This window comes from Protopterus annectens, chromosome 7.part0, assembly GCF_019279795.1.
Source record: "Protopterus annectens isolate FY-2018-M chromosome 7.part0, PAN1.0, whole genome shotgun sequence".
Taxonomy (NCBI): Eukaryota; Metazoa; Chordata; order Ceratodontiformes; family Protopteridae; genus Protopterus; species Protopterus annectens.
This window is the reverse complement of record NC_056739.1, coordinates 1,718,601,783-1,718,745,961: the sequence shown is the minus strand read 5'-3', so window position 1 is coordinate 1,718,745,961 and position 144,179 is coordinate 1,718,601,783.

Below are 144,179 nucleotides of genomic sequence, written 5' to 3'. Positions count from 1 at the left end.
CAATGGACAGGCCAGCCCCAGCATTGCGGCTGTGAACCGGGGCCATCCGCGACCACTGCCAGCTTTTGCTGTTGCTGGCATGCATCCACGTCGATGTTGCAACTGTCCCGCACGGTCCTGGCTCATGGATGACATATTGTGGAGGGCATCTAATGTCTCCCCCCAATGTCTATCAATGACCTCAGTGTAAGTCTGGATGGCACCAGCAAGGTCACGGATGCTGTCATTGATAGCGGTGTAATGTGCCCTCTGTGCTCTAAGTCCCTGCCTGGTGTACCGTTCCATATGTGCCTGAGCCTGCATTACAACCCGGAACATACTGGACGTCATAAGACCAGTGAGGGAACACCTGCCAGGGGCAATACGACCAGCGGTTCTCCCCTGAGAACCCCTGGACCTCTGCCTATGTGGTACAGTTCCAGGAATACAGCTATGGCTGCTGTGAAGGGATGCAAGTGCCATGGGTACCACACTCTCCTGGTCAGTGCCAACTGTATGCTGTCCCTCGCCTATGGCCATTGGTGGTGAGGGATGTATTGGCAGTATGAGTGTGCGCATAGATGGGGTTGAACGCTGTGTACTGTCGATTGGTGGACCAACGACAGACCCTGTCAAACCTTCCTGTGTCAAAATACATGTCTCATCATCAGCACTATTCATGGCAGTGGCTTCAGGTTCCCTTCTGCATTCGGCCTGCCCTAACTCAGCACCTGTGAGAAGAAGACAGGAAACACACTTTACTGTCTGCACATGGACACATGCACACATGCACACATGAACACATGCACACATGAACACATGCACACATGTACACATGAACACATGCACACATGAACACATGAACACATGCACATATGCACACATGCACACATGAACACATGCACACATGAACACATGCACACATGAACAGTAATACACTCCTCACTACAGCACATACACACACACCAACAATCCAACACATACTCTATAGTGGGTGAAGGTGGGTGTCAGTATCACAAGGTAAACAGTCACCACACATGTGTCAGCATGCAGAATATGTGTTGCACAAGACCATACAGTGCAAGTGTAGACACCCCAAAGTAATGGCAGTATACATGGCTTTGTTGCAACTGTGTCGTTGTTCAGTGATTGGCTACACCCTGGAACACAATTTGTACATGGACACAACATTGCTGTGCAGGTATTATCAGCTCTGCAATGCCCTGTGCACCATCACTCACAAGTATACATGCCATGGCTGCATGTGTCATCTGTGTGACACATAGATATCAATGTCTGAGTACAGTGTCTGTGTCCAAAGCAAATAATAGTGGGCACAGGTGTAGCACATGCATGCTATGTACACACACGGGACAATTGCTGCATGTTGATGTGAAGGTATCCCAATGCTGTACATGGCCAGTGTACAGTGGTTATGGTGAGTGTGGGACATATTGCAGATATGTTGGTGCCACACATGGCATGGCATGCTACACGACTGCAACATACATTAAACACCACACATACCCAATGTGTGTCAAGTGACCTATACACCCACTAGCATTTCAGGACATATATGTGACACTTTGTTTGGATGGCGACTGCTGTGCATATTGTGTATACTGGCATATGTAAGCACACACACAACATGCTATGCATTTTGTGTATAGGTGCATATGTTTGCACACGCACAACATTGAGGTGCAAAGTAATGACTGCTATGAGTAGTACTGTGGTCACTGTAACTGGATGGGATGTAGTACCCTGTGCCATCATCAACATGCATCCTGTGGTCACTCACAGCTACTAATGTGTGCAAGACCACCACCTAGCATGCTGTACCTGAACTGCAGTGCTGTGGCTATGTTCACAATTACACAGACACCTTGTACATGGGTGTGTGAGGTGACCAGTAGGGAGCATTGCCTAACATGACTGTGTTATGTGTTGCAGAGTGTTGCACACACCCATGATAGGACTCTACCCCTGAGGTACAGCATGTGTGTGTGCAAGACATGTGGGATACTGAGGTGTGACCTTACAGCATGTGTAATGGGAAATGTAGCATGTTTTCGTGTACTGCTTATGATAAACGTGTTCTGTTGTGTACAGCTGTAGCAACTATGCATATCAAAGGTGCAGTACAGTGTTGCCACACTTGTGTCTGCTGCACTGTGCAGTGTATGTGATTGAGGCAGCTGCTGACTTCAATGAGATGATTAATGTCTCACAGCAAACATGGACAGCATGCATTATGCGTAGGTGTGTTACGTGTACATGGCCTACACCTCACCTATGACATGCACATTTCATTACCAATATTAAAGTGTTAACACACTCACCAGCATGTACCATCTGCCCTGCTGTCACACCAGAGGGACCTACAAGAATATGACACAGTTTATCAGTGGCCACAACTGTGGCATTGCTACCATGAGTGAGTGCGCTAATCTACAGTGGAACAACAGTCAACAGTCACAGGTGTGGAGATACTATTCTGAATATCAGTATTGCACATGAGAGGCAGCACAACTGCTAAACACACAGTACACATCTCACATAAGCATATTCTAACAATACAGGTAACGGTAGTTTACAGCTAGGGCATATTACCTGCACGCTCCATGTCATCCTGCTGGGTAGCTCCGGCCTCCATGATGACACATGCATGATGTTGTTGCTGCTGTAGGCCAGGAGCCACCACGCTTAGGAGCAGCTCCTCCACTCTGGTGAGGGGGGGATGTATGGGCGCCCCACCACCTGTGGCAAGCTGTTGCCTATGGATATCAGACGCATGCTGCCGGACATGTCTAATTAAATCACTGCAGTGATGGTGTACCTGCTCATATGTCCGGTTATGCATGCCTATATCACTTACCCGGCGAACAAGATCTTGCCACAGTGCAGTACGCTCATGTTGGTGCTGGCTGGCCTTGTAAAAAAGCAGGGCATAGTGCTGATACAGGCTGGCCTGTATGACCTCCTCTTCTGCAGTTGTATATGCAGGATTGTGTTGATGAGCCATAACCCTGGAAGACAATTAAACAATATGTGTGAGCAAGTCATGTGGCACACTTAACATTATGAAGTACAGATATCACTTAACTGCCAGATATAGCATCTGTCTGTCTATCAGAGGATACACACGTTCAATACCACATATCAGTGCTCAGCCCACAACTGCCTGACAGTGGCTGCTGCACTCCATACAACAAACCAGTATACACCAGTACTCGGCACACTGTATGGTATACAATGCACAACCTCACACTGGGGGTATATATCAAGCTAATGCATGACGAATATTGTCATCCAATGCAATGAGTGTGATGTACAGTTACAATATTAACAGTAAACCACCCTAGTCTTTGATGCCATACCCCTACCTAACATATGTGCACGGTTGTTAATATAGCTGGCATACTGCTGTAACAGAGTATACATGTTGCTAGGTACACACACATACCCTGTAACACACATGTGATTGCGGCCATGGTACAGGCATCATTACACACACATTAGACATACATACAACACACAAATGTATGCCAACACAGATGAGCATTACCTGTGTACCTTATAGTACTGTGTGCCCCTACTTACAGATACCTATGCCTGAGGAATGTAATCTGTGCAGACTACAGGAAACACACAAGACAGTGATACCAGGGAATGTGAACATACACCATACTGTGGTGTTTAGACCTACAGCTTCAGGTAGTACAACAGTTCATATGTGACCTGGATTCACCATCAGTACCACTTACTGAGCATACATGCATTGCTTTAGCCTACAATGGGACACCACAGTCGTACACAACGTACTACGTCACAACATATGCCATCCTACTATGTCTGAATCCCAATAACTGACACATCTTTCTCTGCCCTCACACCTAGGACACAAGCTACCATGACAGACACAACCTCACACTAAGCTATCACACCTTTACAGACCTTGCACACAGTCAGTATCACACTCATTCCACCTCACATAGCTGGCATTGCACTGAGTACATGTGTGTGCGCATTGTGTCATAGGTAGGTACTATGCTATTGGCCCGGGGCCTACAGCAGCCTAGCCTTATGCTACCCTGCCATTTGACACACATGTAATGTGATTACACTTGCTCCTGTCAAACGGATACACAGAGGTGACTCCCAGGGCATATTACCTATCTCCATAACATTCATCAGGGGTATGTATGACATCTACTAATGAGGAGCCTTGTTTATTAATGCTGGGTAGTTTAGTCCAGACTATGGCATATTTGTGTATAGGAACCTGGACCTCCAGCATGTGCTGTTTAGTGTGTTGACAAGGATTAGGGCCCTAGGTCATGTAGCCCAGAGGGATTGTGAGGTGTTGTCATGGTGGTTGGCAAACAGCTATGGGTGTGCCATACCTCTGTATGTCCGGAAGTGTTAACCTCTGTGTAGGACGTATGCAATGCACTCTAGCAGTGGTTTTGTGAGTCAGTCTGCATAGGGCATGTGTTTGGGGCAGTGTCACTCTTTGTTAGGTATGTCTGTGGCCTTTCCACTTGCTGTGGTTGTGGTTGTCATGTGAGGTACATACCACATGGGGCATTGTGAGGAGTAGGGGGTACACTGACCTATATTTCCCTAGATGACACACCTTTTGTGATGACATGTACCACGTAGAGGGATTACAAGACTAGTGTGGAACTGTGAATATCAGAGGGGAGGCTACTGTACACCTGTGTCCCATGTTCCCTTCTGACACCTTCAGTGTTAGGCAAGCAACCACCTATCTGGTAGTTAGTGGGTAAAGTGTTTTGGAATGGGGTATGGTACTGCAGTATCAACACTGGTGTTCAGTCAATGCGTTGGTCACCAAGCAACTGTTGCAGTAGGTCTGACCCCGTGTCTCCCTCTCTCACTATATATATATATATATATATATATATATATATATATATATATATATATATATATATATATATATATATATATATATATATATATATATATTTATATATATATATATATATATATATATATATATATATATATATATATATATATACGAATGAATATATATATATATATATATATATATATATATATATATACATATACCTATATATATCCGGATATATCTATATATATCTGTATATATCTATATATCTCTATATATATCAATATATATGTATATATCTATATATCTACATATATCTATATATGTATATATATATATATATATATATATATATATATATATATATATATATATATATATATATATATATATATATATATATATATATCGGATATATCCATATATATCTGTATATATCTATATATCTCTGTATATATCTATATATGTATATATCTATATATCTACATATATCTATATGTGTATATATCTATATATCTACATATATCTATATATCTACATATATCTATATATCTATATATCTACATATCTATATATGTGCATATCTATATATCTGTATATATGTATATATCTCTCTCTCTCTCTCTATATATATATATATATATATATATATATATATATATATATACGTATCTCTCTCTCTCTCTCTCTCTATATATATATATATATATATATATATATATATATATATATTTATGTATATATATACATATATACAGGTATATATACACATACTTGTAAACATCCATTGATGTACATATACATGCACATATAGGCACATATACTGGCCACCTTTCATGTAGGGAATATCAGTCATTAAACAGTTGTGAGACATACAATTATGTAATAATATTGCACAGTGTTGTGCGGAATGCATTTTGCTGTCCTCAGGCCGTATAGTTGTAGCATGCCTCACTGGCTCAGTCCCACAGCATTTAACCACCACATGACATATACCTGCACTGCTTACTGTTTTCAATGCCACACACTACAACCTACATAGTTATGTGCACATAGCAACCTTCAACTACATATATATGTCTAGCCTTCACTAACAGTTGCAGTATGTCCCTTGCCCTATGCACATCTGCATTTACATATAGATATGGACTGCGCCCACATATGGAGGGTTCACAGTATGTACAGTACCCTTCAGACACATCATTCAGTTGCCAGCAAATACATATCTGTTACATACCTTACCTTTGTATTTCTTACCTCTGTCTGTTGTACCTGTTGACGTTTATTTTTCTTTTTAAATATTTTTTTTTTGGTGTCTCCAAACACCTCTGTTTGTTCATTTGTTTGTCTGTCTGTCTGTCTGTCTGTCTGTCTCTCTCTCTCTCTCTCTCTCTCACTTGCTCTCTCTCTCTCCATATGCTGCAATGATATTATTGCATGTGTGGACAGCAAGTACAGGCTGCTTTTGTAGGTATCTGTACATCTGCATGTGATGGCCTCTGCACCAATTGGTGCCCACCATTTAGTAATTGCATGCAGCCTGCTGTGTGCTAATTGCAGTTCTCACTGTGATTTCAGGGCACTGCTATAAAATGATAGGTTAGGTAGGCATAGGCCTTTCAGTTTTGCAAGGTGGGGACCATGCTTGTTTGCTGTGGACACTGTTGTGTGAGTCAGAAGGTTGGTATATTTCTCATATCTGAAGCTGGGTTGTAGCCAGTGAAATGCATGTTGTACTGAAACCTGACTGTTGCTTCTTCCAGTACACTCTTCTCAGTGTGTCAGTTTACTCACACCTCCTAATGCTAACACTGGGTACATGGGAGTATGTACTTTCTTTTGGAATTAGGGAATTAACTAGCATACAACAGTGGTTACTGCAATGTATTGCTCTGGCTTTCCTATTTTCCCTTTACATTCACTCCTTGTAATGCATGTTACATTACTTTCTTGCAATGTATTGCTCTGGCTTTCCTATATTCCCTTTACATTCACTCCTTGTAATGCATGTTATATGTCTGTCTTGAAATGTATTGCTCTGGCTTTCCTATATTCCCTTTACATTCACTCCTTGTAAAGCATGTTATATTTCTGTCTTGAAATGTATTGCTCTGGCTTTCCTATATTCCCTTTGCATTCACTCCTTGTAATGCATGTTATATGTCTGTCTTGAAATGTATTGCTCTGGCTTTCCTATTTTCCCTTTACATCCACTCCTTTTAATGCATGTTACATTTCTTTCTTGAAATGTATTGCTCTGGCTTCCCTATTTTCCCTTTACATTCACTCCTTTTAATGCATGTTATATTTCTTGCAGCACAAGGTTATTGTATATCTGCTGTGGCTTAGTGGTATGTCATGCAAACTGGTGAGTCCAAGGAGTGGGTTTGAGACTGACAAGGATATTTTATTTTGCTGCAGTACAAGGGCCTTGTCATACAGAGAGACTAAGGCACTTTTAAGCAGTTGTAAGCGGGTTTGCGTGGGTTTGTGCGATGTTTAGCTACGCTTATCTACACTTGGCTAAGCACACACAAGCGCACACCCGTTGACTACTGCTTAAAAGTGCTTACTCCCGCTAACACCCGCGCTAATTTCTTTTAAAGAAAAGAAAATGGGGAAATAGGAAAGTGGTGAAAAAGTGGGCACAAAGAGTGTAGGACAGTAGGAAAACAAGCTTGGGATGTGCAGGAATGATGTAGGGAAGGCCCATAGCTGCTCAATTCTTTACCAGCAATAGCTGTGCATATGTTAGAAATTTAGAGTGAGATTTGAAACCTTCCACACCTGAGAGAGGAGTGAGGACAACAAAGTATGTTGTACAGCCAATTGTAATATCAGTTTACATGTCCAGCAGACATGTGTGCAAAATGGGCAGCTATGTATGGGGCGTAATTTTTTTGCGGGTACAGATTGCCCTTTTTCTTTTTTTTTCAGATAAGAGTGGAATGTGAGGTAAAGGAAGTAGGAATATTGGGGGAGGTGGGTTGGGGGGGTTAACAGACAAGACAAACAAGACACATACAGGGGCAGAGTATGACATGTGGTGGGTACACACAATTGACGGGGATGGATGTTTGGCTATCGCAAGCCCATGAGCCCACAGATGGCAACAGTGGAACTGAGATCCCCACCCATGGGCAGTTACCACTGCACCTTCACAGCCCAGGCTGGGGCTGTGCTGTGGGCTGGATAGGAGGGGCAGGCACACCCGTGCGTTGCACCACTCTCACCTCAAGCTGGCGTAGGGGATCAGTCATGGAACACCTGATCTCACTACGCACCACAGACCGGACCCTTTGGAGGGTGAGTGGAGGCTCTCCTCCTGCCACGCTTGCAGAGGGTGGGCGAGCCCCATCCCCTGCAGTGCTTCCACCCGAAGGTGGCACAGGGCCACTGGAGGAGGAGGTCCCGGGCTGGGCACTGGTGCCAGGTGCAATCGCCAGCTGAGGTGGGTGAGGTGGGTCCGCTGTGACCCACCTTCCCAGTTGTCCTATGTTTAGCAGTATTTAGTGGCATTTTGGGTTAGTAACAAACAACACCATTCCAAATTAGTTGTAACAGCATGCATTAGTATTCCCATTAACCAAACACACATGAATTCCAAACGTTGAACAGCAAGCATAGCACATGCATATTTAGAACAACAGTGCACATTCCTACAGCATGCAGGGTTGATTGGTGGCAACAGGCCATCAGGTTTGGATATGTGAACAGGGCACATGCATCAACGTACATGCAGGTATGTATAAACCAACAGGACAAATGTCCATAGGAATTAATTGTGAATACACATACCCAGTTTGGTGTGGAATGGCATCATTTGTGAACATAACGTAGGGTGGTAAAATATTACATTAACAACTTAAAATACCTATAAGTATACTGTACATTCCTACTAGATGCAGATATATATCCCCTACATGTATTAGTACAGTTCCCTGTATGTAACCTTAGAAATATTGGTGATGGAGATGTTACTGCTACATTAATATACATTCCATTTGTATTCATATATGTTCATATCTGGCTGTGTTCAGGTAAAGTATCCTGCTACATTTGAACAGTTACGTACAGTTCTAGCAACACACTGACATTTGTGGGATCACAAGCACAAGCTGCTCATGTACCGGATTAAGATGTACATACTATACATGAAACAGTTGAGGACTATAAATATTCTTCTGAGATACTGGCATTCCCATCAGCAAGTTTATATGGGCCTAGACAACTGTGGATGTTCAGCATTTCATACAACCATACTATCTCCATAATGCAAGGGTACAACAACATATCCAAAATGTGGGACGGACACAGTCCAGGTATTGTACTTTATTAAAAACATTTCACTCTTTGGTTGTGGCTGTCTCATTCATTTCATTATGTAGTGCTTGTAGTATACCTTTATTCCAGACTTCTTACACCTTTATTGGTAGCTTCAAACTCTTTCTCACACTCTCTCACTTATTTTATATTTACATTTCAGGATGGTACTTAATTCCAGGCTTTATTAACATTTATTACTGGGTTGCAACAATCCTTTACAGCTGACTCACTTATTTCATATGACAGTATATACAAGGATGCATTCAAGACTTGTCTGTCCTTTATTGATGGATTAGAACACTCATTTTCAGGCTGAAGCAGTTATCTGATATTACAATACAGGTGGAAACTCTATTTGAGACTTGTTTACTCTTTATTAATGGATTACAATACTCTTTTTCAGGCTGCATCACTTATCTGATCTTAGAATACTAGCAGAAGCTTTATTCTAGGCTTATTTGACCTTTATTACTGGGTTACAACACTGAACTCTTTTACAGGCTGTCTCACTTATATTCTATAATAATACCAGCTGAATAATTACTAACCTGCCTGGTGGCGCAGCCTTACCAGCCTATCAGCATAGGCTTGCCGATTCGCGGAATGAACACCTGCAGCTGTAATATAAATGAAGGAATATTGGAACATACCTAGCCATACTATAGGCTAGGATAGCATTTCTTACATACTTAATTACATGGATACTTACTCAGTAGTGGGGCATTGGGCATATGATGGGCCTCCTGGATCCATCAGTTCAGTTGGTCCTCCTTTCATCACTTCAGGTAAGCATGGTGGTGACGGACCTGCTCACCAGTCCTGGGAATGCCTGTGGCACTGGTAAGATCATGTGCCAACTGGTTCCATGCCTCTGCCTTATATGCTCTCCATTGAACCTGGCCCTGCATGAGTCGGCCTTCATGTTGGTGGACTAGGAGCCAAACCATATATTTGGATTCTTCAATGCCCCACCTTTGCACTCTAAAGTGATTACCCTCTCTGACACCTGCCATCCTGACTGCAAATGGGTACCACAATCAGTTATGGCGAGTATTCCAGAATATGGGGCTTAAATATGCCGCATTTCCCCGCACTTTTTTGTGATTAGCCGTTTTTGAGAATTCTAAGCTGACTGCAGACCTGCTTAGTAATGGTTAATCTACCATTTCTGAGTATATGTATGTTAATAGTGGCTGTTTCTCCAATGCCATCATGGCTTAGTGGTTCTGTGCTTTGATTATGATGCACAGGGTCCTGGGTTCGAACCTTGTCACTCTTTTATTTTAATACTGTCTAGACAGGCTAGGGGGTGTGGCTGCGTTTAAGCAACCTAGCTCTACGTTGCTCCCCGGTGCCCTACGGTGCCCTGGTTGGCACAGCGCGCATGTCCGCGCAAACACATTGCGCTGGGTAAAGCGCTTTTAAACTTTGGGCAACTCTATTGTGCTGGGTAAAGTGCTATTAAACTATGGGCACCTCTGTTTAGCTGGGTAAAGCTCTATTAAACTATGGGCACCTCTGTTTAGCTGGGTAAAGCGCTATTAAACTATGGGCACTCCTGTTTAGCTGGGTAAAGTGCTGCTTAACAGCAGGCTATTATATATCTGGAGCCTTTAAAAATATATATTTTGTTCACTGATACATTGGCCATTTCACTGCTTTTAATAAAATTTTAATCATATATGTCTGGTATTATTTCAAATACTGATTTAAAACATAAATAAGAAGGGAAGTGGTGGGACTCGAACCGTGAATGCCTCCTCTTTGTGCATACGCTCTACCATTACACCATTGCAATTTGGTGTGATTTGCATAAACATTCTTTCTTATGCTCTTCCATGTCGGAATTGCTAACTATAGCTAAGCAATGGGCACACCCGCGCACACACGTGCAAATACGGGCAGCTATATTGTGGATTTAAAAAAAAATAAATAAATATTTTACTTTTTATAACTGTGATGGAGGTTTACAGTGTCAGGGAGTGTGGTGTTGTGTGCAAGTACATTTGAGCGAACTCGCTCTTGTGTGTTGACATTTTGCTTTTACTACACTTGCAGGGGCGTGGACATTTAGACTGCTCGGCAGTTGGACACACCCCCTGCTTTCATACTCGGTCTGTGTAAGAGTTGCGGTTGAGTCAGCGTGCCCTCATGAATATTCATGGCATGCTGATGTCATACCGTTCAACTGCAGCCTCCGAGTAAGACTTATTAAGTCTTACACGGAGGATTTGTGAATCCGGGGGATTATTTTTGAAAGAAATCGCTTACCTTTCTTAAATAGTGTTTGTTTAATGACAGATTAGTGTTCCTCTACTTTCTCTGTCTCTTTCTGATGCAATGCATATGGCACTTATGTCCACACACTTGTACAGTACATCACTGCCGTGTAAAGGAAGCAAAAGAGAAGAGAGTATCTTCATAATGAATCCTCTCGCTCTCTCTTGCTATTTTTTTAATTAAAAGCATGAAACATAAAATCTGACATTACTGACTGTTAACCAGTCACTGGTCTTTGGGCAACATGGCAGTAAAGCAAGTAAGTTAAAATCTTACTCTGAGCCTTGCTATTGAAAGTTTGCATAGTTGAAAGGTATGCTTATCAGTTCTATGATCGATCATAGTACCATGTATACAGAATTCTGCAGAACATAACTAACATTTCATGTATTTTGTCGTGTTCCTCCTAAGATATATTAAAAATTGCTCTTGAGTATATCTCAGCAGAAGGTCTGGTTGCTAAGAAATGCTTCAGCAGTGCTTTGTTCTGTTGGGATAAGCTCATTTTACAGTGGGTACGTTGACAAGGTGTCCAATCAGCATGCACATTTTTAAATACTAATGAGACATTATTTTATAATATACATTAACACAGTACACCTGCATTTGCTATTTAGATTACAATCATATGAAAGTAGAGGCAGCTATTACACTATAAAAGGTACGTTATGCAATGCTCAGATTTTGAACTCTGAGCATTTTAAAAAGAGTATTAGTCGATTTGTCAGACAAATAACAGATTATGTGATTAGTGCTTAGAAATAAAAAAAAATGGAGGTGAGGGCAGAAAATGTTAATATTGTAGTTAAAAGGTGGGGTGTAAAGCCAATACTTTATTATACCTTACTGATCAACAACAGCATACATGTCTCTTGGCTGCTCATCAGCTGTTAGCTAATTTTTAGTGATACAGTCATGCTGTGAGCTGGACTGGTATAGTAGGTTAATCATGAGGCTTCCAGGTAGAGTTTATCCCCAGCTGTTTCCAGGCTGCATAATTTTACCTGCTATGACAGCAATATGCCATGTAAATCATTTTCTGGATGATTTGCCAAGCCTGACAATGCACATTTAATTTTATCCTCTTTAAAGCTGATACACCTTTAATAATTAAAAACTGGTTTAAAACGCATATTGATTTACTTCCAAAGAAGAGGCATATATTTCCTTTCACCTTGTAAAGGTGATACACTTCTATAGCCTGAAACTGACTTTAAAAGTGTAGTGATAGAATGAAACAAACAACAATGAGCCTGACAAGTAGGAAATTACTCTTGTGATGTTTCCTCAGGGAGGGCCTTGCACTATATTTTGCTGCAATTACACAGATGCCTGGTTAAGCAACAGGTTTCTCTTACAAAAAAGAACAGTTTATTTAAAAAAAAGTTTCATCCTAAAAGATACAGACACTCAATTTAAAGCTAGTTTAAACATATAACTTTGCAGAAATGGTGAGGAAAGCACACACATTTGTATTCTTGTTAATGCTGCTTTCACATAAATAACTCACAAGTAGTTTTGTAGCTCTCTGAAGTGACAAGCGTCAGATTTCAGACTAAAAACTTTGTTCTGCCTGTTTTGTAAGAAAGCTGCCAAAATCAGTGTGTTGATGACATACCTGGAAGTATAGACAACTACATTATTTTAATTAGTGATCATTTTTACCTTTTCTTTAAGATTCATTCATTCAGGCTAAAGTATCAATTATTAAACCTGTTCACTTCATTTTGTTCACCTTTTTATGTTAAATGGTTTTACTATATATGCAGATTCCTATACAAGAAGAGAGCAGAAAGGATTTTAGAGGATGATGTAGAATGGCAAAAGACATTGCAGCAGCTTAGCACATCACTGAATAAGACGAAGCCCTGCCAATTTTAGGCCATGTCATGGGACATCTGGATGCTAGGTTTTATATATTTCATGACTACCACAATTAAAAAGAAGCCAGAATAGAGTATTCCAGTATACTTCATGATAATCAGGAAGGCACAGAGGATGGGGGTGGGGGTGGGGGGGTCCTGGCTGTGGTGTGACCAAAGATTTCACGAGAGAATGGCAAAATATAAATCACTGAGGTAGAATATCTATCACCTTAACATTTGATTTGGATGGGCACAGTGGTTAACCCTTCCTGCCCTTTCACCTGCTTAACCCCTGATGGCTGTCTCACATGCCAATATCATATCTTTCCTGTCTGAAACATCTGAATTCCAGATGCACCTTCTAAAGGTGGTGCTTACATGGGTAAAGCAGCAGGATGTCTAAAAGCAGTTAATTGCATTTTAAGCACAACAGGCATGCCAATGTCTATCTTTACCATGAAAGTTAGTAAAGGGATAAGAGGTAACATGTTCTGAAGGGATAACATTTTGAACTTTGTGAACTTGACAAAACAAAATTGAGAAAGGAGAGGTCTAGCATAGGTCTTCAAGTTCTCTCTTTATTTGGCACCAGAAAAAGAATTGCATAAAACTCCTTGTTCACCTCGCGGGATGTCACTGGTTCTTTGACACCCAGAGATAACATGTGTTTCAGATCTGGAGGAAACAGGGATATTTGATTTACTGGGTAAGGCGGAATCTCCTGAAAAGGGGCTCCCATTGTCAACTGAAACTCTGCTGAATGCCTTTCAAAACCCATTTCCCTGAAATAAACAGGTACCACTGAGGAATATGTAGACTCAAAGACAGGGTAAGATTGCTGGGGGATGGATCCTGGAGAGGCAAATAATCATTCTAATTTTTTGCACTATCACTGATTTCGAGAGGCTTTCCCTTTCTTTTTGGGAGGCTCCCTGCCATGACTTTTTAAAATCCTGTTTGATGGCACCTTACTACTTAAACTGATTTTTGAGAGCCAAGATGGAAATAAAGTTTGTATTAGCTTCAGAAAAGGATAATGGGAAATTTTGAGTCAATCCTTGAATTAACCTTTTCCTTATATCAAATTTCTTAAGTACCCTAGCCGTAGAATGGTCAAACACAACTTCATTGTCTAGGGAAGAATTTAAAAATCTCAGTCTTAACATCTTTAGGTAAATTTTGAGAATGTAACCAAGCAAATCTTCTCATGCCTGATTCAGATGCAGTAGCTCTGGAGACAGTATTGGTAGCATCATAAGAACACTTGAAAGAATGTTTAATTACATGAGAAGCAGATACATTTGAGGCATTCAGAGAGTTCTTCACCTCAGAATAGGGAATTAACTCTTTCAAGTTCTCAGAAGTCAGAAGCAAAAACTTTAGCATGTGAGTCTAGCAGTTTAACATTCTGAATGTTAAAGTGGCAAAAGAATGCACTTCTTTCCTAAATCTATTGAACACTTTTCCACCCTAGTCAGAAGGAATGGGATTAGCATTAGTAATCTGTTTAGCAGAAGCAGTTTTAGATAAGGAAATCACTACAGGGTCTACTTTAAGGTTAGAAAACAGAGATTTGAAAGTCTTAGGTGCCTTATATAACCTATTAGACTTTTTTTAGAAGCAGTAGGTTGATTCTCAGGTAAATTGCAAACTGTCAGGAAAACATCCTCTATAGCAGTTAAAACAGGAGGTACAGCTGCAGGTTGTGGCATATCCAATTGTAATAAATCATAATACGTTTGTTGGGAAACAAAAATTAAATTTTGTTCCTACTGAAATACATATTTAATTTTAGTTAAAGTTTCATATAAATATAGGTCGTCTGGAGGGAAAATTGGAAGCAACACTTCTCAGAATCAGAATCTTTAGCTTGTGAGAAAAACACTGAAGAAAAACATTCTCCCTCTTCTGACTAAAAATCCATGGCTGAATGCATTATTGTATCCTTTGGGAAGTTGTCTACCCCAGGAAACTACATATTTAACCATATGTCCCTAAGAACTTACCTAGCTGTTTGGGAACGTATGTGGCCGGTGACATAACTATCGAACAACATGTGATCATTATCTTAAGAAAGTCCTTCTATATTGCACACCTTATATACAAAGGGACTGTATCTAGCTCTATGGATGTCATTGCTCCCCTTAACTTAGCCCTCATTAGGCCAATCATTCAGTATAATGCCCCATTAGACATGTATCTGACCAGACACGTGCAACAATTGCAATGCCTACAGAGATACCTTATTAAAAACGATACAAGGCAGAACAACATATCCTACATTGACCAACACAAAACTCTGTCACTATACTTGGTATCCCACAGACTGCTAAGAAGTGGCCTTTGCTTGTCATACAAGGCATCCTCCAATCAAATACTGATACATTTATTGCACATCAGCAAGTCAAATGCCATTAGAAATACTTGGTCTAGGGATCTAAACCTCTTCTACAACATCAACACAACAATTTGGAAGGACAGGTATATCTTGCAGAGGATACCACTGCTCTGGATCAGACTCCCCATCCACATAAAACAAAGCTCTCCCCCGTCCATATTCAAGCATTTGGATGGGAAACAGAAAATTTACTCCAGAACTGCCTCTCTAATGGACTGAGGCAGCTTCTAAATACACTATCCTATGCATGGGTCCCCACACATTATATATTGTATGATCCCAGTTATTCTCATTAAGGATATTTATTGACCATAGAATGGGAAAGGCCAATCTAACAAAAAATGGGATAGGTTAATTTGAACACCAAAAGGGAAACTAGCTAGACTTAAAATGGCCCACAAGGACAGCTCATCTAGTCCTTACCTATGAACCTGAACTGTATGAGAGAACTGTTTTTATTCTGTCAGAAAAGATTCTTATGTTTTGTGTTCTTTTCCTGGGTGACTACGTAGAAAAAGATTGATCCAAAAGCAGGCCCACTAACACAGGGATCAAGCACCAGTAGACTTTCACCCTTTCCTTGCAACCAGCATGAGTGGCTGTCCCTTACCTGCAGAGGATATCCCTACAGCTGCAGAGAACATGTCCAATTCATAGCTCTTAATGGCTGTAGGTGCTACAACAGAGGGACCAGGAAAAAACACTGAGTGGTCTGAGGTACCAAGTCCAGCCACAGCAGAGTCATCCATTGGTGACTCCGACAGAATACGACCCGGTAACAGTTCAATATATTTAGAAGTCTACTTAAATGCTGTTATTTGACATAAAACTTTGGGCAACTGTTTATATTAGGACACTCCAGGATGAGCTGTAGCAAGCACTTCACCCTGGCGTGATGTGGAATGACTTTATAATGTAGAACCTCCTATTTTTCAAGAAATAAATGATTCTGTAACTCAAGATCTGATGTTGTCCATTTTCATCTGATTCAACCTTGGGACTTGGATCCAATTCAGACGGCCTCAGCAACTTCAAACCTTTGGATTGAGGGCTTTGACTCCTTCCCTACCCATAATTCCCTCACCACAGTCTAATAACCTCAGATCTCATTTGCCTCTGCACTCAAATGGTCACAGAGGCTCTGAGCTTATCATTAATAAGTGTTTTTTTCACTTTTTCACCTTTCTCATTTTTGCTATTCTCTTCTGTGTTGCATCCTTCTTCCCCCACTATATATCTGTATTATATAGTTTAAAAAAGCACTTTAAGTATATTTGTTTTCCACTGTAGTGTGTATAGGTGGTATAGTCTCTACAGATCTTCAATTTTAACAGTATTATTTCCGTGCAATCTTTCTCTTTTCTGATCTGTCGATTCTGTCAGGCAAGAAATCAAAAAATGTGGAAAGTGTGGCCACAAAATTCCTCCACAGCACCCTCATTCCATGTGCATCTACTGCTTGGGAGGGGTGTATTTGAAAACCAAATATAAAGCTTATGCTTCTTTTGGCAACAAAATTCCTCAAAGCAGAAGAAGCAAACTTATTTAAAAGGGTCTTCTTCCATCCACCTTAGGGTCCTCAGGGGTTTCTCCTGCAACATCCCAAGAAAAAGAAAAGGATAAAGAAACTCCCAAGTTGGAGGAGCCTGCTAAAGGTAAGACTAATTGGGCATTGATAAACCTAATAAAAGGTCCCTGGATCCCACAGTCTCAGCAGGTCTGGCACCATATATGCTGAAGCCCTTGGATCGAAAACCTCAGATCTACTCTCCTTCTCCATCCAGGCTTTTTGATCTGGATCCAATTAGTCCATGACTCCATTCCCCTATTCTTCAGTAATGCTCTAGGGCTTCTTCAATAGCATCTTCCAGGTCTGCTTATTCTTCTAGGTGACTCACCAAAGCCAACTTCAACAGGATGTTGAAGAAATTCCTCTGGACACAAATACAGTTGGGGGTCCTTCTGACTCTGTCCGCATTGATGGACTCAAAAACTTCTCCACTAAGCCCCCATGTTCAACTTTGTTGCAGGTCCATTCATCAGAACCAAAGCCTTTGGATCCAAAGGTCCCTGCAGCACCTTTGTCAACATTGATAGTTTCATCCACTTAAGCTCTGACAATGACTCAGTCTTTCTCAACCCCAAGTTTCTTGGATCAGGATAAGAGTTGGAGCAGAAACTTTGGAGTCAACACTCTGGGTGTGGGTTCAAATCCAAATTTGCCAGATGCATCCCTTCCTCTTGGAGTGTTGGCTCTCAACAACTTGGCTGTAATGTTACCCTTGGAGCCGGGAAGAACTGGAGCTTCATGGGGTCTATCTGTTCCATCTTTTAGAAGACTTCTTTGGCTCCTAACTTTTCCTTGGTCTTTGAGCTCTTCCATCAAGTCCCCTCACTCTCAAGAGAAGAGGTGGCTCCATCCCTTTCAGATCCGACCTGATCTCAAACTTATTCTGCTCTAGAATCCACTCCTTTTCATTGGCAGAGACAGCCAGTCTGCAAACCTCTAGGGGAAGTACTCTCTTTGAGTTCTCAATCTGATTCAGACCCATTGCCAGATATTCCCCAATGACAGGTGCATAGAAAGCATACATGCAAAAGGAAGCACTTAAAATCATCACCAGAATCCCTTATAGATTACATGAATTTGGAGGAAGAGGAAGGTTCCCTAGATTCCCCTTTGGAGATATCATCTTCAGAGAAATTCTAGAATTGATCAAACAGAAAGGGGTTGGTCCACAAATATGACTTTCCAGAAAAATCCATGTTCCTGGAGGCTTTTGGGGCTGGCTCTTCTACATCCTGAGTGGTCTTTCCTTCTGACACCCTCATTGATCTAGTGGCTCAACAAGCCTGGAAGGAACCTGACACAGCAGTGCCTGTACTGAAAAAATATGATAGCATTCAAGCAGCTCTGAGAGACAGACTTCACTAGAATAAGGGTCCTCCTGTGGATGCCATGGTCATTGCAGCAGCCACAAAGAAAGAACTGTCAGAGGAGAGTTAATATGCCCATTCCAGTAATACAGAGTCTAGGGCCTTGGACAGATTTGGAAAATGGATATATGCTTCAGTAAATGTTTCCCTGAGAATATTGAACTACATGGTCCATATGATGTGATTCCAAAGAGAAATGACTAAAGAAATTACCAGTTCTCTTTTTGGTAATTTGCCATCAGATAACCACAAAAGTGTGGAATCCCAGCCTTCTACCTTGTCTTCATTTTTGAATGTCTTTATGTTTCTCTTTTCAAATGCAGCTAATGAGATGGCTAGAGCAGCTGGTACTGTCATAGTGTTACACTACCATGCCTGGATGCAGTTATCTGACTTTGCAGAAGGCTTTAAGACTTCCTTCATCAATGCTCTGTTTGATGGTACTACTTTGTTTGACCTGAAAGTAAAGAACATACATATGAGAAATGAACAAGGTGGTAAGACTCTTTCTGCCATTGGAATCCATTTCTCCAGTCTTCAGAGAACCTTTTCCAGGAATCAATGAGGCAGAAAGAAAATGTGGTTCTGAAAATTGCAAGGTCCTACCCAGGATACTTTTTCTCACAGACCTCCCGACAGCAGAGGAGGAGGCAATTTCAATGGATGTCAACTTAGAGGCAAAAGTGGACTGCAAAACCCATGATTTTAAGGACCTTTTTCCAATAAATCTTTCCAGTGCCCTGAAGGGTTGATTGACCGCCACCATTCTTGGGTGTTAAGGGTAATAACCAGAGAATATTTAATTCCATTTGTAACAATACTTCAGGCCAAAGTAAGAATTATGTTCATATCACCCACTTAGGTGGAATCTGAAACAACAGAAGTAAACAAACTGTTGGAAAAAAGAGTCATCCAGCAAGTCCCTCCAGACAAGACAGGAAACAGTGTCCACTACAGGTACTTTTTAGTTTTAAAAAAGACAGGAGACCTAAGGCCAATATTGGATCTAAGCCACTTAAACCAATATATGAAATAGACAAAATTTCAGATGTTACAGTTCAGTCCATTTTGTCTCTACTCAAAAAGATGAAAAGATGACTGGATGTGCTCTATTGATCTCCAGGATGCCTATTGCCACATAAAGGTACACAAACAGTCCAGGAGCTTCTTCTGTTTTTGGATGGCAGCCAATCATTTCCATTTCTGAGCTCTGCACTTTGCACTCACCACAGCCCTTCAGGTGTTTACCAAGTGCATGGCAACAGTAACTGTTTATCTCATACTGCAGGGATTCCTGGTGTTCTCATACCTAGACATTGGCTCCTTACCACTCTAACCTAGGATCTACTAATTCTGCAAAGGGATCTCTTACTCTGTTTACTTCACTATCTGAGAATTATACTGAACAGACAGAAAAGCCAGCTGTTATCTACTCAGAATCTGGAGTTCATTGGATGCCATCTAGTAGCCATCTTACTTTTGCACAAGGTTCATTCAATCCACCAGATAGTGTCACAAGTACTAGACAATCCGTCCCTCCTGCACACTTGATTCTAAGACTACTAGGACTGATGGCTTCAGCAATCATTCTTTTCCCATGTCTTCCAGTCCAATGGTCTCAATGTTTTCATTCTCTCAACACTTGAATTAAGTTGACCTCAGCATGCAAAACCCACATAGAATGGTGGATCTCAGGACACATGACAGGTTGTCTTTTTTCTCCACTTTCAGTTATAGCAGTAGTTGCTTTAGATGAAACCCTTTTGGGGTTGGGGAAGCATAACGAGGGGAAGTTGGTTCAAGGTACATGGGCATCCTTAAAGACCAGGGTACTTTTCCGTTATCGGGGCAACACTTGTAAAGAGTGCTTAGAATGGTAGAACATGCTTGCAAGGATTTCACATCTGATGCGGATTTGTTGTGTTCTCTTCAGGATAGTCAGAAGGAACTAGTGTACTTATGGAGTCAAAAACATCTTGGGGGGGGGCTGGTAAAGGCAGTTTCTGTGATTTTTCTACTAAATCTTTAGATCGTTCTGCTACAGACTGTCGTCCACTGAGTAATTACGAAGATGTGAATTTGGTTTTGAATTCGGGTTATAACCCTTTCTGTTTGGACAATGTGGCAGTCTGAACCTGGATGAAGTGTTAACTAATTTAGAAAAGGCTCTGAAAAAATTCTTGTGATATTATTATGGAGAGCCACTATTTTGAATGCTGTGTTACAGGACGGAGAATGCCAAAGGGTCTCCGTGTTTTGAAAGTGCCTAATGCTGTCAGCATGGATGATTCCTTTTTTTTTCACAAACTGGTGCAGTGTTTTAATAATGTCACCCTACAATTTTTGAAGTTAGTCATTAAACATAATCATGAAGTGTTAGTTGAACTCCGACTACAGCTGGAACACTGAGATCCTGAAATCCAAGCACTCCTTTCTACTTCCTGTGAAACGAGACTCCAATATGAGCATATGTTGATTGGAATCGATAGTTATGAAAAGACAGTGGGGTCTCGTACATTGAAGAAGATGCAGCAACAGCACATAGCGTACAACAATAACACAGCTTATTTGGTGCACTCGGCTTTTACTAAGAAGCAGCAACATGCAAGGAAATCAGTTAATTCAAACAGATTTCAGAGCTGCTCCTTTACACTTCATTCTTTGATGAGGAAAAAGTTTAGCCAATCACAACCCAGGTCTTCCTATGTATCTAAGAATAGAGCCAGAAATAAGACCTATAATTCTTTGAAGGAGGGTTACATACAGACTGTTAACAACTGCTGTTATAAATTATGAAGATAAGTTTCCTAAACTAGCTCCAGAGACATCGAATATCTTAGAAAACAAATCGTCTGTGATTGTTATGCATCCAGAACAAAGCAAGGAGCAAAAAAAACTTACAAAGGATAAATGTCAACAAGCAGCCAATATCTGGCAGTTCAGTTCTGACAGGAAAATGACTGTCTGTGTGGTACCCACATCAGTGACAGCTGTGAAATCCTTACAAGCACGTTCTACCATTCTAAGTGCTCTTTACAAGTGTTGCCCCGATAATGGAAAAGTACCATGTTACCAAGACCAGTTTACACATCAATGTTCTGGAAATAAGAGCAGTCATTTTGGCATTGTGGGCACATCAAGATTCTCCCTGTAGGTGTGACTGCAGTCCAAACAGACAACATGTCGGTTGTCTGGTACATCAACAAACAAGGAGAAATTGGATCTTTCCCACTGATTCGAGAGGCCATGAGGGTTTGGCAATGGGCAATGTCTTCCCAAAGTTTTCTGATGGTAAACCACATTCTAGGGACTTCCAATTTACTAGCAGACAAATTGAGCAGATGCATTCTTCTGCCTCTCAACTGGTCCCTCAAATCAACAGTGGTGAAACAATTCTTCAGTCACTGGTGTCAAACTTGCTGTGACCTGTTTGCCTCCTACCAGAATAACAAGTGCAGTAGATACTTTGCCCTGATCCCTCCATAGGGTCAGTCACCAAGGGACGCTCTGGTGTGCAATTGGCTCCTGGGTTGTCTCTATGTATTTTCTCTAATTACAAAATTCATTCAGAAAGCCAGGAAGGTCAAGGCCAAAGTGATCCCCATTCCCTCATACTGGCAACAACAGGCGTGGTTCCCTTATCTCTGGTCTTGACTGCTCAGTCCACCCTGGGCTGTCACCCAAAGGCAGGACGTAATCTCTCATCCTTCTGGACATCCTCTTCTTGACCTAGACTTCCTGAAGTTAACCGCTTGATTACTACAATTCTACCGATGGCCAGGAAAACCAAGTTCACAGAAAATGTTCATATTCTTTCTGCTTCACAAAAATCTAGCACTAGAAAAGTGTATCAAAGCAAATAGAAAGATATTCTTTCTGGGCTTTGAGGATAGGTTAAAATCCTTTCTCAGCTCCACTTCCCTCTGTTTTAGAGTTCCTATCTTAACCTTTTCAAAAAGATACAAGTTTTTAAACAGTCAACATTCAACTGGCAGCCATCCACAATTTTCACACAGACCATAACAAACCTCCTATAGCTGCTTTAAAGGTTTCTAAAGCCTTTCTTTAAAGGAACCCTTCTTCTTTGCCACCTATTCAAGATCTTGTCCCTCCTCAGGACATCACTGTGATGGTTCATGCTATCACACAGTCCCCCTCTGAGCCAGAAGACTCAGTGGACCTTAAGTTTTTGACATGGAAAAACATCTTTTTTAGAGGCAATCACTTCTGCTAAGAGGATTTCTGAACTTCAAGCTCTTTCATGTAAACCATCTTATTTTTTTTTTCATAAGGACTGAGTTTTTCTTAAAACAAATCCCTCTTTCATTCCTAATGTGGCATCTGAGTCCAACATAAATCAAACCATCAATTTGCCTGTAGTATTTTCAAAGTGTTCTGACAAAGGAGAACACACACTACATCTAGTTGACATCCACAGACAACTCAAATTTTACTTACCTAGAACTAAGAACTTCAGAAAGTCATATCAATTATTTGTTGTTGTGTCTTTCAGCTTATCCCGATTAGGGGTCGCCACAGCGGAACTGCGGTCCGCTAATGTTCAGTAGTGGATTTTTACATGCCAAGTTACCAGCCCTGATGCACAACCTTCAACGAAGGCACACCCATTCATGCATGCCTCCACACAGAAGATGCTCTAGCTGAGAATCGAATGCGACAACGTCTTGCTGTGAGGTGACAACGCTACCGCAGCACCACTACTGCGATATATATCAATTTTTTGTTGTATTATCTAAATCTAAGCTGGTGTAAGGAGTTTCCAAGACCGCCCTTAAAAGATGGCTATCAAGTTGTTTATCGTTTGTTTATGAAAAACGGGGCGTTGTGGCAACTTCAGCAGTTTTACAATGCCATTTTTCAGTTGGTGAGATTTGTGCAGCTGGTACATAGTCTACAGTGCAAATCTTTGTTTCTCAGTATAAACTGGATGCACGATCTGCTGTGCTTAGAAATATACTTCCTTAAGTCCACCCAGAAAATCATGTAGCTCGGGATTATGTCCCAAAGGCTGAATGAAATAAAAATGGACAACATCCTATTTTCCTCTGGTTCAACATCCCTCACATTTCCCTTCCAAACTGTCACCTAAAGCTCCTGGAAGAACATTAGCACTTACAGGAGTCCATCTGTCTCTAAACTCAGTAGGTTAGTACTAAATTTTCCTTCTTGTATTTCCTTTCCCATTGATACATATCTATATCTATTTATATATATATATATATATATATATATATATATACACACACACACACTCACACACATATAGATCCCTAACAAAATCACGAAAGACCACAACACCAAACTGCAAAATATTGAGACCAGAAAGCCGAAAGTGCAAAATAATGAAACCTGACAACAAAACAAGAACAATGAACCTGCACACATCAAAAGTAAAAGTGCAGAACATCACAGATAAAAGCTTTTACACAGCAGCAAGCCCCCTTGCACCCCCCACACACCCTACTAATTATATATACCACATCTGAAACTGCGCTGCAGCTGGTAATTGGCAAGACCTCAAATACAGCTGTACAGCAATCTTGCACAATAACTCACCCACCTGGTTCATTGTTCTGGGTCTTGTTGTTGTTGGTTTTCATTATTTTGCACTTTCGGTGCTCCGGTCTTGATGTTTTGCAATTCGGTGTTGTGGTCTTTCGTGATTTTGATAGGGACCCACATGATACATACATACATATATATATATATATATATATATATATATATATATATATATATATATATACATACACACATATTTATTTATTTGCTTATCTGTATATTATTACTAATTATCTTTATTCTTCCATGGGTCAAACTTGATCTCAGGTGAAGAGTTAGAGCCCTGGATCTAAAAATTTGAAGTTGCCAAGGCCAAATTCCAAGATCCAAGTCTCAAAGGTTGAACCAGATGAAAACAGGACAACATTGGTCTATCATTACAGTAAGTACATAACTTTTTTTTTTTTTTACAAAGATGAAATAAAAAAAAACTGCATAATGTCCATTAGACTCCCCCAAAGGACTGCAAGGCATTTAAAACTGTGTAAAGCAGGGGGTGCAGGGGGAAGCAGCCCCTTTGCTGGATGTGTATGGCCATCTTTCACTAATATTGTTAGTAATGCCCATTAAAATTTAAGTATTTTTATACTTTATCATTTTTAATGTTCAAAAAGTACAGAATAACAAAAACAACTACAGAAAAAAGTGCCACCGCAACACTCAACTGACAGTACCATTGGTATGTCAGTTAAGACGGCGCTGCTGACGCCTGTGCAAAGTATGATATTGTGTCCTAAAACAAAGAGTTGTCAAACTGTCTTATTTAAATACTGTTTTCTGTAACCCCATCTGTTATCGGATGTAAAAACAGTCACCTTGCATAAGGTTTCATAGCTATTGAGGTGAAAATCTGGAGACACAGAACTCAGGTATTTAAATGCTGCTGCCTTACAAAGGGCTTTGCTATTTAAATGAGGTTTTTGACATCATCTGCTATCTGTTGTCTAGACAACCACATTGAACACGTTTTGATCATTGTCAAGGCAACATTCTGAAATTATGCAACTCTGACATCTAAGTGTTTCTGTCTTATACAGATTTTTGCTTTTCAAATACTACTGTGATGTTATCTGCTGCCTGGTATAAAGAGAATCACTCAGAATAAATTTTGACCTTTTTCCATGCCTTGACATTTCACTGCAGATTCTGTGCTATACTGTGTGGTGCTGTGAGGTGCAATGCTCTGTTATAGCAGCTTTTTAGGATTACTGAGGGTTGCAAACAATTCAAAAGACAGACACAAGTCTGTCTTTACCTATATTAGGAATCTAAGAAGTAATCTACAATTCTGTACTGAACTGCTCTCTAGGGGTCCCTCATTCTCTGATCCCAAAGGACAGTGTTAATATTCTTGTAGCCAAATTCTCTTCCAACTTCACTCCATCTACTCTTCCTTCTGTCCCCATTCATAGGTTCATATGTTCATATGTAAGTGCTAGGCTAGCTGCCCTTGTGAGCTGTTTTAAGCCTAGCGAGTTTCCCTTTTGATGCTTGAATTAACTTATCCCATTTTTTTAGACTGGTCTTACCCATCCCATGGTTGATAATTATATATTACTCTCCCCCAGGGAGAATAACTGGGATCAAACCATAAATAATTTGAGGGGATCCATGCATGGCATAAAGCATTTAGGAGCTGCCTCTATCCATTAGGATTACAGGGGCAGTCCTGGGGACAATGTTCTGTTTCCCATCCATAGATTCTAGTTATTCTTCAATATGGACAGGGATGAGTTTGGTTTTACCTGAATGGGGAGTCTGTTCCACAGCAGTGACATCCTCTGCAAAATATACCTGTCCCTCCAAACAGTTGTGTTGCTGTTGCAGAAGAGGTTTAGATCCCTAGACCAAGTATTTCTGATGCCATTTGACTTGCTGATGTGCAATAAATCCATCAGCATCGAGTTGGAGGATGCCTTGCATGCTAGACACAGGTAATCTCTTAGCAGTCTGTAGGATAGTGAGTATAATGCCAGAGCTTAGAGTCTGCCCATGTAGGGCATATTCTTTAGGCCTTCTATCCTTTTAGCAAAGGATTCCAGTTGCTGCATGTGTCTGGACAGAAACATGCCAAAGGGGGCATTATACACAATGATTGACTTAATGAGGGCTGGGTAAAGGGGGACAATGGCATTCCTAGATCTGGACACAATCCATTTATTTATGAGCTGTGCAATATAGAAGGACTTCCTTATGACATGTTGGTCAAAAGTTAGGTCACTGTTCATATAAGTTTTCAAATCCCAGACAACTGGGTCAACTCTTAGGGGCATATTGTCAATGTGGTAGTTCCCCGGAGTAGATAACTTCCCAAAGGACATGATAATACATTTTTTGGCATTTAGTTTCAGTCCTTGATTTCTGCTCCAGTTATTTATTTATTTAGGGTAAAGTAGCTAAGTCATCTGGGGATTCAATGACTGCTCCCAGCTTGCAATCATTTGTAAACTTAGCCAGTCAGAGCCCTTTGGTATTGGGTTTTACTTCAGAGAACTAGATGCCAAACAGGAAAGGTCCCATCATAGAACCCTGGGGGACTGCACTGGTGACTGATCTCTCTGTGGAGTGAATTTTCCTTGTTTTGATTTCCTACATCCTAATCAATGAGCCAGTTGACAATCCAGTGTGTGACATAAGAATTTATTCTCAGTTTATTTAGCTTTCCCAGTATGCCTGAGTGGGGAACTATGTCAAAAGCTTTAGCCAGATTGGGGTATGCTGTGTGTACTGTTTTACTTTGAAGTTAAATCTGACAGTCATCAGAAACTTGGGTACCTATGTTGATAACAAACTCTCCTTCGACCACCACAACTCTGTTACATTTAGAAAATATATCTTCCTTGCACAACTTATCAGTTGTTGTATCTCCTCAAAGTCAAAAAAAGTTATAGTCTCACTTTATTTCTCCTTTCTTTGGCCCGTCATTGAATATGTCCCCTTCAGCATGTACCTCACTAAACACCTAAGCCATCTAAAGAGACCTCAATGTTTCTTCACCTAAAGTATCTCAGGTAGCAGTTCCCTTAGCAGTCTTGATAGACTAAACATGCTTTCCCTCTGCTTAGTGTTGTACAGCCTTCCATGCTGTGAATAACACAGAACTCATTGAATGCCTTCACCTGAATGGAACTGGTGGCAAAGCAAACACCCATTCCAGAGACCTACATCTATACTGCCATATAAATAACACCAGATGGCTTGACAAGTATGTACACCAATATATCACCCATTTCAAGAACAGGCCACCCTTACATCTGAAGCAGGCCTCTTCCCTGGCAACCTTTAAATAAGTCTGGATGAGTGGCTGGATGGGTGTTCACAAATTTTCACCTGGGATGTACAGGGAAACTCTGTTTAATGCAGGATGCTGTCAGTCTTTCACCAGTACTGGATGATATGGCTGAACTCCTTGATGGTTTTCTTGACTATAAGTTTAGTAGAAACCCATAAACACATCAATCTATGGACCTTCACAAAAACAAATGCTGTTAGTAGGGTCTTTGCTCTAGTTATTACCTGCCTCATACTTTGCAGTTTTTGGAGTTAAACTGCTAGTACGAAATTAATAAACTATTAGCTGCTATTCTTCGCATATTTGTTAGGTTTATGCATTTCTTGTATTTTTGTGTGGGTGTTATAAATCTTTAACCTCGAATCAGTACCATAACAAGGTCAGGGTGAAAAGGTTGACTACAATAGTTGCAAGCGGTCAGTAGGTACGATGATCAATACTTAGGAATTACTGAATGGGATTCATTTAAGCAGCTGTGGCTGATATTGTGATTGCTTAAATCAATGTGTTTAGTAGCTTAGTCTGTATCAAGGAACTTGTCCTCAACTTTGAAAGATCGAAGACCTTTCTTTTCAAACTGAGGTGAGGATCCAGTCTGGGGACTGCCCAGGGTGCCAATCGACCTAGACCTGGCTAATGCTCTGCATCTAATCTATCTATTTGAAATAGAATTAAGATAGTTAAACAATATTTTGATTTCTGATAATAGCTACAACTTTGTTTAAATTTCTTTTGCTTGCTACTTTTACTATTGCATATCTTAAAAAATATTCTTAATCGAAAAACAAATTATAACCAAACCATTATCATAACATATCATAACATTTCCTTTCTTCTTTACTTATTTGCTGTGTTACAGTCAATAAAAACTCTACTTAGTTACTTACACTATTAATACAATGCAGCCTATCAGCTTGAACTATCATATAAAACCTATTACTTAAGTATTTCTCCTAATAATATAGATCAAGAGTCTCACACATGCACAACATGACAGAGCATGGATTGCACCACAGAGCAGTGATGCATGACTAGCCAAATGGCAACAAAGTTTGTTTCTCAACAGATAGCTGTGCTCTGACATAGAAATCTGAGCAATGCAAAAAGGCTGCAACTCAGCCACAGCAGAGCAGAGCAACAGCCAAATTGTAGAGCAAAGGAATGACCATGTACTGGCTAGCACAGACTGCAAAACTGGAGTGCAGTAGGTAGAGTGAGTCGACACATGGTGGAGAAGGTTGTTGGCAAGTACTTCACAATAGTAAATTACAGCACAGAGTAAACACCCTGCTGTGTGGTGTCCTGTTACCTGGACATTTAATGATTCCATGAAAGGGAAGGAAAGGGTTGGGAAGTATAGGCTAGGGGAAAGGGGGTACATAACAAGCAGAGGTGCACACAGAAGTGAAGCATAAAGAAAAATGTAGGTTGAGAAAGCAGGCCACATTTTTGTGGGGATAATGACAGCATTTTATATATATGGAGAAAGAAGAGATCATATGAAGGATGATAGGGAAATCAGGAGCAGGAATGAAAAGCAAGGTTAGGAAGCAGGGGCAGACATCAACACAAAGCAGTACAGACAAACAGGGACGGATGTGTACACACAAAAGGGAGACACATGGGTTGAGACAAACAAAGCATGCTTAAATGGTGATGGGTCAGAGAAGACAACACACAAGGAGGCTGGTAGGATGGGGCATACACAAAAATGGGGATAGTCTGGGGATACATTCAGTATGTTGGTTGCTGGTCAACCCAGAGGGATAATACCTCTCAATTTTCCAGATTTTCGCAGAAAGTCCAGATTTTTGCCTCGTATTTTCAGTCTGTTCCTCATAAAATTTGTGGTTTACTAGCAAATCCCTGAAGATTGTATTCCCTGAATAATGACATATATTTGAGTTCCAGACTTCATATCCTCCAGAAAATGAATGCTAACAAAAATTCTGTTATTCTAGCTAATTTCTAAGTTTATAACAGCAACATTTAAAATATGTCCTATTTTTGAGCCTTTGTCCTCCCTTTATTTTAGGCTTTTTCCAGATTTATTGCACTAAGAGTTTGTGAGGTATGAGAGGGATATCAGTGTGTCCTGCCAGATAACTAAGATAAGTCAGACTGGTCAGATCTTCCTCTGATGGCCCAGTGGCAAAGGCCATCAGTCAAGTGCATCTGTAATGCACTCTAAACGAGTCAGGGTAGTGGTTATTCAGCAGTCCATTGCTCTGTCAGCCACCTCACTCATCAACTGTTTCACTGATAGGAAGCTTGCAACAGGGAACTAAGCCATGCTACATGCATGGGGGACATCACAAATCCCTAGCAAGGCAGTTCCAACCCTCTTACCTATCAAATCTGCAACCACAGGTGGAGAGGGGTCCGCCAGTAGCTGATACACCTTGGTTTGTTGGCATTATCGTGACTTGCAGGAGTGAGACACTTTGGGTAGGATAACTTAAGTGAAGCTGTTGTAAAATTGTTATATTTAATACAGTACAAGTCAGCAAATAATATGTAAAGTGACTCCAGTGTACTGAAAGTCTCAGCTGCCTCCTATGACAGCCAGGATGGTTGACATGTTACTCTGCCTAAGCTGAAAGAAAAAAGGAACAAAATAGCCTTCATATAAAGGTGCATGTAAGACACAGACATCAGTGTAAAATTGCACTCTCACATGTATGTGCATGGTAACAAAGACTGGAAATGTGCTCACAGCCTCATTTCTAACCCCCAGCATCACACATAGTTGCAAACTAGCTAAAGTCTGACATGATGCCCACAACCTCACAACTGCGCAGACATGTGTTAACCCACAGTATTGCTACAATGCCATAACATAAGCCAAGCAACAAGCACAGCACAGCTACAGTTCCCCACAGTAGCCCACCTGGTATCTCCTGGGATCTGGCACACAGACTGGCAGGTCATAGTGGGTACATTCGGATCCTGGAGTATATAACAAGTGATCTCTTGAGAAAGCACTTTCTGTCTGAAATGTTGAGTTTTTATAAATACATTTTTCATTGCTATTATACCCAGTATCTGTCAATGAAAATGGTCTTTATTAGGAGCACTGTCCTGAGAGACTAAAAAAAGTTTACATTTATAATTTGAAAGCCAGTATCATTGCCAAATGTTTACTGTACCATTTTCAGAATTCCTGCCTAGCGTTTGCTTCCCACTTCCAGCTTTCAGGATAGCAGGAGCAGCGTGCATTTCTCATTGACCCTGGGGATGCCAGTACCATGTAAAAACACAACTAGATCAAACTAGGCATCCACCTTCTGAAATATAGCCACATAAGGTATTGCCAGCTGCTGTGTGAACTAGCTGTTTAGGAGAAAGAGCATGATATTGTTCTTCATAGCACACCAAGCAGGTGCTCTCCACAGGGCATAAGCACTGGCAGCCACCACGATGGCTATAGTGAAAAACAAAATGGTAGCTTATGAGTCATGGTGGAAATGTGGTTTTGGTACTGAGAGCAGTGCAACTCAGCATTGCTCCCCAGAGTGACTCATATATGTGTGTAAGCAATATGAACAAGCTCTCAGACATAGCATATCAGCAGCATGTGGTAAAACCTTGCTGCATGTCATGTCACCGGCGTGCTTCACCAAAATATAATGGCTCATAGGCATACATAGAATCTAAAAACCAGAGCGAAAGGCACTGAGAGGCCGCCAGCAGTTCAAAAAATCCAATTTATTCAGTAACACAGAAGGTAGACACACATCCAAGAAAAAACATAAATGTCAAAACAATTCCTTGCGTTTTCGTCAGTTTGACTTCATCAGATGCAGAATGGAAGTGAAGTGCCATGTGTTACAATATATACTCCCCGTAACTAACACCCCACCAATGGGAAAAAGAATCCAATTAAAATAAAACTATTCATGAAAAAGTATGTATATAGCACAAATATATCAACTTTAAAATTCTAAAAAACATGTAGAAATCATATATATATATATATATATATATATATATATATATATATATATATATATATATATATATATATATATATATATATACACACGTTAAAATGTTTCACAACAAAAATAGAAATAAAATGTAGAATAATAAATATGAAGTTTAAAGCTCTTAATAACCAATTATATACATAGATAAAAATGTAGAGAATACCACCATCTAGTGGTAAAATAAAATAGTTAAAACATCATGATTTTACAGCCTTGCTGCTCTCAATTTTAAAACAAGGGCTAAAGAAATAATGTCATTTAGAGCATAGGGGTTTATTGGCTTCCAATAAAATCTGCCAATATCTATCCCTATATTCTATTCGGGTCTCCCAAGGTCCTCCCCTTAAATCTGCTGCTGTCTGTTCCAAAACAAAAACAAGAAAACTTATTGTCATTGCAAGTAAGAGTCGTTGTTGTTGTGTCTTTCGGCTTTTCCCGGTTAGGGGTCGCCACAGTGGAACTCCGGTCCGATAATGATTGGCAGTACATTTTTACGTGCCGAGTTGCCGGCCCTGACGCACAACCTTCAATGAAGGTATGCCCATTCACGCATGTCTCCACACAGAAGACGCTCTAGCTGAGAATCGAACAGTATGTTTATATAATACACTCCCAGCATTTTTAGTATGGATGTCATAAGTATGTTCATAAATTCTTTTCTTTAACTGCCTCTCGGTCTTGCCCATGTAGAAAGCAGTACCTTTGTTACATAAAGCTATATATATTAAACCACTGGATTCACATGTACTGCGGGCACTACTTATTAAGCAAGTATCTCTTGCATCCAGTAGTATAGTGTCTCTGTTGACAATAAACCTACATTGTGGGCAAGAACCACAGTTAAATGTACCCAAATTACTTGTGTTGACATCCTTTGGCTTGGAGTGCTTCAATATCTGTTTCATATTAGGTCCCTGACTATAAATAATCCTAAATGGTGTGTCAAAAATACTCCTAAATCTGACAGATTTGAAAATCTCTGCCATTCTTTTTTTCATAATGTTTCCTACTAACCGTGAATCACCATTACAAAGGCTTTCTCAAATCCTTGGTCCTTGTTGAATTCATTATTTAAAACTTGGTCCTCAACATGGATTCTAAATTCTTATGTTTTTTTCTTGGATGCGTGTCTACCTTCTGTGTTACTGAAAAAATTAGATTTTCGGAACTGCTGGCGGTCTCTCAGTGCCTTTCGTTCTGGTTTTGAGTTTTGTACTTTGGCACTTGTTTCCATACATGGAATCTACCTTTGTCTGAGTACATGTTGTGCACATTGTTATATGCTTAAGCACGTGCCACCATTTTAAATGCCAGAAGCACTGATACAACTGTTTGAAGAAAGTTGATGAAATCAGAGTAGTATAATTTAAAGAAGACACTGTTCTGAGGAGTACACAGTATTCTGCAATACTAGAGAAGTGTTTCTCAGGTATATTTTACATGTGAATAGAGTATGAATATATAGACTAATCTGTACTATGGTTATCTGCAACTTGTATCTGCATACAGTCCATATGTAATATATGCAGCTGTATATCTACACTGTAGTTGTGGGAATGTAGACCACCATCAGGACTGCCAAATTCCTATGCTATAGTATAAGTTCTAAACAAATATGCTATGTGGGTACATTGGGTAGTGTGCTTTCCCATGTGTAACACCATCACCGTAGCCCATAAGTCTACTGTCACCTGTGACTCCCTTAGGCACCCTGACCCATATTTGTATATGAAGTCCACTCTTCACATGTATATTCTTATGGGCTTCCATGTGGCAGCCACCCCTGCTATAATAATGCATAAGTCTGGCCCTACTATTGGTCTAGAGTATCACTGGAGTACCTCACTCTCCATATCATATCATATCATATCATAGCATAGCAATATCAATAGCACCTACTGTGTTCCTATCCCTGGCCAAATCTGTAATGTATAGCATACTTATGACAACAAACTGTTTGGAATTGGTTGCCGACTGTCCTCCACAGTCACCAGCCAGCAGATGTGTCTGTTGTTTCCTTAGGGTCATCATGTTCTCTAGAGGAGGCAGACAGCAGAAGTTGAACAACTTCAGCCAAGATGAAAATGATGTCCTGCTACAGGCAATCAGGACCCACGACAACCATCTTTTGGGGAGAGGGGGTGCTCACCAACCTCTGTGGGACCATGTCTAAGAGACATTGGTCCACAAAATCAATACTGGTGGGCAGAATCACATGACACAGCAATGTCAGAGGCATGTCACCAACATGATCAGAAAGGCCTGCAAAAAGGCATAGAGTATAATGACAGACAGGTCTTTCAATGGAGGAAAGCCACTTTCCTCTGGAAGCCTAACTGACAAGGAAGAGTTCTTAGTAAACCTGCATGGAGATAATGAAGGCACAGGTATTATACCTGAAGGAGGTTCCAGGAATGGCCAAACCTCATGTGTCTTCAGACAGTGATGCACCCCACTAAATGTGTATACAGCAGCAGTCTCCTTGCAGGGTGGACATAAACCATATAAATTACTGTATTTTCAAGTGAACAGTAATGCAGGAATAGCAGCTAAGGTATGTGTCTATTCTATGCCTCCATACTCTGTACGATTGTTTATTTGCACAACATAGGGCCTCACGTGTAGCATGAGTAAGCAGATTCACTATTTTCCATTTAGTATTGTATATTTACAGACTGGACCACTGCTTTGGTGACACCTGTAGAAGCAGGGTCAAGACAGCAGGCTGACAGAGTCATAGTCAGATAAGACACAGACACTGTCTGTCCCCCTTCTGGATGATCAGCTACTCATTGTTTAGGTGGAAGGGGACATTGTTTCCATACCTGCTGGCAGCAGCTGATACAGCATGTGTTCTCACCATTTCCATCAGGAGTGCTCACCTGTGACTGAGAACACTAGCACAACTCCTCCTCAGGCTGCAGCAGTGACAGTGGAGTGTACTACAGCCAGTCTAAGCATACTCACTGTATGGCAACCCAGTAGGAGAACCCGGCACAATCAGATGTTAAAGTTAGCCCCTGGTATGCAGGTGGTACTAAATGTTCAACCAGCAGATGCACAGCTAGTATCTGGGCACAGTCCCTCTGTTCTCATAGTCGGGGAAGATCTCATGTAACAGAAGTGACTGACTGAGAGAAACAGAAGATACTGCTTTAGACATTAAAAGGCTTACTGTTTAGGGAAACTCACTGACAGTGGGGAAAAAAACAGTAAAAGGGAGTTTGCACATTAATGCTTGTAGGTTTGATTTTTTTTAACCAGAAGTAAATGTTACCAGAAAAATACTTTTCCAAAATAGGTACTTTAAGTCTGTTGAATCTGTTGATTCACAAGGAAGAAATGTCAACTTCCCTGACATAAAATTCAAGCCATATGAAGGGGATACTGTTCTTCTTGCAGGTCTAAAGTGCAGAACACCTTTCTGAGAAACTGTTAACCACAGCAAGCTGCACTCTGTGGCAGAATGCAAGCTGAGATAGCAGAAATAATAACTTTAACTGAACATTAAGACTGATTAGACTTGAACAAGAAGTTAAAATAATCTACAAGTCTTGGGCATGCAGGCAGGTCTGTGCCTTGCCCCGTTGCCTGCATAGATAATCTTTTCCATTTTTAATGTAAGACTTTCTACTGCTGGTCTTTTCACCTCTTTCAGGCTATGAAAGATATCTAAGGAAATGAAGGTCTGTTTGAAACTAATAGCCTATCCTTCATGATGAAAGAGTGACAGACTTCATACTAAGGGCCCCCCATGACTGCAATAGCAATGTGTTCTCTAGAGATACTCTAAGTGCTGCGTGAAGACTGATAAGAAGCAGAAGTAAAACACCATGGTTTTCTGGACAGTAACAATCAACTTTTCCTCATCTGACTTTGCCATTAGCAGACTGTTTTTTTTTTTTTTTTTTTTTTTTAGTTGTTTTTAGTCTGATCCCATGGCTCCTTTTTTTTACCTTAGTGTCCCAATACTACTACTCCTACCCCAGAGATGGGATCAATGCATTAGTGGGTTGAGACGGGTACATTGATTGGAGCAGAGAAGCTGGTAGTGTAATAATATGCTGCACTGCATACCACGGGATTTTGACCTAAATGGACAGAGCTACTGATGCCAGACACATCACTACATGCAGCTTTAGTTAGCTCCAGATGCCTTCTCTGCCAGATTTTTTAACATGAATCTGTACATAATTACACCATTATCACACACACACACACAAAAAAACAACTTAATACATAAAATAATGGAAAAACAAGCAGGATTTCGGATTGCAAAATATACATTTTTAATAGTTCCACATGTTGCATGTCAAATCACAGGCAAAAGCCCCACCCTTCTTCACAGAATGGATGAGATAACAAAAAAACACTTTTTTTCCAGCCCCCTGTCCATCTCCTATAATCTCAGTTCCACTAATGAAACTCCTTTTGTAGATCTTTTGTATCATTGACATCGGACATGGGAAAACAAATCAAATATCAGTTTCCAAATCCATGAAAAGAAAAAGGGATCTAACTTCCAAACAATGGTACGAGGAAGGCAACAGCAAATCCTCTGCAAATGCGCAGCATAAAAACTTTGCTGTTCTCCATAAAAGAGGGGCCTTCCGGCAAGCTGCATTGTAATGATGCAACTCTTGTGTCTGATTTTGGACAGCTTTAAGGACAGGCAAAAACTTGCTGAAATTTTTGGCTATTGCACTCCTTTTTCATGGGGTCAGGAACTGAGAGATTTGGTGACACCCAAAGGGTCTTAATGATCAAGGCTTGAATTCTGGCAGCTAAGACTCTCGCTGTTGAAATGGAGTTTTTTTTTTTCTTTTTTTTTGGTACTTCCGTATTATCGCAACCAGCTTCCAAACCTGTCAGCATTTGTCCTGTTATGGATATTTGGTTCATTTATGTATAAAGTGATCTGTTGTTGGTTTGAAAGATTATGCGATAACACATAAGTACGTTTTTTTTTTTCATATGGCTCTTCCCTTGTAAGCTATGTATCCTGCAGTAGTTGAGCCGCTAGCCTCAATTGTACTTATGCAGATTATTGAGCTCTGTGGTGGTAAGCTCCTGCAGTCAACTTTAGTTGAACATGTCAGATATTGAAGATGTTAACTTTTCGGGGGAAAGTGGCTGTGTGCTGGTGTGCTGTTTGTCACTTGCACAGAATAAACTTCCAAGTCATAAACATTACAGTTGTCAGCCTTTCTTGGTTACCAACATTTTGCCATCTTTCTTTCATGTGGATGTTCTGTTGCAGCCTATGTATTCAGCAGCAGTTGCGTCACCCGGGTGAATTTGACTTGTACACTTTATTCACATCTCTGCCATTAAGCAGTTGCAGCTGACTTCAGATGGACATTTAAGATAGTAAAGACATTAAGTTTTTGTGGGCAAAGTGATTCTGTGCTACTGTCTAGGTTTGCCTGTCGCACACCATAAGGTTGACTATTGTGTGGGAAGTGCTTGTCTGCTGCTGTGTCATTTATCAGTTGGACAGCATAAAGTTATAAGAAACTAAATGTTTTCAAGTAAATACCACTGTAAGGAAAGATATTTCCATAACATGCCCTTCCCAATTAACTTGGACAGCATATTTCAGCAGAAGAAGGGCTTGTAAATGAGTTGCTTCTCCTGCTCCAAATCTGGTTGCGATAATACGTAATTACATTTTTTCATGACTTTTTCATTGCCTTTTCTTTTGCATGACAAAACTGTCACCAGTTTGAATGAAAGGGGAATTTCAGAGTGGTGAGATGCTGGTAGATTTATCCGTTTTATGTTTAATTCTCCCTTCTGAAATATAGCTATGAGTTTTATGATGCAACAAATTCTGTTTGGTATATCAAAGACAGTATCTGTATTTCAAAAACATGAATTCTCTGATTAGATCTTTAAACTAGAGTTTGTTCCTTATCTGCAGAATCTGAATATATAATTTGCACTATGAATTTTTTGAGTGACATAAATGATGAGACATTTGTCATCCCATACGTTTATTTATTAGTTATTTATTAAAGGTTGTTTGTTGAGATAATACGCTGATTGCAACAGACCATTTGCAGGCACAGTCATGCTGCAGCAAAACTTTTTGAAATGACAGAAATATAAATCATTTCACTTCAAATACATTTTAAAAGAAAACTAGGGATTCTGTAACCCAGAAATGATTTCACAGGTTATATAAGCAACTGTTTCTTGAACGCCATGTAAATATTATCAGGTCTATATCACATAGCCGAAGTTCTGTAACTTCGACTACCATATGTACGAACACATATGTCTGAAGTTACACAACTTTGACTGTGTAAAAAAATAAAAGAAAAAGGAAAAACAAAATAAAAGGTTGCATGCAGGGGGGTAAGCCTCAGGTATGTTCTTTTTAAGTTTTATTTTTGTTTTTTTTACAATCGAAGTATGACAATTTCAAACTTATGGTTTCGACCATATCACGTTCGAAACTGTCATACTTCAACTAAGTGATAGAGACTCAATATTATCACATCTGTGTTTATTTTCTAGTACACTATGTTCTGAATTATATATGTATTATGGCAAGAATTGAGAGTAACTATGGGGAAGGCTCACTAAAACTGAGAGCTAAATATATATTTTAGCTAAAGCTCTTCTGTCATCGGGGTGAGATGTTTAGCAATGGAACAGCCAACTTTAAGTTTAGTGATTACTTTTTTTTTTACAGTGGTTTCTGTATAACAGTGAAATGAGAGGGTGAGGTCCAAAGTAAATCCTATGTACTTCTGTTGCTGCACTACAGACGGGGAAGTTTTTTGAGGGGTGTAAGAATGTTAAGGAGTGTAGAGGAGGGGATTTTTGTTATTCACCAGGTGACATTACTGCTGTTTTTTTAATAAGTTATAGTTAGTAGGCTATTTGTTAGCTATTTATTTAAGATGTTAAAGTCCTTAGGAAGTGGATGATGATGTTCTGTATAGGATAATGTTGTCAGAATAACAAGTGGTATTGAGGGAGGGTACGACTGAGTTTATATCATTTATAAACATAGAGAAAAGAATGGGTGTAAGTACTTTGCCCTGGGGAATGCCAGTTCTGAATGAGCCTTCTGAGGTGACATTGCTTCCTGAGTGGACACCGAAGGCTCTGTTATTAAGGTAGTTGGACAACCAAGAGATGATATTTTGGCTAAAGTTGAATAGCTGTATTTTGTTAAAGAGAATTTGACATGTCACACTTTCAAAAGCCCTGTTTCTGTCTATCAAAATGACCCTGCTAGGTGTCCTTTATCCACTGAAGTGAGAATTTTATCTTTTACTGCATATATAGTGATTAAAGTGTGTCCACTTCAAAAGCCCTGTAGGGAGTATGATAGTAGCTGAAATTTCTTACAATCTGTTAACTGGCTGTTGAGAAGTTTCTCAGAAATCTTGGTGATCAAAGAATATAAATAGGATGGAAGTTTTATGGTGAGTATGTTGATGATTTTAAGGAAACAGAATTATTGGTGCAAGTCTGAATTGTAGGGGAATGATGCCAGTAGTAAGTCATGGGTTGTAGATATGTGCCAGGGTTTGGAAAGGTACTGACCACATAGCATTAGGAATGCTGGATGGATGCTTAGGGAATTGGGGTTAGCTTTCTCATCTAGTGTTTCAAGGCATTTTCGTACTTCTTCACTCTGATTTCTCTAAAGAAAAAGGTGGCTGTGGGGAAGGTATACACTGTAGAAAGTATTGCAGGGGGTGCATTGTTATGAGAAGTGGTTGTGGGGGAGTGCAATGTGGTGTCGCTAAAAGAGGAAAGTACAAGCCTGCTGGTGACATTGTGATATTATATCAGTTCAACTGTATTCATTGTAGTCTAAGAGGACTTTGCTTTAGGATTACAAAAGTACTCAACATCTGTTATTACCTTCCAATATTGTTTAAGGTGTTCTGCTTGAGAGGAGAGTCTAGAGTGTAGACATTGGGCTTTAATTATTTATTTATTTGTTTAACATGTGTTTACCGTTGAGGTCAGACTGAGCTGGTTGCCCATTTTCAATGGAGGCCCAGGAAGAAAAGTGGCACATTAAATCACATAAAGGCATATAGTAGCATCATACAAACATTAACAGAGACAGCAAAATTATACAAATCATAGAATTAGGCATTGTATCAAGTGGAATTAACATGCAGTGTTTTTTGTCAACTAACATTTGAAAAATTACAATTTTATTGTCAAAGATTAAGTGACAGTTTGTTTGTAAAAAAGTTCAGCTTTCCAAGGAGATAAAGTAGATAGAGTAAGAGTGTGGGAGAAGCTGGGGAGGAGACAAGCAGATTCAGCCTGGTGAGGAGCAGGAACATATCCAGTTATCATTTAGATGGATCTTTAGAAGGGGTTTGAACTGAGCTGGGTTGGATGTGTTTAGTATGGACTGAGGGGTAGAGTTCCATATTTTAGAGATGTTATTACAATATAGAGAGTCTCCAAAGCTGTTGTTGGATTTTGTAACTGTTAGCAGTAGTTTTTCACAGGATCATAGGGTCTTTCTGCTGTGGTGAATTTGTACTAGGTTCTGTAAGGCTGGACATTTGTCAGGAAGGTAAACTATGGAGTGGGTTAGGGAAAGCTGATTTAAGGTTAGGAGGTTAGGAAGTTCTAGCCATTTGAGTTGTTTAGATCTAGACATGATGGGTTCTGTAGGGTAGGTTGGTGGCAAATCTGGCTATCTTGTGGTAGCATGAGTCAAGGTTGTTTAAGGTGGTTTTCCTGATGTTTGTGAGTATGGGAGAGGAGCACAACAAAGTGGATATAAGGTGGGTCCTGGCAATTGCTTGTCTGGAAGAGCTGGTTAAGTAAGTCTTTATTCTATAAAGAGAACCTAATTTGATGTGGGTCTTTTTGATGGTATGTGATATGTGCTTGTCAAATTTTAACTTATCATTTATGATGATACCTAATAGCTTAGTTTCTGTATGAGTTTGATTAGGGTGTGATTAGATGAGGTGATTTTAAAGTCTTGGTTAAGAAAGGTTGTTGTGTGGTAGTTGTTGGGAAATAGCATTAGCTTTATTTTGTTGGGATTTAGGATGAGCTGGTATTTATCTAGGAAAGATTCAATGACAGCAAAGGATTTTGGGGTAACTTCTTGTAGCTATGATAGGATGAGTGTGGTGCAGATGACAGTGGAGTCATCTGTGTACTATATAATGGTAGCTTGGTTAGTAGCTGTGTGCAGATTATTGGTGAGAACTGAGAAGAGTAGAGGCCCAAGCATTGACCCTTGTGGCACTCCTACGGTTATGGGAAGCAGAGAGAAGAGGTTTTTGTGCCATTTGACTGCTTGATGGTGGTCAGTGAGATCATTTTGGAACCAGGAGATGGTATTTTTAGATATGTCAAGGGATGCCAGTTCTTGTATGAGCTGCTCATGAGACAGTGTATCCAATGCCTTTGGCATATCTATAAATATCAAGGTGACCATTTGGCCATTGCTTTTTAGTTGGTTAATGGTATTGGTGAATTTGAGCAAAGCAGTGGTGATACTATAGCCTGATTGAAATCTGTGTTGTGCATTGGCAAGGAGTTTATTGGTTAGAAGGTTCTGCATTACTTGTGAGTAGATGCATTTTTCTAAAATTTTAGAGATCGGAGATAGTATGGATATAGGTCTGTAGTTGGAGAGTTCTAAGGAGTAGCCTCCTTTATGGAGTGGAATAACATAGGAGATTTTCCAGATTTTAGGTACATACTGTTCATTGATAGATCAATTGATCAGCATTGATACTGGGGAAACAGATGATGTTGGCTGCTATTTTGAGGTAGTGATTTGGGAGTTTGTCAGTGGAAAGAGTTGTAGGTTTTAGTTTGCTCAGTAATTTCTTCATTTTACCTGTTTGGATGGGTTTAAGGGATAGTGAGGTATGGGAGTCATTGGAAGGAGGAAGAGTGATTTAATGTGCACTATTTTTGTTTTTTATAAGTGAGAGAATGGAGTTTATGAAAAATTAGTTAAACTGAGAAGTTATATTTTCTTCTGAGTTTTTGATATTTGGAGGTGGGGTGGAAGTTTGGCCTGGATGGAGAAGACGTTTGATAGATCCCCAGAACTTTTGTGGGTTGTGTTGATGCTTATGCTGCATGGTTGTATAGCACCTTCTTTGTCTGCTTTGATTTATTTTTTACAAACATTTCTTAAGCGGCGGTAGTTGTCGAGTGAGGCTGTGTTTTTGTTGTTTAGATGTTGATACAAGAGTTTATCTCTTTGTTTTAGTAGTTGTTTGGTTTCTTTTGTAAGCCACAGGCAGTAATAAGATGTAGATCTTATGTGTCTTATTGGGGCCAGTGTGTTCAGTATATCTAAAAATTTGTTGTTGAAATATTTGACTGCTACATCTAATGGGAGGTGTTTTAATGGGGACCAATTACAGTTATGGAGTAATTGTTTAAAGGTGTCTGTGGGGAAATATTTTGTATCACATATTTGTTTGTATGTTGTAGTTCTTGTGGTTGAGGTACTGTGCCTTAGAAAGAAGGTTAGTAGGTGGTCGCTTGGGCTGTCTGGTGGACAACCTGAGCAATGGATTAGTAAGGGTTTATTAGTGAGGGTCCAGTTGAGAATAGATTGTTTGTTGCTGTTTTTGTCAACTCTAGTGGGTGTATGTATCAGTTGGGTGAAACCATGTAAGTTTATGTAATTGGAGGAATAGTTTTGCCAATCAGTGTTAAAATCTCCAACTAAGATTGTCTCTTGATTAAATGTAGCAGAGGCCCATGGGAGTAGGTTTTCTATAGTGGAGGTGTTGTTGTTTGTTGAGATGTATACTGCTAATAGGATTATATGTTTGTTGTTATTGATTTTTAGGTGAGAGGCTAGAAGTTCAATGTTATCTAGTTCTGGGACATTTACTTGTAGTTTCTCAATGTTGAGATAGTTTTTACATATAATTGCTACTCCTCCACCTCGTTTTGTTGTCCTGTCCTGTCTAAGGGTCATAGGATCATAGGCAGTTACTAGGCTAATGGCCCTGGGGCCCTCATAAGCCTAGCCAAGAGTTTATCCCCGAAAGAGAAACCTCAATCAGCACCTGTTGCCCCTGTCAGTGAGGGATATAGGGGGAACCCCTGGGACAAATTTGTGATTTCCCATCCACTCGTCAAGGTTACGCTTGAAGAGAGTCAGTGCCATACTTTGTTTGACATGTATGGAGAGTCTATTCCAGAGATGGGGCACCCTCTGGGAAACGAACCTGTCTCTCCAGCAGGTTATGTTAATATCACATATTAAATTAAAGCCTTTCAGTTGGGTAATGTGCAAGGAGTTAGACTTACAGGTATGGAGAATCTCTAGTAGGGCAGGGTCCGAGATTGCCTTGTAGGTGAAACACAGATCATCTCTGAGCAATCTGTACGATACCAAGTAGGGTGATAGTGATTTGAGTCTGTCCATATAGGACAGGTGTTGGAGGCCATGGGTTCTCTTTATGAGGTATTTCTATGGCCTTTCCAGTTGTGCAGGTGTTTGGAGAGGTACATACCAAATGGGACGTTGTACTCAATTACTGGCCTAATGAGGGAGGAGTACAGAGAGATAATAATCTCCTTTTTTTCTGAATGCAATCCCTTTACATATAAGATGAACCAAGTAAAAGGCTTTTCTGACCACGGCTGCTACATGATGGTTGAATGTGAGATTGTTGTCAACCTGTGTACCTAGGTCTCTCACCACAGGTTGTGTGCTTAGGGGGTTGCCATTGATGTGGTAATCAGCAGGGACCATGTTTTTGTCGAATGGTAGAGTGAGTCCAAGCAAAGCGAGGGCAACCAGACTGGGCTGAGCCATGAGGCAGACCAGACACAAAAGCAAAAACAATCAGCCAGCCTGGAGGATCACAGGTCAGTGTAAAAAACTTAATAACAAGCAAGTGGAGGTGCTCTGCAGTCTTTAGGCTGAAATTCTAACTAATTGCTTTACTTTGTTACTTTTACAATTATAGAATCTGTTACTGCAAAACAGTAAGTAAATAGTCAAATCCAGGAGAATAAGTTTTCTGAGTGTAGTGGGGTTCTTTTGATTTCAAATATACATTTATTTCTAAGAGTTATGCTCAGAATTATTGGTTGTTTTCCAACAACTCCAGGTTTTGCCTCTAGTTTTTCTTAGGGATTTGTGGTAACGGGTTAGTCAGGGGCATTGGTCATATCTAACTATTATTTTTGTTATTGGGAAATGTTTGTAAAAGATTATCTTGGTTGTGGAATTAATGACATGTAAGATTTCAGTGGGGTCAGAGAATTAAAACAGAGGGGATTGATTTATGTTGAACAGGTCAGATATGACTTTGGGATGGATTCATGAACACCTACACTAAGTGTACACTATCTGTATTCAAAAACATCCCTACCACATTTTTTGTGCTGTCTATTTACTCAGAAACATTAGACTAAGTATAGATGTAGTCTACACATTGTGGTAACCTTTTTAAATCCCGGCTATATTTAAGGCTGCAAGAAAATCAGTAGGAAAACTAAAATTTGGAAGAAGAAAGTAGGAGTTATGCTTGTGTTGTCTGTAGGTGTTAATAAATTCAGACCATATATCTTCTTTCCTTTCTGAAATATATCTGGTATGTATAATGACTTAAGGGATACAGTAGTTTTGAAGGATAAAATGGCTTCAATGGTTGGTCACTTAAGGAGTTTGGAAGGCATTTCAGGGTATATATATTCTTTGGGAGATGTTAGTAATAAACATGTCAGGAAGATAGTAGAATTATAGTTTAAAATTTGTTTATTAGACAAGACAAATAGTTACAATTTATTTATGTATATTTATTTGTGTGCGGTGTGTGGGTCTTTGTGTCTGTGTCTATGTGTTTGTGTCCATCTGTTCAATGTGCTAACACCACAAATATTGAATGCAATAAAATATTTGATTATTGACTTGTTCACTAGAGTACATGGTTCTAGCTCTAAAGCTGTAAACTGGATTCAAAAAAATCACTTATGCTTCCAAATAAGGGCAAAAGAGCACAGCTGAACTAGTGCAACGCAGCCTGATGCTGATTAACGATGCAATGTTTTTAGGCAAGGTTCAAATGACAAATTCTCCACCATAACAGGTACAAGCAAGCAAAATCTGAGGGTAATGCTACTCAATGCTAGAAGTCTAAACCTCAAAATGCACTCACTCGAGGCACTCCTTAAATTGGAGAACATTGACCTGGTTCAAGGCTCCAGGGAGCATCCCTGCATTAACAGGCTATAATTCATACCACACCTTTTGGCCACCTAACCTGGACCAAAACACTAAAGGTGGAGGCGTGTCCGTATTCATTAAGGATATCCACACCTCCAGGCTAGTTGCTCAGCATAATGCATCCGAGATTATCCAAGTGCAACTAACTCTGGGCAAGACCAAAATCCAAGCTGTAGCTTGCTACAGATCTCCCACTATGCCCCAGGATTCCCACTCCTCATTTCGTGATACACTGGAAAATATTAGGGTACAACCTAACACCCTAGTAATGGGTGATTTCAACTACCCCACCATTAACTGGGAAAACTACTCATGTACCAACTCTTTTGCTCAACGTTTTCTGGAATTCATAAATTCCAATGCCTTGGATCCACTTATCCACATTCCCAACAGGGGCAGTAATATCCTAGACCTGGTCATTACCAACATGGGCGACCGGTGTGCCACACCAGAGGTCAGTTTCTTGTTGGTCAGATCTGACCTCAAGCTAATCACCCTAGACATTCACATCCCACCCCCAACCACCATTAGAGAAAGCACAGTAAAAAATTTCTCTAAAGCCAACTTCACGTTTCTTAAAACAGACGTGGTAAACTTCACAACACCCATGCAGACGGACAATAGAGGTGCAACTGCTGATTCCAACACAAATGCACTCTATAGGCACTTACACAAGTGCATGGATCATGCGATCTCTAACAAAACCAAGATGCTATCCTCTAAAAACAGGAAGACAATCTGGTGGTCCCCTGCCATAAACAAACTCTACAACAGAAGAAAGAAACTGCAGCAAAAAAGAGTAAAATCCCATGACTGGAGGAACTCCCTGGTCAGCCTGAGTAAGAAGTTGAGATCCCTCATAAAATCCTCCAAAGCTAGTTATGAAAACAAAATCGACACTGTTTCTAAAGACAACCACAAAGCATTCTATAGCTATGTCAAGAATCTCAATGGCAACACTCAGATCTGCTCTGAGTTCCAGCACAATGGCACTAAATATACAGAACCAACTGATATTGCCAGCATCCTGGCAGATAGGTTCAGTGCTAACTTTACCCCCCTCTCACCCCATAAAGGGCCCATCTCTATACCGGAAGAATGCAAAGTTCCTGTAATCATGCCTGCACAGGTAAAACCACACTCTCCAAAGCCAAGAACACATCATCCATGGGACCTGACAACATCCCAGGCTGTGTTCTATATGAACTACAGAATGAACTACAGTTCATTCTGTAGTTCTATATGAACTACAGAATGAACTGGCACCCCACCTACGTACCATGTTCAATCATAGCCTCACCGCAGGCTTTGTGCCCACTGAATGGTGCACAGCAACAGGTATTCCACTCCACAAAGGGGGATCCACCACAGACCCCAGGAACTACCACCCCATTAGCCTGATGAGCCTGGTCTGCAAGGCCATGGAACATATCATCATGGAACTTATAAATAAAGACATTGGTAATCTCCAAACTCTGAACCCCACCCAGTTCTGGTTTGTAAAAGGCAGATCATGTCTCCTAAACCTGATAGACTTCTTTGAAGCAGTCACCAAAGCCATAGATGAGGGTAAGGTGGTTCACACAGCCTATCTAGATCTCGCCAAGGCTTTCAACAGCATCCAGCACTCTGGAATTATAGATAAACTCACTAAACTAGGCAGAAATCCCTATGTCACAAGATGGGTTCCCAACTGGCTCAATGACAGAACCCACACTATACAAATAAATACAGTGCAAGGCTTTCCAATGAAAATAAGGCAACACCACCATATTCCAGAAAGGCTGTATAAGTGCTTTCGCATCTGATGAAGTTCCATTTTTATGGTGGAATAAAGGAACGAAAGTGCTTATACAGCCTTTCTGGAAAATGGTGGTGTTGCCTTATTTTCATTGGAAAGCCTTGCACTGTATTTGTTTATATGGTGACTTTTTGACTTTTATAGAACCCACACTGTGAATGTAGCAGACTCCAAATCTGACTTCAGACCAGTGACAAGTGGAGAACTACAGGGTTCAGTCCTGTGACCTCTCCTGTCTGGTATCTACTTCTCTGAAGTAGAGACTAACACAGAAGGTCTTTGGCTAATGAAGTTTGCAGATGACTGCAAACTAGGAGACATAATCAAAACTCCTAGCACACCGAGACAGATGCCTGGTGTCAAAGCCATGGCCTCAAGCTCAATGCCAAAAAGTGCATTGTCATCCCTTTTGGTAAAAACTCTGTACCCATGAACTACCACATAGGCGGTAGTCTACTTAACACCAAAAGTGTGATAAGTGACCTTGGGACACAGGTGAACAGTAGTCTCTCCTTTGCTAATCACATTGCCACAGTAGTCAGGAAATCCTTATATGTGGCACACCTCATCACAAAAGATTTCTCATCCAGAAAAAAAGAGGTCATTGTTCCCCATTACTCGTCACTCATTAGACCCATTATAGAGTACAACACCCCTTTTGGCATGTACCTCACAAGACATCTACAACAACTGGAAAGGCTGCAGAAATACCTCACAAAGAGGATTACCGGCCTCAAACAGATGCCCTATGCAGACTGTCTCAAAAAACTCCAGCTTTACTTCGTTGCATATCGCCTACTCAGAGGCGATCTCTCCTAACATACAAAGCTATGTCAAACCCAGAGCTGTTGGACATGCTCCACTTAAAGAAATCCCAATCCCTCCAAGTTACATGCTCTAGGAACATAAACCTTGTCATCACAATAAACAGAACATGCTGGAGGGATAGATTCATGTCCCAGAGACTTTGCATACCCTGGAACAAACTACCTATCTGTATCAAACAAGGCACCTCATTAGCACTCTTCCAGAAAAATCTTGATGATTGGATGGGAAATAGGAAATTCACTCCTGGGATCACTTCTGTAGCTCTGCTCGACAAGGGCACAGGTAAATAATTTTCTTGGGTAGCGAAAATCAGGGTACCTTTTTGGCTAGGCTTATATAGGCCCTAGGGCCAATATCCTAGTACCTACCTATGAACCTATGAAGGGTAGGGGAAATGGTCAGAATAAGAGTAAGCTATGGCAGACTGGATAGAATACCATCTATTAATGACAGGCCTATGGCCATGGACTAGGCACTGAATGATGATAACCAGTCAGATCCAGCTAAGGTGATGACACCCAGGATTTTGTAGAAACACCCACTATCAGCCAAGTCTGCATGACTGTGCTGCTGGTGGGAATTCCTGACAGTAGGATGGGCAGACTGTACTGAGAAAGCATATAGGACATAAAACTAAGTTGTAAGCAATGGTTAATAATTATTGGCACTGCAGTCATGGACAATGAAGCATGTGTCTAACATATATGCAGCTATAGCTTCTGTGCCATATACATACACAGACACCTGGACAGTCTCTCTTGGCATGTCTGGCATATCAGCCTGTTGTCTTGTATTTCACCAGGTACTGTAAAACAGGAAACAAAAAAAATAAAGAAAACATATACATGAATGCCATGAACTGTGTATAGCCAAACAAGAATGCCTACCTGTGTTGACCACCAATCACTACTATTTATTGTAGAACTCCTCCTCTCTTTATCTAGCCTCCTCTTCCAATTGGTTAAGAAGGTCACAGTGGCACCTTTTCAGGTGGCTTTAATTATGCTGGCAGTGCTCCACAGAACAGGTGATGCCCATAGCATCACTCACTGTTCTGACACTGCAATGCTGCATTCAGTTTGTACTGGAGACCCTCATAGTAATTGCCCAGCAGGTGCACCCAATGGTTCTTTTGCAGAAAATAAAGAACAAGTTTAGTCATTTTCATGCACCATGCAGTAGCCTTCCCAGAGCCAGACCCTTCACCTCACAGGTCGCCATCTAAAGGAAAATGATAACAGATTCACATTGATACACATTGTGGGTATCATAATTCACAAAAGACAGCAATATGATTAAAAAGTACATCAGAACAACAGTAGAAAATGACAGCAACCATTTGAAATGTTAGGATTCGGACTGCCCAGTCCAGAAATTTGAAGACTAAAAGACCGTAAATCTTGACACATATATAGAAAGTCCAAGATTATTGTTTCTCAAAATATACCCCTCCTTCAGGGTATGGCGATCTCAGAGATAGTATAAATAAGTAGGGGGGCATGGGGATGGCTTGCCTCCCCCAGGAAAAAAGAAGTTTAAAGGTGAAGAGCTATGTTCAATATTTGCTCTTCTCCTATATTTTCAATATTTTTTATCTGGGGTTTGGGACTCAGCAATCCTGAAATTTCAATAAGGAGCTCAGGAGAATGTTGGTTGTGATACACAGTGCTGGATAGCACTACATCTGTTGTATACCTGAGCCCATTTACACAGTTTGCACTTTTAACTTAAACAACTACTCTAAGACTGGAATATCCTAGAAAGCTCTCCCTTGTCTAACACACATGCAGACATACATACATACACACATACACACACATACAATCACAGACAAAGAAGGTCTACTACTTCTTTTCTAGTCTTTCTAAAAAGATGGCAGCAACAAAAGCTTGGATACAGGACTGTACTCATTATGTCTTTGAGCAAATCCGGGAGCAATTGGACACATACTAGGATGTAATACACACTACAATTTTATAAGAAATAATGATTTGCTTATTAGTAACCCAGTAGAGCTATGTAAAGGGTCCCTTTATTTGGACAGGTGCAATCTGTTTGGCATATACAGCATATACAGTGCCATACAAACCTGGTCACTCTTGCCTGATGAATCTGATTGCAGTGACAATAAGTCTAATGGAATACAGTTTAATGAAAGAAAATGACATTTCTGGAAAATATTCACCTCAAGATGAAAAAAGCATGGAACTAGTGGCTTTTAGTTTTGTTGGCCTGAATCTGTCCATAAAGACTTAAAAAGGACAAAAGTCATGGACATTCAGAAGCCATATAGCTGAGACACTTGATGTCCTTAAGGTGTCATTTGTTTATATCCCATTGGCCTCTATTACAGGAGGTGTAAGGTATCACACAGTGTAACCTCTAGCTTAGCTAGGTTTTTCCTTGTGGTTTTTGCTAATTGGTTTGTCTGTGTGGCCTTTTTACTTTTTGGTTCAGTTGTTAGTTGGGATATTTTGCAGTCAACTTAATGGTTATGGACATCAGCTGTGTTTAAAGAACCTATGTTTCTAAAGTATAGCTAAGCATTCTACTTATGCTGTGGTGATGAGATCATAAGAAGGCTGAAACGTACACTTGCACAGCTAGTAGTGTTTGGCCTTGTTGATCTGAATCTGTCCATAAAGACTTAAAAAGGAAAAAGTCATGGACATTCAGAAGCCATATAGCTGAAACTCTTGATGTCCTTAAGGGATCATTTGCATATATCCCATGGGTCTCTATTACAGTGAAAACTCTTGCTTGGATAGGTTTTTGTTTTGTTTTTTGCTAACAGGTTTGTCTGTATGACCTTTTTACTTTTTGTTGTATATATATATATATATATATATATATATATATATATATATATATATATATATACACACATATATACATGTGTGGGTGCGACATTCTGTATAATGTACATAGTACAAATGTTATAACTTGCATATAAATACAAATCAGGCTTTTCTGCATGTTGTACTGTATAAACATTATATTATCTTCTGTCATCATATCGCCCTAAGTAATACATCTTCTTGATGCTGTATTCTAAAATTACCTGTATTTTTTACTCTCTTCTTTAACCATGTATTAACTGCGATGGTGTTATCCAGGCTGTCTGAAAATGGTCAGTATTGATCAGTGCACTACCCCCAGTAAACAAACATAAATAAATAACTAAATAAAATAAATAAAAATACATGTTATAATACAATGATGAGGTCACCATGAATCTGGGCTATGGCCACAATTTGAATGTCATTCTTTTAGAGGGGGCAGAGTATTTCACCCAGCTTAGAATTGGGAGGCTTTGAGGGAGTGCATTTTCTTGTTTTTAAGCCTAGACAGAGCCTTTCTTCTGAAGTTGATATGGTTCTATTGTTTCTTATGTAGGGCATTTTCTTCCTTTTGTATATTTTATCCTAATGTTTACAACAGGGGGCTGTTAAATATCCACTATATTTATGTCCAGGATATAAACTGTTTTTATGTGATCATTTTTATACAGTTCTTACTTTTTTCTAGTGCAATATTATCATATCAATAGCTTTGGTGAGTTGGAATGTTTGTGCTGCACAGATTTTTCAGTTTGAGTAACAGTTCCATTGAATGAATTGTAACATCTCCCATAGAAATAAAGCAGCTCAGTTTTTTCAAATGTTGACCACTGTACTGGTAACAGCTCAGATTTTTCTATGCTTAGCAATTGGTTTGATAAATATTTTTTTTAACAGAGGTGCCTTCTTTGTGGAGTCTACATGGTTTTACATGGCGTCTTTTTTCCTAGATTCCAAAGATATGCTGGTTGGTGGACTGGTACTAATATTTTAGTCTCAGGTATGTATATCCTGCAATGAACTATTGGCTAATTCATTATTTGTGTGTGTGTGTGTGTGTGTGTGTGTGTGTGTGTGTGTGTGTGTGTGTGTGTGTGTGTGTATATATATATATATATATATATATATATATATATATATATATATATATATATATATATATTGTAAGAGATGTCCAGGTGCGAAAATCCCATTTATTATAGAGTGTGTGATATGTGGACCAGCTACATATCTCTTGAGGGTTGCTGTTTTCATTTACATGAGGAATAGAAAGGGGGATTAAAACATTTGGGAGAGAATCATGGGAATATTGTCTCTCCTGCTTAGCAGAGTTCACAGTAATACCCATTAACCTTATCACGGTTATAATATCACATTGATGTTAATCCCCAGAAATCATTCATTACCTTTTTCTATTTCTTTAAGTGCCGCAGATCAAGGAAGCACCACTTTTTTGCACACATAGTTTCACAAAGGAATTTGTCTTGGCCTTCATGACCTAGATTAGATATTACTGGAACATATCAGTAATGTGATACCTTTAGAAATTCTTTAATTACTAGTGTTGGTCATATCCCAACATTTCATATAATGAGTCTGTCTTGCTGAGGAGAGTAAAGTGCTACAAACCCCTAAAGTGAAACTATTTTCCAAAGAGTTACTTGCTGAAAAAAAATTTATTTAGCAAACAGATGTGATTTTCAATAGACTTCCTGACTGATAGAGTTTGCAAGCCAGAGTTGGTCCACAAACCATTATCATTCTGCCAGTACTCGCCCTCTTGGGGCACCTCCTGCACCCAGGAGGGCAGTACAAGTCAGGCCTTGGATTAAGTTATGATTACCCACTCTATCCAGTTGTCAAGACTTGCCTTAAATGAAGTGATGTTTATTACTCAGCTTTGAATTTAGTGAAATATTATTCCAAATATGTGGTAGGATCTGAGTAATAAATCTGTTCCTCCATCATGTTTTATTTATTTGTTGATGACAGATGAAATCTTAAGTGCTTGTGCAGCCATTTCTGAAGGTGCAGGAGATCATGGAGGGTTGTGTCTTTAGATGCCTGTCCTGGTTGCTGAAGGAATTAAGATGTACTGCAGTACTACATAAATTATACTTTTTATGGCATAGGTAATGTTGTTTTTATCAAAGTACAAAATTAAGAAAGGTAGCAAACCTACAGACTTGGAAATAGAAATAAAAAGCCTACTTTCTATCCCCCATACTCATACCCAGTCTTGGTGGTGTGCTAGAGCATAACATAAACAAAAATCAAAGAATTTCTTTAAACTGCATTTACTGACTGAAACAAAAATAATACTGTAACTCCCAGTTAATCTCTGCAGTGTGGAACGCACCTCTGCCAGCCTAAAGCTCAATAATACTCCTCAACACTGCTAATGCAGTGTGGCAACTAGGCTGCACTTTTTTTGATGCTGTAACTCCCAACTAATCTCTGCAGTGTGGAACACACCTCTGCCAGCCCGAAGCTCTATCTCTGACTTGTCAGCCAATCCCTAAGATCTTGTCACAAGTCTGATGGGTAGCCTCGATATTTTCTGATCAAAAACAGTATCCTTGTAAACAGGTCTACTTAGCCTAATCAACTGGTCCCTCACCAGCTTCCTCTTCTGCTAAAGTGGATGTTGGCTATCAAAGTGAAGAAAACTATTGAAATAAGTCTCTTTTCTAGAAATAGTTGATTCAAATTTGCCTTTTTGAATATTCTTAGTAATTAATATGTCCAAAATTGAATCAAATTGACATGTAAACTCCAAAAAATGAGTGGAACTATTAATATAAGCAATGAAGGCAACCAAATCATCCACTCTCCCTCTCCAGAGAATAAAAATTTCATCCAGGTACCTTAAATATAACTGGATTTTTGACTAAAAAGGAGAGGTTAAAAACAACATTACTCTTCCAGGGCAATAAAACCAGAGTAGCAAATATTGGTGCTGAGGCCACTCCCATGGCAACTCCTTTAAGTTGTTTGAAATACTTCCCGTCAAGAAATACAAAGTTATTTCTCAATATTATGTTCATTCAATGATAAATAATATCAATATCAACTTTATCAAAAGTAGCCCCATGGCTATAGCTTAAAAAAACTTTCAAGACCTATGTCATGGGGTATCACTAAAACTAAGTCTTGTATATCAATGGTGACAAGCAGAGTATCTGGCAAATAAGCAGTTTTAGAAAGAATTTCTAAAAAATGCCACAAGTCCTTTAAAATATGACCCTCATCTACCCAGAGTTTTTTCAGCTTAAAATCCACATACTTAGCAAATGGTTCTGTTTTCCAACCTGCTGGGGCTACTATTGGTTTCAAAGGTGGGTCCTCCACAGATTTGTTTATCTTTGGTATCCCATAAATGGACAGGATTTCCAGTTTCCCTACCCTCAAATAGTCTCTTAACTTAGGTGGCATATCATATTTAGAAACCATATTCTCTAACCACATATCTAGTCTATTGTAAGCAATGCTAATCTCATTGTGGGAAACCTCGAGAAAAAAATAATTGTTATTTAAATACTCAAACATCTTGTGAATATACATATGATGATCTATTACAACAACAACCCCACCCCCACCTTTGTCATGAATAATCATTGTCAGCATAAACTCTAGCATAGTAATTTTTTCCAGAGAATAGTTAAAATTCTCTCATTTACGGGAAAGATTTGAAATTGTACCAGCTGTAGTCTAGGCCTCTTGTGAGTGAGGGCCACTGGAACTTCGATCCTGTGTATCCAGTCAATCTTATTTCTTCTTGTAGGATCCCTGTCCATTCATGGGAAGGCATTTTTTCTTAAAGTTTATAGTCCCCTCTTCCACCTGTTTTAAGATGGTTATGAACCTGATACTTTTTCTACTCAATCTGTCCTCAAGCAAAATCATTTTTGGTTGTAACTCTTAATATCACAAGTCTAACTCTACCACCGTTTCTGTTGCTTCCATCCTCCAAGTTTGTATCGCATGTAATTTATCAGTCTGTCTAGAAGTCTCATTCTTTATCTCCACTCTTTTGTCTGTACTAACAATTTAGTATGCTAATCTAGCACTAATCTTAAGTAGTTTACAGTGGATTTGGTATATTTTGCTCTCCAAGGATATCATAGGCTGCCTTTGTGCCACATTCAAGTCAGTTCATTCTTTCCACTAAGAGACCACATTGTCTGCCCTTTGGAATGATAATGATGTTCATTTTTTATTATTTTGTCTCCTTCTTGCCATTTTGTTCCTCCCACTAGCCTTAAAGTCATAAAGGCAGCCCTTGGGGCATCTATTAACCAGGCTGTCCAAATGCACTGAGGTCCACTTTCAGTGGAGGTACAAGAACATAGTCTGGTAGCTAATTTACCTTTTGTCACACAGTACACAATTGAAGAATGAGGGAATAAAACCCAGAATTAGAGGATGAAACCAGTCAGCAGCTCATAGACTTAATTCTATGCACTAAATGGCCAGTATACGATTTTGGTCTTCTGAGATTTATGGCTTTATTAAGGGATAGCTATAAGATTTTATCATTTTAGAGTAAATTTTGTTTCCTAAAAAAATATTCCTACACTATCGTGCGTAACTAATGCACAACTTGATGATTTCTCATCTTGCTTAGCATTTTGATTTTGTTCAGCTTCCTCAGTACTAACCATGTTGGCTTTGCATCAAATCTCATGATAACTTTCTTTAGGAATTTGCATCTGGCTCTCAAATCATACTGTTTATTTCATTTAAAGTTTTCCGGCCCAGAAAAAACCTGCTTTGCATGGACCCTACACTCCTGACATCTTCTGCTCCCAGTGAGGTCATAAACTTACTAAGTCTCATTTGCTGTTTGCTTGCTACAAAGATACAAGTCAGCTGTGCTGTCAAAGATGAGCGAGCAGCACAACAGGCTTTGCACTTCCATTTGGAAAAATGAGAGTGGAGACCTCGTAGCTAACCATGATTGCACTTTTTCTCTGAAACAATTTATTTAATGCAGCTGATGCAAAAAAGTCTTATGTAAATCTATGCTGAAAATGTCAAAGAAACAAAAAATCCAAGAAAGCCAATAGAGCCAACCGTAACAGATCAGTTTTCTGCAACAGTCAGAACACAGCTGTCTTCCTTTGTGTTGCTACACATGGTCAGGTGAGCAGCTGAGATTTTAATGGCATGAAATGAACAACCTCACATTAAATATAATATTTCCTCTTCTAAGAATATATTCTCCTTCCTATGAAACGATCCCCATACTGCCAAATTTAAATAAATGATGATTTAGGTATTTTCATACTCTGTGGCAGTTATATGCTAGTCATTTTCCTCCGTGTACAATGTACTGGGTTTGGATACAACCTCATGATACTATACTTTTAGGGTTTTAATCACAGGAACAGCATGCAGAGTAGGGAGTTAAGGATCTTCTTTATTGTTCTCCTGCTGTGACCATAAATTTATTGAGTATATGGAGAGTTAAAGCTTTTTTTCTGTGCACTGTTATACATAGTTATTTTCTTTGCTTCCTATTGCCACCATAAACTAATTGACTCTTTGGGGATTCGCACCTGTTTTACTGGAGAGTATCCCAGAACAGCTGAGGCTAGAATCTGATGAATTCTAATACTGCTGACGGGAAAAGAGAGTAGATAAGGAAACCTTGCAACTGACTGCTGCTAGTTTTACAAAAATTCAAGTTAAAGTATTGTTTTTTGTAATTGAAGAAGAAAGGGCCCATTACAATAAGTTTAAAACACCGAAAGCAATACACAGCAGAGATTACCACTGGAAGAAACGTACTGACTCTCTCACTCCAGAAATTCTGAATACATTTTAATATTTCTGATTGCTGCTATTCTAAGTGAAGAAGATTTCGCATGAAAAGACAAAAGTTTATCATAGAATCATGTGAGCTACAAGCCAAGTCAGTCAAAAGACCATTTGTACCGTGCTGATTCCCACCCTCTAGATGCACCTTAGGATACTAGGAGAACAAAACATGTCAATGTGAGGAATGAAATTGTGGATATTCATCCAACGATGCAGGTTCGTCTTGAAAAGATGAGAGGCTGTCACTCCATTTAAAGTGCACTAGCAATTTGTTCCAGAGGTGTGGTAAGCACTAGGTAATAAGCTCAGCACTCCAAATGTTTTATTTACATGTTGGTTGAGGTTTAAAATCCTTAGTTTGAATATTTGTGGTGCTGTTGGTCTCATGAAGGTAAAAGAGATCTAGCAGAGTACAGAACTGAATGCAAGACATAGATCTCCACATTGGATCCTCTAAGAAACAGAGCTTATGGCTTCAAGTCTGGCTTTCTACCTAAGAGTTTTGATACCAATAATATTTTTAGTTAGGAACCATTGAGGTCTTTCTATCTGTATGATCAGTTTGGCTATGTACATGGCAAGAGGGGCACTGCACTCTAAAACTGGTCTAACTAGGGTTGAGTACAGAGGAATGTTAACTTATTTTTATCTAGGTGAGAAGGACTTCCAGACTATTATTTTTCTTTGATAGTCAAAGGAGAGGGCATTGTCACCCCAAGATACCAAGGTCCCTCAGTACTGTCTTTGTTTGATGTAGGTACCGACAAATAATATAAGAAGTAAATAAGAGTTGTTTACCAAATTGACAGCACTGCACATTTCTGCCCTGAGTTTAATCCCTTTTACTGTACCCCGTTGGTTTATAAGGATTAGTTCTTCCTGTAGTGATTTTCCTATTTGATGGGAGTGAGCAATAACATCCAGCTTACAGTCATTGGCAGATTTGCTTATTCACAGGCAAATGTTTACATTACGGGTAGTTTAGAAAAGTATATGCCAAAAAGGAAGGATCCCATCACTGAGTCTTGTGATACGCAGCTAGTTACTTTCTTACTTTTTGAAGTGGCACCTCCCATCTTCTTTCAGCCAATTTGCAATTTCTCTAACCATTAGTCTACCTTGAGATCCTTTAGCTTATTTAGAAGGCCAGCACAGGGTTTAGTGTCAAAGGCCTTTGCCAGATTCATATATTACATATGGGTTAAATTGTCCCACTTCTGCATAACCTTTTAAAAGAAATTTCCTAAATTAAGTAGACATGACCTACCTTTAACAAAACCAAACTGTTGTGAGTCCAGTTGCACAAAGTTAGAGATAACATGTTCCATAGCTTTGCAAATTAGACTAGTTAGGGTGGTGGGTATATAATTCCCAGGGACTATGGTAGGGTCCTCTTTCTGAAAGGGCATTACAGTAGCTGTTTTCAATAACTCAGGGACATATCACATGGCTTGTCTTAGTTTAGAAAAGTGCAAAAAGGTACTATTTATTAGCTATCCAGGTACACTGTCTGAGCCAGTGGAAGATTTTTTGATAGCACAGTTAGAACCTGTATCATGATGATCTCAGAGAGTGTATGAGACTTGGGGATTTGAGGAATTTCAATAGCTATTTCTGTGGTATAGTTAACATTAAATCTGTCAGCAAGAAAGTTAGTTATATCTTTTAAGGTCAGCAAGGGTAATGTCATTTAGGATTAGTTCAGAACATTGCTAGGCATTAATTCTCAGATTTGTAATGTAGTTGAATAAAGACTTGCATTTATCCTTGGTTTTCAGTGCAAGTATTAATTCATGCTTAGCTTTGACTTCCCTGATGGTCATTGTGACACTGCCAGCCCAGCTATCTGGAATGTTGCAAATAATCATATGTCATTTGTGAATATTGATATGATTTATACAGAACTGTATATTATGTACTGAGCTTCAAGAATGTAACCACAGTGTGCCCTACTGGAAAAGAACATAAATTAATACAAACTATATATATATATATATATATATATATATATATATATATATATACCTGTACAAATGTATGTTTTAATAGTAGAAGCTGGAACATGCAGAGTAAACTTGCAAAACATCAAGAAAATAAGTTAAAATTAAAAGTGTTTTACGATGTGCTATAAAAGTTAATTAATGCAGCAAGGAGACTGGGTGTCTAGACTTTTTTCTATTGTCTCAGAGAAAAGTAATTTTTGCTCTATGACTAATTAGCAGCTGCACACTTCTGAGAGATGTATTTATGACATAGAGGTGCTAAATTCTAAGTATCTGTTTAGCCTGGGAACTGAAGTCAGGTGACAAAGAGTGATGTCATACAAGCTAACCTAGCAGCAGATTTTATTATTAATTTAGGAACTTTCTCAGAGACAGACTTTGCAGTTTGTATCTTGTCTTGGACCTAGAAGCATTCACTCATCAACATCTGCATTTGCCTTGCTCTGTAAGTAAGTCTAGGATACAGTAATTTCATTTTGATGTAGTTAGGAATATAGTAAAAATTAGTTTAGATGGTTTCTATATTTATTTTAGCCTGTCCTGTTATGTTGTTTTAAAATATTTCCCATGATTCTGAACTCTGTAGTTAGTGTGATGTTTGAGTATGGTCTGGTTCTTTTAGTATTTATTATTAAATATATTTAAACCTTTTAATTGTGCCTGATTTGTTTAGAGAAATTTAAGCTCTTAGAGTACTTGAATATGTATTTGGTGACACTGTATAGACCAGTTCAATAGCCTTGCTCTTGGTGACACTTACCATTTGGATAATTGTAACATTACACAGTAGGATTGGGCACCCTTTATATGGGCATTACAGTAGCTTGTAAGTAGTGGTTGGTGGCAGTAATAATTACCTTATAATCTGGGCAGAAGGGGGCATAGCTAGTAAACCTGTGCCAGCTTTCCCCAGGAATGTCTGTGCTTTTGTATATAAATCAAATCTCAAGGTGTGTGTGTGTGTGTGTGTGTGTGTGTGTGTGTGTGTGTGTGTGTGTGTGTGTGTGTGTGTGTGTGTGTGTGTGTGAGCTGCTGATTGGGCAGAGAGGGTGCTAGAGGTTTTGGCTTCACCATTTGGCTGAGATCTTAACCCTATAGCTGTGCCAGTGGGGAGTCTTATTGGGGATCTGGAGAAAGAGGCAGACACCAGCCCCAGACTGACTGTCATCTCTGTGTGCTCTTAAGGGAAATTGTACTTTACTGTGTGTGTGTACTTGTCATCCTCCCATTGTGTACGTCCCTCGCTGGTGCTTGTGGTGAAGATTCTGGCTCCTTGTTTACTGGGCCAGTGCAGGGACATCACAGTCATTTTTTGTTGATATGTAGCTAACCTTTTTGTTAGAGTCTTTAAATAAGGTAGTTTTTGATTTGCTATAGACTTTTGAAGTGTTTTCTTTTTGCCAGAAAGCTTAGTTTTACTGGTGGACCACCAAGGTGGTTTTATTTTAAATTCCCCAGTATATTTGGTACGGAGTATTAGATATATATATATATATATATATATATATATATATATACACTTATGTAGGTGGAAGTAGAACTCTAAAAAGAAAAATATGTGGTATCTCTCGAAGTCTCAGAAAATCCAGTATGCAACCTATACTGGGTCAAACACAAACCAAGCAGAAACTTCACAGTGTGAGGGTGTACAGTCCACTCTTTGAAATACGTTATACACCTAGTTCACTAATAAAATTTGAACTTTAAAATACATACTACAAAATAATAAAATAGTTGGTAGTCCACATTTGAGTTAAAAATGGAATATCCTTTATTGAAACACACAAACAAGGAATCCTAGCTGAGTATAATGAAAAGCATTAAAGAGATTCATTCATTCAATAATTTATATATAATCAGGTTATTTGGAGCAACCCACAACACAAGTGTCAGCTGTAGCTGAATTGGAGCTTGGTGAAATTGCAAATAAACATAGTCACAGACAGCTCATCACATATTTAAAGTCCTTAAATTCAGAATTGTTTAAAGCAGTGGAATTTGCAGCTTTAAAGGAGAAGGTTACTAATTTGTAGTCCAACCTGACCAGAGAAGGAGATACTATAGGAGTATCACATGTTGGGACTATGCTGGTAAGGAATAAATCCAGAATATTCAGACCCCTAGTGGGCTGGTTAATTATTTGTTCTAGGGATTTGTTATTTATTAGGTCTAGGAATGTTTTGATATGCCAAGCTTTTGAGGTTTGGGTATACCCATTGATTAAAGGATAATTAAAGGCTTCAAAAATAAAGGTATTTTTAAGGGTAGGTCAGTGACTGATCCCAGATGTTATTTGATCACAATTAAACAGTCATTGAGTTGTCATAATATAGCCCCACCTTATTCTAGTCAGCCCAACCCTCTTCTTGCAGACCACTCTTGCTTCCATGCCACTACCTGACACTCTGATATCTTGCATTTTATCTGCATTTCATGGATATGGCTCATGGGAGTACCCTAGTAATCGGTAGAAAAAACAGGTACAGCTTAATTTACTCAGATAACATAGACTATAATTTATTGTTTCTTCCCATTTCTGGAATGCTGCTAAGTTACCTTCCAAGGTATGCACCCAGTTTATTAAGTCAATATACCAAAGAGAACATTTTTAATCAAAACTCCATGGCACAAGAGGTTTGTTATAGTGAGATTTACTCCTGACTGGTAAGGTTTTGCCTTCAGACCATTTCCCAAAGGACCAAATACTCTAGCCAAGAGAAGTAAATGTGATCATAGTCAACCCCATGCCATGGATTATGGTTAGTGCTAGAAAAGGTATGAGTAAAAAAATTATAAAGTCTTGAACTCATAGCAGCTGTCCCCTGTTTTTTTTTTTTTTAAATGAAACACTATGCAGTCATTGGCTTGAAAATTCAGTTGATGTTGTAAAAAGCCACTCTCAAAGGTTCATAGGTTCAATAGTAGATACTAGGCTAACGGCCCTGCCATGCAATCCAACCCAGTTCTGTTCCCATGTATCATGGGTGTTTATTAAGTGGAGGTTTGTTAGTTAGGAAGTTTCTAGATGTTATGTGTGGTGGGAAGAGTATGTCAATTTGGGCATTACTGTCTGCCTCTGTCTGTCAGCGAAAAGGGGGCCAGACCTAGGGTGAATTTCTGATTTCCCATCCATTGGTCAAGGTTACACTTAAATATAGTTAGGAATGGACTGTGCTTTACATGGATGGGAAGCCTGCTCCAGAGCATGGGGCTCCTCTAAGATACATATCTGTCTCACCAATGTGACCTATGTCAAACAAAATTTAAATCCTTGGATCTAGTGGTTCTGATGCTGCTCATTTTGCAGATGTGCAAAAGGACCATTAGAGCTGGATCCGAGGTTGCCTTGTATGCCAGGCAGATATCATCTCTCAGTAACCTGTCGGAGATGGTGTATACAGACAGGGCTTTCAGGCAATAAATGTAAGAAAATGTGTTTATACCCTGGATTCTCTTAGCAAGAAACCTTTGTGGTCATTCCAATGGTCTGGTAAGGTACATGATGAAGGAGGCATTATACTCCATGATGGGTCTGATAAGGGCTGAATAAAATGGCACCATGACTTCCTTGGACCTGGATGCCATGCCCTTACTTATAAATTGGGTGATATAGAATTATTTTCTTAATACCTTGGCCACATATTGGTGAAAGACTAGATTAATGTATACATATGTTCCCAGATCTCTCACTACCAGGTCAACTCTAAGGGGTGTCTTATTGATGGAGTAATTAGCCTCAGGGACAACTTTCCCAAAAGGCACTATAATGCATTTCGTGGCATTGAGTTTCAATCCATGATTTTGGCACCAGTCATTTGTCTGTATCAGACTCTGTTGTAAAGTGTTTGGGTTTTGGGGGACTCTATAACAGCTCCCAATTTGCAGTCGTCTATGAACTTGGTTAGCCCAAGGCCCTTGACATTAGCCTTTACCTTTAAGAAGTAGATGCCAAATAGGAGCAGTCCCAGCACAGAGCCCTGAGCTATCCCACTGGTGACAAGTCTCTTAGTGGAAGTTGTCTCACAAATCCTGATTTCCTGGGTCCTGTCTGTGAGCCAGCTGGCAATCCATCAAGTTGTGTAGGGGTTTATGCCCAGCTCAGTGAGTTTATCAACTATTCCTGAATGGGGCATTGTATCAAATGCCTTAGCCAGGTCCAGATAGGCAGTATGCACCATTTTCCCCTCAGCTATTGCCTTGGTGACCTTCTCAAAGAAGTCCATCAGGTTTAGTAGTTATGACTTTCCCTGGACAAAACTGAACTAAGTTGGTTCCAGTCCGCGAAAGTTGCCTGTGTCTTTGTTATTCATTTCCATGATAATTTGCTCCATGGCTTTGCATATAGACTAGTCAGACTAATAGGTCTGTTGATCCTGGGGTCAGTTGATGGTCCACCCTTGTGAAGTGGGATAACCATTGCAGTCCTCCATTCTCATGGTACAAAGCTTGTTTTGAAGCTCAAAAGTGATTCAAGTGGCCCTGTTAGGTTATGTTTCAAGCCATTTAGGAGGCATCCCGGGATAATGTCGGGTCCCACTGAGGCTGTGTTTTTGGTCTTGGCGAACACCACCAAGACCTGCTCCCAACTAATAGTTGTGGGGTTATGCTAGTAGGTATTTCATGGGCGTAGGAGGGGGGAGTGAAGAGGATGAAGTTTGAGCTGAATTTATCAGCTAGCAAATTCACTATATCACTCTGCTCAGTGAGAGTGTTACCACTAACCACCAGTTCAGCACACTGATACATGCTGCCTTTGAGGTTTTGGACATAGTTGTAGAAGGTATTCTGGCTGTCTTTAGCCTGTGATGCTATCTTGACTTCTTAACTGGCCTTGTTAGACTTAATTAGTCTTCTTTGTTTCATGTTTAGTTTAATTAGAAAGCTCCTACTATTATGGGAGTTGCTCTACCTTATTTTAGTCATGCCTTTTTTCCTTTTGTTATATACCTATTAAGGTTAGGATTCCACCAGTGTGGTTTGTTTTTAGAGATTGTTTTGGGCTTACTTCTAGTAGGTACAGAAGCCCCTATAAATCCAATTCCATGGTTGTATGGGGTTTCTGTGAAAAATTCTGCATTGGCTGCTGTGACCTCAGAGTTGGGAGGGGGATTGAATTTTGACAAACTATTGCTTAATGCAATGCAGTTTGCTTTGGAATACTTCCTGTTACAGGGTTTGATGGGTTACTGAGTTGTTTTTTTTATATCAAAAGATACAGCTTTGTGATATGAGCTCACCAGTGAGGACATGACATTGGAGGGTGCAGTGCTCTCCCATATTGGTCAGCATCAGGTCCAGTATGTTTGAACTTCTGGTGGGTGTGCACTCTTGCTGGTTAAGGGTATTTGTGTTAATAAATTCCAGGAATCGTTCTGCCTGTGTGTGCATGTGCGTGTGCGTGTGTGTGTGTGTGTGTGTGTGTGTGTGTGTGTGTGTGTGTGCGCGTGTGCGTGTGTGCGTGTGTGTGTGTGTGTGTGTGTGTGTGTGTGTGTGTGTGTGTGTGAGGCAGTGCATGTTTCCCACTCTACAGAGGGGTAGTTAAAGTCTCCTAAGAATAGGGTATTTGGTTTAATGGTGAGCGTCTCTAGTATGTCTAGGTATGAACTATGGGATTCTAGGGACATACAAGATTACCTTTAGCTTGCTAAGATATGGTATGGGACGTTATCTATGGTAACTAGCATGTGGAAAATTCCAAGGGATTGTCCTGTTTAACCAATGTGGAGCTATGCTTGCTGCTAATATAGATTGTGACTCCTCTAACTTTTGTCCCTGCTTGTGCATGTGATGGTCTAAATGTGTGGAAGGAACTGAAGCCTTGCACTGTCAGAATATTTTCTGTGAACTTAAAACATGTCTCAGTAATGGCACAGAAGTCTATATTCTGCTGAGTAAGGAGAACTTGTAGGGTGTGGTGTTTCTTTTTTAGGCTCCTAGCATTGCGCAGTAAGACCTTTAGGTTTCTTTGGATTTTATTTGCTATGTCAGTAGGTTTGTCAATTTGACACTGCCTAAAAATGCTATAAGGTATGGATACAGACAAGTGCAGACCACCCTTTGCAAAGCAATGTGGTTTGTTAAGCATGTCTTCCTATCCTGACAAATATTGAATCCCTCTGGAAAGACACCAAAAACTAAGCTGATTATTGAAGTCAATGATCTTTTGTTCATACTGTGGCATCATCCTTGGTGAAGGTGGAATGCTTCTCAATGCAAAGTACATACCTGCCTTGATGAAATATTATGATAGCCAATATAAATGTTTGATTATGATAGTATTACATAAATCATTATGTTAAAGAAAAAAACTTGAAGACAGTGACATCAGTAAAAAATGGATAGCACTGATAAATTGCTAAATTGCAGTTACCATATTATTGCTTTTATCAGTGTTACGTGTTGCTTGCATTGGTAATGAACTACAGTAATGTGGTTGGAAGGAAGCAAGGAGAGAGATAGAAAGAGAGATGTATGGAAAAACAGACAGTTATGAGTCAGCATACACCACATGACCCTTGGTGCAAAAATCAGTTCTAAAGGGTAATAGTTCTTTGAAGAAGTATTGCAAATGTGCTTTCATTACATGAATACAACAAAAGCCTTTCTTGCCAAATAAAAAGTCATGCACTGGAAAGAAATGGTACATCTGGTTCACTCTGTGATGTTATTTTATTCTGGTAAAGCTGTTTAAAAATAAATGGAAGTTATAAATTCAACCAACATGTTTCAGTGATGAGGCTAAATATCTGTTTCAGTTATTATCCAGCTACCACAGTGTGTATGTTTTTATGTGAATTGCATTTTCTTGAATATAATCTATCCCTTTTTCTAAATAGTGTTCCTGGAAGAAGCTTTATGTCCAGGATCCTTGTCTACCTAATATTCTAGCATAAAGTGTCCTTTATCACTTCTCTCAAAGCACTTTGTACTACATAGTCTATATCCCATTCTTAGACTGACACAAGTTAATTGAAGAAATACACCAGTGGCCTGCATGTCCCTTTTCATCCATTTTTACTCAGTGGTGCCATGATGGTTGGCATGTTCCCATGTGAGCCCTCCTAATACACTTACCACCATCCACCACTTTTAAAAACTATAGGATGCAAACATCCTTCCAGTGTCTGCTGAGAGGCTTTTATAGAGAAGGGTCCACTAAACTCTCTTGCCTGGAGTGAAAAATTTCACCTCCTCCTCCTCCTGAAGCAACACTTCTCTCAAACTCAGGTCACTAGCGGTATTGTCAGTCTCTTTGCCCCTGCATCTTTAGGATGACTTTCTGATTTCTTTCACTCTGTTGTCAACAAAAATTTTAACAGGAACTAGGGATGAACCCACAAGTAATTATGTAAAATCTTCACTAATGGAAGCTACCTATCCAACAACTGATTAGTTCACCTTACTATACAAACTTAATAAAGTCACATATGTGATGGCACATTGAAACATATCCTTATTCCTAAAAAGAACATGGGACTCTATTCCATGTTCTGCATTTCCAAAAAAAAGGAAATATTTACCTTTATTTCTGTAAAATGCCAAACACTTAAAGTTAAGGGCAAGAAGTTATGAATAACCAGACTTTGAAATCTAGCTATGTTTGACCACCTTAGGGCACTAGATTTTCATAGTAAGTTTAGGATGACCTGTCTTACCCCTTCTAACAGGAAAACCTTCAATATTTGCCAGTCAGTAGGCATTAAACCACGGCCTTGGCCTAGAGAGAAGTGTTTATTTTTTTCCTGCAAGTATGGTCTTATAAATGGCAAACTATTTACAGTGATGCCACTCAGATAATCTTCCCTGGGAAGAAACATGCAGAAACACATAGATCTCTGCTTCCAGAGTACTTATTTTGTCATCTTGAATCAAGATAGGACATGCCTTTCTTGCATATACTTTGATCAAATGGGCTTTAACAAGCTTGTCCTTCAGTGCTCTGTCTCAGTGATTTGCTTCACAATTCTATACGAATTTCTTACTCGTTTTCCAGTTTTCAAACTTAAACAAACCTTCAAAGTCTGATATAACCTTCTTGTACCAAACTTTTGCAGAAACAATACTTACTGCAGTCCATATTTTATTTATGTTTTATAAGTTTGCTTACTAGGGAAGCCCATCAGGCATATTTTAGAACCAAACAAGAGTTGTTAGAATAAACACAGACTATAATATTTCAAAGATCAGGAAGTATCTTTCGGAAACAGTCACTTAAGAGTCATTGGGTTTGCTAAGCTCTTTCAGCATTGCATAGTAGAGCAGTAGGATAACAGCTGTACACAGTAAGTTCACACTCATCTTCAAAATAGCATTACATCCTGGGCAATTAATTACAGGATTTACCAGTACAGAACACAACAATAATTGCAATGTTTAGCAGTACCACAGATTACATCATCCCTTCAGTTTCACAGTATTTCTTTCCCTGGAAATAATTAGCAATACAACAGTTAAAGTTTGTGGGAAAAGCTATCACTAATGTTTCCAGGAATGTGGAATGACTGTTGAAGAGGGTTGCATCATAGGTTCTGTGATGACTGGAAGCACAGGCATGGTTTCTTACTGCACCCCTCTGATAGTTACCAAGGATAACTAAAAGGATGTGGCTCAGTTGTGAGGGAAGGTGTTGAATATTAGCTCCATGAGCTGTGAGATCTTTCTGGAAGTACCAAATATGTGACTAATTAATGAAACATTTTAAAAAATACTGAAATTAGTGACAATGTATTTTAATTCCACATTTTTTTTTCAGTTTTGATAAAATATTATCCCCTCTATGACGAATGAAAGCAACCATCACATACATGCATAAACATTAATGCAGGGACACACACACATACACACACACACACACACACACACACACACACACACACACACACACACACACACACACACACACATCAATAGCATTTAGACAGAACTAAATGTGAAATGCTGTACAAGATCAATGGAGAAACATCTGGAACTTTTTTATGTCTATTAATTTTCACAGTACTTTGAAGTTAGTTAAGAAATAGATTGTTTGCATTCTAGTTATGCTTCTTCATATTCATTAAATATTCCTTTTCATTCCCGTCATTTTCAATCCTCCTAAAAATTATCTAAATATAATTACACAATAAAGGATCATTTATATTCAAAAATACACATGCTGATTGGACAGCCCAATCAGCATACCTACTGTAAATCCAGCAATCCAATAGAAACAAGTCTGGCACTAAAGTTTTGTAGAGCAGCTGGACTGATCATATGTACCTCTCCAGAAATTTGCTGAACATCACTTTTTCCCCTCACATTTTTGCTCTGTCCCTCATCTTCTTGTAAATCAAGGAGAGTGATTATCACTTAATAATGCCAGACAAGTCTCATACTTCCTGCTGGTCAGAAAATACATGTAGCTGGAAAAGCTCATCTTCTATTAACTTGTAAAGTGAATTGGGGTAATATATATAAAACATCTCCCCAGTCCTGGCCCTTTCGCACCATATTTTAGGTTTATCCAAAATTCTTGAGCAAAACTTCTAAGAGGTATACTGCTACTGGGGAACTGCTGTTTACTTTGTTTCCTCTCACTGATGAATTGTGCAAGCAAGCAGCATGCGTGCCATGCACATGTGCAGCACATCAGCATGGAGAGGAGGTGGAAGAACAGCAAAGTGCTGTCATGCAATGAAAATTATTTAAGATAGATAAGCAATTTCTTTCTGAAACAATGTCACCATATAATAGCAACAGCCTACTCCTGGGTGTGGGTATCACAAGATTTACCCTCAATTGGCTTTGTTTAATCATTCAGGCTTCACCCTTGTGATCAAATCACACCAATTTGAGAAAATCCCCCGATACCCACAGCCAGTTATGGATTGTGTTGTTAAAATATATTCTCTTTTTTACAACTACAGAGTAACTAATAACCTCTAGGATATTTTAAATATACTAATCTCAACAAATTCTATGATGACATTTCAAAATTCACTTGCCCCAGATGACATCACAGCAGGAAGTTTTCCAAAGGAATTATATGCTCACTTAAATAAATGTAGAAAATTGACAGTCCCAAACAAAACTAAATATAACTGGAAATTTAAAAAAAAATTGCCATGGAGGTTTACCATCATAAATAAACTCTACGGCAGAATTGTCCAACCTGCGGCCCGCGGGCCGCATGCGGCCCTCAGAGCTCTTCCATGCGGTCCTCAACCTCTAACTGCAACATCGATGTACACATGTCCCAAAACACTTTTTTTGTTTTGTTTTTCACTCCCGTGAGCTGCAAAGCTAATGTCGGTGTGTGCATGCACCAAAGCACCCTTCTAGTTTTGTTTTTGAGCCAAAAAAGGGTCAGTGTGTTTATGCCATTATTTTGCGCCAAACAATCAGTGTGTATGTGTGTGTTCTCACTGAAGAGGGACTTGTGTATGGATTTGCTGCTGTTACCATTGAAAGGGACAGCACTTACCTGTGTTAATAGGTAAGTACAGAGTGAGTGAGTGCATGCATGAAAGCAGAATTATGTGTATGAAAGTAGAAGAAGAGTGTGTATGTGTATATGTGTATGTGTGTGCATGACAGAGAGAGATGCATTCACAAAGAGGCTAACAATGATTAGATCTACCTACTGAACACAAACAAGTTAGATCACAAATATATCATACATTAAAAGTACAATTTCATTAAATTGCAGCTTTCCTGACAGGGAGAGTGTTGTATTGAACATGAACTCATACCTCTTAATTGTATGGATTTTCAGAGAATGTCTGGATTTTTGCCTCATCTTCCAATTTGTGTCTTTTGCTTAGTAAATAAAAGTAGTCATCCAAGGTAATGCAGTTCCAGGGAGTAAGAATGAGACAGCGGCCTAGGGTTAATGGGTCAGTTGTGGACTGACTATGTGGGACTGTAGCATATAAAGTTGTATTGTTTTTTCAGACAAACAAAAAAGCACCTAGTACTGTTTTTTTATTGGTGGGTTCTAAGCAGTGGTAGATTGGACAACAGTAAGCATAGCTTTGGCAGATCATCAATACTGGCAAATCAAGTGGGCACAATGTCATTTTTTAAATGTTGGGGGTTTTAGTGTGTATGTGTGTGCTTATGTGTTGGGAGTGCTGCAAAAGTAGATGATTATTAAAGACAGAGACTTACGGACTGTGGAGAATATGTTTCTTTGTTTCAAAACCTGATACTTGGGTACGCATGCCAAAAGTAGATTTTTTAAGACATAGCTTCTTGCCATTTACAGTGGATGGATATTTACATTTAATGGACAATGCTAGCAGTATTAGCATGGGCCTGTGGGGTTCTGAAGGATGCCAAGTCTACCACTACCAATGTCTTGTAAAGTGACCTGGAAATGGATATTGGGATGTTACTGAAAAATATAGTAAGTGGGCTTAGAAATATAGTTTAATTAAACAAGGTGTACTTTCAATTTACAGGCCATAATTTAATTTATTTCAGGTAGTCCAGATACTGGTAGATTGTATACCATTAGACTTAATTGGGGAGAGCTGTCATTCTGGGGAAACAAGCATCCCTAGTTTCAATGAAAGCTCTATGGTTGCTTGCAGGTAGGAAGTTGCAGGATGTTGATGCAATGTGTTTTGTTTATTATTTTGAATGCATTTGTCATTTCAAAGCATGGTTTTCTTTGTTGCAAAAGAAGGCAGGACTGAATGAGCCATATAATGTTTAACTGACAATGATGGGCCAGAAAGATTAAATAATGTATAATGTTTGCATCTATAGTTGTTTCAATGGTGTCTGTGATGCATAACTATTTTTGGGCCTGTGTCCCACTTTCATTTTTCGCTTTGTCCAGATTTCTTGCTCTAAGGTTGAGAGGTATGGTTCCATACTAAATCAGAAGTTGTATTTATCTTGGAAGACTTTTCAGCATAATTATGAAAAACAGAGCCTTTTTAATATCTCTGCTTATTTCCAATATAAACTGCCATGTAACCTTGCAAATAACCTTCTTATTAAGCTACTTTACTTCTTTTGGAATTGACAGGTATGATTCATCTGTTCGGACATACGCAATAGAGTGCTAATGTGACTGATTTCTTGCAGCAGTCTGTGGTTTACATATCACAATAACTTTTCTGTGTTTCTGGGTGTGTAACCAACTTAACAGTTTTAAAGATGTTTTCCGAAAATAAATATATATAAAATAAATAAATAATCCTCTCTACACTTTGAGCTATTGACAAAGTCTGGGAATTTGTTTTTTTCAAAAGCGAAGGTTAGCATTACAGCTAGGTAAACCGTCAGTCTGTGAGTAACTTCTGTACAAATTAAAATGTCTGAATGTCAAATGGCTTTAGATTGGAAGGAAGTTTATTTTTATTTATTTTATTTTATTTTACATTTGTTTACCAGGAAAGTCCGACTGGACACAGGTCCATTTTCAGCGGAGGCCCGGGGAGAAAAGCTCCAAAAATAACACAAAACAATATAAGACAATACATGAGACAGAGAGAGAGAGACAGCAAATCATGGCTGTAGCACTCATACAATATGGCAGAAATTACATCTAGTAACATTGAGAATCATTGAGGTACAGTATATATTTTTTTTACAGTTATAATTACAGCAAGGCAAATATCAAATGATTTAAGTTTTCAGGAGAAACTGTTTGTACATAACTGAAGCTCTGAAACAATCTTTTGGTATGGATTAACCTGGGGATTGACACAAGTTATATGTTTACACCAGTATGTAGCATTATCTAAGAGAGTTTATGGTTTTCTTATTGATTTACTTTTTGCCAAGCAGTTGTTTGTTGATTTATTGATGGTCCTTTGGTAGGAGGAAATTGCATGGATGAATCCATCTCTATTATGATATTTTGACTTCCAGACAATTTCATTCAGTGAGTGGGTGTCATGTGATTACTGAGGTTGCCTATTTTACAAATAGGGACTTTGTGTGTGTGTGTGTGTGTGTGTGTGTGTGTGTGTGTGTGTGTGTGTGTGTGTGTGTGTGTGTGTGTGTGTGTGTGTGTGTGTGTGTGTGTAAGAGAGAGATTTAGTATGTATAGTGGATATATTTTTGCAAATGGAATTCTTAGTTAAACAGGCCCCTCTTCTTGGGCAAGTAGACTTGAGTAACCAATATTAGATCTTAACCATCCAGCTGGGAAAGGTTAGTATGTGGATTTTCCATCTGGTTTGATGAAAGCTATGCTACTTACTCAAGGAGTACATTTATGGCTATCCATCCAGCCATCCAGTTGTCGTGTTGCTGAACTACATTGTTTGATAATGAGAGGAGCTTTTTACAGAAGATGAAGGTTTTGTGTCAAGCATCTGTCCATGCAAAGTGGCTTGTTTATGTTGCAGTGAAGGCTGTGGTCTTTGTTGTGAGTGTTTTAAGTATAACCAATATTTCTGAGGTAGAAGAAGTCTCTTAAGGCCGGATCTTTCTTAGCCTGAAAAGCAAGTCAGTGATGAAATTTATAGGGGCCAGTGAGAGACAGAGGAAAGCAAGAAGCTTTTTAGTCTGTTTGGATAACTATTTGAACTTAGTCCTTCGACCTTTTTTGTCAGAAATGGTTGTAGTCTTTCTTTTGGCAGGGTGTTTTGTTGAGGCACATACCAAAAGGGGTGTTGCACTCAATAATGGCTCTTGTAAAGGAAGAATACAGGGATGTTATGACCTCCTTGTCCCTGGAAGAGATACCCTTACTAATGAGTTGGGCCATGTAAAAAGCTTTCCTTACAACGGAGACAACATGGTGGTCAAAAGTCAGGTTTCTATCAACCTGGGTGCCCAAGTACCATACGACTTATTGTGTGCTTACAACATTGTTATTAATGTGATAATTTGTGGGGACATCACTCTCCTCAAAGGGGATGATGATGCTTTTTGTGGCATTTAGCTTGAGGCCATATTTCTGGCACCAGTTATTTGTTTGGGTGAGACCCTCTTGTAGCTTATTCAGAATTGTTTTATTAAGTCAGTAATGTGAATTCTTTACTTTATTGCAAATTTGTTGGGTTATTTTTGTGGATTATAGTATTGTAAGACTGCTGATGGTGACATTTTACGTAGCTGGACTGGTTTTCCCAGTGAGAAATGCTAGTGCTGTAGTGAATATCTGTTTATTTGTAAAGAAAAAATTTTTTTTTTTTTTAACTAAAATGTTAGATTTAACTATTAGGTTGGAGAATTAAAATGAGAATTAGAATTTTAAGGCAAATATTTGGCATTTATTACATTTATTCATTGTTCAAATGTACCTACAGTACAGCCAGGAGGTCGACTGTGGTCTTCCAGAGCAATGAAAGAGTTAACTATATGATATATTTTATATGCGGCCCCAAAACCATTTCTGTTCACTCAATGTGGCCCCAGCAAGCCAAAAGGTTGGATACCCCTGCTCTACAGTAAAAGAAAAAAACTCCCACATGTATACAGCTAATCAAAACACCCTCATGTGGAAGATAATATCAGAAAATTGATTAAAACTTAAAAAATACTGTTAGGTCTTCTAAAATAGCCCATGAACGTAGGATAGCATCTGAAGCTAAAGACAATTGCAAATCCTTCTTTAGCTACATTAGGAAACTAAAATAACATCCAACAGGGCTCTGAATTTGTTCATAATGGCACCACCTACTCTGACCCAGCAGAAATTGCCAATATACTAGCAAAGAAATGCATTGTGAAATTTACTTCAGAGACAACTATCCAAAGCCCGCTTATCCCTGAATCTCTCAGATAATTTCAAACCTTTTGCTGCAAGAAATCTGGACAAAGCCAAACATAATGGTGGTGGGTAGGTTAAATACTGCTCTTATAAATTTAGAATGTTGCAAGAATAAAAGGTTTTGTGTTACGATACATTTTCTGAAGCATATGAAGTCTAAAACTCAAATAGTTGTCATTAGTTAGTGAATTTAATCCTCACTGATTTGCCAGAAAGCATTCATATTATGAGGAACAGACCAAAAATATGAGGCAAAAATCTGGACAGTTAAGAGGTATGATTCAGTCCCCCATTATCACTAAAAGACTTGTACTGACGGTACTCTTCAAGTGTAAAAATACTTCCTCAGTGGGACCTGAAAATACACCTGCTGTTTAATAAACAACACCAAACAAGCCCTGGCAGAGCAACTCAAGCTATTTAACCTGAGTTTAGCCACTGGCTTTGTCCCTGAGGTTTAGCACACAACAGTAGTGATGCCTCCCCACAAGGGTGGCCCGACTACAGACCCCAGGAATCATAGGCCTATCAGCCAAACAAGTCTTATTTGCAAAACTGTGAAGCATATTACAAAAAAACTGATAAACTGTTACATTAAACATCTCATCAGGTTAGACCGACAGCAGTTTGGGTTTGTCAAGTGTAGATCCTGTCTAATAAATCTAGTTCTTCAAAAGGGTAACACAAGTTGTTGACAGCAGTCATGCTCTCCACACAGTGTACCTTGACCTAGGCAAGGTGTTTGATATCATACCCCATGCTAGCATATTTCATAAGCGCAATGCATTTACAAACAGATCACTGTGTAGTAAGATGGATAGCAAATTGGCTAAAAGCCAAACTCATATACTGCAGGTTAGAGGTGTCTTATCAAAGAGAGGGTAAGAATGTGACCAGTGGTGTCACACAGGGCTCATTGCTGGGACCTCTTTTGTTCGGCATTTACTTTTCTATTCTCCAGACCATTAAATAAGACATCTGGCTAATCAAGTTTGCTGATGTCTGTAAACTGGGAGTCATTGTCAAGTCCTGTCTGATGCCAAAGCACTCCAGCAAGAACGTACACTTGTAAGTACCTGGTGTACTAAAAATGGGTTCAAATTAAACACTGCAAAGTGCAATATTGTCACATTAGGTAAATAACCCCACCACCAGCATACAGCAGAGACAACACCCCACTCCAAAATGAGAAGGTTGTTAAACATGTTTGAATTTGGGTTGATAACTCCCCCTCCTGTGACAACAGTAGTCAGAAAGTCTTTCCACTTAGAGCAGCTAATTGCCAATGGGATATCGTTCAGATCTAAAGAGGTCATTTTCCCCTAATATTGAACATTGATTAGGCCAATTATCGAGTACAATGCTCATTTTGGAATGCATTTCACTAGACATATCAAACAGGTAAAAAAAAAAAAAAAAAACAGAAGTTCCTATCTAAGATCATCACCGGCTTAAAAACCATAAACTGCCAGAAAAGACTGGAAAGCAGCATTTCCTTATTCAGTATCATATAGACATTTGAGGGGAGATCTATGCCTTGCCCTACATGCAAATAGGGACCCAGTGATCAAGGATCTATTGTATCTGCACAAATCAAACAGTGATGTACATTTTCACCAACAAATAAAAAATGCTGTGGTGAGATAGGTTCATCACTCAAAGCCATACCTCCCTATGGAGCAGACCGCTATGACAAATCAAAAAGTGGCATACATTATCTTCCTTCACACTGGAACTGGATGATTAGATGGGCATTTACAAATTCGCCAATGGCTCGCTTAGCCTAGCACTCCTAGAAAAAGGAAATATCGTCTAAAGGTGGGTTTTGGCAAGCCATAATTGGTGGTATGACTCAGTTGCCTTGTATTTCCTATGAAATTAATGAGAGTGTGTGTGTGTGTGTGTGTGTGTGTGTGTGTGTGTGTGTGTGTGTGTGTGTGTGTGTGTGTGTGTGTGTGTGTGTATGTGTGTGTAAAAATACATCCAAATTACATTCCTATATGATATCTAGGGTGTTGAAAGGCATGAACAAAAGGACTAAGTGCTTTACAAACCCTAGGTATATGATAATATCTGTACCATACACACCAAATCATGTACTAACATTCATAAAAAAGGAACATTTGTTATTTTTAGGGTGTATTTTTTTTAATAGCTCCACGTTTAAATTCTTTGATAACAGGATTATTATACTACTGTTAGACTGCAACTCAAAGATAAATTTAAGGAAGCCTTTAAATGTCAGTGTATTATTTATCCAGAGTAAACTTGTACATCTGCAAAATAACACCATTTTTAGCTCCCTTTAATACAAATTATAATTCTTGAAACTGTAACTGTCAACTATGTAGAAATGTTTGTGCATGCAAGAAACATATTACTGTGCATGCTGCAGAATTCTGTATCTTGCACTGTATCATGTATATATTACTATTTTATATCTTAATCATCTTATATGTTCAGTATTACTGTTTATTATAACATACATACAAACATACATATATACAAATATGTCAGGCACAGGCAATAATATCCTTCTAACCTATCACTATACCAAAACAGTTATTGCTCTTACAATATCTTGCTTGCTTTGATATAATTTGGAAGTCTATCTGATGTATCAGCTGCTGTTTTAGAGAACTAATTATACATCTCTCAGTCCTATATAATCTCCCACACAGGTTGTCAAATGATTCTCTACTACTCTTTGATAACCCCAAACATTCCTAGAGGTAGTAGTCTCTAAATGTCCTATATTCCTGAATAAGGTCACCTCTTAAATATCCATATGGAACACTGTAAAAGTTCATATATTTTAATCTTTCAAAATAACTTAAAATTTGCATCCATGGATGGCTTTGGTATATTTCCAATGCACTTTTTCCAATTTACTCTGGTTAGTTTTCTTATGAGGTTTTCATGTTATTATTTTTTACTCTAGTTTGGGTCTAATGTAACTTGCAAAACAATGATTTCATAATTTCTGAGCCAGGAAATCAGAAATGAAATAATTGTTTGCAAATATCAGATTTCTCCACCCTTGACATTTTAGCCTATGTCACTGTCAGACTGTGTAATAAATCTTGTTATACAGCCTATAGTTTTATAACTATAATTAACCAATTGGCTGATTTGCTGAAAAAAAAAATAAAGATGGATATACGCATGTATTCATGTCTTTAAATGAATCCACAGTGACTGTGCACTGTCTTAAATATTAACCCTCCAATCTATGTCTCCCAAATCTCATATGTTTAGTTATTGATTTATTTATCAGCATGTTCCTCTCCTGTGCACAAGTTATTTTATAGACATTCCTTATTTGCGACAAGTGTAATCAGTTTTCCCATTTACAAATTATCTGCATGCAGACTATAGAATACCTCATATAAAAAGATAGATTAGAAAGATACAACTTAAACAAGTATGGATCCTTGAACAGAGCCCTCCAGGGTATCCTGAACATAATGTAGAATTTCACCTGTTCTGTTGCTGTATGAAATGTGTCATGTTTGATCTCTGTGTTTGTGATTGCCTTTGGTCTTGGGTTGTGGCTAAAGAAGGGTCCTTGGTGCAGCTCACATGCTCATTTAACTATTGCAAAAATAAAATAAAAATTTAAAAAGTTATTCCAGTTGCTTGACAGTTAAATTGAGGTGTCTCTGCCTTAGTCTGCATGACCCTGTTGAACTGTATGTCAGACATATGTTTTGTTTGAATACCATTTGTAAGTGGATGGTGCCCTCCTAACGCCCAGCTTTCTAGTTCTAAGAGAAACTAGGGTTAAGGGTGGTCACCACCTTCTTGCAAACAGCATTAGAGTATGTAGACATGGTTGCAATGACATGTAACATGAACTTCTTAGGTTATGCTACCTGTTTCAGAGGGTAGTTTTAGTGGAAAAATAACATTTTTGGCGCTGTAGGTTTCATTTCTTTTTGGTAATACAGATGTTTATCTAAGGGGATCCAGTATATGTCTGCTTGGGATGACATGATTGACAGACCTTGATGCTTTACCAGAGGTGGCCTGCATCTGTCACCCCTGGGCTTCTGGATACTGGGCAAGGCTCTTGCCACCCCTATAGTGGCTTTCTTAGGCGGTGTTCCAAAGACCAAATTACCACCATAACAGCTACAAACAAATGCAATCTGACGGTCATGCTGCTCAATGCTAGAAGCCTAAATCTCAAAATGCACTCGCTCGAAGCAAGAACATTGAAATTTGTGCTGTAACAGAGACCTGGTTCAAGGCAGCAGAAAGCACCCCAGCACTACGAGGCTATAACACATTCCACACCTTTCGGTCCCAGAACTTGGACCAAAGCTCCAAAGGTGGTGGTGTTTCTATATTCATACCTCCAGACTGGTAGCCCAACATAACGAATCAGAGATACTTCAGGTGCAGCTAACGTTGGGAAAGACAGCGATTCAGGTCGTAGCCTGCTATATGTCCCCAACCATGTCCCAAGACTCAGATTCCATGTTCCTAAGCACCCTGGAGAATATTAGGGTCCATTTTAACACTCTTTTACTAGACAACTTCAACTACTCCTCCATTAACTGGGTAACCTACTCATGTACCAATACACTTGCCCAACATTTCCTGGAGTTCATTAATTCCAGTGCCCTGGACCAGCTCATTCTTACTCCCACTAGAGGTAGCAACATCCTTGACCTGGTCATTATTAACATGGGCTACCGTTGCCCTACACCAATAGTCAGCTCCTCCCTGATTAGATCCAACCACAAACAAATCACCTTGGAAATCCACATCTCTCCCAACCCACCCCTGCAACAGTAACCACCATGAAAAACTTCTCCAAAGCTAACTTCAGGCTCCTAAAAACAGAGGTGGATAACTTCACAGCACCCATGCAAATGGAGAATAGTTGCATAACCACAGAATCATACACCAATGCACTGCACAAACACATACACAAATGCATGGATCTCACCATACCCAATAGAACCAAGACGCTCTCCTCCAAAAAAAGGAAGCCAATCTGGTGGTCCCCATGCCATAAACAAGCTCTACAACAGAAGGAGGAAACTGATGCGGAATAAGGTGAAGTCTCAAGACTGGAAAAACTCCCTTATCAGCCTCAACAAAAAGTTGAGATCCCTCATCAAATCCTCTAATGCTAGCTATGAAAACAGAATTGCAGCAGATATTAAAGACAGCCATAAGGCCTTCTATAGTTATGTAAAGAATCTCCATGGCAATACCCAGATTTGCTCTGAGCTACTGCACAATGGTACCTCCTATACCAAGCCAACAGATATTGTCAATATACTGGCCGACAGATTCAGTGACAACTTTACCCCACTCCCCCCACAAAGGACCAATCACAATACCAGCAGATTCCCAGGCACCCAGTATTACTGCTGCACAGGTTAAAACAGCACTGTCCAAGGCCAAGAATACAGCTTCTATGGGACCTGACAATATCCTTGGTTGTGTTCTACATGAACTACAGAGTGAACTGGCACCTCACCTGTGTGCACTGTTCAATCACAGCCTCACCTCAGGCTTTGTCCCTACAGAATGGCGCACTGCTACAGTCATCCCTCTCTACAAAGGAAGAGTGATTGCAGACCCTGGGAACTATTGCCCCATTAGCCTGATGAGTCTGATATGCAAAGCTATGGAATGCATCATCATAGACCTAATAAACAAGGATATAGGGAATCTGCAAACTCTGGATTCCACACAGTTTGGTTTTTATGAAGGGTAGATTATGCCTACTTAACTTGGTCGACTTCTTTGTGTCAGTCACCAGAGCTGTGGATGAAGGCAAGGTGGTTCATACAGCCTACCTTGATAAGGCCAAGGCTTTTGATACAATTCTGCATTCAGGAATCATAGAAAAGCTCACTAAGTTAGGCATCAACCCCTATATCACTAGGTGGGTTGCAAACTGGCTCACAGATAGAACCCACAGTGAGAAAGTAGCTGACTCCAAGTCAGACTGCCAACTAGTCATGAGTGGAGTCCCACAGGGTTTGGTTCTGGGTCCTCTCCTGTTTGGTATCTACTTCTCTGAAGTCCAGACCAACAAAAAGGGACTCTGGCTGACAAAGTTCACAAGATGATTGCCAGTTGGGAGCTATTATTAACTCCCCAAGTGATGCTGACATCCTGCAGAATGGCCTCACTGAGACCAACGACTGGTGTCAGAACCATGGCCTTAAGCTCAATGCAAAAAAAAGTGTCATCATCCCCTTTGGGAAAAACCCGGTTCCCATGAATTACCACATTGATGGTAGTCCACCGAACACAGACGGCATTATAAAAGATCTTGGAACACAGGTTGACAGCAATCTCTCTTTTGATCACCACATTGCCACTGTGGTCAGAAAGTCCTTCTATGTGACACATCTCATTACTAAGGGTTTTGCATCCAGGAAGAGAAGGTCATTGTCACCCTCTACTCTTCCCTCATTTGGTCAGTCATCACATACAATGCCCCATTTGGCATGTACCTCACTAGACACCTGCAACAACTGGAGAGGCCACAAAAGTACCTCACAAAGAGGATCCTAGGCCTTAAACACTTGTCCTATATGGAAAGAATCAAAAAACTCCAACTATTCGCTGTCTCATATCGCCTATTTAGAGGCGATCTCTGCTTAGCTTACAAAGCCATGTCTGACCCAGCTCTGTTAGAAATGCTACATCTAAAGAAATCCCAATCCCTCCACACCACATGCTCCAGAGACCTCAACCTCATTACCACAATTAACAAAACATGCTGGAGGGACAGGTTCATAACCCAGAGACTGCCCATGCTATGGAACAGACTTCACATACATGTCAAGCAGAGCACCTCACTGACCCTCTTCAAGAGAAATCTTGATGAATAAATGGGAAACAGAAAATTCATCCTGGGGATAACTCCAGTGGCTCTACTCGACAGAGGCACTGGGAACTAAGGTTGGGTGACACTATCCAGAGTAATCCTATGGCTAGGTTTGTAAAGGCCCCAGGGCCATTAGCCTAGTACAAACCTATGAACCTATGAACCTACACCTTTTAGCCAGTTGTATTACTTCATGTTATTCTTATGTATACCTACAGTAAAGTCTCACTGTAGGACAACTCTATCCTGAACACATTTCTTGTTCATGAAGTATGTTTTTTTCTCAGTACAAAATGAGCCCTACACGTCTACATATAATAAAAGCAATATTTAGCTGTTTCTCTCCTTCTTTGGCATTTCTAAGCTATCCAGCTTCCTCAGTGTAGAGCATGTTGAGTTGAATGACTTCCATTATGTTTTATTGAGGAAATGGTACATCATAGTAACTATAATGTTTCAAGAGTTTAGCCCAGGAAAACCTCACATAACAAGTTGTTTGTAGCCTTTCCTTCTTTGGCACTCACTGAGGTCATAAACCTAATTATGGATTTGCATCACATTTTATGTGCAGTCATTCATAGTCACTTTCTCTCATAATCACATATACCATTAAGTTATTGAACATTTGAGGATTCATGGTTCTTTTATTATGCAGTCTGAACATAGCAGAGGCTAAAATGTGAAGGGTGAAAAAATCTGATACCACCATGAGTAAGAATAATGGGATCATATTTTACTGCTTTATGTTGTTGTTGTTCCTAGAATCCATTTCAAGTTCCCTTTGTATGAGTTATGCTAAAACAGGGAAGTGGTGTATTGCTCCTTTCCATTGACATAAAATGGTAGTAGTGTGAATCACAGGCATCTCATAATCATTAAGGAGCATTTCTACTTGCTTTTTTCTCTGAAGAGCCATTGTATGTGTTTCTCTCATAACATCTTTTGAGGTATTCACAGTAATTATAATGTCAAAAAGAAAAAGATAGCTAAAGTATAGGCTTTTTTATACATTTAACTGTATAAGCCCACTGGGCAAAATTGTCCCTTCTTAGGAGTAACCTGAAGATCTAAACCTCTTCAACATCAACAGAATGGTTTGGAGGGAAATGTGCATTTCACAGAGGATACCACTGTTCTGAACAAACTCCCCATCCACATAAAACAAAGTGTATCCCTGTCCATACTCAAGCGCAAAGTGGATGATGGATGGCAAAGAGAAAATTGACCACAGGACTGCTCCCTGTACTACCAATGGACACAGGCAGCCCCTAAATGCTTTATCACATGCATGGGTCCCCACAGATTATCTATGGTATGATCCCAGTTATTCTCATTAGGGGAAATATACAATTAATGATCATGCAATGGGTAAGGCCAATCTGTAACTGAATGGGATAGGTTAATTCAAGCACAAAAAGGGAAACTGCCTAGGCTTAAAATGGCTAGCAAGGGCAACTAGCCTAATACTTGCCTATGAAATCAGGAATACTGCTGGGTAAGTGACTTGATCAGAGTCAAACACAGTAGGTAGATAGAGATAGGGATATAAGGAACCAAACTCTGTACCTTTGGTTACAGACAGTAGCTCATTACTAGCTCAGCGCCTTAAGCCTCTTTGCTGTCAGCTTTTGCAAAGATGCAAATTTGTATCCCTGTAAGTTTTGACAGACCCTCCCCCCATAATAAGTAAAAATACACAAGAACAGGTGAAAGGTGCGGTACAAGAAAACTGTGTAAACTTGAAGTAAAAAACAAGTAGTGAACCAAAAGGGCTAGGCAAAAACTCTATTGAACATAAAAGAAAGTGATAAAAGTAAGTGTTTCGCGATAACACTATCGCTTCTTCAGACTCCTCCCCCAACAATCCTCCTGAGATGCCGGAGGTTTCACTGAATGAATAATCCTTGCTTGACCTGATTCATGTAGAATGCCATTGAATCAAAAATACATTGCTAAAGACCACTTTCAGCTATTTTTACAAAACTATTTTATTTGCAGGGGTGAATCCTCCTTGCACCTTGCCATGAGGTATATATATATATATATATATATATATATATATATATATATATATATATATATATATATACACAAACTCATCAGTCATTCAATAGTGAGGGAAAGTGCAACATCAAGGTTCAACAGAAGTGTTTTCAGCAATGTAGTTTTACTGAATGGTACTCTATGCCACTTGATTGTGTGCCACTTCAAAGAATTTGTAAGAAATGGGCATGCAGACTAATTTGCCAGTGCCTGCAGTTAGAAGATCTATATTTTTTCAACATTTTATTCTTCAGTTTGTTTTATGAGTTTTTTTTGTTTTTTTGATGGAGGCACAACTGGTTTCTTGCATTACATTTTCTCACTTTTGCTGTTGTGCTACTACTCAATTGATTGTTGCATCGTCTAAGGCCAGCTTCGAGAGAAAAATTGCACAGGACACTAAGGATAATCACAAGGCTTTCTTTAGTTATGTTAGGAACCTGGGTGGGAATTTCCAGATATGCTCAGAATTAGTCCAAAATGACAAAAAATACACCGAACCCACAGACATTGCCAACATCCTAACTGACAGGTTCAGCACAAACTCCCCCCCCTCCCCACCAAAAGGGCAAATATCTATCCCAGCAAAGTGCTGCCCCCCTGACATCTCAGATGCTCGGGTAAGAGCTGCCCTCTCCAAAGCAAAAAAACACAGCATCAATGGGACCAGACGGTGTCCCGGGCTGCGTCCTACATGAACTCCAAGAAGAGCTAAACCCAAACATAAAACTACTGTTCAATCTCAGCCTTACTACAGGATATGTACCCAAAGAGTGGCGTACAGCAACAGTGGTCCCTCTCCACAAAGGTGGTGCCTCAACAGATCCTGTAAACTATCGCCCCATAAGCCTGACTAGCTTGGTCTGCAAAGCTATGGAAAGGATCATCATGGACCTCATAAATAAAGATATTGGGGACCTACAGACACTGGATCCTACCCAGTTCGGCTTTGTTAAGTGCAGATCCTGCCTCTGAAACCTGGTTGATTTCTTTGAAACAGTCACCAAGGCCATTGACAAGGGGAAGGTGGTCCACACAGCATACCTGGACCTCGGAAAAGCCTTCGATACAATACACCACTCGGGCATTATAGATAAGCTCACCAGCTTAAATATAAACCCCTATGTCACTAGATGCGTTGCAAACTGGCTCAAGGACAGAACCCACATGGTTAGAATTGCTGGAGCCATGTCAAACTCCAAACCAGTTACAAGTGGCATCCCACAAGGCTCAGTCCTGGGACCTCTCTTGTTCGGTATATATTTCTCAGAGGTACAGGCCAACACGGAAGGACTGTGGCTGACCAAGTTCGCAGATGACTGCAAACTGGGCACCATAATCGACTCTCCAGCCGACACAAGCATCCTCCAAAAGGGCCTCATAGAAACAGACAACTGGTGCCAGAGCCATGGCCTCAAGCTAAACACCAAAAAGTGTATAGTCATCCCCTTTGTCAAAAACAAAGTGCCCACAAATTACTACATGGGTGGTAATCCATTAAGTGCAGAAGAAGTAATTAGGGACCTGGGGACCCAAGCTGATAGCAATCTCTCATTTGACAACCACGTGGCCAAAGTGGTTAGAAAAACATTTTATATAGCCCACCTAATCATGAAGGGATTCACATCTAGATCAGGGGAGGTCATCGTGCCTCTTTACTCATTCCTCATCAGGCCCATAATTGAGTACAATGCCCCTTTTGGGATGTACCTTACCAGACACCTGCAGCAACTGGAAAGACCCCAAAAGTACCTCACCAAGAGGATCAAAGGGCTCAAACAGATGGCATATGCTGCCCGGTTAAAGAAACTCCAGCTCTACTCAGTAGCATACCACCTGCTCAGAGGCGATCTGTTCCTGACATATAAAGCCATGTCCAACCTGGAATTAATGGACATGCTGCACCTCAGAAAATCCAAATCCCATCGAGCTACGCGCTCGAGAGACTTGAACCTCAGCACTGAAATAAATAGGACATGCTGGAGGGACAGATTCATAACCCAGAGGCTCCCTTCACTCTGGAATAAAATCCCAGTCCAGGTTAGGCAGAGTCCCTCATTGACTCTCTTCAAGAGGAATCTTGATGAGTGGATGGGAGATCATAGGTTTACCCCTGGTATCACTTCTGTGTCACTGTTAGACAGAGGCACAGTATACTAACCTCAAAAAAGGGCATAGCAAAATAAATTTAAAATGGGTGGCGAAAGCCAAACACACTCTGGCTAGGCTTATAAATGCCCTAGGGCAGATAGCCTAGTATGAACCTATGAACCTATGAACATGCAGCATATTGTCACTTCATCAAAACTCTGATCCTTGGTTCTTCATCACCACTGCTCTTTGTCTTGCCCTTAACCCATTATGCTCTCTACTTAACAGATTAGGCTATGGTCACAGTTTAACTCACAGAAACCAGCATTGTATAGTTCATCAAATGAGGAGCTGAAAGCACAGCTACAAATGGTTAAAACTTTCTCACATGATATATGAAAGACAATTTGTCTTGATAAATGTGCAAAAGCAACATTTAAAAAATGAAAGCTATAGTACCAAGAAAATATCAACCTGGAACAGAAATGTGACATAAAGGAACTTGAGTAAGAAGGAGTGTATAAATATTTTGGAATAGATGCAGGATCAGCAATAAAACACAAATACATTAGAAAAATACTAAATAAGGAATATTTCGAAGACTAAAACTAATACTGAAAACTGCTTTGACATCCAGGAATAAAAACTAAGCTATATATCAATTTGTTGATCCTGTTCTAACTTACAGTTTAGGGATGATTGACTTCCCCAAAAAGTAATGAATCAATTGGGCATGAAAACAAGAAAAATGCTTCATGCTTATCAAATGATATATAAAAATCAGTGTATACCAATATTATATAGTCTCTGCTCTGAAGGAGTTATGGGTCTCTTCAAAATTGACTACATGTATAGACCTGCAATTGTTGGACTGCATACATATCTGCTGACTTCATCAGATCCAAACACAGTGAAAGTTTTAAAACATGAGGAGAAGTCTAAGATAGGCTATTTTGTTAGTTTAGCAGAAGCATTTTGAATAAAAGCAGGAACGGAAACCAAACCAAACTAGAGGCAGACAAAAATCAGACAGCAACTGAATATGCCAAAAACAAAAGCAAATATAAAGTAGAGGATCGGACGAGAATAAAAAAAATGGAAATTCCACAAATATAGACGCAACTGTAGAGATCTTCTGGAAAAACATCATGTTGATCAAGATTTTATGTATTAATGATTAAGGAGTGGTAAACCAGTGCCAAAAGTTGAAAGTGTAATAAAGGCAGCCTGGGACAGTAGACTATGTACACCTTGCTTTACAAAATCCATTGAAATTGTGTGAGAAACAAACAGATACAGGCTCTGTAAAATAGAACTGGAACCAGGTGCACATTTTGTTGCTAGGTGTAATATACTCATGGCAGAAGGCCTGTATACTAAAAGGCACAAAAATGTAGCAAAACTGCTGAATGTGAGATTTTGTAAAGACTACAATATAGAAGTAACTGAGAAGCATTTGAAACATGAACCACAAAGCATTATAGAGAATGATGATGTTTGTATCGCATGGGATGACCCATTACAAACAGGTCAAAAACAGATTAAAAAAATAAAGTATCCCATGAATAAAGACAAACATATCATTGATCTTTGAAACTGCTGCATCCAGAGATTATAGTGTCTTACATACAAACACAAAGTCATAAAATACCAGGATTTGCAAGCAGAAACAAGAGCAATGTGGAAGAAAGAAATCCAGACAGTTCCAGCAGAAGTAAGACCAACTGGACTAGTAAAAAATAATTTACTTAAATATCCTACCAATACATGTAACCCTGTTTGAACTACAGAAGCAGGCAATTCAGGGTATGTTGTGGGTGTTGAGAAGAGTACATTGGGGTAACATCAAAGACTGAAACAATAGTAATTTCATGAACTCTAACCGTGACTTAGGAATGGGGTTCATTACTGTCATGGAATTGGAAACCCAAAACACTTGGAGAAAATAAACCAGCAAATTGTTCATGAGCCTGACAAAATCTGTAGAATTTAAATGGTCAATATATAGGTCTCAGGGCTCCATAAAACCTTTCTTCTGTGACAAACTATATGATCTATAAATTATTATTATATCTTCTGTGACAAACTATATGATCCATAAATTATTATGGTGAAGTAAGCAGCCTATTTCAAAAGAAAGAATAGTAAGAATGGAGAGACAAGATCCTCCCAATAGGAACCTAATTGTATTACAAAAGGAAGGAAGGAAACAAGTGCATGGAACTGGAAACAGGTACTAAGGTTAAATATTGGCACCATGACCCGGGAAGAGTTAAAACAAAAGCACGCATCAAAACAGGGATATTCCATGCAATACAGAGGCCTAAGAAATGTGTTGAACATGATGATATGGATAAGGAGGAATGACCAGACTTGATAAACTGGGTTATAGAAATGAGGAGAAAATAAAAAGTAGAAAAAAAGGAGTGATCTATAAGCAATTTGGGCAGTAAACAGGGATTCATGGAGGCAAACAGGAGAAACTCCAGCAGTGCAAGGCATCACTCCCTTCCCCACATTTAGACCATCAGCTGCACCCAGCAGGGACAAAAGATGGATTAATTTCAATCTATATTTGCAACAAGTATAACTCTACATTGGTGGAACAGGACGATGCCCTGGAATTTATCCACATGTAACCATAGGCAAAGTCCCATACCATATTTTAGCATGCTATAGGTTACTCTGTATGTCCATAGAATCCCATAGCTAATACCTAGACAAACTGAAGACACTTACTATTAAACCAAATACCCTATTCATGAAAGACTTTAACTACCACTCTACAGAATGGGAAACATACACTACCTCATTCTAGCAGGGACAACGATTAATGCACCCACCTATCCAAGGTTCAAACATACTGGACTTGGTAGTTAACAATATGAGAAAGTGCTGCAACCCCCCCCCCCCCCATCACATCCTCACAGATGAGGTAGGGCCACAAAGTTGTCTTCTTCAAAATAAAAATCAGCTTTGCAACCCCAGCAAACCCTTTAACAATTAGGAACTATTCCAAAGCAAACTACATCCTATTTAGTGATAGTTTGTCAAAATTCAAAGCCCTGCCAACCCCAAGTTCACAGCAATCCATGTGGTACCATTCACAGAGACCCTGTACAACCATATAAATGGCTGTATAAAGGCTGCTGCACCTACTAGAAGTAAGACCAAAACAAACTCTAAAAACAAACCACATTGGTGGAATCCTAACCTTAATAAGGTATATAACAAAAGGAAAAAGTCATGGCTAAAATTAAGAAGAGCAACTACCACAATGATAGAAGCTCTCTAGTTAAACTAAACAGGAAACTAAGAAGACTAATTAAGTTCAACAAGACCAATAACACAGTCAATATAACAACACAGGCTAAAGATAATCACAAGGCCTTCTACAGCCATGTTCAAAACCTCAAAGGTAGCACACACCAGTGTGCCAAACTGGTGGTCGATGGTGCCACCTTCAATTAGCAGAGATGATTGCATACATGTAAAAAAAAGTCTCATCAGCTCAACAGGTATCCCACTTACCTTTGACAAAGAATCCATTGGGTTCTATGCCCACAATATGCAGGTGGATTAATTTACACTCCTGAGTGTATCTTCATTTAGATGAGATATTCAACTGAGGACTGAGTTGGTGGTAGCTCCGGTAGATGTAAAAGATCCCATGGCACTTACTGAAAAGAGTAAGGGAAGTGTCTTGGTGTGCTGCCCAAATTTCCCCCAGTCAGATTGTGAATACCACCTTAGGTGTCCCCTGAAAGAACTCATTGGCCTAGTGGGACTAACCTGATGAACAAAAGAATAAATCAATTCTATTCTTGGTAAATGAGTGCATTGCATAATTACAGCAAGTTTCTCAGCAATAATGCTGGACTTCTCCACTACAGTCACCTTTTGGGGGGGATTATATTATCACTGTGTTTCTCCAATGCAGTCTTTCTTTGAATTCCCATAGATGTTATTTCTTTAGTTTATATCAAAAGACCTTAAATATATAATTTACTGTTAATGTTTATGTGACAATAGAAGGTACTGCCAACCATGCCAGGAGAAGTAGAGCAGTGGATGTATGACTTTTGCCAACACATCTAGCTGGAATTTTGTAAATAATTATATGTCATTTGTATATCAAACTGATTTGTACAGATGCTTGTGCTGAAAATGCATTTGTGAGGTTTGCTTGCGTTAAAATGTATCAACAGTGCACCCTGCTGGAATAAAAAGAAATGTACATGTGTTATTGTAAGTGAATTAAATGTATATGTTTTAATAGAGGATACTGGGGCTGCAGAGGTTAACCAGCTAGCTTACTTTAAAAAAAATAAGGGAAACGTAAATGAGCTGTTAAACCATTAAAACATCACCCCACAGTACTGAATAGGACCAGAGATGGTGAGACTGTAAGAAGCCTTTGTTCAGTAGCTCAGTAAAAAGAGGGGAAGCCCCAGGCACTGACATAAACATTTAGATGTGTATTGTACCTGTCTATGCTAAATTCCTGTTTCAGCTTCAAAGGGGACACATACATACAAATGTTTCAAGCATGGGCATTAATGCCCTTCTAGCTTGCCAATATACCAAAACACTTGTTCCCATAATAAATGTCCAGGCTGTTCTTAAAAATATCTAAACTAGTACTTGCTTTGATGTAATTTAGTAGTCTGTTATTTGGGATACTGCGAGAACCTAGAGACAGGTGACCAGATGAGGTCATTCTGCAAGCCATCTTATATTTTACATGAAGTAATTGCTAAGTATAGAGTATTCTGTTTTGGGTTACCTGACTAGAAAGACGACTGCTCATGTATTTCATTGTGCCTTGCTATATCAAGTAAGTTATTAGGGAATAGTAATTCTCCTAGATTCAGTCAGGAGTATAGTGATGCTTAGTTTAGAGATTGTTTTTCTTTATTTGTAAGAGTTTGTCCAACAATGTTATTTTCAATATTTTCTGGGATTTGAACGCTGTGGTTTACTGTAAATATATATTTAGCATTTTCTTGTTCTTTTATTATTTAGTATTAAATATATTTAAAATTTTCATTGTGGCTGGTCAATTTTAGAAAATATATAAGCTTTGGGAGTGCTTATATTTATTTGGTGACACTGTGTGGGCCACTCCAGAAGGTTTAGCTGTCTTGGTCAACTACTACCATTTGTATTAGTATTAATATTACACACTATAATTGGACATCCTTTGTTAATGGCCTTATAGTATCTGATTGTGGAGTGTCTGGTGGCAGTGATAACTACTTTATACTCTGGGCAGAAAGGTATACAGCAGGTAAATCTGTGCCAGGCTTTCCCAGGTGTGTTTATGTGTGTGTGTGTGTGTGTGTGTGTGTGTGTGTGTGTGTGTGTGTGTGTGTGTGTGTGTGTGTGTGTGTGTGTGTGTGTGAAATCAAATCTCACAGAGTGTGTGTCTGTGTGTGTGAGTCAGCTATCTGGAGCAGGGACACCAAGCACTGGACTTACAGAGAGGGTGCTGGAGGTCTTGGCTTGGACACTTGGCTGAGGACCTAGCCCTACAGCTGTACCAGTGGGGAGTCTTAATGGGGACCAGGAAGGAGACAGAGAGATCCACACCTCGGACTGACTTTGTTGTCTGTGTGCTCTTAAGGGAAATTGTGCTTGATGCAGAGAGATCTGCACCTGGAAATACTGAGTGCATCCATTTGTATTCCAAGTGCAAGTCCCTCTCGTATCAGTGGTGAGGATTCAGGCTCCTTGATTACTGGCCCAGCATGGGGACATCACCGTTTTTTTTTCCATTTTATAGCTGTAATAATCAACCTACAAAAATATTCAGTTCAGTCTGACCTGCTATAAGAAAAGAAAAGGACTGATAATAATGTGTTCTTACCCCTCTTCAAGATTAGGCTTGGGATTCACATAGCATATTGCCACCAGCACTTTGTGGGCAAAGCTGCAGTGCCCCATATCATAAAAGGGCTATACTGCAATTCAAGGACATGGTACAGCCACATGGAGCGAAATCCCATTATTGGCTTATTACCATATTTCTGAATAGAATGCTGTATGCTTATAAGAATCTGTGCTAGTTTTCCCTACTAACCACACAACAGAGTTCACAGGCACAAACTCACACATGCAGACACATCCATGAGCACAAACACACAAACAAACGTGCATACAGCTTTGCAATACTTAACTCCATGGAGCCAACTCTTGCCATAAGACTGAATGGGTGAATACCATCAAAAGACAGTTTTTTTTTACTTTGCTCCCCAAATAGAATGGTACAGCTATTCTTTGGACCACTATACCATCCTATTCAGGTCCTAGATAACAGTTCCAGAGAAGCACACATAGCTAATAAGAATTAGAATTAGTTGTGTCCCTGGAGTGCTATATTTTTATGCAGCCTTTACCAGTGGAGATCAGAGTAGTGTTATGGAACAGAGCCTTCTTACCACTTTAGACTACTGTCTCTGAATTGGAAGCCCAGACCACATTGAGCAAATCTGCCTGAAACATGTTTGTGCATTGCTATCCAGATTTTTGAATCCTGGCCTAAATCTGAACAATGAATGTTGGTTTTGTAATTTCAGGGTAGATGTTTGTGTGGAGAGAGACTTATGAAAGCACTGTAACATAAAGAATGATCATGACAACATACACTCAACTAGACAAACAATGCTTGTAATTGCATATCTTTTCTGAAATAGGTACAAGTTGAATACAAACTGTGCATCTGTTTTTGATTAGCATTGCTAAGATTTATGTAAGTTTCAGATGTGCTTAATATTATTTCAGAGCATGCCAAAGAAAGATGTCCAGCATTTGTGCCAGCGAGGCAAAAGTGTCATAAGAGAAAGACATTTGTATGTAAACACTTCAAAAATAGGAAAGATCACCTGCATTAATACACACCACTGTCAAAATGTGGTTTAGCAGAAATGTTACAAATAACAAGCCATGATACTTCAATAAAAGCATCTGAAACAAACAAAAAGATATAATTATTTAAGATCTGTTTTTTCTTGTAATTGGAAGGTGTTGCAAAAAAGGGAAATCGAGACGTTACTTCTTAAACAAAAAGTGACACTGGCTGATTCAGTACCAATATCGAAGGAATTGTAAACTGACAACGTTTGCTTTGATTTTATTACAGAAGGCAGCATCCAATTAAACAGTGGCAGCTACTTAAATACCATGGTCTCTGTCACTCACACCAGTCTATATCATGTGCACAATGTGCACACCACCACCTACAGTGAAGCAACATGTTGACCTACATGCACAGTGAACACAAAATAAGGTATTCTGTAGCACGGAAACATTACTGCAATACCAGGCGAACTAGTCATGTTGTGTTAGGCACTAGATAATTGCCAGAAATTAAAAAACTTACTTATATAGTTTTGCATGTCTCCTTTCTTCTTCATTCATTTAACAAAAAAAAGTGCTACATTCCTGAAATTTGTGTCACATTAGGGGTTGCTGTATTCATTTTGAAGAAGTGAAGATGTGCATACCCCATCAAAATAAAGCCTTTACTTTTTTTTCCCATATGCCTGTATCATTTTATGGCATTCCAGCATTAGGCAGTACATTCACAGAGCACACATCTTTGTAACAAACTAGCCATATGGGAGAGTCTCAAGTTTGTCCCTCAAAGTGTGGTATTGGATCCTACAGCCAATTATGTCAGGTAAGGATGGAAAAACGGATTATATATTCATGGAATAACAGAGTTTGTAGTTGCTGGTAATCTGCATAAATAGATATACAGGTGTAAGGCAATAATGTAAGAAAAACTTGCAGAAAGGGTTAGTCATATTCTTGGAGACTTGTACAGCCCACACAGACAGAACCAGTTATTCTAGTAAGAACACAGAGACTGGCTAAGATAAGAAAATGAATATCTGGTGTATGACAAATATAACAGTTACTTGTAAGACTAAGTAAGATTCAATTCTTCTGGAATATACCAGATTTAAGCAATGTGATAGTCAATACTTTAATATTTTGAGAGGGACCTGTGTAAATATATCAGATGAAAAAGCTCACCAAAACTCTGCCACAACTTGTTGTGAGGGAAAGGTTAGTTTGTTTTTGCTTTCTATTTTGTGTTGCTTTATTGCATTCTTCTATTTTGTATATTGTGATTAATTTTCTTGGCAGTGTGTTTTACTTGTATTCTGTTTTTAATTGCATATTTATGTGATGTCCCCTCCTCTAGGCCAGTAATCAAGAAGCCTGAATCCTCACCACTGACATCGGTGAGGAACGTTCACTTGGAACAAAGATAGATACAGTATTTCCAGATGTTGCACTCTGCACTAAGCACAATTTCCCTTAAAAGCACACAGGGAACACACTCAGTCAAGGATGCCCAGTTATACTGAGTGAAATTAATACTGATACCAATGGTAATGTTGACCAAACAGCAAGGCTTTCAGAAGCAGCCACAGTGTCACTAAATAAGTACTCTCAAAGGTTAATATATTCTCTAAAAGACCAGCCACAGCAAAAGGTTTAAATATATTTAATAATAATAAAAGAACATGAAAATACTGAATATCTATTTAATAAACACCAGAGTTTCATCACAGGAAATATTAAAACAACACAGATGAACAGATTCACACAGATACAGAAAAACAATACTAAACTAATCTCACTATATTTTTCTGACTGATCTAAGGACTTACTATTCCCTGGTTATTTACTAAAGCAGGGCAAGATGAAGTGGGTGAGTGATATTTCTATGTCAGGATCCAAAAACATACTGCTATGAGACTTCCTTCTCATGTAGTATTAAAACATCATTTCAGTGCTAATACAGAATGGCATCACATACATCTGGTCATCTAACTTCTGGTTCCCATAATACCACCTTTACTAGAAACTGAACCAGAATCTCACAAATATGTGTTACCATACACACCGATAGAGTTTTGCTAAGATGTATTATAGCACCCTGAAGCCATAAAACCATTTCTATACTTCCACCCTTCCACCCTTCCAGAGTAGCAATTAGTTCACTGCTAAGGACAATACAGCAGGATTTCTAGTCCTTGTTTTCACAGACGTTTTGTCTCTGGCTGGAATCAGAACTGTAAGATACAATCTTTTTTGCCTTCCAAGTAACTTAATTTCAGACTATTTTTCAAAGTTAGCTGGATTGAGATTAACCTCTACTCTTCTGGTATTCTCTGTTGCAATATATTAATTCCACTGTTGGTACATTTTTAACACAAGCAACGTTACAAATACATTTTCAATGCAAACACCTGCATAAATCAGCTTGATATACAAATGACATATACTTCTTTACAAAACTCCAGCTGGCTATGCTGGCATATGTTACACATCCACTACCCTACTTCTCCTGGCATAGCAGGCAATACCTCACATCAAAAAAATTTAAACTAGGAAAGAGACCACAGCTGTGTCTCTTGTGAGTCACACAGAAAATAAAATGTTCCTCTCCCACCATGGCACTGTTGTGTTTTTAAATTCAACAGTCTTTCTAGTCACCTGCCCCTTATGTTAATTTGACCATGTATCTCCCTCCCTCATCTCTGTCATTGGTTATTGTGAGTAAGCACAGAATTATCATTTTATGAAAACACTCTCCTTCAACTATTTACATTTATTGGCCATCCAACTGTATTCCATAGAACCAGAATACAAAGTGTCCACCCCTTCCAATCTATCTTGCTGTTTTAAAATTAGTGGCTCTCCACTTAGATAGCTAAAGCTTACATTACCCCTTCTAAGTACTTATTAAACACTGCAGCTATTAGAATATTAACCTGTTTTTCCATCTTACCCTTAAAATCTGCAACATCTACTCCAAGATCACCAATTACTGGAAAGCTCACATTCTGCCTCTCAGTAATCATCTTGGGATTAGTGCCTCTGTTTTGTTCCTGGTTAGAAAAGGAGCATAGGAATATTATATCCTGGAGACTGCTGATCACTGGAAAGACTAATAAATGCTTCATACCTGCCAGTTTGGAACATCAAAATAAAAGTAAATTAAAACCTACTTAAAGGCAGCATACACAAGTGTTACACAGACAATTGATAGTATTTTAACAGGCACAGGACAAATTTACTCAGATTAGTTATTCTGTTTTGTAAATATACTTCCTGAATGGTTGTACTTTACTTTTTTATATTCCATATTTTATATTATTTTTACATTGTGCATTTTATATAAAGTATGTATCTTGTCTATGTATTCTTGTACTATTATTTTTGCTTTGTTACATGTTTTGCTTGTATCTGTTGGTTTTGCTGTCTTTTACTCTTCATTTACAATTATAATGCCCTGTTTATATTCCTTAGAATGCATGGGTTGTGGCTGAAAAGAATCAGTTTACCTGCACACTAACCACATAATCAAATGAATAAGTAAATAAATAAATACATTTTAATTCATTTGTCTTCTTCCTTAACATACTGGTCTATATTCCAACTTCACTCATGTCTTCCCTCTGTAATTACTCTTTGAATGTATAATGTTTACTGAAAATGTACTCATTTTCTGAGGCATTCAATGGACACATTTTTACAAACTGTGTATTTTGTGCAGAAGCATGTGCATTGATCAAATGGTTGTTAGGTCTTTATTTGCTGATATAACATCTATGGTAGCTGCACAAAAGATAGGGAAAAAGTACTTTGTATGTTACTTTTCCCCTTTGGCAAGGTTATTCTTGGTTTATCCATAATTTATTTTATCATTTAAGGCTCATTTAAGAAAACATGTCAGTACTTATGGGTCAAATTGTCTGTTCAGCTGTCTATAAAACTAACAAATATCAAAGTCCTTTTGCTCACATTTTTGCTACTAAATCTGGCTTTCTTTATTTTTTTTTAAATACAATTTGCTAAGTTTTGCCCTCTTATTATGAAAATTATGTAAGATGTCCAAAAGTATTAAGTGCTATTTTACAGGTTTAAATAGACTTCCCATACATGTCATGCAGAGTACCTCACTGGCCTTCTTCAAGACAAATCACCCCAGGGATCACTCCAGTGGCTTTACTCGACAGAGGCACTGGGAACAAAGGTTGGGTGGCACGATGCCAGGGTAATCCTATGGGCTAGGCTTCTAAGTACTCCAGAGACATTAGCTTAGTACACACCTATGAACTTAGGAATTTGATGAAAACTGTGGAATGCACCAGGCAGTTTGATGGCACCAGACTATGGGGTAAGAGGAGCTTTACAATTTCTTCTAACTTTGGCTACAGTGAAGATCAATTTTGTTTGTTATATATTACTTTGGTTGTTGTTGTGTCTTTTGGCTTATCGCGGTTAGGGGTCGCCACAGCAGAACTCCGGTCTGCTAATGTTTGTAGTGGATTTTTACATGCCGAGTTACCAGCCCTGACGCACAACCTTCAACGAAGGCACGCCCATTCATGGATGCCTCCACACAGAAGACGCTCTAGCTGAGAATTGAACGCGACAACGTCTTGCTGTGAGGCGACAACGCAACCGCAGCACCACTACCGCGGGTTATATATATTACTTTGGTAAACTCACTAAATCTAATTGTTTGTTTTACAAGGCAACACAGGAGGAGCAATTTCTGGTCAAGTGACTTTCACAAACTCACACAAATGGGAGATGAAGACTGATAAGAGGGTAGGTAAATACAACACACCTGCTTTCACCTTCATTGTTCTAATAAGGTCTTCTCCTTCTTTTTAATCTGAAATAATAGAAGCAGAGAATAGAGTTATAAGTCTGTTGAAAGGACCACACATATATGATAAAATAGCATGGCAATGTCCTTTTCATGACAAAAACACTTTATTGGAACATCTAGTAATTCAACTGCACCTTCAAGGAACTAAAATAAAAACCAATACAAAATTATATAATAACAACAACCAGTTAATACTTATCCAATAAAAAAGTGAGAATCAATTAAAGAACTACCTTCAGTTAGCCCCAATATTTACATTTAATGGTTTTAAACTGGCAAATTTCAGTCAAACAGACTGTCTTTATACAGCTCTTTTTGATGTTCTTCTCTGATGTGGCTATGCACTCATACTTAACCAGTAGTTTCATGTAAACACTAATCTCCATATCTCCATGATGCAGAATATTAAAATGTTCAGCAACCAGGTTTTCTTTGATATTTGTCATTATATCTTTAACACATTCTTTAAGGCTGGTGTTAAACTGTCTTACTGTCAGCTCAGTATGCACCAGCTTGCGTAGATGCTGTAATGCATATATACATCAGAAGTACAACACGTGTTACAATTAACAATTTGATATATTATATCATTTATAATTCAAAATGATTCACCATATTAAAGCATACAGAGCATCTGCCATAGTGGAATGTATCCCTGGGGCAAATAGTATTATTTATATTATCTTGTGAACATTTATAATGGCTGTATACCAAAAAATCATAAAGCCTTCTATCACTAGAATATGAAATTATAGTATTACATATTAACTTATGGCACACAATTTTATTTTCAATAAAAAACTGCCTTGTTAAACAAGTAAATATATCAATTAAAACATTTTAAAGAATGGCCAACCTGAACTTCTTGACCCTGACTGGAGAATGAACGTTCTCCAGCAGGGTATTAATGTAGAGGTGATGCCCACTGAAAAACAGGTCTATTGGTTTACAGCAGTATATTATATTGTCATGAAGAAGCTTGGACAGTATAAAAAAAGCAAACAGCCACCATTTTTTATACTCGCTAAACAGCTCTTTGCTGTTAAGCAAGCTTAAAATTAAAAGTTAAGTTAAAAAAGTAAAAAAAAACAGAAAAGCATGTGTGTGTGTGTGTGTGTGTGTGTGTGTGTGTGTGTGTGTGTGTGTGTGTGTGTGTGTGTGTGTGTGTGTGTGTGTGTGTGTGTGTGTGTGTGTGTGTGTGTGTGTGTGTGTGTGTGTGTGTGAGAGAGAGAGGCAGACAGGCAGAAAGACAGTGCTGATTGCAACAGGCTGTCCATCAGCATGTTAAACAGTAAGAGGTAGGAAACTCTAATGTTAACCCACACAGTCATGTACCAGGAAATCAATGTACAGTGAAGCACTATGGGGCAAAATTAAGGCAGTAAAGGAGAGAGCTGCAAAGCCTTGCATTCTATAATTTTTTTTCATTTATTTGTGCCCACCAAGACATTTGAGGATGTGTTCAATAATACACCTGCTGGACATTATTGCTTACATACTAACAAAATAAACTTTGTTAAAGTTGTGACTGCAAGTTACAGAAAATATTATTATAAATTAATTGGTTCCTGTCCATATAGCTAACCTTATTATAAGCATCTATTCTACCACTAATAAAATAACTTCTTTCTGAAAACATGTAAATGGTGTCCATTTCCTTCATAAGAACTTCGGCACTGTGGAAGACTAGGTGTTGCTCTCAACAATGGTCACTTGTGTGCTTCTAAAGATTGGTCACTCCTTTTAACTATTCCTAAGTATAACAAAAAAATGTACTTTGAAAAATTGTATTTTTGATCAATTGTTTTTGGTGAAATTTAAGCTGATGAAATATAGTTTGTTAAACTACTTTACTCTATGTACTACTTAATCACATTTATGTGTCTTGTAGAAATTTCCGTTAAGTATTACCTGCAACCTTCATCACAGCAATGTGTGTTCATAAAATGTGCTGTGAGTCTGTCATTTGAATATCTTCATCTTTAGTGAGGTGCTCTGTTTTCTCAGCAATCATCTTGTTTTTTCATACATCAAATGTAATCAAACATATTCAGTAAGATGGTTTAGTATTAATTCATTCATTAATTCAGGATGACTATGTAATTATATGAAAAGCTATTTAATTTTCACTATACATATTCCATAGTAAAGTTTTGAAAACATTTTAAAAGTACACCTATTAGGTGTTCTTTGTGCAACAGGCTGTGTTACACATTCATTGATATCAGTATTAATGTTTTTCAGATGACTGGATCATTGGATTTAAGTACTATGGCAATTCACCAACACAGACCTATATCATGATTTAAAAAACAGATGACTGTCATATCCACCAGCAATGCAGTCTTTTAATAGCTTACAAGCAGCGTCAGCCAACATCCTGTTAATTTATTGCAGCATTGTTTGTACTCAGTCATTAAAACAAATGAGTTTAGTCAGCATGAATGCAAACATCAGTGCTGTGTAATTTAGCCTAAGTCTACATCTATGAATGAACCAAAGTCTGCACAGTCCATAATATGTTATTAAATGACAGATAATGTGGGAAGTTATGCCAAGGCAATTAAAGTGTTTTTATATTAACAAACCTGTGCTCAACCCACCCATCTATAATGCTTTCTCCATATGCACTACTTAGGTTAAGCAACAAACATTAAATTGCTTAGAAAGAAATTAGTAAAACTATCTGTTATGATTTCTCATTTACAGTTGTTATGTACCCCCTCCCCCCGCAAACACACAAACACAAAAGCAACTAATGCCACAATTTGCTTTACTTTCTGATGATGCACCAAGTCTCTGTGTTGCTGTTTTAACATGCTTACAGTATATTTTGTCTTTTTATTCACTTTTGCAAGAGACATGGTGGAAAATCTAACACTGAAATGGTTTAGCAGCCCCATCTTAATTAATAAGCAGGAACTATACAGTACATATTTTTAACACCTTTATTGAATTATCACTTAATACATAGACAACCATACATTTATATAAAAGAAATTAAAATATATTTACATGTTCTCAGTTACAAACATCATACATCACATATATTGTTTTATACAATTATCATCAATCTAGCATTACACAAATTGCTCAATTCTTGCCTTCCCTTAAACTTTACTCCTACTCCAAAACATTATTCTGCATCTATTGTTCCCATAATTTACATTATTTCTATGTAGTTTGTTCCTACCCTTTTCCAAAGATTCCACCTCCACTTCTTTTAAATCTCTTGCAATATTTACTACTTTAAGTACAGTTGGTTTAAATTTTGATTTCCATTTTCTAGTAATTGTTTTTTTAGCAGCCACAAGAATTAAACTTAAGAAGGCCTTACTATGTCTAGGCAATTCAGATCCCGTATTCCAGCTCAAAAATAATTTCCTTAGTTACAGCCATTTACTCAGCCAATATTTCTGGCAGCATACTCTGCAGGGAATTTTTAAAGTCTGCCAACTCATTACATTCCTAAAACATATGCTACAAATAATCTCTTTCTTCCCAATCATGTCTCCAACATTTGCCCTCTACCTAAGGGAAAATTATTTGTATTCTGCTTGGGGTATAAAAATACCTATACAAACAGTTCCAAGAAAAATCAGCTTTCATCCACACAGCAACCCACTCCTCTCCTCACCTACACCAATATATTCACACTCGCAACCTTACAAACTTCAACCCCACAACTTTCTCTAACTCCCTAAAACAAACAAATTGGAACTCTTTAAAGACTCTTTCTCTAGACAATGCCTTAGAACTTTTCAACTCAACCTTCTTAACTGCCCTCAACTCCCTAGCTCCACCAAGAACAAAAGAATAAAAACCAATACCGCCCCATGGCTAACCAAAGATACCAAAAGACTTATGCAACAAAGAGATAAATCCTGGAAAATATACCAGCAAAACAAGCAGCCAGAAGCTCTTCTTAAATATAAACAACTCCGCAACCTTGTTAAAAAACAAATTATCAGAGACAAAAAGTCCTACTATATCAAACTCCAGTCTAACCACTCAGAAAATCCAAAACATTTCTAAATTCTATTAACTCACTTCTCAACCCAGGTACCAAAAACAACCCCTGCCCTGACACCAGAAAATCTGATCCTGAAATAGCCTCTCTATTCAACTCCTTCTTTACCAACTCCATAGCAGAAGTGACCAACACCTTCCCTAACAACAACCCTCCCCCTCAACTAATCCAATCGTCCTCAGCCCCTACAACACCCACTACCCCCAATCCTCCTCTGATATTTGAACTTAAATCTATCTCAACCTCCTACATAAAAAAATTACTGTCTAAACTAGAACCTTGTTCCAATGCCCCTGACAATATCCCATCTTCCTTCCTAAAAATCACAGCAGATGGAATTGCTCTCCCTATTAGCATCTTGATCAATAGATCCATACAGGAATCTTATGTGCCCAAACTGTGGCGTGCAGCCTTTATTCTACCTCTCCATAAAGGAGGTAAAAACAATAGTATAGTATCTCTAACTATGGCCCCATAGTTATCCTCTCCCCAATCTCAAAACGTCTGGAAAAATGCATACACCTTCAGCTTATGCCATTCCTAACCAATCACTAACTAATCACTCCAACCCAACACGGCTTCCGACCTGGCCATAGTACTATCACTGCCCTTCTCTCCTTCTTAGAACCAATAAATCTTGCCAGTAATTCTGGACAAATAGTACCAAGAGTTCTACCTGATCTGTCCAAGGCATTCAATACCATCTCCCACATCCATCTCCTGAACCATCTTGCTAACCTTAATCTCTCTCAGAATACCTTATCCTGGTTCTCAAGCTACTTTTCTGACAGATCGCAAGCTGTGAAATGGGGAAAAGGCACCTCAACCTTCCTTTGTACCCCCACTGGAGAATCCCAGGGATCCATACTCGGTCCAATGCTGTTCAAAATCTTTATCAATGATTTCCATGCAGCAATACCCAACACCAAAATTGTACAATATGCAGACGACTCAACTTTAGTCTGCTCCGCCTCCATCCTCCTTGAGCTCCAAATAATAATTCAAACTGCCTTCTCTACCACTGAGAACTGGATGCTGCAAAACCACCTCTCTCTAAATGCCAACAAATCCAAAATACTATTATTCTCTCCTTCAAAAGCCTTCCTACTTGATAAAAACTCATTCAAAATTATTAGCCATAACAGCTCTACTATAGAGGTTGTTCCCTTCACTAAATTACTCGGGGTAACTATTGATGAACACCTAAAATTTGATACTCACATTCAGCAAAACATCAAGAAAATGCATATATATCTTGGCAAGCTATACAGAAACATCCACTTTCTCTCTCCTTCCACTAGACAAACTCTCACCACTACCTATCTACTCCCCTCACTAATGTATGGTGCTCCTCTATTAACAAACATATCTTCCTCTCTCTCCTCCAGACTGAAAGTCTGTTATAATAAAATTTCTAAATTTGCCACCAAAGCCAAATACTCCTCCCATCATTGCACTGCCCTTCATTTGTTAAATTGGCTTGAACTCACCAACCATCTAGACTATCTCCAAATTACTACAGCCCACAGACTAATATTCCAACCTATTAAATGCTCTGCACTAACCAACATCCTACAACCATACACCCCACATAGAACTCTAAGATCCACTCACCAAAACCTAATCACTGTCCGCAAACCCAACCGTCCTGCTGGTCAGCTTCTATTATCTTTTTCCTTAGCTAAAAAATGGAATTCTCTACCTTCCTCACTAAGGACTTGTGAAAACCTTGATAACTTTAAAACTGAGCTAAATTCCTACCTTTCCTCAAATTGGAAATGCAACTGCACTCTCCCCACCTAGCCTACTAATCGCCCCACTCCATCCTGAATGACTAACCTCCTGACTAAGTCTGAATACAAGCTAACCTAACAATGTACATTTTGTAAATAGCACATTCCACTTTTTCTCTCTACTTCAACTATGTCATTACTGTCACTTTCAATGAAATCACTACTGCCATCTTAAATATTTAGATGTTATGTAACCAAAGAATTATTCCTGTTCTCTAACATGAAATGTAATTGCAATTGTAAATGTGTCTACTTTACTATGATTGCATCTGTAACAAAACTATGTAATGTGGAGCTTTTCTCCCCTGGCCTCCACTGAAAGCGGGCTCCCTGAGCTCAGTGGACGCCCCCGGTCATCAAACTGGAAATAAATAAATAATAAATCCTAAATATTCTAGACTCTGTTGTATATGTGGGAACCATACATATGTTCTCTTATTGTTTCCTTGTGGATTGTTTATCCAATCACTCTTCCCATCTTTTCTAATCTCCTCTATTTGATTCATATAGGTATTGTGCAATATTTTTTATGCCCTACAAATTATATCTTTCTTAATGGCAGCTTCTGTTTTAGATTCAACTAAAAACTCAACCAGAGCAGGTCTTTCACACAGGATTCACCTATCCCTTTCTCTTTGCCTATACTCTGATATCAGAGGGAAGGCAGTCTCTGGCCTGTAGTCCAAATGCCTTCTTGGTCTCTTCCCATTCTATTACGTTTCCCTCTCTAGTTATTTTCTCCCAATATCTTGGTTCCTTTGCCAGTTTTCTCCAGTAAATTCCAGCTCCCTCTTGTCTATTCTCTGTATCCCTAATAGTAGTCATCTCTATTGGCAGAATCTCCTTTCCCCATTCTCGCATTGGCTTAGATCTTAGAATACTTTCTGCTACTTTATGAATGTAATATTCTGTATGGCTGTTGTTATCTGCATCCAAATCCCATTCTGTCATTTCTTCAATCCACCACCACCCCCCACCATTTCATCATCTCTTTCCACTTTGAATTATAGCTTTCTGCTTGTGTTATGTATAGGAGCCTTAACTGTGTAGCTCTATCGAAAATATGCCTTCAAATCAGGTAATCCCAAATAACCTTGTTCTATTGGCAGGATCAACTTATCCCACTTAATCCTTGTCCTCTTTCCTTCCCAGATAAAATCATCCAACTCTTTATTAATTGCTGTCCACAAATTCTCTGGTTGATAAAATATGCCTGATCTGTATATAAAACGAAAGAGAATAATAACATTATCATACATTGCATCATCTATCTATATCCTTAAACAAGAACTACCAGTTTTTCAGTTTCAGTATCTTTTGTCTAGTCTCTTTCCACATATCTTAGCTGCTATAACAGAATCCTTTTTTAACCCATACTCTTAAATACTTCTTGTGATGACCTACCAGTAGACCAGTAATTAAGGAGACTCAATCCTCACCACTGGCAACAACGAGGGACGTTCACTGACAGGATAACAGGTATACACACAGTATTTCCAGATGCAGCTCTCTGCATCAAGTGCAATTTATCTTAAAAGCACACAGAGACCACAGTCAGTCCAGGGCTGGTTTCTCACTCTTTCTGCAGATCCATAATAAGACTACCCACTGGCACACCTATGGAGTTGAGATCTCAACTGAGTGGTTAAGCCAAGACCTCCAGCACCCTCTCTGTCCAACCAGTGCTTCATGTCCCTGCCCAAGTAGCTGACACACACACTCTTGGAGCTTTGTTTTACACACACACACACACACACACACACACACACACACACACACACACACACACACACACACACACACACACACACATACACACACACACACACACACCTGGGAAAGGCTGGCATGGGTTTACTAGCTATGCTCCCTTTTTCCCAGACTATAAGGTAGTTACTACTGCCACCAGAACCCCTTATCAGCTACTGTAAGGTCCTTAAGAAAGGGTGTCCAATCTTACTGTGTAACATTAACACTAATGCAAATGGTAGTTTGCCCAAGAGCAAGGCTATTAGGAGTGGCCAACACAGTGTTACCAAATAAATATGCAAGTACTCTCAATACTTAAATATCTCTACATAGATCAGCCACAATGAAAGATTTAAATATATTTAATAATAAATAATAAAAGAACAAGACAATGCTAAATATATATTCACAGTGGCATCAGAATTCAAAACCACAGGAAATATTTAAAATAGCATTGCAGTACAGTCTCAAATAAATAAAGAAAAATATCTAAACTATGCTTTACTATATTCCTGACTGAATCTAAGGGAATTATACTATTCCCTAATAACTTATTATTAGAGCAAGGCAGATGTGGAGAATGGATCTTCTAGTTGTTATCAGGTCCAAGACAGAATGCAGAATGCTCTGTCTCACTATGAGACTTCACAAAATAATATCTCAAATATTACTGCTGGGATAGCTTGCAAGATGAAATCACTTCTTGTCATCTGACTTTCTAGTTCCCAGGCCAACCCCCCCCCCCCCATTGCTAGTAGCTGGCAGCATTTAGCATCTACCTATAAAAATATACAAACAAGGGCTTTTCCTCAGATCTTTGGCAGAAGCTGAAAATCATAAAACAATTGCATTCCTTCATACTTCAAATATAGCAATTAGTTCACTCCAATGACAGTACAGAAAGCTTCCTAGCACAGACTCAGTGTCTCTAGATGCATTGAAAACTTTATGGTGTAGCCTATAAAGTAATTTAATTTCAGATATTTTTCCAAAGTTTGTTGGACTGAGGTTAACCTCCTGTATTCCATTTTCCACTGTTAAAATATACACATTTAAACAGTTACAATAGTTCATGTACATTTCTATTTTCTTCCACTAGGGCACACTGTGGTTACATTTCAAACAGCACTTTGCAAATACATTTTCAACATACACATCTGTACAAGCAGTTTGATATACACATAACATACAGTTCTAATACATTTGTAACACAAGCATAAACCATTTTGATATTCACCAATGACATATAATTATTTACAAAATTCCAGCTAACTATGCTGGCAGTATCTCCTTTTGTCACACTTCTTTTTATCCTGTCACCATAAATATGGCTATTGCTGAACCAATTTGTGTGCGGGTACATAGTTTACAGTTATAGCCTTTGTTTCATCTACATTAATTTTATATACCTCCAAAACTTGAAACTGTCTCAGAATGTTCCACAGCACACTGAGATGTCCTTTTTCTGGTTTTATCAGGTACAAAATAATATCATTTGCAAAGCCAACTTTTCTTGATTACCATACTAAATGTATTCCTGAATTTCCGAGTCCTTTATTTTTTTCCAATGGTTCTAAACATAATGCAAATAGCAAAGAGGAAAGAGGACAAGCCTGCCTGGTTTCTCTGTTCAGAGACAACTTATCAGAGACGAACCCTTCCACTTTAATTTTTACCCCCGATCTCTCATATATCTTCCTAATTAACATTATTGTATCAGGGAATGCAAATGTTTCCATTGTCCTAAAATCCCAGCACACTCTGCCAAATGCTTTTTCTGCATCAAGACCCAGCAGTAACAACAGTATTTTCTTAAAGTCTGCTTCCCTCTGAATCATAACTGCTCTTTCAATGTTGTCAAATGTTTGCCTCCTTCCATAAAACCAAAATGATCCATATCTATCAATTTTGGCAACACCTTTGCCATTCTTTTAGCTATTAAAGACATCTTTATAATCATGGTTTAAAATTGAAATGGGCCTATGTGACACTGGGTCTGATAGGTCTTTACCATCCTTTAGTATTACAGGCTCTACAGCTTTCTTCTAGGATGTTGGTGCTTCCCCTACTTTTAAAATAAACCTTCCAAATCTGTATGACCTTTTTCCCTCCTCCCCTCCAAATGTCCACAGGAATATCATTTCTTCTTGGAGATTTTCCTACAGATTGATTATATGTCACCATTTTTATTTCATCTTCTCCTAGCTTAATTATTAATTGTTGAGCCTCATCTACTTCTAACATTGGCATACATAAGTCTTCCATAAATGTTTCCATTTGTATTCTTTCTTTATTTCTACATTTCTCTACTTTATACAAAATTTCATAAACTTTCCAAAATATGTCTAATACCTTTACAGAATCTCTGATTATTTTTCTTATTATACATTCCCTAAGTTTTGCCACAATCCTTTCTACTTTCTATTACCTAAGTCATTTTGCTAAGAGTTTTTGTGTTCTGGAGTTATTATCAAAAACACAGTTGATTAACAACAGTCTTTCTAAACTCATGCATATTTATCCAGATACTCCCTTATTTTCTGTTTAGCACTCTGCAGTTGCGCTTCTTCTTCTTCTATGAGATTCCCATTATTCTGCAAGCCTTTAACCTTTGCTACAAATAATATTTATTTCTTAAGCATATCTCCTTTTTCTTTTATTTCTACCCCATTTTTAAATTTCATTTTCATTTTATCCCTCTTACTATCTATAATGTCTGAAGAATTGTCTATCTTCCCTAATAGTTTATGAATAATTTCCACTACCAGTATCTTTAATTCCTCTCTTTTTAACAGGTGAGTGTCTCATTTTAACTTCATTATTCTGCATTTTTATCTTCACTGTTATTGGTTGCATGATCTGAAATATTAATTGGATGTGTGTCAAAGCTTTCAGATAAATGCACATTTTCCTGAGAAATATAACTTCTGTCTAGTGTAGTCCAGTCATTGTACCTTGGAGAATATGTAAATTCTCTCTACGTTCTTGCTACTGAATACATGTGTTCCATACCAAATATTTTCATAAATTTCTTCTGAAATATACCGTTATGCTGTATTTTTCCTTGTAGGTTCCCCAGATACATTCTCACTGTTGCAAATCAAGTTCCAGTCTCCACCTCTAAGTAATATTCCCTACTGAAAACTGATTAATTCTCCCAAAGGTTCCTTAAGCTCCATAATAGCAATTTTATGTGGAAAGCGAATACATGCCAGCGTAATTCTCATCCCTTGCCAGTATCTCCTTGCTGCCTTACTGCCACAAATCTACTAGAAATCTACCTTAACTATCTTTTTTCTTTTTCTATCACTACTCCCATTTTCCTTTGTCCCTGATATTCTGCTGAATATCCATCTGGGAATCCCTTTATCAAATTCACATGCTCACTTCTTTCCACGTGTCTCCTGTGGCATTGCTATTTGCATTCTTATTTTACCGTGGTAGCATTGTTGCCTCACAGCAAGAGGTTCTCCTGTTCGATTCTCGACTGGAGTGCCTTCTGTGTGGAGTCTGCATGTCCTCCCTGAGGTTGAGTGACCTCCAAAAGACATGCATGAATGGGAGTGCCTTCGCTGAAGGTTGGGTGTCAGGCTGGCAATTCTGTACCATAAAAATCTACTGTCAATCATTAGCGGACCAGAGTTCTGCTGTGGCAACCCCTAACGGGGAAAAGCCAAAAAGACAAACAAATCTTGCATTTTTGTCTGTACCTGTGAGGCCATTCACATTTCAGAATAATATAGTGTTGCCATTGTGATAAGTTATTATTCCCACCTATTTTTTTTATATATATATATATATATATATATATATATATATATATATGTGTGTGTGTGTATACCATATTTTTAAAATGTCTATTTCCAGCATTTGTGTTACATGTATCCCCTAATGTTCGGCAGGTTGATTTCTTATATAGTTGTTTCTTGTCGTTTCCATTTGAATCTATACCACATTTTACAAATTTTTTGCTTTAATGAAAATCCATGAACAAATCACCCCAGAACACCCCAATAACTATTAACTTAAATCAAACACACAAAACCATGAACATCTTCAAATAATGAAGTTTAACTCTTCTGATAGGAAGAATTGTCCCAAACTGACAGTTGCACGCACAAGCATAACTTAACCTAACATTAGGGTTATCCATGCTAAGACACATGTTTCAGCCTGTGTTCCTACTTACACTAATTGCTGTCTGTTCTTGTTTTATCTGCATTCCCCTCCCATATGTGAAAAACAGCTTATATGCTTTCAAAATCATTAACCTTTAGCCTTAAAAAAGTGTTCTGGCTTTTATTGTTTTCCCCTATAGTCAACTTGTCTCCATGAAAACACAAGTGCCAAATGTACAGCTCTATAAACCTCTCAACTTGCACTGATCACTTATTTTCCAAAGGAAAACTGTTCATTACATTTAATGTCCTCTTACTTACTTGCTTACACCGAAAATATTACATTAAGCCAAAGACATTAATTCAGACATTCACCTATGCAGAAGTTAAAGAGAATATATCAAATGTACGTATGTCAGAATCTGTGCACTTTTACACCCCATCCCCCACCTTAACAATTCGAGATTATAGCCCATTAATTAAACATGCTTTTGTCCAGCCTTTCATCTCTTTTTACATTGTAATGCCTTCATTTCTTAAAAATATAAAAGCAGACGAAAGGCACTTGTTTACTTTAGTATCATTATCACATACAACAATATCAGAAAATACTTTATTAGATAACATGCAATTTGTATCATGAAATGTCCTATACAAATACTTTTAAGAACAAAAATTGTTTTACTTGCAGTTACTTTTCTTTTCTTTTTCCTTTTCCTTCATTTCCTCAGTGTCCTTCCAAAGATTTACGACATGAAGTGGAACATATGTGTTTCAGTCCTCCCAAGTGTAACAAAGTCAACAAAAGTACATTTCACTTTTTCTTGTAAAGCCATATTTCACAAATGTGATTGATGCTTTATAGTCTTACATTTATTACTTATTAATTTTAATATTGCTTGTCTTCTTTCTTTTCATCAAAACTTCTCAACTCCAGACTCCAGTTTAAGTCTAAGGTACTCCCAATTCTTCTAGTTAGCTCCTATGCTTTTTTCTGTCTCTCAAGCCTTTTCCTTTGGATCATTAGAAAATGTTTCGCTAATAGAGTCTCTCTATAAGCTTTATTATCAGAAGAATGAGAAGCAGAGTTTCATTCTGTTTGATGGCTCACTTTTTGTTGGACAAACTTTTGTATTTCCTCTTAGCCAGTTCTGCATAAAAAATTACTTTTATCCTCCAGGAAAAAATATTCTGTAGCAGCTGGGTGCAGCAGTTTGAATCTCACACCTGCATCTCGACTTTTCCTGATTGCTGGGATAAATTCAATTCTCTTCGGCCTGGTGTATAATGAATAATCATTTCCACAAACACTCTATTGTTTGAAATTTTTAATACTTTGCCCTTTTGCCACAGTTCTGTCAGGATCAATTCTGTCTCCTGATATGATTGCATGCTTACTAATATTGGTCTTGGCTGCTTTCTCATGGCCAGGTTTTAGCATACACACAATGTTCCCTTTCAATTAACAAATCCTGTTGTGGAATACTGATCCAGTTGCTTATTTGTGCTTTCATAAAATTAATACAGACCATTCCTTCCAATTTCTCTAGTACAGCAGAAAATCTTAGGATTTCCCTATGTGCTCTGTCTTCTAACTCTACCATTTTTGAAACAACTCATCTTGAGCAGTCTTATACTCGGACAGCCTTTTCTTCATTTCATTATCTGATGTTTGCACTTTTATCAGTTCATCTGATTAGTTGTTTAAGGCTTCTTCCATTTTTCCAATTTTTGTTACATGATATACTCCTTCAGTGTTACATTTATTTTAATATTCTCTAAGCACATTTGATGTATATTTTCCTCTACACTACTGGAAGGCATGCCTTGCACCAAAGCTGGAGCCTGAACTGCTTTTTGCTGAACAGCTGCAGGATTCATCCCAGTCAGTGTTTTCTCTTCACCTTTTCTAGTTGATTTTCTTTCAGGTTCTCTAAGTTTCTTCTTTGCTGGCATTCAGGCAGTGTACTTACTAGCCAGTAACTGAATTTACTAAAACTTGCCGAGTTTCTGACCCTTACCTCTCACATTCTTTTTTCACACTGAGAGAGCTGACATCAAGTTGTTGATCAGTGTGCAGTCATCCTGGAACTCTGAACTATGTTTGTGTGCATTGACCTCTTTTGTTGTAGCATGCGCCCATCCCTACCTCTTACCAAGGCTTCATAGGTAATGGTAGTATTTTGATTTTGCTATGGAAAAAATTTAAAAAAAAAAAACCGCCATGAAATACTGAAATCTTAGAAAGGTTAAAGTTGTACTTATAGTATTTTAATTGCAAAATGAAAGCTGAGAGAGACTCAAAAAGAGTATAAGCAGGACAGGGGAACATGAATGCCAAAATAAAATATAAAGATCTGGTAGGTCAGTGTAATAGGGATATGTGAATTTTAAGGAAACAAACAAAAATTTCAAAAGTAACTTGATCATTCAGTGACTGTGAGTGACAAAAGTGTGAGTTTGATGAATAATTCTGTACACCCTCATAGGAATGTTATTGTGTTATCTTCTGCAGTACTGCAGTCTTTTTTATGTTTTGTACTTGCAGGTATATTGGTCACTACACTCATGATTCCCCTGCCAGCAAGAAAGATGAACCTGTATTGTCATATCTGTCAGTATGTATGCCAAATCTATAAGTGATCTCATGATTTTTCTGACTAACCAGTGCTTCTATATTTTTCCTGTAAGGCACCATCTGCCACTAATCTTTATGTCAAATCACTGACCTGGTCAATATGGACTGCCATCTACATATTACTGTTGCTTCATTGGCACACTAATATTGCTGATTTCTGTTAACCTACTAGCCTTCTGTACTGGAGAACACAGTTAATGAATTGAAGAAGAATACAGATGTAACATCTGTGGCAAATATCATAAGGTGGCAAGTTGCCTTATACAAGTCCAGCCATGCCTCAGATGCAAAGCATTGTCTACCCATGAGGATATGGACACTGTCAGTGCTGCAGTGCCTTATACAGTATGTGCAGTTTTGGCTTACTCCATTCATTCTGATAGTGCTTTTGCAACTGTTCTGCTGGAAAGTGATGATACACATGTGTATCCACAGCATATAGGAATGCAATCCACATGCTATGTCCACCCAGGATGCTGCCTGGGAATGACAACTTCAATATGAATAGTCTACTGCCAGGAAACTGCACCACTGAGAGTTAGAGTCTATTAAGCATGACCTGGCCATTACTGTTGCTAGCTCCATGTGTGCTGTCCACATATTATTTTCCAATACCACAAAAAATGATGCATTAATTCCATGATGTGGTATTGATCCTTAGACACATGACATAAGGTGCTGGTTAATTCCACAGACATTCTTGAGAGATCACCTGTGCTCATATGGGCATCTCCTATGGAGATCTGAGTGATATCCTAGGAAGCAGTCTGCCTAAGGAACATCTTCCACTGGGTCATCATTGCCATTATATGGTTGATTCCAAGGTTATTCCAAAGGATTGCAATACTTAAAGTCACACAGTAGCACTCCTAGTCATACCTGCCCACACAGATGTGACACACTTGATTCTTTCATTGAGGAGTCTTTCCTTGTTGAGTTCCAGAAAAGCAATGCTTGCATTTCTGGCTAGGTAGCTATCATATGTCAGTGAAATGCGATGTGTGTTGGGCCTCTAATGTACAAAGTTTGACTCCATTGCACATTTGCTTAGATATGTCTTGACTACTAAAAATCTGATATATGTATAGCTTACACATGATACACAAAGTAAGCAGTTCAGAAAGGTCTGTCACATACTAGTGAAAATATCTGTATCAGACAGCCTATATTGTCTGTGTGTACAGCACTCTCTGTGCCATTTGTGCTGCAGGTGAGAGGCTCATTATCTACCTGGTGTGTTGTGCTTGCTGGTGATCCTGCTGGCTGCTGGCCTGTGAACCCATGCTGCTGCTTGTAGGAGGCCAGCATACCATGCAGCATGTATCACACTGGAGATGATGTACTGTGTCAGAGGAACACTGGCAAGTATCACCATAAGCATGCAGATACATGAAGCACACTGTCAGCTATCCAAACATGTCAACGACTGTTGCTTGTGCATGTGCTTGGTTGTCTCTCTCCTTAGCTATTGTGCCCAAATACCACATCAGAGTCATTAATCACAGCTATAGTGTGTAACAGCATTTATTATTTATTTATTATTTAATTTACATTTGTTTACTTGGAAAGTCTGACTGGACACAAGTCCTTTTTCAGTGGAGGCCCAGGGAGAAAAGCTCCATATAAAACAAAGAAATGTCCATATTTGCATATTTACACAATTGTCTTCGAGTAAAAGATCTCATGTACACAAACAACATATACAGTCCATATATTGCAGAGAAGTTTATACATTCAGTATAGTAAGCCTGTTTACAGTGTCAAAGCAAGAGACAGTTAACATGTTTATGAGTTAAAGACCAAGAGATGGCATGTTTATACACATAACTAATAGATTAAATTAAGAGTGTTTCCTTTCAGTGTTTGCACCTTAGCATCAGAGATATGAAAAAAAATGTTTTTGTGAATGTTGAATAAGAAATGAAGGCCTAACCAGGTGTAGTGCATGAGCATAGCCATGTTTTAACTAGGTGGAACTTTAAGTATTTTTTAAAGTGGAATAGGTTAGTAGTAGTTGTTAATATCTGGAGGGAATGTGTTCCAGATTTCAGCTATGTAGTTTAAGAGCAGAGAGACCTGCTGTGTTGTTGGCTTTAGTTACTTTCAATAAAGATTTGTTACTGGAGCATAGGATACAGTTACTTGAGTAGGGGAGTAGGAGATTTTGGAGAGAAGGGGTTTTCTCTGGTTGGTTTAGAATTTTATGGGCCATAATGAGTTGGTTATAGAGTAGGAGTTGTGCCAGTTCTAACCAATTAAGTTGCCTAAGTGCTATGCAGTGGTGTGACCTGAAAGATGTGCCTGTGGCAAACCTGGCAATTTTGTTATAACATGATTCTAATTTTGCTAAATCTGATTTCTTTGGGTTAGTGAGAATTAATGAGTCATAGAGGAGAGTCACGATAAGATGTGTTCGTGCAATAGTTTCTTTAGTGTTATTAGTAAGATACTGTTCATATCTGTATAGAATACCCAGGGTTTTGTGGACTTTCTTTATAGTCTGTGCAATATGAATATCAAATATCAAGCTACTATCAATTGCTACTCCCAGTAGCTTATTATGGGTGAAATGTTGGTGTTGTTCATGAGCAGACTGTTGAATGAGGCAAGAGGCTTAATGTGTCTTGTAGGATGAAAAAAGTTTTATTAGGGTTCAGAATTAGTTGAGAATTAGTTAGCCATGCTTCAACTTTTGAGAAAGAGTCTTGCGTTATTAGTTGTAGTTGTTGTAAAGATAGTGCAGCTCATATTGCAGATAACTGTATATCTTGAACCTAGTCAGCCACTGTAGCTAGATAGCATGTGCATATAAGTTACTGAGCACATGCAAGATCAGTGCCATTTTGTACAGTCAGCCAGAGAGAATGCAGGCATGAATGGAGATTCATATGCAAGTGTGTTTGAAGTAATGAGTTAGTCAGTTAGCTTAAGTACATGTTCCATTTACTGTTCCTGATGTGTTTATGTACAATAAATACCCTGAACCCATACACCGCTTCATCATCTCTTTTGAATACATGAGACAAGCAACATGGTATCAGAATGGGATCGATGCTGCTTCAACAAACAAGCCATGAGGCATGAAGTTAAAAGTGGAGAAATATACAGCAGTGAACTCACAAACAAGTCAGCCGTTATTCAAAGATATTTAAACTCATTTAAATGATTTTTTCAGTCACCAAATGTGTGACGAAGCATTCAAAATTTTCAAAATAATTACTATAAAAATGAAATGCCCAAAATAGTGATATATTGATAAAAGTATTTTAAATAATTACAGAAATATTCAAAATAATTTCTGAGGTCTTTAAAATGTATGAAAAAGATAAAAAAAACACATTTCTTTGCAAAGTACTACTTCTTTGCATTAACTAAAGCTTTTCATAGGTTCATAGGTTGGTACTAGGCTATCGGTCCTAGGGCCTATACAAGCCTAGCTATAACAATTCCCTGGATATTTCTTCCCACAATATTTACTTCCCTGGACCCCTATCTATCAGGGTGACTGACATGATCCCCAGAGTGAATTTCCTATCTCCCATCCAATCGTCAAGGTTCCTTTTGATGAGGGCCAAGGAGGCACTCTGCCTGACATGTATGGGCAGTCTATTCCAGAGTATGCGGAGTCTATGGGTCAGGAACCTATCCCTCCAGCATGTTTTGTTCATTGTGATGACAAGGTTTAGATCCCTGGAGCATGTGGCTCAGGGTTTGACATGGCTTTGTATGTTAAGCAGAGATCACCTCTGAGTAGACGATATGCCACAGAGTATAGCTGGAGATTTTTTAGAATGTTAGTATAGGGCATCTGCTTTAGGCCTGTGATTGTTTTAGTGAGGTATTTCTGTGGCCTTTCCAGCTGTTGCAGATGTCTTGTGAGGTATATACCAAATGGGGCATTGTACTCTATAATGGGTCTAATGAGGGATGAGTACAGTGGGACAATGACCTCCTTTCTTCTGGATGAAAAGCCCTTAGTGATGAGGTGTGCCACTCAGAAGGATTTCCTGACTGTTGTGGCGATGTGGTTATTGAAGGTGAGACCACTGTCCACCTGTGTCCCTAAGTCTCTCATCACACTTTCAGTGTTTAATGTACTGCCACCTATGTGGTAATTCATGGGTACATGGTTTTCCCAAAGGGGATAACTATACATTTCTTGGCATTAAGCTTGAGCCCATGGCTCTGGCACCAAGCATCTGTTTCTGTAAGGGCCTTTTGTAGAATATCCACATCATTTGGGGATTCAATAATGGCTCCCAGTTTGCAGTCATCTACGAACTTTGTTAGCCAGAGTCCCTTAGTGTTGGCCTGTACTTCAGAGAAGTAGATGTCAAGCAAGAGCGGTCCCAGGACTGAACCCTGAGGTACTACACTTGTCTGGAGCTGGATTTGGAGTTGGCTACTTTTACAGTCTGGATTCTCAAGCATCTGTTTCTGTAAGGGCCTTTTGTAGAATATCCACATCATTTGGGGATTCAGTAATGGCTCCCAGTTTGCAGTCATCTGCGAACTTTGTTAGCCAGAGTCCCTTAGTGTTGGCCTGTACTTCAGAGAAGTAGATGCCAAACAAGAGTGGTCCCAGGACTGAACCCTGAGGTACTACACTTGTCTGGAGCTGGATTTGGAGTTGGTTACTTTTACAGTCTGGATTCTGTCAGTAAGCCAGTTGGCAACCCATCGAGTGATGTAGGGATTTATGCCCAGTTTAGTAAGTTATCTATGATTCCAGAGTGGGGGATGGTGTTGAAGGTCTTGGCGAGGTCCATATAGGCCGTGTGGACCGCCTTATACTCATCCATAGCTCTGGAGATTTATTTGAAGAAGTCAATCAGGTTCAGGAGACAAGATCGGCCCTTCATGAACCCAAACTGGGTGGGGTCCAGTGTTTGAAGGTTGCCAATGTCTTTGTTTATAAGTTCCATGATAATGTGTTCCATGCCCTTGCAGATCAGGCTCGTCAAACTGATGGGATGGTAGTTCCTGGGATCCAAGATGGATCCCCCCTTGTGGAGTGGGATAACTGTAACTGTGTGCCACTCAATGGGCACAAAGCCTGAGGTGAGGCTATGATTAAACATGACACTTAGTGAGGTACCAGTTCATTTTGTAGTTCATGTAGTACACAGCCCAGGATGTTATCTGGTCCCATGGATGCTGTATTCTTAGCTATGGAGAGTGCGGTTTCTACCTGTGTGGCCATGATTACTGGAATTTGGCAATCTTTTGGTATTGAGATGGACCCTTTAGGGGTGAGAGGGGGTGAAGTTGGCACTAAATCGATCTGCCAAGATATTGGCAATATCCTTGGGATCAGTATATTTAATGCCATTCTGTTGTAGCTCAGAGCATGTCTAAGCATTGTCATTTAGATTCTTGACATAACTATAGAATGCCTTGTGGTTGTCTTTGGAATCTTAGGCAATTTTATTTTCGTAACTAGCTTTGAAGGATTTTATGAGGGATATCAACTTCTTACTGTGGCTGGTAAGGGAGTTTTTTGCATCCTGGGATTTTCCTCTTTTCTGCAACAGTTTCTTTCTTCTATTGTATAGTTTGTTTATGGCAGGGAACCACCAGATTGGCTTCATTTTTTTGAAGGAGAGCATCTTGGTTCTATTTGGGATGGCATGATTCATGCACAAGTTGATGTGCTCGTAGTGCCTTAATGTAGGATTCAGCAGTCAAACTTTCAGCTCCCGTCTGCATGGGTGTCATGAAGTTTGTCACTTCTGACTTGAGTAACATGAATCTGGCTTTGGAGAAGTTTTTTACAGAGGTTTCCTTACTGGGGGGTGGGGGTGGGATGTGGATGTCAAGGGTGATTTGCTTATGGTCAGACCTGACGAATGAGGGGGTGACCACTGGCGTGGAGCATCGATTTCCCATGTTGGTAATGACCAGGTCTAGGATATTGGAGCCCCTGGTGGGACAATGGATTAGTTGATCCAGGGCGTTGGAATGTATGAATTCCAAGAACTGCTGGGAAAGGTGCTGGTACCCGAGTAGTTTTCCAAGTTAATGGCAGGGTAGTTGAAATCACCCAGTATTAGGGTGTTTGGTTGTATCTTAATATTTTCCAGTATGTTTAGGAAGGTGTAGTGAGAATCTTGGGGCATGGTGGGGGGATCTGTAGCAAGCTGCAATTTAGACTGCAGTGTTACCTAGTATTAGTTGCACCTGGAGCATTTCAGATGCACTGTGTTGGGCAACTAGCCTGGAGGTGTGAATATCCTTGGTGAATATGGACACTCCTTCGCCTTTAGTGCTTCGGTCTTGGTTTGGTGGCCGAAATGTGTGGTAAGAGTTGTAGTCTGGTATTGCAGGGGTGCTCTCTGGAGCCTTGAACCAGGACTCAGTTACTGCACAGCTGTCGATGTTCTCCATTTTTAGGAGTGCCTCGAGAGAGTGCATTTTGTGGTTTAGACTTCTAGCATTGAGTACCATTACCTTCAGATTTTGCATGATTGTATCTGTTACAGTGGTGGTTTTGTCCTTTCAACCTTGCCTAAAAAAGGCACTATAGGAGTGGCAAGAGCTTTAGCCAGTAACCTGAATCCCAGGGGTGACAGGTGCAGACCATCTCTGGCAAAGCATCGTGGTTTGTCGATCATGTCATCCCAGGCAGACAGATACTGGATCCCCTTTGAATGACACCAGAAGCTTAGCCAATTGTTGAAGTCAATCATTTTGTCATTATACTGTGGTATAATTCTGGGTGAAGGCAGGATGCTACTCAGGGCTAGTGTCATACCTGCCTGAACCACATGATCCGAGAGTTCTTCCATGTCTCTTTTCATGTAGTCCAGGGAGGTACATCTCAAGTCATTCACTCCAACATGGACAATGACAGAGTCGTATTTGTACTTGTTGTGGAGTGACTTGAGTGCATGCGTTATGTGGCAGATCCTGGCACCTGACAGGCAGCTGACTGTAATTTTCTCCTTGTTCAGCCTGGTGAGTGGCACATCAGTGTGCCTGACTATAGAGTCACCTATGACTAAAGTGTTGGGTACATTGTCTTGCCTTAGAGGCTGTTGTTGGGTGGCACACTGGTGTTGTGAGCTATGTGTCACTTTGATTGTGATTGGTGTTTGTTTGCATTTCAGCTTCGGAGGTCCTTGTTGCTTGGGCAGGTTAATGTTAAGGGCCTCTGCATATATGGGTTTAGTGTTGCTATGTGTGGGTGTTGATGGTGTGGGTTTGAAGGACTATGTGTTGCTTGAGGTGTAGTGCAGGTGTTAACCTTCTCCTCTTGACTGTCTAGCACAATCTTGGCTGGAGAGAGCTTTGCTTCCAGTTTGGCTATGTAAGTGCATCTCTCGCAGGTTGTAGTGTTGGTTGGTAGGAGAAGACGGTTGTCTGTGTATATGAGGCAGTTGCTGCATTGCTCCAGTATGCCCAGATTCACCAGGTGGACAGGAGAAATCACTGGAAGCTGACCTTTGGACATGCCTGTTTAGGTGCTTTTTTGAAAAGTACAAGTTTGCCCTTACCTTTGCAAGGTACTTTGCAATTATAGGCTGTTTAGTGCCTACAATTAATTTCTCCTTATTAACAAGGAGAGTTGAGTGCTTGTATCAGTTTAAGCTTCCTAGTGCTTTCCAGCAGGTTTTAGAGCAAGTGCTAGTCACAGGGGTTCAGATTTTAGTGCTACTACTGAGAAACCATCTAGTTCTAAGGGAGAATTTGAAGAGCAGACTTTCTGGCACCTGGAATAGTTTAACCATAACCCGGTGGTGCTGCACAATACGAAAAATGTGCAAACATGCGTTTTTTTAAGCCAGAAAGTTGAAAGGGATAGAAATCAGCCCAAAATGGCTAAAATTACAATTTCAGAGCTGGTAACCACTACTCAAGTGTTACACTGGCAGTACAATGCTCACCACTCCCGCTGGTAAGCAGTAGGACTTCCCTCTACCACAGCAAGGTCTGGATAGCTCTGAACACAGAAAATAAAGTCCTGAGACTAGCAAACCCTGGGATCTGGACTATACTAGCTAGGTATCCAAAGTGTCCAGAATATTCACAGTGTCTGCAGTGTTGAAACAAAGCCATTTCAGAGAGATTGTCATGCAGTTGATCATAGTTACAAGTACCTGGTTTATGCTTATATTTAAACAAGTTTTGTTGTTTTGGCAAAGGGATTTTTGCAGACCTGGAGCAATGGTGTTTGATAACAATATTGCTGAGAACTGGAGAGTGCTTGAGCAAGAATATGATATTTTCATACAGGCTGCATTTTCTGATAAAGACACACATACAAAAGCATTTATACTTCTTAATTGATCTGGCTCAGAAGCAATTGAGCAAGAACAGTCATTTGTGTATGCACCTGCTGTGTATGCAGGGAGGGGGGACTGCTATATTGTGACACAGGCTGAAACGTAAATTTAGAGAAATGTGTAACCCTCAAATAAATATTACAATGGAAAGGCACAAATTTTACACAAGAAATCAATGGTCTGGTGAAACTATAGCAGCATATATTACTGACTTGAAAAATAAAGCAAAAACTTGCAGATTTGGTGATTTACAAGATGAGTTGATAAAAGACAGGCTTGAGTGTGGTGTTAATAATGATGCAGTGAGAAAAATTTTGTTTTGCGACAGTGATTTAACATTGAGCAAAGCCATAGAGATTTGTCAAATATATGAGCTTACAGAAAAGCATACAAATATACTTACAAATGAGAAAAATTTGCATGCAGCGTCTGCTAGTGCAAATGTTGATAGTGTACGACAGAAAGCTAAGATGAAAAAGAGATATAAACCAAAGGGTGTTGTAGTACCCAACTTTAACTATAAAGTGAATGGGGCCACAGCAAACAATCTTATTGTTTACCATTGTAATGCTGGAGGCAGCCATGAACCTAAATGAGAAAAGTGCTTAGCTTTTGGGCAGCAATGTCACAAAAGTAAAAAGTGGAATCATTTCAAAAGGCTTTGCAAGTTTAAAATGGCACATTCTTTTATTAAAAGAGACCATCCAAAGAAGTAATAGGTAAAATAGAGAGCTGTGAGCAAACTTTCTATGTTGATAGTGTCTCTGTGATCGAAGAAACAGTTACTACAGTAGACTATCAGCTGGCAGCAAAAAGCGAAATATTTTGCAGTGTATGAATTAATGGGAAACCTACAGAGCTTAAAAAGTAGACATTGGGTCCAAGTGCAATGTTTTAAAAGCACAAATGTTTGCCAAAGTACGAGCTGGTGAGAAACTCGATTCAACAAAGTGTGAAAAACTAGCTACTTATGGTGTGAAGTGATCCAAACTGATGGTGCAGTAGTTCTCACATGCCATTCTGCTGGAAAAAGCTATGACTTGTAGATTTATGTAGTCAAAAGACACAAGCAGTCACTGTTAGGTCTCAAAGACAGTTTGAGAATGGGACAGATTTCATTTAATAAAGAGGTCCACTATCAAAGCATGAACAACAACGATTGTTTTACACAGACCATTTTTTGTGAATATGCTGATATGTTCAAAGCCAAGCTTGGCAAACTCTCAGTCACATATTCCATGAAGTTAAATCATGAAGTAAGCCCAGTTGTCAGACCAGCACGGAAGATTCCAGTAGCAATGCAGAGCAAAATAAAAGCAGCACTAGACAACATGGTGAATTTGGATGTCATTACTCCAGTAGAAGAGCCTACTCAATGGGTATCCTCCATGGTTGTAGCTCATAAGAAAAGCTCAGATGATATTGGAATATGCATTAATCCGAGAGACTTAAACAAAGTGCTTAAACGTCATCATCCAATGTGCACAGTAGAAGAAGTAGCTCCTCTCATGCCAAATACCACTATTTTTTCTGTCTTAGAAGCAAAAAGTTCATTTTGGCAAATTTCGCTGGATCACAAATCTTCATTGTTAACCACTTTCAGTACACCATTTGGTAGATACAGATTTTTGAGAATGTCATTTGAGATAAATTCTGCCAATGAAGTATTACAACGTGCAATTGAACAATTTTTTTTGGTTATCCATGCGCTATCATATTAGACGACATTATTGTAGGGCACAATGGTGAAGATAAGCGTGACAGAAACCTAAGGAAAGTTCTAGAATATGCACTTATAGTCAGTCTTAAACTGAATCCTCAGAAATGGAAATTCAAACTGAAAGAAGTTACTTATGTGGGTCATTTGTTTACCAGTTCTGGGTTACAACCAGATCTAAGCAAGCATCAATTCTTGAGTTGCCAGTTCCAGAAAATGTCAAATCTTTACAAAGTTTTCTTGGTATGGTCAACTATTTAGGAAAATACATCCCAGATATGAGTAAGCTTTCAGCACCACTATGTGAGTTGACACACAAAAATGTAAACTGGTCCTGGTTGGAACAACACCAAAGAGCATTTGATATGCTGAAGAGAATTACCAGTCCAACCACACTGAGATATTATTATGTTCACAAACCTGTAACTCTTTCATGTGATGCTTCAAAATATGGTCTTGGTGCAGCATGTCTTCAAGAAGGCATACCAGTAGCCTATGCATCCAGAACTTTAACCCAAACAGAGATGCAGTATACACAAATAGAAAAAGAGCTTTTGACAGTAGTATTCACATGTTCAAAGTTCAGTGATTATATTTATGGAAGACCTATCCAAATAGGGACTGATCACCAACTTCTGGTGACAGTTTTGAAAAAGCCATTACACACAGCCCCAGCACTCCCGCAACACATGATGTTAAAATTGCAAAAGTACAATTTCAATATTGTCTATATCAAAGGCAATTATGTGTCATGAGCACTCAGACAAACAACAGAGCAACATGAAAAGAGAAAGCAATTTTTGAAGTCATGGAAGTCAGAAATATTTCGTCATCATGTCTTCATGAACTTAGAAATCACATAGCCTCAGACCCAAGTCTCCAGATGCTGAAACATGTTATCAGGCAAGGATGGCAGGCACAACAAACCAGTCTACCACTTGGCATACAGCAGTATTTTCCTTACTGAGACAATCTCATGATGAAAGATGGAATCATCATGAAAGGTCCTAAAGTGGTAATTCCTAAAGCACTGCAACCGAAATATATCAAAATTTTGCATTGTGGTCACCCGGGTACTGATTCAACCAAAAGAAGGGCAAGAGGCATAGTATTTTGGCCTTCAATGTCAAAAGATATACAGAAGGAAACTCTATCATGTTCTGTTTGCAATAGTATTAAATCGCACCAACAAAAAGAACCACTTCAGCTAAACCAGATTCCTGAATTACCATGGTCAACTGTTACTACTGACATTTTCAGATGGAATGGTCAACATTGCCTCACATTAGACTGTTTCTCGAATTGGTTTGAAATTGACCTTCTTCTTAACTTGATGTCCAGCACAGTCATTACTAAGTTGAAGAGACATTTTTCTGTCCATGATAGTCCTCACAAAGTCATTTCTGATAATGGTGCACAGTTTACAATTCAAGAAATTTGCTGAGTCTTGGGACTTTGTCCGTGTTACTAGTAGTCCTGAGTATCCACAGTCCAATGGATTAGCTGAGCATGTAGTTCAGAGTGCTAATCATTTGTTGGAGAAATCCAAGAGAGACGGTAGCAATGTTTTCCTTAACTTACTCAATCTCAGAAATCATTCCTCGTGATATCTGATTTTCTTGTATCAATTTTCTTAAGTGTTGGTAATTGGTGATCTCATGTCTTATAAACCTAATAATTGTTGATAATGGTTTGTGGTTCACTTTTCCAATGCGTCTCACCTACTGCTGTACTGTAGTGTCTGTACAATCCCCATTGTAACAGTCTTGATATGTTATTGTGCCTTTGAGTAAGGACATCTGTAAGCATACTCTGTATACACTATAGCATACATATAGACAGTCAGTGGGATAGCAAACACAGTAAAAAAAATTTAAAACTATAAAAAAATTCTATTACAAAAAGCTTTGTCATGTTATCTTCCCATCTTCACACAGGAATGCCAGCCTGTATACCTGCTTTTACTGTCGGACATTTTTAATTGCTAATGAAGCACCAGCCTGCAACCTAGATTGGTAACTCACACTTTTATTTATTCAAATAAAACATTCTGAAAATTCTGAAGCAGGTAGTAAGCCCGTTAACATACTTACATATATTTAATCAAGGTTTGTTGCTTGGGGGCATACCTCTAAAACATTACATATTTCCGCAGAATGTCCAGATTTTTGCCTCATATTTTGGTCTGCTTTTCATAAAATTGTGTTTCTTTGGCAAATTAGTGGCAAATCATTAAAGATTGAAGAAAATAATGACAGACGTTTGAGTTTCAGACTTCATACCCTTCAGAAAATTCATGCTAATGCAAAGCCTGTTATTCTGTCAACTGTCTAAATTTGTAAAAGCAATATTTAAAAAGTTACCCTATTTTTGGGCCTTTGTCCCACTTATATTTATGGCTTTGTCCAGATTTCTTGCCAGTGGCCTTTTCTTTGTTTTTTTTTTTGTTTTTTTGTTGTTGTTTTCAAGGATTTTTTCAGTAATGGGATAGGGCAGCTGGTAAAAAAAAGTATACAGAACTCAGAACACTCTCGACACAGATATTGTACGCGATAGGGGTGGGACAAGATTTGGTCGTCTGGAATGGTAAATCTTTATTGGCTGCTTCTGTACTAGAGGCATGTTTTGACTTTCCCTAGATTTACAGATCAGTTCCCATTGATTCGTACTACCATGGAAATGTTTTACCAGTTAGATTTATTTCTATTATATTTACCATTTCTTTTTTATTTCTTTTTGTTGTGCTGCCAATCTTCCTCATCTGTGGGTTCAACTGACTTCTTCAGATCTGTTTTGCTGGCTTGTGAGCTGGGGGCTGCTGCAGCAGAAGCCTAGATAATATTTCTTTTTTCTTAACTTCCTCTGGAGATCCAAAGTGATGAAGAGCAAGGTAAGTAAATTAATTGTTAACCGCAAATGTCTCACAGAGAGGGATCTGAGTGGAGAGATGAAAAGTCAGCAAGCAAATGGTAGTATTACTGAAACTGAATTCATCCTTGAATTCAAGTCTTGGTGAGTACCTTCAAGAGGTGGACCCTGTTTTCACAAAATCTCACCAAGATGACACTGATACATAGACTACATTTATATAGCATATATCATGGACAGAAGTAGTTTAAAAATTAAAAAGGTAGCTGGATGCACAAGACCCAGGATAAGAAAGTGCCCAATCCTGGTAGGCACACTGGTGCCAGGACTAGAAAAGATGACAGTGTAAAATCCTCAAAATTGGGGTCTGAATGGAGAGATGATGAGTAAGCAAGCAAGGAGTAGTATTGCTGAAATTGAATTCATCATCAAGTCCTGGTGAGTACCTTCACGAGATGGAGTCTGTTTTCACAAAATCTCACCAAGATGACACTGATATATAGACTGTATTTATATACCATATATCATGGACAGAAGTAGGTTAAAAATTAAAAAAGGATAAAAAAAGTGCCCAATCCTGGTAGGCACACTGGTGCCAGGACTGGAAAAGGTGACAGTGTAGAATCCTTAAAATACGGAATCATTCCTACAATGTGTTGTTACTACTTTGCAAAAAGCCCAGGATTTCCAGACACAAACTATATAAAATGATTAAGAGAGAAATTAGAGGAAAGAAAAATACTTCCACAAGAAAAACTGTCAGAAGCTTCAAATAAAAATTTGTATTCATTAATACAACAGATTTGTGAAAAACAGTATACAGATCAAGAAACTTTGAACTGTTTGGAAAAAGACACATCTGAGGAAGTGCGAAAATACAAACAACAAAACCTAGAGATCTTTGGAAAGTATAAAAAAGAACACGGACATGAGAAAGAAAGAGAGATTTGATATGGTGCAATATTTATGCAAAGGAGAAAGTCAAATTAATCAATATAAAGAAGGCATCCCCAAAGATATTTGAAGAGAAATACAGGCAAAGGCATCCAGATATGGAAAATTTCACAATAAAAATAGTATCACAAAGAGGGAATATAGAAAAGAAGATTAGTAAAGTAGAAGTAAATAAAATAAAAGTTGAAGTTATGGAGTGCCTGTGAAGTGGAAGATTTAGTGTAGAAGCTCTAACACAGGTTACATCACAGCATGATGGAGTGAGTCCCCAAAGAAGGAGAAGCAGGAAGATCAGGAGACATCTGAAGAGGAAATATGGACATGGGAAAGAAAAAGAGATTTAATATAGTGCAATATTTATGCAAAGGAGAAAGCAAAACTAATCAATACAAAAAGAACAGCACCAAAGATATTCGAAGAGAAATGTAGGCAAAGAAATCCGGACTTGGAAAACTTTACAATACAAAATAAAAAGACAAAGAGGAAAAGTAGAAAAGGAGATTAGTAATGGAGAAGTTAAAGAAATAGAAACTGAGGTTATGGAGTACCTGCCAAGTGAAGGATTCAGTGTCGAAAGTCTAATTCATAAAGCACCACAACAGGATAGAGCAAATTAAGGGGAAACCAGTGGAATGGGAAGAAATTGGTCAGGTACTATACGAAGATATTTTGAAGCCTTCCACAGAAAACTAGTATAAACGTTCACTTGAAGCTGGACAGCAAGGGAAGGAACAGGAATCTATGGAAACTCTGATACAGTCAATGCTGAAGAGTGATAGCCCAGTGAGTTCTCATATGACAGAGCAATGGATGTCACAGGATGAAATTGAAGACAATGTGCCGCAGGAAGATGCTATAGAACTTTCTAAAGAATGCCTGCAGAAAATGGAAAACAAAAAATGTGTCCTTAGTTTAGAAGAAAATGAGTTAAGAGAAGTGTTGCTTGATTTAATAGACATAGATAGACATACTAAGATCAATGAAAGAAATAGACTGCAGAAGGTCAATAAAACTTAAAAAGTCAGAAGTTTAATAAAACAAATTAATACAGTAGTTAGGCCTGTCCATAGAGATCCATGTGATATAACAAAAGTAAATATATTACTGTTTAGCTAAATTAATAACTGATAAAGTTCTACTACAAGAACACAGGGTAGTGAGGGAAAGGAAGGGGAGAAATCGAATACCATCAGAGAAGTATTGAACAGAGAAAGCAATAAAGCGATTAAGACAAAAAGTATCACTGTTAGGGAATACAGAGGAGGGCACAGATCCACAAAAATACTAAGAAAGATAGACGTGATAAAATCAATGCATAGTATTAGATCAGGATCTATAATGCACTATTGCAAATAACAAACTAAAAATCTCAGCACAGGTGGAAAAACTTAGAAGATATGCAGAAATATATAAAGGAAAAGTACAAAATATGCAATTTATTGATGACCCAAAAAAGTTCTATAGACAATTGGGAAACAAGGTAAAAGGAATTGAAAGACTGTCAAAAAAAAGAAGAAATAGATGCATTTTGGAGAAGTATCTTTGAAGATCCTATGGCACATAACAAAGGTGCTAAATGGATAGAAGAAGTAAAAGAAAGAATAAGATGTTTAAAGGTACAGGATATGAAATGGGATGAAGTAACAGCCAGAAAGATTGAAACACAGTTAAGAAAAGCCTCTGATTGGAAACACCCAGGCCCAGATGCAGTATCTAACTTCTGTTTGAAAGTATTAACATCTTTGTATGAAGATTTAGCCATGAGTAAGTCTACTTAACAGCTTAGGTCATGGCTATAATGTGTCTCCTAGAAAACAACAACGTGTAAACACTTCCCATCTTCTCTTTGTCAATGATATAAAACTGTATAGCTCATCAGATGAACTGAAAGCACAAATGCAAGTTGTCAAAACTTTTTTAGATGATATAAGAATGTCATTTGGTCTTGATAAATGTGCAAAAGCAACCTTTAAAGCAGGAAAACTGAAGAACCAGGAAAAAATCAACTTGGGATAAGAATGTGATATAAAAGAACTTGAGCAAGAGGGAGTGTATAAATATTTGGGAATTAATGAAGGATCAACAATAAAACATGAACAAATGTAAATAAAACTTAGTAAGGAGTACTTTAGAAGACTTAAATTAATCCTGAAAACAGCGTTGCCATCTAGGAACAAAATCCAAGCTATAAATCAATTTGCTATTCCTGTCCTAACTTACAGTTTTGGAATGATTGACTGGCCCCAAAGCGTGTTGGATAGATTAACTAGGAAAACAAGAAGGATGCTTCATGTTCACCAAATGATTTATAAAAATCAGTGCATACCAAAATTATATATTCCCCGTTCCACAGGAGGGATGGGCCTCCTTGAAATTGATTACATGAACAGATCTGCAAATGTGGGACTCCACACATATCTGCTGACCTCACAAGACCCAAATATAGTGAAAGTTGTGAAATATAAGGAGAATAAATCTAAGATGTCTTCCCTGCTTAGGCTAGCAGAGGCATATTAGCGTCAAGCAGGAATGGAAATCAAACCACAAGTGGATAAAAAACAGACAGCAACTGAATGTGCCAAAAAAATAAAATAAAGAATATAAGGTGAAGGACCAGCTAAGAAGGCAAGAAATGTGGAAAATGCATAAATATAGTTGCAAGTATAGAAAACTCCTGGAAGAACCTCATGCTGATCAGAAAAACACAGGAATGGTTAAGGAGAGGCAAATTCAATCCAAGAGATGAAAGGTTAATATTGGCGGCACAAGATAGTGGGCTTAGTACACGTTGGTTTACAAAGTCCATTGAACATGTGGGAGAAACAGGCAAATGTAGGTTTTGTAAAACAGAATTGGAAACAGTTACACATCTCATTGCTGGTTGCAACATACTAATGGTAGAAGGACTGTATACTGAAAGGCATAATAATGTGTGGAGACTGTTGCACTGGGGATTGTGCAAACATAATGGTACTGAAGTGGCTGAAAAACACTGGAGACATGAACCACAAAGCATCATAAAAAATGGTGTTCTACATCACATGGGATCATCCATTACCAACAGTTCAAAAGATAGATGTGAGAAAACCAGATACAGTGGTCCAAGCAAAGAAGACAAAAGTAGCATTGATCATTGAAATCACCATACCCAGTGACTGCAGTCTCCTGTGTACAGAGAGACACAAAGTCATAAAATATCAAGATTTGCAAGCAGAAATGAGAGCAATGTGGAAGAAAAATATCCAGACAGTTCCAATAGTAGTAGGAGCAAAAGGTCTTATAAAAAAATAGTCTACAATCATATTTAGATATCCTACCAACACATGTAACTCCATACAAATTGCAAAAGGAGTCATTACTGGACACATTGCAGGTGCTGCGAAGAGAACTTTGGGCTGACATCAAAGAGTGAAACAATATTAATTTCATGAACTTTAAATGTACTTTGAGTTAGGAATGGTATTAGAAACCCAAAAGATTTGGAGAAATTAAAAAAGAGGTGAACAACATGTGATCTTTCCTTCCAACTTTGCATTATTTAAATATTTTATGAGCAGTTTTTTGTTACACTCTAGTTGGTTCCTTCATAGCTTCATAGGTATGTACTAGGCTATTTGCAAACATTTTTTATTACACAATAGTGCCACTGACAATATGTACAGTCTATGTTTTTTATGTGAACATTTCTGGTAACTACTTTATCTTTTTAATTTGTGCATATAATATATTATTTTTGAACATTTCTGAGTACTTTTTGATAAATTCTGTTTCATTTGTGAGTTTTTATGGCTTCTGTCTCCTAACTAGTGTGTACATCTTATGTCTTGCTTGGGAGGTTTTGGCTTAGATAAACAAGAGAGAGAGAGAGAGAGGCAATGGGAGACAATATAAGAGAGGAAACAGACTGAAATAGAGAGGGAAATACAATATGAAAGAGAGAGAATTAGAAAAAGAGAATATGTTAGAGAGAAAGAGACACACACAGAGAAATTGCATATGAAAGAGAGACAATGAGAAAAAGAATATGAAAGAGAAGGTGAGAATGAGTAAAAGAAATATGAGACAGAGAGAATAAGATGGTCTCTTCTGCACATGAGAGTATTTGATATGGCCTCCACAGTAACAGTGTTCAGGATATATTTGCAAATAGTCCCTTAATTTGCCTCATATTTTGGTCTGTTCCTCATAAAATATGGGATCTCCTGGCAAAGCATGGTAATTCCAATTTCTAAATAATATCAGACATTTGAGATTCAGACTTCATATCTTTCAGAAAATGGATGCTAATGTTGGCAACTTTTTTAAATATAAAACACCAATATGAAAGTATGTACTTGATTTTAGCTCCCCACAGTAGTCAAATGAGTAGTTTGTAAATGAGCTGGCGTGTCCAATACTTGTAGTTCATTTTAGGCACCAGTGAACCCTTCAGTCGCTGGGGGCCCCAGCCACAGCAACTTATCTTAGTTTGATATTTTGATACGTTTTTCAAAACAACAAAACTAGTACAGCAATATTGTGTACTTAATAGACAAAATATTTTAGGATGAAGAATCTTAAGGACCTAAGTTCTGAGGCCTCTCCTTCTCCTTTAAATTCAAAGACATCTCTAGTTGTAGTGACAGTGTTTTGTGAAGTAACAGGCTTCCTAACTTCATTATATATTTTACCAATGATATAGTACCCTTGACATAGTTAAATCCTGCTGATGGACATAATATCCACAAAACTAACACCATAGCTGCTTTCAGGCACTTGCAATACACAAGGATGCAGGGATCCCCCCAGTCATTCTTGACTGTGTGGGGGGGGGGGGCCCACAAAAGCTACTGCTGGTTGGGAGAAAATAAAGAGAAAAAAAAGAGTTAATTCATCAGCCAATTATGTGCTTTGTCTTAAACAGGGTTGTGATATGACCCTATTAGGATAAGGTAGTCTTTAAATGAACATGAGCAAGGTAAGTGTTAGAGATCAGCCACCCAGGACTGATCTCAGTGCTTGCCCTGGATTTCAAGAAGAGCAGATAATCCCAGTTTTCAGGAAAGGTATTACCTTTCAGGAAATTTTATAAATACTGGTAGGCATTATAACGCTCAACTACTTTGCTCAAGAATTTTGGGCAAAGTCAAAACTAATGGCAGAATAGACATTACAAATAATGAACACATTGAAATGTTACTATAATTCATTTAAAATTTAATAGGGTGACATGTTTTGCATCAACATGCATTTTTGGGCAATAAGTATACAACTCTGATATCTGACATTTTTGACTGTCTGTAATCCTGAATAATTTACCAGCAAATGAAAAATTTTAGAAGGCATAGGGCAAAAATATATGAGGCAAAATGAGGGACAATGACAAGCGTGCATTACTACTGATGATTGCTAAAAAGTAGTCACTGATATGGTGTGGCAGTACTAGTGTCACACAATGCATTCCAGATTGCTGAAATCAGTGTGACTAGTTTTGCTATCATAGCCGGTTTTAGGCACCAGCGAACCCTGCGGTCGCTGGGGGCCCCCCTGTTCCCTTGGGGCCCCCAACCACAGCAAGTTATCTTACCTTGATATTTTGTCACATGTCTGTAAAACCAATGAAAGCTAGTACAGCAGTCTTGTATACTTAATAAACCACAATGGTAATAACTCCTATTTATATCTCCCTTAAAATTCTGGTTGTAGTAACAGTGTTTTGTCAAGTAACAGGCAGCAGAATTCCATTAAATATTTTACCACTAACATAGTGCCCCTGGCTTAGTTAAACCCTGCTTTCGGACATTTTCTACACTAAAACTAACTACATAGCCAGCTTTAGGTCCCTGCAAAACCATGGCTGCAGGGGGGGGCCCTTAATCATCTTTGACATTGTGGGGGCCCCACAAAAGCTGCTGCTGGTTGGGGAAAAATGAGGAAGAAAAAATGTATTGATTTCCTAAGTATGCTCTTTAACACGAACAGGGCCGAGTTATGGCCCTGTTAGGATGAAGATCATAATGAACATGAACAATATAAGCACTAGAGGGATCAGCAGCTCAGAGTAACTTACCTCAGTGCAAACTTTGACTTTAAGAAGAGCTTATGCTTCCGATCATCAGGTATAGTTTCTCTTTTAGGTAGTTTTATAAATAATACCAGAACACCAGATACTATAACTATCAATTTATTTGCTTAAGAATTCAGTACAATCCCAAAAATAATAGACTAAAGGCTCAGAATCAGGAATATGTTTAAATATTACTCTAATGCACCTAAAAAGTTACTAGAATAACATATTTTGCATCAACATGTATTTTTGGACAATACGTATAAAACTCAGATACCTGGATTGATTGAATGTTTGTAATTCTGAATGATTTACCAGCAAATCAGACTTTTTACGAAGGCCAAAGCAAAAGTATGAACAAAATCAGGGAAGGTCTGTGAAATCAGGAACAGTGACAGGTATGTGAAATAAGGGACAGTGACAGGTATGTGAAATCAGGGACAGTGACAGGTCTGTGAAAGCAGGGACAGTGACAGGTATGTGAAATCAGGGAAAGTGACAGGTATGTGAAATCAGGGACAGTGACAGGTCTGTGAAAGCAGGGACAGTGACAGGTATGTGAAATCAGGGCCAGTGACAGGTCTGTGAAATCAGGGCCAGTGACAGGTATGTGAAATCAGGGACAGTGACAGGTATGTGAAAGCAGGGACAGTAACAGGTATGCATCTGTCCTCAATGAGATAAATCTTACTCCTTCTGCTGTTTGACGACTGCTAAACAGCAGTGACTGATCTGGTGTGGCAGTACCAGTGTTGCACAATCTGTTGCTGTTTGCTGAAATTAAGTACAAAACTCGTACTGCTGTGGCTTATGTGTGTGTGTGTGTGTGTGTGTGGGTGGGTGTGTGTGTGTGTGTGTGTGTGTGTGTGTGTGTGTGTGTGTGTGTGTGTGTGTGTGTGTGTGTGTGTAAAAAATATCCCTGATTTTTATATGTGCACACACCCAATAATGCCAGGACACAAACATTATTCTTCTGGGTATCAGTAAAAAATATACCTAACAAGTAATTAGATTTCAAAAGTAAGACATAACATATATCACAGAACATTCAGACACTTACATATGCTTGGGGTCTGGTAGCACCCACTCACCAGACTGTCTAAATGGATAATGGGGACTCCCTTAATCATCACTGAATCTGTGGAGGCCCCCACCAAAGCTGTTGCTTGTTGGAGAAAAATGTATCAATTTTCTGAATACGCTGTTTAACCTGAATGGTGCTGAGATATGACCCTTTTAGGAAAAAGCTGATAACCTCTGTTTACAGCCACACCCATTTTAAAACTAGGTTTACCTTTAAAACCTCAAATCACACTTTTGCGAGTGGTCATATCCTTGCATCGTAAAATCGAAAGTGGAAAAGTGACAGTTTCTAATGTTTGAAAAGCAGCAAACCGAATAGCCGATTCGCTGTTTTCAACATGAATATCAACAACAAAAGTATATGCCGTAATGCAGGGGCAAGCCCCTTCTTTATTATTCTAACTCGAGATTGCACTACAGGGGAATGGAACCATTTCCAACTCCCCACTATAGTGCACTCTGCCCCTAAATGTCGAATGTGCAATGAGCGACTCACTGTGCATTCCATTGCACATTCGAACCGTCTTCCATTCAAAGTTTTCAGAACTTGAAAACTGTCTTTAACATTTGATTTGCCCGTGTGCAATACGCACATGTAAAGGTAAACCTTAAAACTAGCCCTGCTTAAATGTGTGTATACAGAAAGCTGCTACAGGTTATGAGGGGCTGGAGATTGTGTGGTTATTACAACCTTAATTTTCATTACGGTCAAACCTTAGAGGTGTGCACATGAAGTTATTATAGCTTGTGTTTGAGTTGAGGGCAGTGTTTCTCACAAACCTCAGAGGTGTACAAAGAAGGTTACTTTAGCTTGTGTAAGAGAGGTGTACTGTCTAGGAGCAACAAATTTGAATATATTACTGAAATCATTCTCACAATCATGTATTAGGCACATATGTGTCTGCTTTTGAGGGCTAGGGGTGAAGAACATGCTATGTATATGCAAATCAGCAGTCGCTTGAAATATATGACAAAGGCAATTTAAATCTCTGCTTTCATCCCAGTCTAACACCAGAGGGATGCATAGGCAGTGACTGTCTTTTGTAGGGGGTTACGGAGGTAGGCAGTATTCCCAGATAAGACTTCTCACAACTACTGGCTTGTTAGTTTACTGTAAACTACAATTTTGTCAGCTTTGAAAATTAAGCCTTGGGAACAACTTACGTCTTCCTTGAAAGAAAAAAAATAAGACTGAAATTCTTTTTTTTTCATGATTTTTGTTTAGGCCACCATTGGAGTAAAATGTTGAGAAAATGCTCTAAAATGCATCCCAGACCATCTATAAACCTGTGGCTTCTTGGGCCCTGGCTTGAGTTATTTCCTAAATGATTATTACTGTGCTGTCTTGTTCAGGAAAGGTGTGTTGAAAGGATACAAGGAAAACTAAAGCTGAACCACAACAGTGAATTTCTTTCCTTAATCATAATTTCTGTTCAAGCCATTATTGGATGAAAAGGTTGTATAAAATGCATTTCAGAGCATATAGAAAGTTATGGTTTCTTGAAAAAGCTGAGAGTAAGGCAGAATGTGAGATAAGGAAGCAAAAAGTAACATGCATGGTATGGGGAGCCCAAAAGGAGTGCAAATCAGAGGAGAGGACTGGATTGTGTGTGTGTGTGTGTGTGTGTGTGTGTGTGTGTGTGTGTGTGTGTGTGTGTGTGTGCATGTGCGTGCGGGGAAATGTCAGCCTAGTCATCATTTCACTTTAAGTCCCGACCTGTACATAGACTTGCTGCAATGTATCATTGTTGCAACTAAGTGCCAGTAACTGTAACTGACCCTTTGTTAGACAGGTCACCATAGTGATAGTGTGGTACATAGGTCTGTTGTAATGTAAGTGCTTGTAGCTGCAGGTCTGTCTGTGGCTACTATTCCTAAAAGTTTGCAGCACGCAATAAAAGGCTGCTTAGGATGGATGGCATTGATAGGATGATACTTATACTGGAAGTGCCTAGGGGGCCCCCAACTTGACATTTGCTGGGGGCCCCCAAAATGCTAACACCGGCCCTGTTTGCTATGACTTATGCTTGTATGTGTGTGTATAAAATATCACTGATTTTTCATTTGTGCATGTGTACAATAATATCGGGCATATGCATAACTCTTCTTGGTCAACTGTTTAACAAATAATTTTTCAAAAATAATGCATAAAATGCACCACAGAACATTCAGCCTCTTAGTACTTCTAGAAGGTCTATGCCACACACTGGGTAAGTGGATTTTGACATGGACGTAGTGGTTGTCTCTGCCTTCAGCCCTCTCCCATTCCAAACCAGCCATGCTTAGAGGTATACACAGAAGGTTACTGCAGCTTGTGTAGGGGGGCTGGAAATGTTGTCATTGTTTTTTACTTTTGTGACAAAGCTCAGAGGTGTACAAAGAAGGCTATAATAGCTTATGTAGGGGCAGTGTAGAAGCAACAAATCAGAGTACATTACTATGATCTTTTTTTTCACTTAACTCTTAATCACAAATCAAGTGCATAACAGGCAGTGCCCTTTTGAGAGGTTGGGGTGAAGAGTGAGGAGGTATGCTATGTATATGTATGACAACAGTCACTTGAAATGCATGACTGTGGCCATTTGAATCTCTGCTTTCATTCCAGTCTAATACATCTAATACCAAAGCAATGCACAGACAACAAATGCCTTTTTGGGAGGTGGGGGTATGCAGGCAATATGTACAGATAAGATTTTAATATTCTCTCAAACATTTATCTTTTAGTTTATTATGAGCTACTATTTTCTAAGCTTTGAGCATTATTGCCTTGGGCACAACTTACATCTTCCTTAAAGAAAAAAAAAATAAATCTGCATTTTTTTTTACCCATGATTTTTGTTCAGGCCTCCACTGACCAAAAGGTTGGGAAAATGCTCTAAAATGCACCTCAGAGCATCTATAACCCTATGGCTTCTGGGTGTCTGACAATGTATCATCATTGCAACTAAATTCCAGTCACTGTGAATGTCTCTTTATGAAATGAGCCAACACAGTTTGATACACAGGCTTGTCATAATGTAAGAGCATTACAGCTACAGTTCAGTCTATGCTTACTGCTCCTAAAACTCTGCAGCGTGAACTAAAAGGTTTCTTAACAGGGGTGGTAGTGAGAGGATGATACTTAGGCTGGAAGCGTCCGGAAGGGCCCTCCAAAATGGCAACACTGACCCTGCTGATAGTTTGACTTGAGTTGGCCTTTGTAGGACGGATAACCTTGATGTGGTTCACAAATTTGTTACAGTGTCTTGTTATGATTAAATGCCAATTAAAAATGAGTGTGGACATCTGCAGGCCTATGCTATCATTGGGTGGCAAGGCAGTGTAGATGACCTGGGGCTGGATAACATGAGTGACCTGGGGGCGGGGCAACATGGGTGACCTAGAGGGCAACAGTACTAGTCTTTAGAGTTCAAACTGAAAAATCCTGGCTACACCCCTTCCTTTAAGTGTACAGACCCTCAGCCATGAGCATGTCACATTCAGCAACAAGATGTGTAACTGTTTCCAGTTCTATTTTACACAACTTGCATTTGTATGTTTGTTGGTCCCACTCTTTCAATGGACTTTTTAAAACAAAGTGGACATACTCTTGGGCTGCCATTATTAGCCTATAATCCACTAGTTTCAGTTCTCCTCTCCTAACCATTCGTGCAACCAGTCTTGATTAGCATGAGGTTTTTCCAGAAGTTTTCTATATTTGCCATTATATTTCTGGACTGTCCATTTTTTTCCTTCTCTTCATGTCCTTTTTATTTATTGCCTTTATTTTATTTTTTTGTAATTTTTTTGGCACTTCCATTTGCTGTCTGATTTTTGCCTGCTTCTGGTTTAATTTCTATTCCCATTTTGTTTTGAAATGATTTCACTAAACTAAGCAAAATATCATATTAGACGTCACCTCTTTGTGCTTTAGAACTTTCACGGTGTTTGGATCTGATGAGGTCAACAAATATGTATGCAGTCCCACAATTACAGAGCTGACCACGTCTCCTTCAGAATGAGATATATATAATCTTAGCATGCACTGTTTTTTATTTATCATTCCGTAAGCATGAAACATTTTCTTGTTTTCTTGGCCAACTGATTTAATACTTTTTGAGGACAGTTAATCACACAAAAGCTGTAAGTTACAGCTGGAAGAACAACTTGATTTATAGCTTGGACTTTATTCTTCTGAAGTATTCCTTGCTAAGCTTTGTTCTAATTTGTTCATGTTTTTTTCCTGATATCTATTGCAAATGTTTATACACCCCCTCCCACTCAAGTGATTTTATATCACATTCCTGTCCAGGTTGATATTTTCTTGGTGCTCTAGATTTCATTTTTATAAATGTTGCTTTTGCCCACTTATCAAGACCAAACATCTTTCTTATATCATCTGATAAAGTTTTAACCATTTGTCTTTGTGCTTTCAGATCCTCATCTGATATAATATACAATTTTAAATCATCCCCAAAAAGTAGATGAGATGCATCCAAGTTGGTTTCTGTAAGTTAAACTATAACCATAATCTAATCCTTTAAGTAAACAGCTTAATGGGTTAACAGCAAGACAAAAGAGATGACAAAGAATCACCCTGGAATATCCACCTTTGATCTTTTTATCCCAAGGATAATAATTTGCCCTCTGCCATGCCTTTACTGCAAAGTGGTTTGCCACTGTTTCATAATCACTGCAAAGTAATTGATCAATGTGTGGTGTATCTTGTACATAGGTTCATATGTTGGTACAAGGCTATTGGCCCTTTGGCCTATACAAGCCTAGCCATAACAATTCCCTGGATATTTCTTCCCACAATATTTACTTCTTTGGACCCCTGTCTAGCAGGGCGACTGACGTGATTCCTGAGGTGAATTTCCTATCTCCGATCCAATCATCAAGGTTCCTTTTAAAGAGGGACAATGAGGCGCTCTGCTTGACATGTATGGGCAGTCTATTCCAGAGTATGGGGAGTCTCTGGGTCAGGAACGTATCCCTCCAGCATGTTTTGTTCATTGTGATGACAAGGTTTAGATCCCTGGAAAGTGTGGCTCTGAGGGATTTGGATTTCTTTAAGTGGAGCATGTCCAACAGCTCAGGGTTTGACACGGCCTTGTAAGTTAAGCAGAGATCGCCTCTGAGTAGACGATATGCCACAGAGTATAGCTGGAGTGTTTTTAGATGGCCAGCATATGGCATCTGCTTTAGGCTTGTGATTCTTTTAGTGAGGTATTTCTGTAGCCTTTCCAGCTGTTGCAGATGTCTTGTGAGGTACATACCAAATGGGGCATTATACTCTTTAATGGGTCTAATGAGGGATGAGTACAGTGGGACAATGACCTCCTTTTTTCTGGATGAAAAGCCCTTAGTGATAAGGTGTGCCACATAGAAGGATTTTCTGACTGTTGCGGTGATGTGGTTATCGAAAGTGAGACCACTGTCCACCTGTGTCCCTAAGTCTCTCATCACACTTTCGATGTTTAGTGTACTGCCACCTATGTGGTAATTCATGGGTACATGTTTTTTTCCAAAGGGGATAACTATACATTTCTTGACATTAAGCTTGAGCTCATGGATCTGGCACCAGGCATCTGTTTCTGTAAGGCCTTTTTGTAGAATATCCACATCATTTGTGGATTCAGTAATGACTCCCAGTTTGTAGTCATCTGCGAACTTTGGTAGCCAGAGTCCCTTAGTGTTGGCCTGTACTTCAGAGAAGTAGATGCCAAACAAAAGTGGTCCCAGGACTGAACCCTGAGGTACTCCACTTGTCACTTGTCTGGAGCTGGATTTGGAGTCGGCTACTTTTACAGTCTGGGTTCTGTCAGTAAGCCAGTTGGCAACCCATCGAGTGACATAGGGATTTATGCCCAGCTTAGTATGTTTATCTATGATTCCAGAGTGGGGGATGGTGTCAAAAGCCTTGACGAGGTCCAGATAGGCTGTGTGGACTGCCTTACCCTCGTCCACAGCTCTGGAGACTGATTCAAAGAAGTCAGTCAGATTCAGGAGACAAGATCGGCCCTTCACAAACCCAAACTGGGTGGGGTCCAGTGTTTGAAGCTTGCCAATGTCTTTTTTTATAAGTTCCATGATAACGCATTCCATGCCCTTGCAGATCAGGGTTGTCAGACTGATGGGACGGTAGTTCCCGGGATCCAAGGCACGAAGCCTAAGGCGAGGCTATGATAAAACATGACACTTAGGTGATGTGCCAGTTCATTTTGTAGTTCATGTAGTACACAGCCTGGGATGTCATCTGGTGCCATGGATGCTGTATTCTTAGCTTTGGAGAGTGCGGTTTCTACCTGTGTGGCCGTGATTACAGGAATTTGGCAATCTTTTGATATTGAGATGGGCCATTTAGGAGGTGGGAGGGGGGTGAAGTTGGCACTAAATCAATCTGCCAGGATATTAGCAATATCCTTGGGATCAGTATATTTAATGCCATTCTGTTGTAGTTCAGAGCAGATCTGAGCATTGCCATTTAGACTCTTGACATAACTATAGAATGCCTTGTGGTTGTCTTTGGAATCTTTGGCAATTTTATTTTCGTAACTAGCTTTTGAGGATTTTATGAGGGATCTGAGCTTCTTACTGAGGCTGGTGAGGGAGATTTTTGCAACCTGGGATTTTCCTCTTTTCTGCAACAGTTTATTCCTTCTGTTGCATAGTTTGTTTATAGCAGGGTCCACCAGATTGGCTTCCTTTTTTTGGAGAAGAGCATCTTGGTTCTATTTGGGATGGCACGATTCATGCTCAAGTGGATGTGCTCGTATAGTGCATTAGTGTAAGATTCTGCAGTCGAACTTTCATATCCCGTCTGCATGGGTGTCATGAAGTTTGTCACTTCTGACTTCAGTAGCATGAAGTTGGCTTTGGAGAAGTTTTTTAAGGAGGTTTCCTTACTGGGGAGTGGGGGTGGGATGTGGATGTCAAGGGTGATTTGCTTATGGTCAGACCTGACCAATGAGAAGGTGACCACTGGTGTGGAGCATCTATCTCCCATGTTGGTAATGACCAGGTCTAGGATACTGGAGCCCCTGATGGGACAATGGATTAGATGATCCAGGGCATTGGAATTTATGAATTCCAAGAACCGTTGGGAAAAGGAGTTGGTACCCCAGTAGCTTTCCCAGTTAATGGCAGGGTAGTTGAAATCACCCAGTATTAGGGTGTTTGGTTGTATCTTAATATTTTCCAGTATGTTTAGAAAGGTAAAGTGAGAATCTTAGGGCATATTGGGGGATCTGTAGCAAGCTACAATTTGGATTGCAGTCTTACCTAGTGTTAGTTGCACCTGGAGAATTTCAGATGCATTGTGTTGGGCAACTAGCCTGGAGGTGTGAATATCCTTGGTGAATATGGACACTCCTCCACCTTTAGTGTTTCGGTCTTGATTTTGTGGCCGAAAAGTGTGGTAAGAGTTGTAGGCTGGTATTGCAGGGGTGCTCTCTGGAGCCTTGAACCAGGTCTCAGTTATGGCATAGATATCGATGTTCTCCATTTTTAGGAGTTCCTCGAGAGAGTGCATTTTGAGGTTTAGACTTCTAGCATTGAGTAGCATTACCTTCAGATTTTGCATGCTTGTATCTGTTACGGTGGTGGTTTTATCCTTTGAAACTTGCCTAAAAAAGGCACTATAGGGGTGGCAAGAGCTTTAGCCAATAACCTGAATCCCAGGGGTGACAGGTGCAGACCATCTCTGGCAAAGCATCATGGTTTATTGATCATGTCTTTCCAGGCAGACAGATACTGGATCCCCTTTGAATTACACCAGATCTTAGCCAATTGTTGAAGTCAATCATTTTGTCCTTATACTGTGGTATCATTCTGGATGAAGGCAGGATGCTACTCAGGGCTAGGGTCATACCTGCCTGGGCCACATGATCCAAGAGCTCTTCCATGTCTCTTTTCATTGTAGTTCCGGGAGGTACATCTCAAGTCATTCACTCCAGCATGAACAATGACAGAGTCGTATTTGTACTTGTTGTGGAGTGACTTGAGTGCATGCATTATGTGTTGGATCCTGACACCCGACAGGCAGCTGACTGTAATTTTCTCTTTCTTCAGCCTGGTGAGTGGGACATCAGTGTGCCTGACTATAGAGTTACCTATGACTAAAGTGTTGTTGGGTACATTGTCTTGCCTTAGGGGCTGTTGTTGGGTGGCACACTGGTGTTGTGAGCTATGTGTCACTTTGGTTAAGTGTTGCTATGTGTGGGTGTTGATGGTGTGGGTTTTGAAGGGCTATGAGTTGTTTGAGGTATAGTGCAGGTGTTAACCTTCTCCACTTGACTGTCTAGCACAATCTTGGCCGGAGAGAGCTTTGCTTCCAGTTTGGCTATGTAAGTGCATCTCTCGCAGGTTGTAGTGTTGGGTGGTAGGAGGAGAGGATTGTCTGTGTACATGAGGCAGTTGCCGCATTGCCCCAGTATGCCCAGATTCACCAGGTGGACAGGAGAAATCACCGGAAGCTGACCTTTGGACATGCCTGTTTAGGTGCTTTTTTTTGTAATGTTTAAGAGCTGTTTTCCCTTACCTTTGCAAGGTACTTTGCAATTATAGGCTGTTTAGTGCCTACGATTAATTTCTCCTTATTGACAGGGAGAGTTGAGTGCTTGCATCAGTTTCAGGCTTCCTAGTGCTTTCCAGCAAGTTCTAGAGCAAGTGCTAGTCAGAGGAGTTCATATTTTAGTGCTACGACTGAGAAACCAGCTAGTTCTAAGGGAAAACTTGAAGAGCAGACTTTCTGGCACCTGGAATAGTTTAATTGTAGCCTCGCAGTGCTGCACGATGTGAAAAATGTGCAAACACATGGGTTTTTAAGCCAGAAAGTTGAAAGGGATAGAAATCAGCCCAAAAAGGCTAATAAAATTACAATTTCAGAGCTGGAAACTACTCCTCTAGTGTTAGATAGGCAGTACAATGCTCACCACTTCCACTGGTAAGCAGTAGGACTTCCCTCTACCACAGCAAGGTCTGGATAGCTCTGAACACAGAAAATAAAGTCCTGAGACAAGCAAAGCCTGGGATATGGACTGGCTAGGAAAGGTGGGAAACGAGGAAACAAGATAGTATTTTTTTGTTGTTGAAACAGGCTAAACAATGCAATAATACAGTAAATAAACACAGAAAAGGCTAACACACTTGAGTGTGTAGTCCTAAACAGTAAATGCAATTAAAACTCTACAAAATTAGCAATTTAAAACTTTAAATGAAGCAAGGCAAGTGCACAACTGAAAAACAATTTAAGAGGCAGTAATACAGCAGAATAAGTAGCTAGTCTACATAAACAGAGAAGTCTATATATACAGAAAAGCAGCTAAAACACACAAACAATTCAGATGCAGTGCAACCTAGAACACTTAAGTTGCAGCAATGTTAAGGCAATTACAGTTATAATAAATGCTCTGAAATATACTCTATATTTCCAAATTGTTTGAGAAGCACAGTCAGAACACAAGTAGATTCAGGCAATTTTTTTTTTTTTTTTTTTGAAAGGGAAAAAGGAGAAACAGAAGGCCTTCTCAGATGTTCTCTCTGTATTAGGTAGAATGAGCTAATGACACTAGACTGGGAGGAGTGTCCCTAATCAGATTTACAGTAGGGGCGGGCAACAAGACACGAACAGGGAGGGAGGGTGGTGACCATTACTAAAGCTATTAGCCTACAGACAGTAAACACTACAGAAAGCTACAAAATGAAAGTTTTTAAACAAATAAAGGAGCAAAGAGACTCTACAGAATGCTTTTAACTGCAAACAAATCAGTTACCCATGCAGATTAGTTAATAGCAATAAAATACACTAAAAACCATGCAGCAGGCAATAAAAAGTGCTATATATAAATTGCTAGAAACAATAATCAGTATAAATAATCCAAAAAACAGGATACTTATATATCTCAGATCAGAGTTGTAGTCAACACCCCTCGTCCACTCTGCCCAGTGTGTATAGACATCAGAAAGCATTCCATTATCCATGAATGTGGGATGCTGTAAAAATTTTTTTTTTGCAATCTGTCCATGCCAAACAGATTCATTCTGCTTTCACAACTCTGTACTACGGTTTTGTTTAAAAATTAAATGAACCTTTGTTCCATGTGACTTTCTTTTATTACCTTTTTGTTCTATCGCTGTGATTGAACTTTTTTCGAGATGGCTATAAACCAGTCAGGTTATTGGTCTACGATTATTAGGATGGTTTGCAGGTTCACAGTTAAGGAGGAGTATCATTTTTCCTTTTGCTAACCAGGTTTGTGTCTATTCACGAAGTCCATACAGGTACTTTTTACTTAGGGTTAAATCTTTGTTTAGAGATGTTAATACCTTTATCCAGAAGTTAGGTACGGCATCTAGTCCCAGGGTTTTCTAGTCAGGATCTTGTCTTAATTTTGTCTCAGTTTCTCTGTTACTTCAACCCATTTCATCTTGTGTACATTAGAGCTCCTTACTGTTTCTTTTAAGTTTTCTATCCAATTGGCATTTATGTTACATTCAGCATAGCATTCATAAATACTTCTCCAAAATGTAGGCATTTCTTCTTTTTTAGGTCATTATATTCCTTTTGCTTGGTTCTCAGTTCTCTCTAATACCCTTTTGGGTCATCATTGATTTGCTTATTTTGTATCTTTCATTTATATTTATATTTAACTGCATATTTTCTCATTTTTTTCTGCTTATGTTGATATTTTCAGTTTATTACTGGAAATACTGTATATTAAATCTTGGTCTGTTTTGATACTGTGTTGATTTTACTGCATCTATCTTTCTAAGGATTATTGATTACCTGTTCCCTTTTCTGTAGTCTTGTAAAAGTGATAACTTGTTGTCTACTTATAGTTTCCTCTATCTGATGCTTCCATAGTGGCACTCTACTTCTTCCCTTCCTTTCCTAAGTTACTCCACATGTTTGTAGCAAAATTTTATCCGTTAATAGTGTGACAAAGAAATATATTCTATTTACTTCTGTTACAGAACACAAATTTCAGGGCCGCGGTGGTGGTGCTGCGGTAGTGTTGTCACCTCACAGTAAGAGGTTGTCCTGTTCGATTCTCAGCTAGAGCTTCTTCAGTGTGGAGACATGCGTGAATGGGCGTACCTTCGTTGAAGGTTGTGCATCAGGGCCGGCAACTCGGCACATAAAAATCTACTGCCAATCATTAGCGGACCGGAGTTCCGCTGTGGTGACCCCTAACCAGGAAAAGCCGAAAGTTGCAACAGAACACAAATTTCACTTAATAGTCCTAATTTCTGAGTTCACCTGTTACACCATTCTTCTAACATTTTGGGTTTTATTTATTTTCTGTAATCCTGTTTCTTTCATCTGATTTAACATGTCTATATATTCATTCAAGCAGGTCTTCCATTAAATCAGTTTCTTCTGGACTGAGAGCATCTCCTTTGATCTCTGTTTCCAGCAAGTCTTCTACAGAAGATTCTAGAACATCATGTGACATATCCTCGTCAGATTATCTTGTTTCATCAGTTGCTCCTCTATTTGGGGACCCACCGGCCCATCATGTTGTGACACTGCCAGTACTGGCATTTCCATGCTAAACTTTTCACCTTGCTAAGCTTTCCTTTTTTTACATTCCCCCTATTGTGATCTTATTTTTTGTATTGTGAAATGTTGCCATATCTGGGTGTCTTTGCCTGTATTGCTCTTCAAATACTTTTGGAGCTGTGCTTTTTGCAATGATTAGTTTGTTTTTATTTTTTTCTGTCTGCATAAATATTACACCATATCAGATATTGTTTTTTTTTTCCCATGTGCATGTTTTTTTATACCTTTTAAAAAATAGTTTTTTTTTTGTTCTTTATTTTTTGTCACTTCCTTTTTACTTTGTTTTCTAGGTGGAACAATGTTTCTTCATCTACATAATATTTTTGCTTGATCTGTTGCATTAAGGAACTTACATTTTTTATTTGTAGCTTTTATGTTACTTCTTTTGCAAATATTTTTCTTTCTTCTAAGTTATGTTTTATTCTTACTACATATCCTCTGTCTGGCAATTTTGGGCATCATGCATAATAGTAACAATACATAATTTCTTCCTTATTCTCAACATTCCACTCTATCATCCTGTTAAAGTCATAAATAAATAACATTAAGAATTTACCTTATATGCCTTTAGTCAGGAACAACACTTCAGGATGTGCAAACAGAAATTTTATTCTTACAGCGCAGGGAGTTATTCTTCAGAATTCTTGATGAAGCATTCTCACTTTACATACAAAAACTGTAATTTTATACATTTTCTTATCAAACTGTTCATGCAGTTTCATGACGTTATGACTTTGTCCTATAGAAAACTTTGCAAATGTTCTCATCCCTCGTGATTTTCACTTTAGACTTCACGTGAACACCTTCCCATACATGATTCACCTGCTTCCAAAGGGACTTGTTTCTGACCTTGGATGTTTCAAACCTGCTTTAGCAACAATGCACTGTTAGCCTGGAGGAGGCAGGCTAACAAATTCCTTTTTGTATAGCTACATGCCTCACTTCATGCAACACGTACTAGTCTCTCATTACATACTAAAAAAATGCAGTTTAAAATGAACAGTAATACTGTGACTTATGAAGCTGTATTTTTCCCAGCCCTGCATACAAATTATATTTGCTTTTTAACAATCATATTATAGCATCATTAATAAACTGAAATCAATATACATTTTAATAAGCTGGTCTTGTCCCATAACAGTTTTCTCCCTCTGACACTATTGGTGTCATACCATACATATAATTATATTTTTATTTTTTTTAACTTGATAAAATACGCCTCAGCTTCATAGTAGCCATCATTATTTTTTGTCAAAATAGAACTGTCATTGATTTGTGCATGCAATGTCATTTCATGTGCAGGTGAGGTTAAACATCTTGTAATCACAGCCTTTAGAATAGAAAATGCTAAAATTATTACAAATCTAATAAAAAGTACAATGACAATACCCTGGATTACGCTAGTTCCCAGGTTACCAAAACTACTGCCTTTTGTTTCATGAAGTTTGACAGTTTTTCCTGTAAATCATGATAGTCACTAATATATGAACAGCAATGACTACTTATGAGGGCACTTGACCCCCCCCCCTTTTGCAGCAAACATTATATCAAGTGCCATTTTATTTTGTAACACCACAGTTTGCATTTCAGTCATTTTTCAATTTGCCATCCTGATGTGATGTGAAGTTTTGTTGTCCACCTCCTGTAGAATTTGGACAAGTATGGTGATTTCAAGCATTGTCCTTTGTACTCCATATCCAGGATTAAAAATTGAAAATACTTGTTGAGTCCAGTGGATTGCTCACTTATTTCACGGTCTGCCTGCTGGTGGGTGTTCAAAATGTTGAACAGCAGGAGTATATAGCCTACAAAGCAAAATCCAGACCAGTCTGTAGGCAACCAAGGGTAAGCACGATCACCACAGATGTTGTAATGGTCACTTATCATGCCCATGC